We start from the raw sequence: 101,209 nt of genomic DNA on the forward strand, positions 1-101,209 counted from the left end.
AATTAAAATAGAAAGACTACTTTCCCTAACACACAGCTTACAGTAAATGTAACCCTCAGGAGGTGAAATAGGAAAATAATTTTATTCTAATAGTAAAGGTAATATTAGTACAGTGCTAACACCTCATACTCTAAAATTCTAAATGGCAAGACTGCAGATGAGAGAAAAAATAAAGAATACATTTATAAGTAATTGCACAGGTTAATAATATAATTCAATTAATGGTTCCCTTCTTTGATTTTACCATTTTTTATGAAAATGAAGTTCTGTACATCAGTACTTGAAATTGTGCAAAAATAAGCTACAGTTTTAATTCATTTTACTTACTGGTTGAAGCTGGGGTTCTTCAGAACTTGCTGACCCAGCCTGGAAAAGACAGATTATCAAAGAACTGGTCAGTTTATTATAAGTATTGAAATTACATCCAGACTTACATTGAAGTTTGTGAATATTTTTGGAGCAAACAATTACAAAATAGCAATATTGTTTATAATATGACTCCTCAAATGAAAAACACTTACTGTTTGTGCCTGCTGAATCATGATTGTGTACATCTGGAAAGAAAAAATATTATTTCATTTTCAAGAAAAGAACAGCAATAACAAATCAAGCAGAAATTCATTATACATCATAACCATATTAGTGCTAGTGCTTTTGTATTGAAGAGGCAAATGTGCTGCTTCTCAATTAAAGATGAAAAGTGAATTGCTATTCGATACTCTAGGATAAGTTTTAGAATAGAATAGAACAAAAATATTTTCTGTTCTATAATACAATAATAATGGAAAAGACCTTAAGATGACCATAATACACAGAATAATCAGAGCAAAACTTACTGGTGGCTGAACATCAGTGTTGGAGAGAGGACTTATAAGTTGTATCGCTGGAAGGTATGTGAATCCACCCTGATACAATGGAAGAAAGATGTGGTTATACTATAGTTTGATGTAGAATTTTTTTTTTTAGTTTTTCTCACCAGTTCATTATTTAATAAACTGCTTTTCAGAGGCATTTGTATACGTTATGATTACGTGTCTATATGCAGTACAGTATTAAATCTAAAATATGAAATCATAGAAATTTAATTTTAAAAGTAGGAATTAATCATTGTCTATTTTCAGCAATCAGTTACGGTAGGAAAGATCATTAAAAATCATCAATACATTTGAAAGTTGATGAATTGCCATACCATAATTACATTTTGTAACATAAGGACTACATGGCTATGAAAAGTAACTACAGTAAAAGCAGATGTAATGATGAGTTGAATTATTCAATGTGTTTATTGAATTTAATAAATAAGATGTATGTTAAAGTTGATCTACTGTATATCGACTGTGAAGTATAGCTATCAGACAATGAGAACATATAAGAAGGGACAGAAGAATAAAATATTAAGAATTCTAAGTTAATAAAAGGATTAATTATGTTAATATTACCTGAGTCTGTTGATCTGACACTATTGGAACCTGAGGCATAAATGATATCAATTGGAAATTTCCATACATGGGATCCATATTCATAACCTGAAATGCAGACCAAAAATATTTTCTCTTAGTAGTGTTTACGTCTACTAGCGAGCTGAAAAATATTTTAGACAAAGCAAGACCAAGGCTTTTTGAAATTGTGTTTTCTCAAAACCTAAAAAATAAGTATTCATTTTAACTGCTCTTATTATCAATATTGACTTACTCTTAGTTCTTTCTTGTCTGCTTAACTGAATCAAAGAAGCACAGTCCAGAAAATCAGGGTATTACTTCTGAATAATGACCAATATTTTTTTTTATTCATGTGTGGATTGCAGATGAGATTTTCATGCGCATCTTAAGCACTTTTTAAAGTTTTGATTCCCACTTAATTATTATGCCCCCCACAGGGACAACGAGAAGGAATTGCAGAAAAACACATATGCAATCCACTCGTCCACTGAGTCATTCACTGGAAACGGGACGAACACTTCAGCAGCAGCCAGGAAGAGACACGCCTCTCTCACTGACATCAGTGCCAGTCTGCAGACACACAGTAAATCACAGAGTCCAAGAGAGGCCAATCATAGAGTCCAGGAGACCACAGGCAGACTTCTCCCAACCCCACCTCTGAGCTCCACCACTCGGGGAATCCTGTATAATCGGCGATTGACGGGACCCACACTCTAACTCAAGACGTCTTGACTCAAGAATTCGAGAGCGAGCCCAACCTGCTCTCCCTTTTACTGGTTAAGCCACTCAGGATCCTGTCTTATGGATATTTCTGATGGATGGAGTAGGTGATTAGGAAGGTGAAAGAATGCCAGTTCTTTCTAGGCATTCATTTTAGGCACGGATTATAGACGTTAATGCTTATTTGAAACTGACAATAGGACTAGGGTCATCCTGAAATCTAAGCTCTGGTTTGTTAAGTAATTTATACAATCTATATTGTCCTGCTTTTCCTTTCTTGAAAAGTCCCACGATTCTTTTAACTGTGACTCATACACAGGTACTGTAGATTTTCTAAATCTCATTTTCTTTCATTTTCGGTTATAAGAGGTGGGATGGCACTCAACATCCCACACCCCAATTGAAAAAAGCAAAAACAAACATGAAATGAAATTCCTAAAACCTGTATTAGAAAGCACAGGACAAAGAGAGAAATTAAATTCACAACTTTTTGGATATGGACTCACTTGCTGTGGTGTGAGAGGCGGCTGGGGCATCTGACCCTCGACTTGCATCGGAAGAACTGAGGGGAAGCCAGCAGTCGTGTCGAAAGGTTTAACATTCCCTGCCTGGATCTAAATCCCAAAAAATAAACCAGGAAATACGGGGAAAAAAGATCTTTATTTTTTTCACTCCCTTGCTGTCCTTCATGCTGTCTATCCATCTGTCTCATTCAGCTGCAGCTGATGTTTCCTCTGTTGTAAGCTTTGAAATGAGAACTAAAGGGATGCTTTTTAAAAATAATTGATAGGTAGACACGTATCCCTTGTATAAGGTAAAAACAATTCCTTAATCCACAAATATATTTCAGTGTTTATCATTTATACAAAAGCATGCCATAAAGGTCTGACAACAAGTTCTAAAAAGACAACAAAAATAACATTTAGCATGAAAAAACTGAGTTACCTGGGGTGTATTCATAACATTACCATAGCCTTGTCGAAGCATCATCTGAAATAATAATGAAGATAATGTGAAAAGTTTTGAATACAAGAATCCAGTTTCTTGAACTGAGCACATTTAAAAATATAAAAATACCATTGTTTATTTTTTTCCAAAAAGATTTTGGTGCAGAACATACAGTACATGTAAGTTACTGTATGTAAATCAAGACTTACTAAAACAAATTAATCAGATGTGGAAAACATTCATAAAGACTGCTGTTGATGCCTTTTAAACAATGAAGACAAAACAGGCCTTCAACATGACCATTAGTCATTTGAAATTTCATAGGCATCCGGTTTTTCCTGAGTCAACACTGGTCAGATTCTTTTTCCATAAGGACCTACTGTAGATACACGTGTCCTATGATACCAAATATACAGTACCACCCTTTCCCAGTGTTTTATAGAAAAAAAAAACAAATTTTATTACTTTTTTTTAATTATTTCTTTGAAATGGCAAGTAATTCTGCAACACATCAACTGAGAATTAATGAAGATATCTGAACTGTACCTCAGCACTGATGCTTCCTATAACTCTTCCATTGTGAATCACCTGTTAAATGAAAAACAATTTGGTATTCTTGTCTTTTTGTGTAAAAAAGGAAAGATTTATTTTATCAGAAAGCTGAGCAGATACTTACAGGTCTTCCTGAACTCATCACAAGGCAGAGCATGAAAATCAGAGCTTTCATATTGTAAATGGATGTGTGAAGCGAAGAGCGTTGTTAGTGTCAAAATGTAGAATATTTTCACAAATTAAAATTGACTCATTAAAAAATAATTCCACTGTATTTTTCCTTGTTAGCTTTCCTGGTACATGCAGCACTACTGTGTAATACAGAGCGCAGTATTGTAATATCTGTTATCATTAAAGTTTTCACTTTGTCTGTGAGAATTTAAACTATGTTCTCTTTTAAAAGGAGCCAATCAGGTCAAAGTAAAGGGATATGTATTAAGTCTAAATTTTACAACGTTTCATTTGCAGGTTTTCTTTAGCACATATCATTATACCTTCCTCCAGACACATACAGTATGTGTGTCATCACGTTTTATAACATGTCATTATGTCAAGTCTTTCAAACTACAGTGTTCATCATATTAACCCAAATAATCCTGAAATATAATTGTATTTCATTGTAAGGGAAATTGAAAGTATTTGCTTTTCTTAACCATTCACAAGATCCTTTCAGAAAGGTTTGTAAGGATATTGTCTGTATTCCAGAAATGTCAAAGAAACATGATGTGCAAAATACCAAATTTTTCTGATCTATTGACAATGTAAGGGCAAAGATTATTGTTCATTTTTTTACATTAAACATGAAGTCCTGAGAGTTAAGTTATTTTCTCTCTGATACTTGTCTTCAGTGTTCCTAGCAAACGTCATGATTTTAAAAAAGCTCAGACACCAGTCTCAAGTGCTTAATCCTTTGTGGAAAGCATGCTTAGTTGAAATCATTCAACTGTCTAGCTCGGTGGATATTCATGTGGAACCAGACAGTGCTTTATGGTACAGTATACATATATTTTTCAGGTCTGTACTTCAAGGGAGTTATGCCTTTTATTTTATTTCTCTTTATTCAACGGAACATGTGTTAATCTGTAAATCAACCAAAGAGAAGCCAATTAATGTCATCGTGACATTTTTTACAATTGTTAAATGCTTTTACGTGGAGGTCTGCTGTATTCATTGAATTGTTGATACTGTAGGTCCCATCTGTAATTCAAACTCAGACAGCTTAACCTTCATTTAAACATAAAACAAAGCTAGAGAACAGAAGAAAAGTTGACAAAATACTCTAAATGAAACGTCACAGAATGCAACTTTTTAGAAAATAGTCAAATGATCTGGAATAATTTCAGGACCTTGCCAATAAATGTTCTTGATACTGTATTGATAGGTAAATGAATCCTTTAAGGCCATGAATGGTGTCTCTGCCCCTTATATTTCTGATCTCACACACTGCTCACTCCACTCCCCAGCTTTCTAAGGCTGGTATCTTGCTTATTCCCTAAATAAAATTGCAAACTGTGGGTGATGGTGTTTTCTCCTATTAGGCACCCCATGCTATGGAATACTCTTCCATAAAGACAGGGTATTTTTGCTAATAATATTCAAATCTCTCCTTACAACATTGTTTAGCTGGTGCTCGGTGGCTGTTCAGGTCAGGAAAAGACAGACATTTGAGCCAACCAGCCACTAGAGGCTGTTACAGGCCTCTGTTACAATTTTGTAATTAGGCACACTTGTGGTGACTTTGTAGTGACTAGATAGTTTAGATTGAATTGGTTCACATTGTCACATGGGGGTGAAGAAGTGTGTTTGGGACATAAAGGTCTTCATTGCAAAGTTTTGTGTTGTAGTGGGGGTGCATGTAACAATACATACTGTTTTCACTGTGTATCTCCTTACCACCATTCTCTTACTGTGCTCAGGCCCTGTGAGCCACCTTCTCTAGGTTAATGTCTGCCATTCATCCTGTAGATATTCTGATATATTTTGCAGGGATGTATTTTCTTATGTTTATAGTTTTTGTTTTTTTGTATTGTATAGTGACTTTAAATGTTTCTTGGTGAAAGACACTTTACAAAAATAAAGATATTTGATGCTATTGTTAAACAGGTAGGAGCATGAAAGTGGTGGCCTAGATGCATAAGTACAGCAGAAATTACAGCCAGTCATATCAGTATCAGTGACTTTATGAGCTGTGAATGGAAATAATTGCTTTAGAGCAGATCAAATTCTGTACCAAAAATGCAAAGAAAATAACTTGGTTCTTGTCAAATATTCTTAGCTCAGGGAGGTAGGCATTTATATATACATACTTTATTTGTGCTTAATACAAGACAAAGAGTGGTGGTTTCAAATTTCTTAGTGATATAACACTTAGTGACAGTTGGCCGAGGAGAAGGGCTGTTTACACTGGCAAACTTTTCTCTCAGCTGTTCTTACTTTTGGCCACAAGGTGGCAGCAGTACCTTCCTGAAAAACCCAGTGGAGACTCGCTGACGCGTACAGGCGCATTACTGTACTTCACACTAAGGCAGTTGTGCTAGGACCTAAAGACTGATATTAGATCATTTAAATCTATTCAGTATTTCGTAATATAAATGTAGTAATGCTTTATTTTTAAAATAATGTTAAATATCATGAATTGCATTACCATTTCAACCAGAAGCTATATACTGTAAATACCTTATATCAGCATGCAGAGGCTATCGGCTGTGGAGCCTCTTCAGGTGCGTAGGCAGAGCGCAGAGATATGAGGAAAGAAGGGGGTGGCCAAACGAGAGAAGGAAAAGGTGAGAAGAGTACCAAGACTGGGCGCCGGGGGTGATGATTTCTGGGGGGAGTACGGAGGGACAGTGTGCCGTCAGCACCATATTGCCTCTGCTCTCTAAATAATTTAAGACTTCTGTTTCTTGGAGATGCAAACTTATATTTAATTATTTAAATACAGTTGGAAAAGGAATCGAGGAATGGAGTCTACTTTCCAGTTATGAGTTAACTGATGCCTTTCTTTGGGGTCTCTTTGGGGAATTCAAAGTCCTCTATAATGATATGATCAAGATTATAGCCCAGATGTGTTCTCAGACCAGGTTTACATATATCCCCCAGCTCTTGACAAATGACAGATGTCTTTTAATCTTTTCTTCCTCTACGTAAATGAGTACAGTACGTGCACACAGTATCTAAAATTTCATGATCGTATTTTGTGATATCCTTCCGTTGCTTTTAAATCTGGAAAGTGGAAGAATTTTATTACAAGTTTGTTTTTAGTGAGTACTTACTCCTTTCGCGTTGTTAAAGGTTGTTTGTTTGTACTCGTGCACTGTATTAGAATCGGTGTAGACAAAACATTACTGCAATAAGTGGAATTTATTTTTCAGCCAGCAGATGCTGAATATTTCGTCAGTGCAGTTTGCGGTGTTTTGAAATACGGGATAATCACACAACGCTGCTAGTAGAAAGGTTTTGGAAAATTCCAGGGGAGCAGAATCATGTAGCAACAGGTGAGTGGTATACGATTACTGAGGTACATGTACATGTGACACACAGAGACGTACAGACAGCTTTTTAACGCCGGTTTCAGGTGCTTCCATTTGACAGAGATTAGCGAGTTTTACTGGATTTACATTAATCCAGTAATAGTAATGTCAAAGTGCACAAACTGATTCTGAGGTATAATTATCTTGCAAAACTATAATTTCTTAAACAGTCCTGCAAGGTCAACACACCGTTGCACACCAAGCATAGACTTGAATAGAAACTGGGCATATTTATGCAATCTTGAATTCCACCAAAATGTATTATTCTATAGACATGGAACCTAAAATAGACGAAACATGGGTGTCAGCATATATCTTACATTGTTGAACATTGAAACAATGTAACAGGTAGTCTCACAGGTAAAGAAAAAAGCAAAGATAACTCTAAATTGTCACCTACCTACTAGAGTGAACAAAAAAAAAACAATATGTAAGATCATCATACTGAAGTAAGATCAGAATATCTCATGAACAAAATGTCTTGTTTTTGTTTTAGATGAGAATATACTGTAATCTTCTTTACAAGAACATGAAACATGATTTTTTTTTGGCCTCTGTAACTTTAATAGAGGCCAGATTTTATATGGTCTCTATCATGTTGCATGTATTTGAGAAATAAAAACCACAAATCTAGTAGGACTTTTAATTTCTAATGAGAGTATACTGCTGTAGTCTAATGTACAGTACTTTGAAGAAGTCAACAAAATGCACGTACATACAGTATATCACAGGAAAACATGTTTTTCCAGGTTTACATTGCTCTTAAGAGTGATACAGTATTTGAAACACTAAGATGTAATACAGGTCTGACATAATCTAGTTTTTAGTTTCTAACAGCTCAACCTTGTGAGGTATTGGATCATTAAATAGTTTAACAGTTCTGAGAACATGCAGTATATTAACAAATCTCTGCCTGCTCAATGTGATATAAGAAGTAAAGCCCTGTTTTTCACCAGAAAGTAACATAAATAATCACACTGCTTAAACACAATGTTTCTTTTTAATGTTTTTAGTGTTGTAACTCAAAACTGATTGATAGCCATAGGAAAAAACATTTTGTTTCAAATGAATGTTCATATTCATACATTCTTAAACTCACCCCTTCAGAGCCAAAACAGTGAGTTCCAGTATGTTTTCTGTACAAAAGAGGGAGCTGTTTACTACTGATTAGCACAACATTAAGTCAAATGTATTAGATTTTATGACATAAAAACACATAAATGTCAAATAAAACATGTAAACAAAAAAGTTCAACATAGGCTTTGTTATAGTATTTATTTAAAAAAATTGTCAGAAAATTAGTTTGTCATGTTGCTAATATTGTATTATGCATTATCACAGTATATAGAAAGCAACCAATTTGATAAAAATACTTTCAAAGGCAGCAATGTAACAGGGAATATTTTTAAAATGACTGTTTATTTTCTGAAAAAGCATGTTTCTCAGAACCAGCTTGATACAGCAATATTCTTTAAGTGTTTAAGACCTACAGTACATATTCAGTACCTACATAACATATTGAAACAAATTTAGAATTGTTTTTGAATTGATATCTAATCCCTCAGTAGCTTGATTAATAGATGAGCATGTACAGTAGCTATTGCTTCATTTCTAATTAATGGCTCCTTGATCATTTAACAGTCTACAGGGAGCATAAGGACAGATTCAGAACTTCTAAAATAATCATGCTGTGACTAACCACATTTGTTCACTTCTTAATCCAGGTTTTTCAATGAAATGTGGAAAACAAATTGTGTACGATATATTAATCACTGAGAGGCACAGTTGCACATGGTTAGCATTGCTGGGGACCTACAGTAGGTTCAATCCCAGATTATTAAATGTGAATAATACACAGGAAGTTTGTTCTCTCTGTGTTCACATGGGTTTACTCCGGGGGCTCCAGTTTCCTCCCACAGTCCAAAGGCATACGAGTACGTTAATTGGCTTCTGGGAAATTTGGCCCGGGTTCACCTGTGCATGTCTGTGCGTCTTGTTCAGTGTGTACTCTGCCTCTCTTCCGTTACTTGTTGGGGTGAGCTGAAGCTCCCCTGCGACCCTGAATTGGAAGAAGTGCTTACTAAAGGAATGGATGGATATGAATCACTAGATAGAGAACCGAGGAACTGAATAAAAAAGTTGTATAATTTATATACTGTATGTTAAAACATATTTAACAAACCAAATGTAAATTGTCAAATGACTTAGAATTGAAATATGTATAATTTAAATGGACTGGGGCACCTCCTTTGTGCACAGGCTGATTTAAGTTCATAGATGTCTCACAGTTGTCCTTGGGTGCGTTGTGTGTAGTGTGTAGCTTTCAGACACGGCAAACATTACCGTAACAAGCAGTCTTCTGTTAAAAAGGGTTAGAAAAACACTCAGAAGTTGCGTGGAAATCATTTTATTTATACAAGTGGAGTTAGGAAAAGATGTGAGGTTCCAGAAAGTTGGAGCTCACACTCAAGTTACCGTTTAACAGTCATTTGCGCAAAAGCTGTGCCTGTGTGGCAAATTGTTTCTGGATAAATTTGTTATATGAAGTGACAGACCAAAAGATTACAAGTACATCACTGCAGTGAATATGTGAGTTAAGTTGCTGAAGAATCCTTTCACTAATTGAAGTTTCATGCATTGCTATAATAAGAATGGCTATTGAACAATTAAAGAACATTTCCACTCCGGTCCTAGTATAACTCTTGTTATGGACATGTTTTCCACCATCGAGCTATCAGTGCTCTATCCCAAATTTGCGTGTAATGTAAACATCTTGGAGAAGCTAATTCTGGACCAAGATCCATCACGCAGGAAAAAAAAACCCACAGGAAACAAGACAGATAATAAAATAAATCTGCTGTCGACACGATTTCAGACGCCGTCTCCCCTCGGAAATGTGGAGGCGGTAGTAGGTCCGGTTGTGACTGGGGCCGGTGTTGGTGTCGGTGGTGCCGGGGCCGGTGTCGGTGCCGGTGGTTCTGGGACCGGTGTCGGTGTCGGTGTCTGTGGTGCTGGGGCCGGTGTCGGTGTCGGTGTCTGTGGTGCTGGGGCCGGTGTCGGTGTCGGTGTTGGCGTTGGTGGTGCTGGGGACGGTGTCGGTGCCGGTGTCTGTGGTGCCGGGGACGGTGTCGGTGCCGGTGTCTGTGGTGCTGGGGCCGGTGTCGGTGTCGGCGTTGGTGGTGCTGGGGACAGTGTCGGTGTCGGCGTTGGTGGTGCTGGGGACGGTGTCGGTGCCGGTGTCTGTGGTGCCGGGGACGGTGTCGGTGCCGGTGTCTGTGGTGCCGGGGATGGTGTCGTTGCCGGTGTCTGTGGTGCTGGGGCCGGTGTCGGTGTCGGCGTTGGTGGTGCTGGGGACGGTGTCGGTGCCGGTGTCTGTGGTGCCGGGGACGGTGTTGGTGCCGGTGTCTGTGGTGCCGGGGATGGTGTCGGTGCCGGTGTCGGTGGTGCAGGGGCTGGTGTCGGTGTCGTTGTTGGTGGTGCCGGGGCCGGTGTCGGTGTTGTTGTTGGTGGTGCCGGGGCCGGTGTTGGTGTCGGTGTCGGTGTCGGTGCCTGTGTCTTTGGTGCCGGCGCTGGAGTCGGAGCAGGCGCTGGACGTTTAGGTATGACGGGAATATGTGGACCTACGAGCCTGGGCAGCAACCGGAGGAACTTGAAGAGAAGATTCAGCTGTAGCTGAAAAACACAGTGTTAGCGCTGTGGTTTTAAAAACACACCCCCAAAGGATTGTTTACAACAGCTCGGTTAGATCCTAATGAAAGCAGACAGAGGGACGAAATATGTGACTGGCCTTGCTGGGAGAAAACACTCTCTAGCTGCAGCGAGGAGTGAGCTGGCGAGTGTGTAAGGGAGGGGTGGAGGGGAGACACGCTAAAGAGATTTAAATAAGCAGGCGAGTGGAAGTGTACAAGATCTAGCCTTCCTCCTGAACTTCTGCTATAAACTCCATCTATTCACTAAACACTAATTCAGTTTTCTAGCAAAAAAAAATTGTACCTGTTAAGGAAAATTGGAAGGAAGCGTTACAGTACTTACTTCATTGCTGTCACTGAAACTGAAACTTCGTTCTTCGCGGTAGTTAGATATCTAAAACAACAGAGATGTATAGTGTGTCAACACTGATGTTTTTCATTTTCTATATACCGTATATGCATACCTTTTGTAATGTACACATGCTATTTTATCACATACGTATTGACTAATACCTTTGTCAGTAATGATATTTAATGATTAAGTTTAATAGCAGTTGAGCAAACTACTGTACAGTATATCAGTTATCCAAGGAAGAAATAATACTAAATGTAAGTTTTAAGCCATTGGTGTAAATTTCTTCTTTGTCTTCCCGTATAACCTCTGTGCTTCTTATTATCAGTACTGCGTCAAAGAAAAAAAAGTTCTAAACCTAAAAGACAAAAAGATGCAATAACATGAAGTATGTTTAATTTGGTCATTTTTCTTTAAAACAGGGTAGCCCATCTTTAATCTAACTTTAGTGTTCACTGAGGTGCAGTTCATACAATAACAACAAAAAACATTTTCATGCTGTCCGAAAAAATCAGTGAAAACTTAACAAATTAAAATAAGTTATTGATTAAACAAGCCACACTCATATTTGAATAGAATATAGTTTAGCTTTTTTCTTTGGCTTTCTGTTTTAATACATTTTTATTTCTGTTGGGTATATTTACTACAACTTAATTATAAACCTATGTTGCATGCTTATGTTTCAATTTCCATTTCGGTGTTCGTCAGTGTGTTTATAAAATAATTGTTGTGTACTGAATATCATGACATCATTACAGAACAAATATTTTTGTAAACCATTTCACAAGAATTCTTCATGAGACTGGGTCTCTTTATATGTGCATTTGTAAGATATAAACTGATCCTGTTTTGTTTTTCTTCCGAAGAATAAAAAGTGCTTGACATGTATAATATTGTACAGTATGTATTGGTACTGTACTGTATGTGTATTAAGAATACTCACAGCTCCAGGAAATATCACCAGGAGGATCAATAAGAATAATGAAGCTCTCATCTTGTATTCTCAGAAATTTAGAGCAGTGAACTGTGTCAGTGCGAGTACTGCAAAAGAATGAGTAAAGGTTAATTTTATGCTGAAAAGTAAAAAGAAAAGAGAAAATATTTTGATTGCAGAACTCCACAGCCGAGACTTTCATCATGTATTCTGTTATAAATTCTCCAAACTTTAGAAAACCAAATACTTTAAATTATGATTGACACCAGCACTGCTACAGTCAATTTCTAAAGAAGGTACGTTTTATTTAACAACATCTAGTATTGTTCTAACATAATATAAAGAGAGACATAATATACAAAATTCTTATTTCCCTTTATATTATGAATATTATGTTTTGAAATAATTTACCTTACTTCTTAACAGGTAAAATAAATGCTTCTGATAAGACACTGGAAGACGTTTGATCGTGTGATTTGTCCTGTGTGAATCCTTGAGAGATGACTTTGTGCATCATTTATACTGTGTGCCATAACCAATGGCAAGCCATAAACCTAACAGGAAGGATTAGCAGTAGTTTCAGAAAGAAAACAGTCTGCTGACAATTGTTATTAAAATTGCATTAATATTAATTAATTACACATAACTGAAATTTCCATCAAGTCTCTTCTTGCAAAATTGTGCTCATAGGGAATATTGTGTCATCATGTTAAGCAAGCTTTGTTGTCAGTTAATCCAGAAGGAAATTATTGCTAAGGTTATTTCAAATAAATGAAATGTATAAAAATAAATGTACAGTATATATAATTGATATTTTAGGTGTATGTCTACATCTATACTGGATATATTGCTGTGAAGAATTCTGAACCAAATGTATTTCCAATCATATACAGTATATACAAGTATATACCAGTTTGGATCCACAATCTTTTCAGAAACCTTCATACAGTTTCCTCAAACATTTTTTTTTAATTTAGCAAGAAACAAAGTGGGGTTCCCTAGTTTTAAGACTGCAATGGTCATTTTCCATTTCAAAGTTAATGTCTTTAAAGAAGTTCACCCATTATTATTGTTTTAACAAAAGTTGTACAGTAAAATACACATTCAGTGGGAAACAAGAGAGCATATTCTGAAAGAAGTGTCATTTTCAGTAGCTTAATGAGTAATACATAATCAGACTACAAGTGGTGCATTAAGGCTGAAATTCATCTATTTCCCTACGGGATTAATAAAGTATTATCTATCTATGTCTTGTAAGAGTAATATCAGTACCCACATGTGACTAGGATTCACTAAACAGGGGAAAACAGTTGGAAAAGTGCTGCAGGAGTATGGTACAGAAGGTGTTTTATCAGTCAGGTGCACCTATTCCTTATTCTCCTGCAGATACAGGAATTATTGCTTGAAAATCAAGACCTAAAGAAATCATGATCCCATTGTCCCCTGGGCAGATGCCCACTGACATAGATAAAAGAAGTGGTTGCTTGCGTGGATGGAATCTAGCATTTCTTTGGAGACCACCATGTGTGACTTTTCAATGGCTCCATTCCCTCATCCCACAACACAACCCTGTCAAAACCTGAGGATAAGACCACTGATCACAAACTCTGCCACCTCTTGTGTAATAAAGTTGGGCTTTAGCCATATTCCCATTGTATTGTTTTGAAATCATAAATCAAAACATTTATCCCATCCCGTATTTTTACTTTAAAATCGCATTTAATACATATATCATAACATATTGCATAAGGTATATTGACATTATAAGACATTTTTTTATGATTTATAGAAAAAAAGGCTTACCTGTTATTTTGGTTCAAACACATAAAGTCCTGTCAGGCGATTTGTTGCTCTTGAAGTTAGTAGTCATCTAAATGTATGCATAGCAATTACAGAACTTTAATTGTAAATAAACAATTTGTTTTTATTTCTGTTCAATTAAATTTGTGACTCTATGTCAGGAGGCATTTAGGTTACTCTTAGAATAAGTCTTTAAATATGGAACTGAGAAACAAAGCCTCATTGGAAAATACTCCTAAGACATTCGAGTATCCCTAGTTGTTTTGGTTTTAAGTTACCTACAATTAACCTGTTTTTTTTTTAGTAAAATACAAAATAATAACTACAGGTACGTTTTAAAGAAAAATATCTAGTAAATATCTTAATAATGTCTTGTTTGTGTCAGTGTTATGTTGTGTTTTGCAATAAGGCATTCTTTCATGTTTTGATTGAGGGGCATTTTAAAACAAACAAGGACAAACAAATCGAATGATGCTGTCAGTGAATGCTTTCACAATGATTCTCTTTGCCACTGAATGTGTTGTGCTAATTCCAAATAAGCCATTCCACCACTGTAAACAGAATGTTGTGAAAATTCCCCTTGCAACATTAGATCCATTTCCACACTAAGAGATCATTTATTATGCAACACTCTTCTCAATCATATGTTGGTTGTGATCTTGTTAGGTTTTGCTATGCATGGCCCAGTTATGGGAAAATCTGCAGGGCAATTATTATATGTGATTATATGTGCACACAATTACTTAATAACGTAAAGAAACAGTACACCATTTCTATGCCTCCCTTTATAGACAGACATATTTCATCCCAAGAGTTTGAAAACTCAAATAAAGCAAAGCCTCCCATAAATGAAGATACACAATATCAGATTTATTATAAAAATAAACATGTTAACATTTCAGATGATAAAATTTCAGAGATGAGATATGCAGAATAAAGTACAGTATATTTGGCATAGTTGGCTCCATTTGTTAAAACATTAAATAATAAATTATAAAGCAGCGTACATTAACAAGAGAATTATGCATTGAGTAGTTTATTGATCATGCATGTCATATGCACATCTAAGCACATTCCCATAATCACTGAAAGGAAAACTGCAACAAGACTGTTGACTATTGATTTTAGGAAGCTGGAATTATTGTTATTTTTAATTCCTGCTGATTTGACAAAGTAAGTGGAAACACTATGTTTTTTATAGAGGGGTTATTTCTATAGAGGAGATCTAGTTATTTTTATAGAGGAAAATAAGACAATTTTTGATCACACGCAGTGAGTGGCTAATGAACTTTTAAAATAAACACACTTACCTTATTAAAGTCCCAGTGCATCTAACAGGGTTTTCAGCATCTGGATAAGATGGGTTAAGTTTAAAGATGATGTACCAGTAGTGGCAGGACTGATTACTACTCACACCTGTTGGATAAGGAAGAAAATGTTAATGGTTATGATTCCTAAAATTATCTTATCAACATATATTTTTCAACAATAGATAAAAAAAAACATTTTGTTCAAAAGGTTTTTAAAGAAAAAATATTTTAGATGTTACACAATGATTTATATATTTTAAGAAAATTTCCAAAATACATCTTTGAAAGCTAGTTATTATGGAAAAGTGACAATCTTGGTGACTGGTTTAATTACTTATGGAGAAGACATGGTGGGATCACCTGATTTGATATAAAGCTATGATATATTTTATTGTTGTAAGCATGTTTTTTAAAGCCACATAAGGAAAGGTACAGTACATGCTCTTTTTCGATCTGTTAAAATAATGACATATTCAAACAATGTTTCGTCGTAAAGAATGTCAATCTGGTCATAGCTTTACTTTACAAGGTATTGCATATCTTTCTGCAGAATGTATGAGAAACTAACTAATATAAAGAAAATAATATTTTCTTTAGAAACATAAGTAATAGAATAATGGTAAATTATAAACATGCATTTGAAATAATATACATATACAATATATTCATCTCTAGTATCTCTACAACAGCTTTTATTTGGCTAATCTCTGGAATGATTAACCTTTCATTCACATAGTGAACACTCACTGGAAGAGCAATTCTCAGCCCAATGAGGAGCATCAGAAAGAGAACCTAGAGAACTCGTTTGTTGCGATGTCCCAAGCACCTGCCACAACATAAAAGGGATCATCTTATTACTGCTCCTCTGTGCTGTTCTGCCCTGTTTTAGCGGAGCCAAGCCTTCACAGTCTGATCAGCCTGGTTGCGCAGTACATTTCCCATTTGACTATCTTAATCAGCCTGCACGTTGCATTCTCTGTTTCTGTCAACACAGATCGTTCCCTGTCTGGCTGTCTTCGTCAGCCTGCACAATGTAACCCCATTCTCTCATCTCTCCTCCTGCCTTCACAGGGACCAAGCACATGCATCATCCTGTCCTAAAGATGCAGCTCCCATCATTTAATTTCCACATCATAACACCCATAACCCATTTTGGATCATGCTATAGAACTCCTTATTGGTTGTGAGCTAGCATGCTGTGATTTTCATTTACTGTATGTACACTCTCTTTAGATTATGTGTTCAGTTAATAACTTCTCAATGAAGGCAATGAAGATGCATAGTGAGAAACTATGGTGGAGGAGTGGTGCCATAGATGAAATGTGAAAAAGAAATCAATATCATGTGAAATTCAGTGAGACAGACCATGCTACAACCATGCTACTATGGCTGTAGTCACTCGGTAGTCATTCTGATTGGATGAGCTAAACTAAAAACTACAAGCATTTCATTTTAAATTACCATTGCTGCAAACAAACATTATGTTACATATAGAAACATATAGAAACAATGAATAATTAATATTACTGATAAAGTTACTGCACTGCTTGCAGAGGAAATGAAGACAAACTAATCTTAAGATTTTCAAAATAAAACAATACAAATAAAAACAGTGAATAAAACTTACAAATAATAACAAAGAAAGAACTAAAAAAGCATACCATAAATAAAAAAAAAACATTTTGTCCAATTATTGTGGTAGAATTGTAGCAAAAGTGTGATTTCCCTAAAAAAATAAATATTTGTATTATGCAGACATTTATCAGCTCCAATGCAACTTACAGTATATGACGGTAAGTCATCCTTTAAATGTCATTCAGATCACTATTTGCCCCCTTTTTGTTTTTTTAAACGTCTATTTGCTTTTAAATTAAATGTTTTAAAGCCACTATGTATAATATGTTTTTAGCAATTAGAATCTAAAATAAAATTATCAGTTTGCAGTGTTTGTTATTATTAACAATGGAATTGTCTGACATCCACACACAGTTGTGGTTCATAAAGGATTTACTGCATCACCTGACAGTTTTACAGAGTACAGCAGTCCTGCATCTGATTATTTGAAAAAATAAAAACTGTGAGAGTTGGTTCGGATCACCATCCCGTAGCACTTATTGTGGTATGCTACCTGACACCTCACACATTTTAAATGGCTACGTCTGTATGCATGTAGCTAAGCAGAAGTGTGTGAGATTAAGATCCAAGTATCCTCCTCAATTTATTATTACTCTGTTATAACTCTAACATGTACCGTACACAAATTATTTTCTTTTGTTTTCAATTAAACAGTCTGATATTTCATAAAACCATATACAGTACAGACAACAGACAATGGTGATTTTTTTTAGGCTTTGTAAGGGAATACTGTATATATTGGCAGGGGAAATAATTCAGTTGGATATAGTCGAATCAGTTAAGACTAAGACAAATATTTCATATATATATATATGATATATAACGAAATTACTGACTATTATGTATTATCACAAATCAATTTTGTTATATTGTTAAAAAATACTTAAAGTGTTTATAATGAGATGGTATGCTGTGATTTTGGTAAAAATACAATTCAATGTTTGTTCTCTTTGAGTGTACTTTTGAGCAATGTACTGTATGTGTCACAGAATGCCAACAGTTGAAGAAGGGTCAGGCTTTGGGCTGTGTTTAATTAAGATTGCACTTTGGTGGCCAGGATTGCATCAATGTGTGTATATCTGTCTGTCCTTCTGTGTCTATTTGTTCCTCCAAAGTCTTCAGCTTCAGTGTTCAAATACAAGTAGTGGGGTAGGACACAACAAGGATTGAAGAGTACACTATTTCCCTAGACATAACGCAAAACACCACACCTTAGGTATTTGCACATAGGAGTGTGTGGGTTTTCTGAGCAGTTCGGACCAGTGTGGGGCAAGAAAGGAATCAAAGAAGTGATAGGGAACAAGAACACCTGGACATCTGCACACTGACAATTCTTAAATGATGCAAGTTACCTCCTGATACTCAAATGGACACTCATTATTTATGTTGTATAAAAAGGGGAGATTCCATAGCCATTTGTTTTCCTTCCTAAATCTGCTGTTGAACCACCGACTGTGTCCCTTGGACATACTAATTGTGTTGAAGAAAGATAGGAGATGTGAAAAAATGGTTAACTGATTTCTTTCTGCACAAAGATTTCATTTGGTACAAAACATTCCATGCTTTAGCTCTTTTATAGTTATGGCAGGGACGGGAGTTAACTGATAAGATATTCGAAGTGCGAGCTAGAGACTCCCTAACTATGGGAAGATGAGACCTGCCATTCAAAGTGTTCAAGGTCTGGAGAATGTCCGAACACAGGTGGCCTGCCCCCATTACCATGATAACAATTTGCATCAGAAATGGCTGAAGTTTGTTATATAAATTGGAGTATCTATAATCTTTGAATAATTCCGATTGTTCCCTGCACGCAATAAAACGCACTTGTTCAACTTCATCTCGGGGTCCAGAACTAATTTATTTGTTACAACAGTGTCATGGGGTCTGTGTTTGGTGTAGAGAGAATTGATGTGATTAATAAGAAAATAAAAAGGGCAATTAAGCCATGCTAATGTCTGTTTCTGGTCTGTGGGTAAATTGGTGGTTCTGGAAAATGAAAGGAAGTTTTCATTTGCAAGTATAAAAGGATCCTAGTACTTTTAAAATTGCTATTTGACATAGTCTACTACCAAAACAAAAAAAAAATATTTTTATGAGGTCACCTATCCATGATATACACACTTTACAGAGGGACATGTAAAGTAACCCTTTTAGTAGTATTTTCACACTCTTATGAAGGTGAAGAAGAAGCATGATTGAAATCTAAGCTTGTATTGGGGTAATTTATCTAGTGATCTAGGTGAACAACAACCTGTCCATAAGAATGGGACAGTCAGAACCACCCCAACTCTTTTATTGAAGGAGGATCCAGGGAGCTGTGGCAAGGTCAAGGATGGGCTGGAAGAAGGGATGAGGAAACAAAACACAAGCAAGTCCACAAGAGGCGTGATAATTGCAGAGCTTATCGGGTCTGATGTTCTTTTGAATATTTGTTTTAAACTCCATTTATTATGCAAGACTCAGTAATGTAATGCCTTTAATCGTGATTTTAGGGGATTTTAAAGGTATGTGCCTTTTGATTTTGTAATATACAGACACATTAAATGCACACAGCATGACCGTCTTTTCAAGTGTCACCTGAAAGCTTTCAATGCTTCAACCTGGCACAATAAAGAAGGAATGAAGACAGCATTGCAGGTAGTGACAGAGGATAGATGTGCTCTAAATTCTTCAGACGGACTTCAGAGACGTGGTAAATCTATAGCATTCAAGTCAAATACCTGTAAGAAAATATGTCTTCTATTGGATATGTGATATATTGTATGAAAACTCTATGTGGCTCTAATATGCGTACCATAACATGCTCCAGTTAGTAGTTTCCCAGATTTCCATTATAATTTCTGCTACACCTGTAAACCCATTTGTTTTTACATTAAAAATAAATGATAAAGCAGCACACATTAACAAGAGAAGTATGCATTGAGTAGTTTATTGATCATTGCATGCTGCATGCACATGTAAGCACATTTCCATAATCACTGAAAGGAAAACAATAATTTTACACAAAATCTAGAAAGGAGAAACAAGACTGCGGACGGTTGATTTTAGCCAGCGGGAAACAGAGTTTGAGATGCTGCAGGAATTTGTGAAGCCTCATGTCCTTCCTGTGGAACACAGAAGATTACAGTATATTGTTAGTATTCTATGCTTATTTTATAAAGTAAGTATGAACCTCAAGAGAGGTGTTATTTCTTTAAAAAAAGAGAAAGGAGAATAAGCCAATTTTGTACTTACATCAGTCAAAACTAATTTTATGATCACACGTAATGTATGGCTAATGAACTTTTAAAAATAAAACATACTTACCATATTAAGCGTTTAGTGCATTTAACATGTTTTTCAGGATCTGGATAATCTGGTTTAAGGATAAAGATGATAAACCACCAGTGCCAGTACTGCTCGCTTCAGCCTGTTGAATAATGAAGAAAGTACTGAAAGTTATGATTCTTAATTATGAAATTCAATAGAAGCATTTTGTTCAAAAGGTTTTTTTAAGACAAAAACATTTTGGTGTTGCACAATGATTTCTATATTACAAGAAAATATTTGACAAATACATCTTGGAATGATAGTTATTATGGAAAAATAACAGAAAACATATAATTGAAATTAAGATAATGAAAGGAAACATTTGAAACATGAGCTGCTGCACATTTCATTAATCTAGACTGTTCTAATCACATATAGATAAAACATGGTGAGGTCACGTGATTTGATATGAACCAATTTCTATTTTATTTACCCATCAATTTCTTAAGAAGGCTTTTTTAAGCCAGATAATTAAAGGTACTGTACATACTGGTTTAAATATAGAGCTAGCTCTTGCTTCACGGTGATGGTCTTCTTCGATCTGTTAAAAGAATAACACATTCAAACAATGTTTCATAGTAAAAATGTTGCTCTGGAAATCCATATACTGTTAAAAAAATTCAGCATTCGACAATTTGCTCTACAAGCTCTCTGTAATTTAAGGTGTTGCACATTTTTTTGTGCAATTTGCAGTTTGTACAGTTTGAGAAAGTAATATAAAGAAAATAATGTCTTCTTCATAAACATAAATGATAGAAAAAAGCAAACAACAAGCATACATTTGAAATAATATACATATACATTATACTAAGCTCTAGTATCTCTGTGAGGTTATTTATTTTGCTAGTCTCTGGAAGTAATAGCATTTCATTTACGTAGTGAACACTTACTGGAAGAGCAATGCTCAGCCCAATGAGGAGCATCAGAAAGAGAGCCGTCTTCATGATTTGCTGGAGGCTAAGGAAGATAATAAGATCAAAGAATTAAGTATCAAAAAATTTAAACAGTTATACTCCATATAATAAGTGGATCTCTGATAATGCTGATAATGAATTAATGGATTAATAGCATAGATTTGATCTTTGAGCTTTTAAATACTATTTTGCATTGTCTAATACAGTACTCACAAACGTTTGTCTATGTTAAAGAAAAGAATGCAAAGTTCAGTACCTGTTAATTGCTACACCCTAAAAACAATGAAGTAGTACAGTATGTCCAATGTATCAGCTTGGTGAAAATGCTCCATTCTGCAAGTCCTATTTAAATACATTTCAGACAATGAATGACCAATGAAATTACTTGTCACAGGTCTTATTTCAAAACAGCCAACATTTCAAAATACATACTGTACATTGTTAACTAAGGGAGAGGCGTATTTAATACTTTGGATTAATGTCACACCTACCTGAAGATGACATGTAATGTTTTACAGTTTCAGGTGCACTTTACATCTTCAGACTTTGACATACACTGTCATTCAGCTATTTGAGAAACATGTCATATCATATCTTAATTTCAAACCAAAAGTCTTATCTTAATTAATCATATTAATCAGTATTACATTTTAGTGTAAAAGTACTGTCCATACAGTACATCACTCATCTACAGCTTGGCAAGAGGAATACATTTTCTTGTCTTATAAAGCAAAAGCCTAATAAAAGCTGAATTTTCACACAATGTCAATACAATGAAAGGTAGATTTTGGGTTGGATATTTCATTTACCATTGTAAAGGGACAAATAACTTTCTTGTGTAGTTTTGCTTCTGAAAAAACTTTCAAAGCTATTGCTGCTGGGAACCATATTTTTAATGTATTTCAGTTAATGAAATAAACTTTGAATTTGTTACTTTGTGTCTCACAGCTACATATGTAATACAGTGCTTCATTTGGGCTGTTTTTTAAACATCATAGTGACAAAATACAGCAACTTGCAAAAGTATATATGTTTCTATCTTACTTTCTTACTAGAAATGTAATAGTAGACTGAATAACTGAAATACACTGAGAGTATAACTATCTACAGTAAATAAAAAGAAGGCTATTTTAATGCCATTAGTTAAGCTAATAATCAATTAAATAGAGGAACAATTATGAAAACAACATGCTGATGTTTGCTGTCTCAGTTCTATGTACAGTATCTAATACACTACTTATTTTTTCTTGCTGTTTTTGAAACATCATAGTGACAAAATAATGTGCCTTGCAAAAGTATTTGTGTTTCTATTTTACTCCAAAAGGTGAAAGAAATGTAATAATAGATAAATTATACTAGATAAATCTATGAATCACTGACAGAATAACTGAATTAAGGAAAAAAGAGAAACAAATGATGTGGTCATTCAAGGAGGTTTTTGACATCACCTTGATTATTACCTTCTCAATGTATAAAATTGCAAAGGTGGGGATAGGGTGGAGGAGGGGTGTCACAGATGAAATGTGAAAAAAGAAATTCAATATCATGAGAAATTCATCCAGACAGGCCATTTTATGACCGTAGTCACTCGGTAATCACTGTGATTGAACGAGCTAAATTAAAAACTATAAGTATTTCATTTTACATTACACTTTAAAGAAATATTATATTATATATAGAAACATATATACAAACAACATTTGATTGAAATGACTTATGTTATGATTGCTTACAGAGGAAGTGAAAACAAACTAACCTAAGGAATGTCATTCATATCACTACTTGCCCCTGTTTTTTTTTACGTTTAGTTGCTTTTAAATACAAAATGTTTTAAAGCTGCCTTGTATATATTTTTAACAATTAAGATCTAAAATAATCCGTTTTCAATTTTTATTAAAATACGATTAGTCTGAGAACCACACACAGTTCATTAAGGAGTTACTGGATCACCTGGTAGTTTTACAGAGTTTGCAGTCCTGCATCAGAATATTTGAAAAAGTAAAAACAGGGAGACATGGTTTGGTTCACCATAGTACAGCACTTGTTGTTTTTTGCTACACTGTACCTTGCGTATTTTAAATGGTTACAGTACATCTGTATAAATGTAATTGAGCAGAATTGTCCAAGATTAGGAGCTAATCATCCTGCTGAATTTATATCATAACTTTGTTATAATTCCATCATGTGCGCAAATAATTTTTCTTTTGTTATAAATGAAAAAGTCTGATATTTTGTAAACGTAAATGAATAACAACAGACACTGGTGAAGCTTTTTGGGTAGGCTTTGTTAAGAAATATATTTGGTAGGGGAAATAATTCAGTTAGATGAAGGCAGGTAAATTAAAATTAAGATTAAGACAAATATCTCATTGTTGATATATATTGGAATTACTGACTATTATGTATTATCACAAATCAATTTTGTTATATGGTTAAAAAATACTTAAAGTGTTTATAATGAGATGGTATGCTGTGATTTTGATAAAAATACAATTCAATGTTTGTTCTCTTTGAGTGTAATTTTGATCAATGTACTGTATGTGTCACAGAATGCCAACAGTTGAAGAAGGGACAGGTTTATGGGCTGTGTTTAATTAAGTTTGCACCTGGTGGCCAGGATTGCGTCAATGTGTGTATATCTGTCTGTCCTTCTCCTGTGTCTATTTGTTCCTCCAAAGTCTTCAGCTTCAGTGTTCAAATACAAGTAGTGGGGTAGGACACAACAAGGATTGAAGAGTACACTATTTCCCTAGACATAACGCAAAACACCACACCTTAGGTATTTGCACATAGAAGTGTGTGGGTTTTCTGAGCCAGTTCGGACCAGTGTGGGGCAAGAAAGGAATCAAAGAAGTGATAGGGAACAAGGACACCTGGACATCTGCACACTGACAATTCTTAAATGATGCAAGTTACCTCCTGATACTCAAATAAACACTCCTGTCTCCGATGGAAACTGTCAATAACCCCCTCTGAGGGGAATTGACTAACTTATAGAGAAAAAAAAACATCTGAGCTTGAACATACAGTATGGGCTTTCTCTCCTCCTCTCCTGAGCCCCTAGACACAAGACAGACAGAACAACGGAAGCTGCTTTTTGCGAGACCACGGGAGAGAGTTGACAGTTGATCTGCGGAGTAAAGGAGATATTAGTGATAGAATCGAGGTACTGTGCAGGATTGTTTTTTCCCAGGGTTGAAAGTTACAGAGGAAGAGGCCTAGGGAGCTGATATTGGGGCAATGGAAATGTTCAGCTGAGTGCAGCTTGTGAGGGGATTTTCATTACAGCCTGGCCAGTGCAGAGACTGAGGAGACTGGACATTGTGGAAGAGTTTTTTTGGTGGTCCTTGTTTCTGCTTCTGAATGGAGGCAAATTTAGAAAAATGTTTTCTTTCTGTTTGATTAGAAATATTTACGTTGTATAAAAAGGGGAGATTCCTGAGCCGTTTGTTTTCCTTCCCAAATGTGCTGTTGAACCTCCTACAACCGACTGTATCCCTTGGACATACTATTTGTGTTGAAGAAAGATAGGAGATGTGAAAAAATGGTTAACTGATTTCTTTCTGCACAAAGATTTCATTTGGTACAAAACATTCCATGCTTTAGCTCTTTTGAGTTATGGCAGGGACGGGAGTTAACTGATTCAAAGTGCGAGCTAGAGACTCCCTTACTATGGGAAGATGAGACCAGCCATTCAAAGTGTTCAAGGTCTGGAGAATGTCCGAACACAGGTGGCCTGCCCCCATTACCATGGTAACAATTTGCATCAGAAATGGCTGAAGTTTGTTATATAAATTGGAGTATCTATAATCTTTGAATAATTCCGATTGTTCCCTGCATGTAATAAAATGCACTTGTTCAACTTCATCTCGGGATCCAGAACTAATGTGTTTGTTACAACAGTGTTATGGGGTCTGTGTTTGGTGTAGAGAGAATTGATGTGATTAATAAGAAAATTAAAAGGGCAATTAAGCCATACTAATGTCTGTTTCTGGTCTGTGGGTAAATTGTAAGGAAACTGTTGCAAGTATAAAAGGGTCCTAGCACTTTTAAAATTGCTATTTGACATAGTCTACTACCGAAACAAAAAAAGATCTTCTTTTCATGGGGTCACCTATCCATGATATACACACTTTAAAGAGGGACATGTAACGTAACCCCTTTAGTAGTATTTTCACACTCTTATGAAGGTGAAGAAGAAGCATGATTGAAATCTGAGCTTTTATTGGGGTAATTTATCTAGTGATCTAGGTGAACAACAACCTGTCCATAAGAATGGGACAGTCAGAACCACCCCAACTCCTTTATTGAAGGAGGATCCAGGGAGCTGTGGCAAGGTCAAGGATGGGCTGGAAGAAGGGATGAGGAAACAAAACACAAGCAAGTCCACAAGAGGTGTGATAATTACAGAGTTTAACAAGTCTGATGTTCTTTTGAATATTTGTTTTAAACTCCATTTATTATGCAAGACTCAGTAATGTAATGCCTTTAATCGTGATTTTAGGGGATTTTAAAGATATGTGCCTTTTGATTTTGTAATATACAGACACATTAAATGCACACAGCATGGCCGTCTTTTCAAGTGTCACCTGAAAGCTTTCAATGCTTCAACCTGGCACAATAAAGAAGGAATGATGACAGCATTGCAGGTAGTGACAGAGGATAGATGTACTCTAAATTCTTCAGACGGACTTCAGACATGTGGTAAATCTATACCATTCAAGTCAAATACCTGTAAGAAAATATGTCTTCTATTGGATATGTGATATATTGTATGAAAACTCTATGTGGCTCTAATATGCATACCATAACATGCCCCAGTTAGTAGTTTCCCAGATTTCCATTATAATTTCTGCTACACCTGTAAACCTATTTGTTTATATATTAAAAATAAATGATAAAGCAGCACACATTAACAAGAGAAGTATGCATTGAGTAGTTTATTGATCATTGCATGCTGCATGCATATCTAAGCACATTTCCATAATCACTGAAAGGAAAACAATAATTTTACACAAAATCTAGAAAGGAGAAACAAGACTGCGGACTGTTGATTTTAGCCAGCTGGAATCAGAGTTTGAGATGCTGCAGGAGTTTGTGAAGCCTCATGTCCTTCCTGTGGAACACAGAAGATTACAGTATATTGTTAGTATTCTATGCTTATTTTATAAAGTAAGTATGAACCTCAAGAGAGGTGTTATTTCTTTAAAAAAAGAGAAAGGAGAATAAGAAATGTTGTACTTACATCAGTCAAAACTCATTTTATGATCACATATAATGTATAGATAATGAACTTTTAAAAATAAAACATACTTACCATATTAAGGGTTTATTGCATTTAACAGGTTTTTCAGGATCTGGATAATCTGGTTGAAGAATAAAGATGATAAACCACCAGTGCCAGTACTGCCTGCTTCAGCCTGTTGAATAATGAAGAAAGTACTGATAGTTATGATTCTTAATTATGAAATTCAATAGATGCATTTTGTTCAAAAGGTTTTTTTAAGACAAAAACATTTTGGTGTTGCACAATGATTTCTATATTTCTATACAGTCTGGGGAATGTCCGAACACAGGTGGTCTGTCTCCATTACCATAGTAACAGTTTGCGTCAGACATGGCTGAAGTTTGTTATATAAATTGGAGTACCTATAGTCTTTGAACAATTCTGATTGTTCCCTGCACACAATAAAACGCACTTGTTCACCTTCATCTCGGTGTCCAGAACTTATTATGACACTTAACAGTGTCATGGGGTCTGTGTTTGGTGTAGAGAGAATTGATGTGATTAATAAGAAAATTAAAGGGGCAATTAAGCCATACTAATGTCTGTTTCTGGTCTGTGGGTAAATTGTAAGGAAACTGTTGCAAGTATAAAAGGATCCTAGCACTTTTAAAATTGCTATTTGACATAGCCTACTACCACAAAAAAAAAGATAATCTTTTTATGGGGTCACCTACCCATGATATACTGTACACACTTTAAAGAGGGATATGTATCCCCTTTAGTGGTATTTTCACACTCTTATGACGGTGAAGAAGCATGATTGAAATCTAAGCTTTTATTGGGGTAATTTATCTAGTGATCTAGGTGAACAACAACCTGTCCATAAGAATGGGACAGTCAGAACCACCCAACACCTTTATTGAAGGAGGATCCAGGGAGCTGTGGCAAGGTCAAGGATGGGCTGGAAGAAGGGATGAGGAAACAAAACACAAACAAGTCCACAAGAGGCGTGATAATTACAGAGCTTATCGGGTCTGATGTTCTTTTGAATATTTGTTTTAAACTCCATTTATTATGCAAGACTCAGTAATGTAATGCCTTTAATCGTGATTTTAGGGGATTTTAAAGGTATGTGTCTTTTGATTTTGTAATATACAGACACATTAAATGCACACAGCATGGCCGTCTTTTCAAGTGTCACCTGAAAGCTTTCAATGCTTCAACCTGGCACAATAAAGAAGGAATGATGACTGCATTGCAGGTAGTGACAGAGGATAGATGTGCTCTAAATTCTTCAGACACACTTCAGACACGTTGTAAATCTATACCATATAAGTCAAATACCTGTAAGAAAATATGTCTTCTATTGGATATGTGATATATTGTATGAGATATATTGTATGAAAACTCTATGTGGCTCTAATATGTATACCATAACATGCCCCAGTTAGTAGTTTCCCAGATTTCCATTATAATTTCTGCTACACCTGTAAACCCATTTGTTTTTACATTAAAAATAAATGATAAAGCAGCACACATTAACAAGAGAAGTATGCATTGAGTAGTTTATTGATCATTGCATGCTGCATGCACATGTAAGCACATTTCCATAATCACTGAAAGGAAAACAATAATTTTACACAAAATCTAGAAAGGAGAAACAAGACTGCGGACTGTTGAATTTAGCCAGCTGGAATCAGAGTTTGAGATGCTGCAGGAGTTTGTGAAGCCTCATGTCCTTCCTGTGGAACACAGAAGATTACAGTATATTGTTAGTATTCTATGCTTATTTTATAAAGTAAGTATGAACCTCAAGAGAGGTGTTATTTCCTTTAAAAAAGAGAAAGGAGAATAAGCCAATTTTGTACTTACATCAGTCAAAATTCATTTTATGATCACACATAGTGTATGGCTAATGAACATTTTAAATAAAACATACTTACCATATTAAGGGTTCATTGCATTTAACATGTTTTTCAGGATCTGGATAATCTGGTTTAAGGATAAAGATGGTAAACCACCAGTGCCAGTACTGCTCGCTTCAGCCTGTTGAATAATGAAGAAAGTACTGATAGTTATGATTCTTAATTATGAAATTCTATAGAAGCATTTTGTTCAAAAGGTTTTTTTAAGACAAAAACATTTTGGTGTTGCACAATGATTTCTATATTACAAGAAAATATTTGACAAAATACATCTTGGAATGCTAATTATTATGGAAAAATAACAGAAAACATATAATTGAAATTAAGATAATGAAAGTAAACATTTGAAACATGAGCCGCTGCACATTTCATTCATCTAGACTGTTATAATCACATATAGATAAAACATGGTGAGGTCACATGATTTGATATGAACCAATTTCTATTTTATTTACCCATCAATTTCGTAAGAAGGCTTTTTTAAGCCAGATAATTAAAGGTACTGTACATACTGGCTTAAATATAGAGATAGCTCTTGCTTCACGGTGATGGTCTTCTTCGATCTGTTAAAAGAATAACATATTTAAACAATTTTCATAATAAAAATGTTGCTCTGGCAATACATATACTGTTAAAAAATTCAGCATTAGACTATTTGCTCTACAAGCTCTCTGTAATTTAAGGTATTGCACTTTTTTTGTGCAATTTGCAGTTTGTACAGTTTGAGAAAGTAATATAAAGAAAATAATGTTTTCTTCATAAACATAAATGATAGAAAAAAGCAAACAATAAGCATACATTTGAAATAATATACATACAGTATACATTATACTAAGCTCTAGTTACTCTGTGAGGTTATTTATTTTGCTAGTTTCTGGAAATAATAGCATTTAATTTACGTAGTGAACACTTACTGGAAGAGCAATGCTCAGCCCAATGAGGAGCATCAGAAAGAGAGCCGTCTTCATGATTCACTGGAGGCTAAGGAAGATAATAAGATCAAAGAATTAAGTATTAAATAGTTTACACAGTTATACTCCATATAATAAGTGCATCTCTGATAATTAATTGATGGATTAATAGCATAGATTTGATCTTTGAGCTTTTAAATACTATTCTGCATTGTCTAATACAGTACTCACAAACATTTGTCTATGTTAAAGAAAAGAATGTAAAGTTCAGTACCTGTTAATTGCTGCACCTTAAAAATATTAAGTAGTATGCCCAATGTATCAGCTTGGTGAAAATGCTCAATTCTGCAAGTCCTATTTAAATACATTTCAGACAATGAATGACCAATAAAATTACTTGTCACAGGCCTTATTTCAAAACAGCCAACATTTCAAAATACATACTGTACATTGTTAACTAAGGGAGAGGCATATTTAATACTTTGGATTAATGTCACACCTACCTTAAGATGACCTGTAATGTTTTACAGTTTCAGGTGCACTTTACATCTTCAGACTTTGACATACAAGGTGAAAGAAATGTAATAATAGATAAATTATACTAGATAAATCTATAAGTCACTGACAGAATAACTGAATTAAGGAAAAAAGAGAAACAAATGATGTGGTCATTCAAGGAGGTTTTTGACATCACCTTGATTATTACCTTCTCAATGTATAAAATTGCAAAGGTGGGGATAGGGTGGAGGAGGGGTGTCACAGATGAAATGTGAAATAAGAAATTCAATATCATGAGAAATTCATCCAGACAGGCCATTTTATGACCGTAGTCACTCGGTAATAACTGTGATTGAACGAGCTAAATTAAAAACTATAAGTATTTCATTTTACATTACACTTTAAAGAAATATTATATATAGAAACATACAGAAACAACATTTGATTGAAATGACTTATGTTATGATTGCTTACAGAGGAAGTGAAAACAAACTAACCTAAGGAATGTCATTCATATCACTACTTGTCCCTGTTTTTTTACGTTTATTTGATTTTAAATACAAAATGTTTTAAAGCCGCCTTGTATATATTTTTAACAATTAAGATCTAAAATAATCCGTTTTCAATTTTTATTAAAATACGATTAGTCTGAGAACCACACACAGTTCATTAAGGAGTTACTGAATCACCTCGTAGTTTTACAGAGTTTGCAGTCCTGCATCAGAATATTTGAAAAAGTAAAAACAGGGAGACACGGTTTGGTTCACCATACTACAGCACTTGTTGTTGTATGCTACACTGTACCTTGCGTATTTTAAATGGTTACAGTACATCTGTATAAATGTAATTGAGCAGAATTGTCCAAGATTAGGAGCTAATCATCCTGCTGAATTTATATCATAACTTTGTTACAATTCCATCATGTGCGCAAATAATTTTTCTTTTGTTATAAATGAAAACGTCTGATATTTTGTAAACGCAAATGAATGACAACAGACACTGGTGAAGCTTTTTGGGTAGGCTTTGTAAAGAAATATATTTGGTAGGGGAAATAATTCAGTTAGATGAAGGCAGGTAAATTAAAATTAAGATTAAGACAAATATCTCATTGTTGATATATATTAGAATTACTGACTATTATGTATTATCACAAATCAATTTTGTTATATGGTTAAAAAATACTTAAAGTGTTTATAATGAGATGGTATGCTGTCATTTTGGTAAAAATACAATTCAATGTTTGTTCTCTTTGAGTGTACTTTTGAGCAATGTACTGTATGTGTCACAGAATGCCAACAGTTGAAGAAGGGACAGGTTTATGGGCTGTGTTTAATTAAGTTTGCATTAAGGTGGCCAGGATTGCATCAATGTGTGTATATCTATCTGTCCTTCTCCTGTGTCTATTTGTTCCTCCAAAGTCTTCAGGCTTCAGTGTTCAAATACAAGTAGTGGGGCAGCACACAACAAGGATTGAAGAGTACACTATTTCCCTAGACATAACACAAAACACCACACCTTAGGTATTTGCACATAGAAGTGTGTGGGTTTTCTGAGCCAGTTTGGACCAGTGTGGGGCAAGAAAGGAATCAAAGAAGTGATAGGGAACAAGAACACCTGGACATCTGCACACTGACAATTCTTAAATGATGCAGGTTACCTCCTGATACTCAAATGAACACTCCTGTCTCCGATGGAGACTGTCAATAACCCCCTCTGAGGGGAATTGGCTAACTTATAGAGAAAAAAACCATCTGAGCTTGAACAGATGGGCTTTCTCTCCTCCTCTCCTGAGCCCTTAGACACAAGACAGACAGAACAAGGGAAGCTGCTTTTTGCGAGACCACGGGAGAGAGTTGACAGTTGATCTGCGGAGTAAAGGAGATATTAGTGATAGAATCGAGGTACTGTGCAGGATTGTTTTTTCCCAGGGTTGAAAGTTACAGAGGAAGAGGCCTAGGGAGCTGATATTGGGGCAACGGAAATGTTCAGCTGAGTGCAGCCTGTGAGAGGATTTTCATTACAGCCTGTCCAGTGCAGAGACTGGGGAGACTGGACATTGTGGAAGACATTTTTTTGGTGGTCCTCGTTTCTGCTTCTGAATGGAGGCAAATTTGGAAAAATGTTTTCTATCTGTTTGATTAGAAATATTTACGTTGTATAAAAAGGGGAGATTCCTGAGCCGTTTGTTTTCCTTCCCAAATGTGCTGTTGAACCTCCAACAACCGACTGTGTCCCTTGGACATACTATTTGTGTTGAAGAAAGATAGGAGATGTGAAAAAATGGTTAACTGATTTCTTTCTGCACAAAGATTTCATTTGGTACAAAACATTCCATGCTTTAGCTCTTTTGAGTTATGGCAGGGACGGGAGTTAACTGATAAGAGATTCGAAGTGCGAGCTAGAGACTCCCTAACTATGGGAAGATGAGACCTGCCATTCAAAGTGTTCAAGGTCTGGAGAATGTACGAACACAGGTGGTCTGTTCCCATTACCATAGTAACAGTTTGCGTCAGACACGGCTGAAGTTTGTTATATAAATTGGAGTACCTATAATCTTTGAACAATTCTGATTGTTTCCTGCATGCAATAAAACACACTTGTTCAACTTCATCTCGGTGTTCAGAACTAATTATGACACTTAACAGTGTCTTGGGGTCTGTGTTTGGTGTAGAGAGAATTGATGTGATTAATAAGAAAATTAAAAGGGCAATTAAGCCATACTAATGTCTGTTTCTGGTCTGTGGGTAAATTGGTGGTTCTGGAAAATGAAAGGAAGTTTTCATTTGCAAGTATAAAAGGATCCTAGTACTTTTAAAATTGCTATTTGACATCGTCTACTACCAAAACAAAAAAAGATAATCTTTTTATGGGGTCACCTATCCATGATATACACACTTTAAAGAGGGACATATATCCCCTTTAGTAGTATTTTCACACTCTTATGAAGGTGAAGAAGAAGCATGATTGAAATCTAAGCTTGTATTGGGGTAATTTATCTAGTGATCTAGGTGAACAACAACCTGTCCATAAGAATGGGACAGTCAGAACCACCCCAACTCCTTTATTGAAGGAGGATCCAGGGAGCTGTGGCAAGGTCAAGGATGGGCTGGAAGAAGGGATGAGGAAACAAAACACAAGCAAATCCACAAGAGGCGTGATAATTACAGAGCTTATCGGGTCTGATGTTCTTTTGAATATTTGTTTTAAACTCCATTTATTATGCAAGGCTCAGTAATGTAATGCCTTTAATCGTGATTTTAGGGGATTTTAAAGGTATGTGCCTTTTGATTTTGTAATATACAGACACATTAAATACACACAGCGTGGCCGTCTTTTTAAGTGTCACCTGAAAGCTGTCAATGCTTCAGCCTGGCACAATAAAGAAGGAATGAAGACTGCATTGCAGGTAGTGACAGAGGATAGATGTGCTCTAAATTCTTCAGACGGACTTCAGACATGTGGTAAATCTATACCATTCAAGTCAAATACCTGTAAGAAAATATGTCTTCTATTGGATATGTGATATATTGTCTGAAAGCTCTATGTGGCTCTAATATGCATACCATAACATGCCCCAGTTAGTAGTTTCCCAGATTTCCATTATAATTTCTGCTACACTTGTAAACCCATTTGTTTTTACATTAAAAATAAATGATAAAGCAGCACACATTAACAAGAGAAGTATGCATTGAGTAGTTTATTGATCATTGCATGCTGCATGCACATGTAAGCACATTTCCATAATCACTGAAAGGAAAATAATAATTTTACACAGAATCTAGAAAGGAGAAACAAGACTGCGGACTGTTGAATTTAGCCAGCTGGAATCAGAGTTTGAGATGCTGCAGGAGTTTGTGAAGCCTCATGTCCTTCCTGTGGAACACAGAAGATTACAGTATATTGTTAGTATTCTATGCTTATTTTATAAAGTAAGTATGAACCTCAAGAGAGGTGTTATTTCCTTAAAAAAAGAGAAAGGAGAATAAGCCAATTTTGTACTTACATCAGTCAAAATTCATTTTATGATCACACATAGTGTATGGCTAATGAACATTTTAAATAAAACATACTTACCATATTAAGGGTTCATTGCATTTAACAGGTTTTTCAGGATCTGGATAATCTGGTTTAAGGATAAAGATGATAAACCACCAGTGCCAGTACTTCTTGCTTCAGCCTGTTGAATAATGAAGAAAGTACTGATAGTTATGGTTCTTAATTATGAAATTCAATAGAAGCATTTTGTTCAAAAGGTTTTTTTAAGACAAAAACATTTTGGTGTTGCACAATGATTTCTATATTACAAGAAAATATTTGACAAAATACATCTTGGAATGCTAGTTATTATGGAAAAATAACAGAAAACATATAATTGAAATTAAGATAATGAAAGGAAACATTTGAAACACAAGCCGCTGTACATTTCATTAATCTAGACTGTTCTAATCACATATAGATAAAACACGGTGAGGTCACGTGATTTGATATGAACCAATTTCTATTTTATTTACCCATCAATTTCGTAAGAAGGCTTTTTTAAGCCAGATAATTAAAGGTACTGTACATACTGGCTTAAATATAGAGATAGCTCTTGCTTCACGGTGATGGTCTTCTTCGATCTGTTAAAAGAATAATACATTCAAACAATGTTTCATAATAAAAATGTTGCTCTGGCAATACATTTACTGTTCAGTAAAAAGTTTCAGCATTAGACAATTTGGTCTACAAGCTCTCTGTAATTTAAGGTATTTCACATTTTTTCAGCTTGTGCAGTATGAGAAAGTAATATAAAGAAAATAATGTTTTCTTCATAAACATAAATGATAGAAAAAGCAAACAACAAACATATATTTGAAATAATATACAGTATAATACAGTATACAGTATACTCATCTCTAGTATCTCTGTGAGGTTATTTATTTTGCTAGTCTCTGGAAGTAATAGCATTTCATTTACGTAGTGAACACTTACTGGAAGAGCAATGCTCAGCCCAATGAGGAGCATCAGAAAGAGAGCCGTCTTCATGATTCACTGGAGGCTAAGGAAGATAATAAAAACAAAGAATTAAGTATCAAACAGTTTACACAGTTATACTCCATATAATAAGTGGATCTCTGACAATGAATTGATGGATTAATAGCATAGATTTGATCTTTGAGCTTTTAAATACTATTCTGCATTGTCTAATACAGTACTCACAAACATTTGTCTATGTTAAAGAAAAGAATGTAAAGTTCAGTACGTGTTAATTGCTGCACCTTAAAAATAATGAAGTAGTACAGTATGCCCAATGTATCAGCTTGGTGAAAATGCTCCATTCTGCAAGTCCTATTTAAATACATTTCAGACAATGAATGACCAATGAAATTACTTGTCACAGATCTTATTTCAAAACAGCCAACATTTCAAAATACATACAGTGTTAGCTAAGGGAGAGGCATATTTAATACTTTGGATTAATGTCTCACCTACCTGAAGATGACCTGTAATGTTTTACAGTTTCAGGTGCACTTTACATCTTCAGACTTTGACATAGACTGTCAGTCAGCTATTTGAGAAACATGTCATATCATATCTTAATTTCAACACAAAAGTCTTATCTTAATTAATCATATTAATCAGTATTACATGTTAATGCAAAAGTACTGTCCATACCGTACATCACCCATCTACAGCTTGGAAAGAGGAATACATTTTCTTGTCTTAATAAGCAAAAGCCTAATAAAAGCTGAATTTTCACACAATGTCAATCCAATGAAAGGTAGATTTTGGGTTGGATATTTCATTTACCATTGTAAAGGGACAAATAACTTTCTTGTGTAGTTTTGCTTCTGAAAAAACTTTCAAAGCTATTGCTTCTGGGTACCATATTTTTAATGTATTTCAGTTAATGAAATAAACTTTGAATTTGTTACTTTGTGTCTCACGGCTACATATGTAATACAGTGCTTCATATAGGCTGTTTTTGAATCACCATAGTGACAAAATAGTGTGCCTTGCAAAAGTTTTTGTGTTTCTATCTTACTCCAAAAGGTGCAAGAAATGTAATCCTAGATCTATAATTCACTGTCAGAATAACCAAATTAAGGAAAAAAAGGAAAACAAATGATGTGGTCATTCAAGGAGGTTTTTGACATCACCTTGATTATTACCTTCTCAATGTATAAAATTGCAAAGGTGGGGATAGGGCGGAGGAGGGGTGCCACAGATGAAATGTGAAAAAGAAATTCAATATCATGAGAAATTCATCCAGACAGGCCATTCTATGACCGTAGTCACTCGGTAATCACTGTGATTGAACGAGCTAAATTAAAAACTATAAGTATTTCATTTTATATTACACTTCAAAGAAATATTATATGATATATAGAAACATATACAAACAACAATTGATTGAAATGACTGATGTTATGATTGCTTACACAGGAAGTGAAAACAAACTAACCTAAAGTATGTCATTCAAATCACTACTACCCCCATTTTTTAAGGTTTATTTGCTTTTAAATACAAAATGTTTTAAAGCTGCCTTGTATATATTTTTAACAATTAAGATCTAAAATAATCAGTTTTCAATTTTTATTAAAATACGATTTGTCTGAGAACCACATACAGTTCATTAAGGAGTTACTGAATCACCTCGTAGTTTTACAGAGTTTGCAGTCCTGCATCAGAGTATTTGAAAAAATAAAAACAGGGAGATACGGTTTGGTTCACCATGCTACAGCACTTGTTGTTGTATGCTACATTGCACCTTGTGCATTTTAAATGGTTACAGTACATCTGTATGAATGTAGTTGAGCAGAATTGTCCAAGATTAGGAGCTAATCATCCTGCTGAATTTATATCATTACTTTGTTGTAGTTCCATCATGTACGCAAATGTGTTTAATTTTGTTATAAATTAAAAAGTCTGATATTTTGTAAACTTATATGATTGACAACACTGGTGAAGCTTTTTGGGTAGGCTTTGTTAAGAAATATATTTGGTAGGGGAAATAATTCAGTTAGGTAAAGGCAGGTAAATTAAAATTAAGATTAAGACAAATATCTCATAGTTGATATATATTGGAATTACTGACTTTTATTTAATATCACAAATTATTTTTGTTATATGGTTAAAAATTTACTTGAAGAGGCCATAATGCTGACATGGTATGCTGTGATTTTGGTAAAAATGGAATTACAGTGTTTATTCTCTAGGAGTGTATTTTTGAGCAATGTATGTGTCACAGAATGCCAACAGTTGAAGAAGGGACAGGCTTATGGGCTGTTTAAGTAAGTTTGCACTTGGTGGCCAGGATTGTATCAATGTACATTTGTCTGTCCTTTTTCTATGTCTGTTAGTTTTCAACTTCAGTGTTTAAATGCAGATCGTTGGGTGGCAAGCAGCAAGCATTGAAGAGCACACTATTTGCCCAGACATAACGCATTTACCACACCTTAGGTATTGCCACATATATGTGTGTTTGCTGAGCCAGCTTGGACCAGCATGGGGCTGGAAAGAAGTCAATTATAACAATTCTAAAATGACCCAGGCTTCCTCCTGATACTCACTGCCTGGCCAGTGTAGAGTGTACTTTTGAACAATGTACTGTATGTGTCACAGATTGCCAACAGATGAAGAAGGGTCAGGCTTATGGGCTGTGTTTAATTAAGTTTGCACTTGGTGGGCTGGATTGCGTCAATGTGTGTATACCTGTCTGTCCTTCTCCTGTGTCTATTTGTTCCTCCAAAGTCTTCAGCTTCTGTGTTTAAATGCAGATAGTGGGGCAGGACACAACAAGGACTGAAGAGCACACTATTTGCCCAGACATAACACAAACACCACACCTTAGGTATTGGCACATGGAAGCATCTGACCGTAAGGCACTGCAACGGGTGGTCAAAACTGCCAACACATCGGCAGTGCCTTACCATCCATCCAGGAAATCTACAACACCAAGAGTCTGAAAATAGCCACCAAATTTATGTCTGACCCCACTCACCCCAGTCATAACTTGTTTGTCCCCCTACCATCTGGTAGAAGGTTCCGTACACTCCAGTCGCACACAACAAGACTCCAAAATAGCTTCTTCCCCAGAGCCCTCAAGCTGGTGACGCTCCCATTCCCTCCCATCATACTATGATCTCTCCTCAATTCTTCCTGTACCCACATTGACTGTACTCCTACACCACTACATACACGACAACTGAATGTAAGCCGAACTTGTACTTAAAACTGTACTAGTTGTACTATTTATTAATCACGTATTAATTTTGCACTGTTTTTGTCTTGTTTGTTTACTTTTCTCTGCGTATTTGCATGGTTTTTGACAATTTTGCACTAGCACCACACTGTTGTTAACACTGTTATTGTTATTGTATTTCTGCTGTTGTCTTGTCTGCTGTTCTATTTATATACTGCACCTGAGAGTCTAATGAGAAACACTTTTCGCTATACTACAGTTTGCACCTGTGCAAGTATAATGACAAATAAAGTTGAATGGAAGTATGTGGGTTTGCTGAGCCAGTTTGGACCAATGTGGGGCAGGAAAGGAAACAAAGAAGTGATAGGGCCTAAGGACAGTTGGACATCTGCATAATGACAATTCTAAAACTACCCAAGCTTCCTCCTGATACTCAGTTAAACACTCCTGTCTCCAATGGAGACTGCCAATAACCCCCTCTGAGGGAAACTGGCTAACTGTTAGAGAAAAAACATCTGAGCTTAAGCAGATGGGCTTTCTCTCTTCCTCCCCTGAGCCCCTAGACACTGGAGAGACAGAACAAGGGAACCTGCTTTCTGTGAGACAGCGGGACAGAGTTTGCAGTTGATCTGCAGATGATAGGAAACATAGGTGATAGAACTGAGGAACTGTGCTCGGACTGTTTTTCCCAGGTTGGAATGGAACAGAGCAACAGGCCTAGAGAGCTTATACTGAGACAACAGAAATGGTGAAAACAGAGTGTAGCCTGTGGGAGGATTGTCATGACAGCCTGACCAGTGCAGAGACTGGGGAGACTGGACATTGTGGAATACTTTTTTGGTTGTCCTCGTTTCTGCTTCTTAAAGGAGACCATTGTGATTGTGGAAGAAGGGTTTCTTTCTGTTTTCATTTCCTTTCTAAATGTGCTGTTTAACTTCTGTCAATCAAGTGTGTCCCTTGGACATATTATGTGTGTTGTGGGGTCTGTGTTTTGTGTAGATATAACTGTTGCAATTGTTTAGAAAACAAAAAGGGCACTTAACCTCTACACGGGTCTAATGTCTGTTGCTTGTCTGTGGGTAAAGTGGTGGTTCTGGGAAATGTAAGTAGTAGTTGTTGCAAGTAGTCTGCTTCCACAATCAAAACAATTCTTCATTTTGTGAGGTAATGATCTACACACTTAAAAAAGAGACAGGTAACGTAACCCCTTCAGTAGCTTGGCCAACCTCTTCTTAAGGTGGAGACGAAACATTATTGAAAAGAGAGCTTTATTAGGGTAATTTTGTTATTTAGGAGAACAACAACCTGTCCATAAGAATGGGACACTCAGAACCACCCCAACATCTCTATTTAAGAATGAGCCAGGGAGCTGCTTCAAGGTCAAGGAGGGGCTGGAAGGAGGGATAAGGAAACAAAACACAAACAAGTCCACAAGAGGCGTGATAATTACAGAGTTTATCATGTCTGATGTTCTCATCAATATTTGTTTTAAACTCCATTTATAACGTAAGACTCAGCTCTTTAATCATAGTTTTTGGGGATATTACAGGTATCCCCTGCAGAGAGTGTGACATCTGGAGTATGAACGGGTGCTTAAGAGTTTGTAATATATAGACACATTAAATGCACACAACATGGGAATCCTTTTAAGTGTCTCCTGAAAGCTGTAAATTCTTTAGCTTGGCACAATCAATTAGGAATGATGACAGCATGGTAGAAAGTCACAGGGGATGGAAAGTGCTCTAAATTATTCAGACACATGTTGTGAATCTATACCATATACAGTAAGTCCAAAAATACATGTTCTATTGGATATGTCATAGATTGTATGATAACTCAGTATGGTACTACTAGACGTACTGTAGCATATCATGTCCATAAAAATGACATAACATGCTGTGGTTCAGTACAGTGAAACCTTATATGGAAGTCAGTAGTTAGATTAGATCCTGATGAAAGAGAGATGAAGATGTATACATTATTTGGGGAGCCTTGCCTATCTAAGGGAATGACAGCCTATCCAAAGCTACACAAACCCCGCTAAATATTGGGAAAGGTGAGCAAGGTACAGTAGTTTCCCACATTTCTTTAATAATTTCTGCTATCTCTGTAACTCTATTTGTTAGAACACTAAAAATAAATTATAAAGCGGCACACATTAACAAGACAAGTATGCATTGAGTAGTTTATTGATCATTGCATGCTGCATGCACATGTAAGCACATTTCCATAATCACTGAAAGGAAAACAATAATTCTACAGAAAATCTAGAAAGGAGAAACAAGACTGCAGACGGCTGCTTTTAGCCAGCTGGAAAAAGAGTTTGTTCTGCTGCAGGAGTTTGTGAAGCCTCATGTCCTTCCTGTGGAACACAGAAGATCATTTCTTTAAAAAAGACAAAAATAGAGAAAGGAGTAGAACAGGTAACATTTTGTCCTTACATTATTCAAAAGTCAAACACAGAGTGTGGCTAATGAACTTTTTAAATGAAACATGCTTACCATATTAAAGCCCAAGTGCTGCTAATATGGCTTTCACCATCTGTAGAATCGAGGCCAAGTCTAAAGATGTACCAGAGGCAGGACTGCTACCTTTTGCCTGTTGAATGATGAAGAATGTACTGATGGTTATTATTCTAAAATTATTAAATGGAACCATTTTGTTCCAAGTCCAAAACATTTTAGTGTTGCACAATGATTTATATAGTACAAGAAAATGATTACCAAAATACATCCCGAAATGATAGTTATTATGTAGAAATGTCAGAAATCAGATAGTGGAGAGGAAACATCATATTTGAAACACAAAGTGCTTCATACTTAATTTATCTAGATTGGCTTAATCACATACAGACACAACATGGTGAAGTCACTTGATTTGATAGAAAGCAATTTCTTTATCATTTACCCATTAATTTTGTAAGCATGCTTTTTTAGCCACATAAGGAAAGGTGTAATACATACTGGATTAATTCCAGAGCTATGTCGTGCTTCACGGTGGTGCTCTTCTTCGACCTGTTAAAATAATGGCATATTCAAACAGTGTAAAAAATGTTGCTCTGGCAATACCTTTACTGTACAAAAAAAAAAACAATTAGTTTTACAAGCTCTCTGTCATTTAAGGTATTGCGCGTCTTTTTGCAGAGTGTATGAGAAACTAATGAAAAGAAAATAATTTTTTCTTTCAAACATAAATAATAGAATCAAGGTAAACATTAATTCAAAATAATATACATATACAGTATACTCCGCTCTAGTATCTCTGTGAGGTTATTTATTTTGCTAGTCTCTGGAAGTAATGGCATTTCATTTACGTAGTGAAACACTTACTGGAAGAGCAATGCTCAGCCCAATGAGTAGCATCAGAAAGAGAGCCGTCTTCATGATTCACTGGAAGCTAAGGAAGATAATAAAAACAAAGAATTAAGTATCAAACAGTTAAAAAGTGTTGGCTTCAGCTTTTTTATACCTTATTAAGGTTTTCTTCTGGTGCTCTGGTTTCCTACCACCTTTTGAAGATGTGCTGGCTGGGTAATTTAGTGTCTCTTAACTATTTGTGTGTGCGTGTGTAAATGTCTATGTGCCTTACAGTGGACTGGCATCTCATCCATGGTGTCGTCCTGCATTGTGCTGTTAGTTTTCGGAATTATTCTCCAAGGAATAAGCGGATCTCTAATAATGACTGGATGGATTAACAGCTTTTAGAAGCACAAAGACAAAATCTATGCTTTTTTGTATGTGCTAATACAGTACTCATAAAAGTTTGTCTCGGTAAAAGAAATGAAAGGTAAAGTTCAGTACCTGTTAATTGCTGCACCTTAGAAATAGTAGTGTGTCCAACGTATCAGCTTGGTGAAAATGCTCCATTCTGCAAGTCCTATTTAAATACATTTCAGACAATGAATGACCAATAAAATTACTTGTCACAGGCCTTATTTCAAAACAGACAACATTTCAAAATACACAGAGTGTTGACTAAGGGAGAGGCATATTTAATACCATGGATTAATGTCACACCTACCTGAAGATGACCTGTAAAGTTTTGAAGTTGAGTGGGGCAGTTTAAAAGTGGTGCACTTTACACCTTCAGACTTTGACATACACTGTCATCTATTCGAGAAACATTTCATATCACATCTTATGTCATCTTATTATTGTGTTACCCACCAGAACTACCTATTATTTGGTTGTATAATATATTATCGTATTTATGTGAGAACTCCTATGTTCCCTGAGACTCTGAAGCCCAGGAGCAGAGTATGATGCTTTTAATCCAAGGCTGTGCTGATATCTGTTTTCTTGTTGTTTTTTGTGTCGTGCACCTTATTGTCTTTTGCTGTATAACCTCTGATTTACACACGAAGGTTTGCAGAAGGGTTTGCACTTGTATGAGCATGTGGGTTGAGATGCAGCACTTTAGAAGCACATACTGTATGCTGTGGGTACCAGGACACAAGTCTGCAAATGGCAGCACTAGTAGCTAGCAGTAGCAGCAGGATCCTCAATCTTGGTGAGAGTAGGGAACCAACTACTTGGTGACACAGTCTCCAGCAGGCTATAAATTGTAACGGTATACATTAGGGTATACTTGATGTGGTACGTGATGTAGCAATGAAAGACGGGAGAGATATAAATAAAACTTCTGGTGGAAATAAAATAAAACTCTGGTGATTCTGCCCCAATGGTTGTCCCTGTGACAACACAAGGCGCAGAGTGCTTAGGAAAATCTGCACTTTATGAGAGGCAAGAGATACAGGAAGTCCTGAGTGTGAGACTTACAGATGCAGCCATTCAAAAAGCGCATCAAATTTAGCTTTTCACTGCCCAAAGAAGATAAATAGGTGGCATTTGTGGTGTGTTAGATGTTAGTGAAACGGTAGTTAAATGGGGTTAATTTAATCTACCTATTTAAATCCACATATTATGGAATATTAATATGGAATAATGTAACTAAAGGGTAAATAAAATAATCAAAGTATAATTACTTTTCTGAATGTCATGTACAATATTAATTTATGAATATAAACATTGTAATTCTGCAGGAGGTTGGAAACGGCTCTGCAGCAGGAGATGCTTTCGAAGCCCAGGTACAGGACTCAGTGCACTTTTAAATGTGATTAAATGGGCAGGGTAAGGTAGTAGTGGGTTGGATGTAGACAGACATTAGGACTTCGGTCCAAATAAGAAAGGTGTGTAAGAAAAAGAAAATAAAAAATTGGTGAGCTGGAGTTGTAAAAAAAAAAGAAAAAAAATCTCCTTGAGCTAAGATGGAAACTGAACAAATAAAAGGAAAAACTTCGTAACAAAAATGATTCTTTGGAGATGTAGTTCCAGGGAATAAAGCAAGGATGAGTACAGGAATACATTTTAGTAGAATGTGAATTAATTTCTAATTACTAATGACAGAGCAAAGATTCAGTGGTCTTAAATAAATGACTAATTAACATGATTGGGAACTATATCTGAAGACTGATTGAAAGTTTGAAGGCTTAAAAATGTAAAAAATGTAAAAAACTTAGAAAAAACGTCCTAACCTAGTTTAAATGACAGGTTGAGCGCTTGTGGGAATGTTGCTGTTACCAGTGGCAACAGAAGGATGTGAGTCAGTCCCGGCCTGGGCATTGCAAATATTACATAATATACTGTACTTATACAGCTCATTGTGCTAGCTGAAAATGAAAAATAAAGTGCATAAAATAGTATTCTATCTTCTTAATGAACATTTTCTGCATCAAATTCTTTAACTCCGTCACTTGCTGTGGTTATTTTGAGAAAAATGTGTTTGTTTGATTGTTTGTTTGTTTTAACTACATTTTCAATTAACACTTGCTATAGTAATTGTAGTAATGGAAAATAAAACACTTACAGTTTTGAAATTAACTCACCCAATCAGAGTGATACATTGACAGTTCAGGGGTCAAATTCTTGTGTGCCATGCAGGAGGTCTGGGTTCAATTCCAAGCCAATAAGCAAGTAGTAGTTTAAACAAATTGCCCTTGGGCAGAATAAAGACTCTTTCTCCATTGATCAAATACAATAATTCATATTTTTGGTATCACCATATGTTAAATATTAATGTTAATTAAAAATAATATGAATGAACTTCTTTAGATTTAGCAAATGTATGATTACTTGCCATATGGGGAGTAAAGAAAACCAGTTCTATCCGGTTTTTAACCACCAGACTCACATTTTTCAGGAGTCTTGGAGATAGTAAAGGAATTTCAAGATGCCCTTAACAGAAATCACAACTGAGGTTTTTACATGTATATTTGCTTTTAAATACTAATTTTATAGCTAAAAAGTATGCAATATTTTTATAATTATAATAAAAAATATTTACATTTTAAATATGAGGCTGAGGAGGAGTGCCACACATGAAATACGGAAAAGAAAATTCAATATCATGAGAAATTCAGTGAGACAGGTCGTGCTATGGCTGTAGTCACTCTGTAGTCACCCTGATTAAATGAGCTCAATTAAAAGTAGAAGCATTTCATTTTACATTACACTGCATGGAAATATGATATTAAATTATATATAGAAACATATATAAACAATGAATGATTAAACTTACTAACTTTAAAAAGACATGTTGTCAGAATTACTGTCACATTATCGTAGCAGAAGAATCATTTTCCTTAAAGAAAATGCTTTATTATATGTAGACCAGTGACCATGAGGCATCCTGTGAAAGTCATTCAAACCACCACTGACCCCATTTTGTTACTTTTTATGTGTTTATTTCCTTTTAAATACAGTATGTTTTAAATTTTCTATATATAACATTTTTATAATGTTACATATATTTTGTATATCATATACTGTATGAATGACAGCAGACACAGGTGAAGATTTATAGGCTTTGTAAAAGAGTATATTTGGTCATATGGTCATAGGAGTGTACTTTTGAGCAATATACTGTATGTGTCTCAGAATGCTAACAGATGGAGGGTCAGGCTTATGGGCTGTGTTTAATTAAGTTTGCACTTGGTGGCCAGGATTGCGTCAATGTGTGTTTGTGTGTCTGTCCTTCTCCTGTATCTATTTGTTCCTCCAAAGCCTTCAACTTCAGTGTTCAAATGCAGATAGTGGGGCAAGAAACAGCAAGGATTGAAGAGCACACTATTTGCCCAGACATAACGCAATTACCACACCTTAGGTATTGCCACATGGAAGTGTGTGGGTTTGCTGAGCCAGTTTGGACTGGCGCAGGAAAGAAAAAAAAGAAGTGATATAATATATACTGATATACTGTTGGACATCTGTACACTGACAATTCTAAAACTAACCAAGCTTCCTCCTGATAATCAATTGGACACACGTGTCCCTGATGGAGACTGTCACTAACCCCCTCTGAGGGGGATTGGCTAACTGATAGAGATAAAAAGATCTGAGCCTCATCGGATGGGCCTTCTCTCTTCATCCCCTGATCCCCTAGACACAAGACAGACAGAATAAAGGAATCACATTCTGTGAGACGACAGGATAGAGGAACAGTTGATCTGCGGAGGAAAGGATATATTAGTTATAGATCTGAGGTACTGTGCTGGGACTTCTATTTTCTAGGGTGGAAAGGAACTGACGAACAGGCCACAGAGCCGATACCGAGGCAACAGAAATGGTGAAAACAGAGTGCAGCCTGTGGGAGTATTTTCATTACAACCTAGCCAGTGCATAAACTTTGAAGATTAGACATTGTGGAATAGTTTTTTTGGTTGTCCTCATTTCTGCTTCTGAATGGAGGCAAATGTGGACATATGGTTTCTTTCTGTTTGATTTGAAATTCACGTGTTGTGAAGTCTTTAATTGTTGTAATTAATTAGAAAATAAAAAGGACACTTAAGCCATACTAATGTCTGTTGCTGGTTTGTGGGTTAAGTGGTGGTTCTGGGAAATGTTGCAAGTATAAAAGGATCGTAGCACTTTTAATATTGCTATTTGACATAGTCTGCTACCAAAAGAAAAATAATTCTTCTTTTTATGGGGTCATATTCATGATGGTGCACTTAAAAAGGGGAAATGTGATATAACCCTTAATTCTTTAAACTTCAGTAGTTTGGTCAAATTCTTATTAAAGTGGAGAAGAAGCATGATTGAAACTGTAAGCTTTTATTGGGGTAATTTATCTAGTTATCTAGATGAACAATAACCTGTTCATAAGAATGGGACAGTCAGAACCACCCCAACTCCTTTATTGAAGGATGATCCAGGGAGCTGTGGCAAGGTCAAGGATGGGCTGGAAGAAGGGATGAGGAAACAAAACACAAGCAAGTCCACAAGAGGCGTGATAATTACAGAGTTTAGCAAGTCTGATGTTTTCTTGAATATATGTTTTAAAGTCAATTTTTTATGTAAGACTGAGCTCTTTAATCATAGTTTTTGGGGATATTACAAGTATATACCTGCAGAGAATGCTACTTCCAAAGTATGAACTTTTAAAATGTGTGAAAGCAGAGGTGGAAAGAAAAGCATCCTTGTGAGTTTGTAATGTTTATACACATTAAATTCACACAGTATGTCAATTGCTTTTAAGAGTCTCCTGAAAGCTGTCAGTGCTTCAACGCGGCACATAAAGAAGAAATGATGACAACATGGTAGAAAGTCACAGAGGATGGAAAGTGCTCTAAAGTCTTCAGACACATGTTGTGAATCTATACCATATGAGCCAATTAAATACTTGTTCTATTGGATATGTCATATATTGTATGATAACTCAATATGGTACTAATACTCTGTACACGCCATAGCATGACCCATAATAATGACATGACATACTGTGGTTCAGTACAGTGGAACTTAATATGGAATTCAGTAGTTAGGTTAGATCCTCATGAAAGCAAGAGAGAGATGAAGATGTATAAATATGGTGAGGCTTGCCTGTCTAAGGGAATGACAGCCTATCCAAGGCTGCACAAAGCCCCTCAGTAGTGGGAGGGGTGAGCTAGTTAGTTTCCCACATTTCTTTTATACTTTTCTGATGTACCTGTAACTCCATTTGTTAAAACATCAAAAATAAAAAAGTATAAAACACACATTAACAGGAGAAGTATGCATTGAGAAGTTTATTGATCATTGCATGCTGCATGCACATGTAAGCACATTTCCATAATCACTGAAAGGAAAACAATAATTCTACAGAAAATCTAAACAGGAGAAAAAAGGCTGCGGGCGGTTGATTTTAGCCAGCTGGAAACAGAGTTTGTGTTGCTGCCGGAGTTTGTGAAGCCTCATGTCCTTCCTGTGGAACACAGAAGAATATATTGTTAATATTTTCTGCTGATTGGATAATGTAAGAGTGAACACTATGTTATTCCAGAGAGGGGTTATTTCTTTACAAAACACAAAAAAAGAGAAAGAAGGAGAAAACACCAATTGTTGTTCTTACATCAGTCAAAATTCAATATAAGATCACATACAGTGTGTGGCTAAACTACTGTACTTTTTAAATAAAACATACTTACCATATTAGAGCCCTAGTAAATTTAACACTGTTTGCAGCAGCTGAGAAAGCATGGAAATATATGATGTAGAAGAAGTGCTAGGACTGGGAACTCCCACCTGTTGAATAAGGAAGAAAATACTGATGGTTATGATTCTAAAATTTGTAAATTTTATAGAAGCATTTTTTAAAATGTTTTAAAGATAAAATACGTTTTAGTGTTTCACTATGATTTATATTTAAAAAATAATAACCACAATAGATCTTGAGATGTTAGTTATTATGAACAAATGCCATAAAACAAATAATGAAAATTAAAATAATGAAAGGAAACCTAATAATTGAGACGTGAACCTTTACACATTTCATTTATTGGTTTAATTACTCATAGAGAAAACACAGTGAGGATACTTGATTTGATATAAAGCAAATTTTGTAAGCATGCTTTTTTTGCGACATAAGGAATGGTACATACTGGATTAAATCCTTTGCTAGACCGTGCTTCACGATGATGATCTTCTTCATTCTGTTAAAATAATCACATATTCAAACAAAGTCATAGTAAAAAATGTTGCTCTGGCAATACATTTATTTTTCAATAAAAAGTTTCAACATTAGACAATTTGCACTACAACCTCTCTGTAATTTAAGCTATTGCACATTTGTTTTGCAGTTTGTACAGTATGAGAAAGTAATATAAAGATAATGTTTTTATATAAACATAAATGATAGAAAAAAGCAAACAACAAACATACATTTGAAATAATATACATATACAGTATACTCAGCTCTAGTATCTCTGTGAGGTTATTTATTTTGCTAATCTCTGGAAGTAATAGCATTTCATTTACGTAGTGAACACTTACTGGAAGAGCAATGCTCAGCCCAATGAGGAGCATCAGAAAGAGAGCCGTCTTCATGATTCACTGGAGGCTAAGGAAGATAATAAGATCAAAGAAGTAAGTATCAAACAGTTAAAAAGTGTTATTGTATACCTTATTAAGGTTTTCTTCTGGTGCTCTGGTTTCCTACCACCTTTTGAAGATGTGCTGGCTGGGTAATTCAGTGTCTCGTAACTATTTATGTGTGCATGTGTAAATGTCTATGTGCCTAAAAGTGGACTGGCATCTCATCCATGGTGTCGTCCTGTATTGTGCTGTTAGATCCAGAATTATTCTGCAAGGAATAAGCAGATCTCTAATAATGACTGGATAGATTAACAGCTTTTAAAAGCACAATGACAAAATCTATGCTTTTTTGCATGTGCTAATACAGTACTCATAAAAGTTTGTCTCAGTAAAAGAAATGAACTGCAAAGTTCAGTACCTGTTAATTGCTGCAACTTAGAAATAATGAAGTGGTGGTCCAATGAATCAGCTTGTTGAAAATGCTCCATTCTGCATGTCCTATTTAAATACATTTCAGACAATGAATGACCAATGAAATTACTTGTCACAGGCCTTATTTCAAAACGGACAAGATTTCAAAATGCATACCCTGTACAGTGTTGACTAAGGGAGAGGCATATTTAAAACTAAATATGTGCTGTACCATGTTATGAGTTGGCATGGTGCATTAGATGTTAGTGAAACGGTATCTTAAAGAGGTTAATTTAATCTGTGTTACTACCTATTTAACTCCACTAAATATGAAATATTAATATGGAATAATGTAACTAAAGGGTATATTTGGTAGCTGTAAATAAAAATAATCAAAGTATAATTACTTTTCTGAATGTCATTTACAATATTAATTTATGAATATAAACACTGTACTTATACAGCTCATTGTGCTAGCTGAAAATGAAAAATAAAGTGTGGAAAATAGTATTCTATCTTCTTAATGAACATTTTCTACGTCAAATTCTTTAACTCTGTCACTTGATGTGGTTATTTTGAGAAAAATTGAACATGTTTGTTTTAGCTACATTTTCAATTAACACTTGCTATAGTAATTGTAGTAATGGAAAATAAAACACTTACAGTTTTGAAATTAACTCACCCAATCAGAGTGATACATTGACAGTTCAGGGGTAAAATTCTTGTGTGCCATGCAGGAGGTCTGGGTTCAATTCCCAGCCAATAAGCAAGTAGTAGTTTAAACAAATTGCCCTTGGACAGAATAAAGACTCTTCCTCCATTAATCAAATACAATCATTTATATTTGTAGGTATCACCGTATGTTAAATATTAATGTAAATTAAAAAAATAATAATATGAATGAATGTTCTGTAGATTTAGCAAATGTATGATTACTGCCATATGGGGAGTAAAGAAAACCAGTTCTGTCTGGCTTTTAACCACCAGACTCACATTTTTCAGGAGTCTTGGAGATAGTAAAGGAATTTCAAGATGCCCTTAACAGAAATCACAATTGAGGTTTTTACATGTATATTTGCTTTTAAATACTAACTTTATAGCTACAAAGTATGATATCTTTTTATAATTATAATTAAAATATTTACATTTTAAATATGGGACTGGGGTGGGGGGGTGCCACATATGAAATATGGAAAATAAATTCAGTGAGACAGGTCATGCTATGGCTGTAGTCACTCTGATTAAATGAGCTAAATTAAACTTAAAAGCTTTCATTTTACATTATGCTGCATAGAAAAAATATATTACATCACATATAGAAACATATATAAACAATGAATGATTAAAATTACTAACTTTAAAAAGACATGTTGTCAGAATTACTGTCACATTATTGTAGCAGAAGAATCTTTTTCCTTAAAGAAAATGCTTTATTATATGTAGACCAGTGACCATGAGGCATCCTTTGAAAGTCATACAAACCACCACTGACCCCATTTTGTTATTTTTTATGTGTTTATTTCCTTTTAAATACAGTATGTTTTAAATCTGCTACATAAAATGTTTTTGTATTTTTTAGCAATCAAAATGTAAAATAAAGTATCTGTTTTCTAATAAGTATTTATACACAATTACTAATAAATCTGTATACTCTATGTATTGTATTTAAACAAAAATTATTTTAGTGATGCTGCATAGTATGATCAGTAATTTGTATTATTAAAATATATATTTTTTGCTAACAACCACATGCAGCTGCTGCTCATTAAGGATTCACGGCATTACCTGGTTTTACAGAGTAGTGCAGGCCTGCATTTGATTATCTGAAAAAATAAAAATTGGTGAGACATTCTCCATGCACTGCCACTTGTTGTGGTATGCTACCTTATTTATATGATAATTTTGTCATAATTCCATCATGTGGGCAAATGTTTTCCTTTTGTTTTAAATTAAAAAGGTGTGATATTTTGTATATCATATACTGTACGAATGACAGCAGACACAGGTGAAGATTTGTAGGCTTTGTAAAAGAGTATATTTAGTCATATGGTTAAAAAAGTAGTTGAAGAGTTCTTATAATAATGCTGAAATGGTATGCTTTGATTTTGGTAAAAATACAATTCAGTGATTATTCTCTAGGAGTGTACTTTTGAGCATCTATTTGTTCCTCTAAAGCCTTCAACTTCAGTGTTCAAATGCAGATAGTGGGGCAAGAACCAGCAAGGATTGAAGAGCACACTATTTGCCCAGACATAACGCAATTACCACACCTTAGGTATTGCCACATGGAAGTGTGTGGGTTTGCTGAGCCAGTTTGGACTGGCGCAGGAAAGAAAAAAAAGAAGTGATATAACCTAAGGACTGTTGGACATCTGTACACTGACAATTCTAAAACTAACCAAGCTTCCTCCTGATAATCAATTGGACACACGTGTCCCTGATGGAGACTGTCACTAACCCCCTCTGAGGGGGATTGGCTAACTGATAGAGATAAAAAGATCTGAGCCTCATCGGATGGGCCTTCTCTCTTCATCCCCTGAGCCCCTAGACACAAGACAGACAGAATAAAGGAATCACATTCTGTGAGACGACAGGATAGAGGAACAGTTGATCTGCGGAGGAAAGGATATATTAGTGATAGATCTGAGGTACTGTGCTGGGACTTCTATTTTCTAGGGTGGAAAGGAACAGACGAACAGGTCACAGAGCCGATACCGAGGCAACAGAAATGGTGAAAACAGAGTGCAGCCTGTGGGAGGATTTTCATTACAACCCAGCCAGTGCATAAACTTTGAAGATAAGACATTGTGGAATAGTTTTTTTGGTTGTCCTCATTTCTGCTTCTGAATGGAAGCAAATGTGGACATATGGTTTCTTTCTGTTTGATTTGAAATACTTGTGTTGTGAAGTCTTTAATTGTTGTAATTAATTAGAAAATAAAAAGGACACTTAAGCCATACTAATGTCTGTTGCTGGTTTGTGGGTTAAGTGGTGGTTCTGGGAAATGTTGCAAGTATCCTAGCACTTTTAATATTGCTATTTGACATAGTCTGCTACCAAAACAAAAATAATTCTTCTTTTTATGGGGTCATATTCATGATGGTGCACTTAAAAAGGGGAAATGTAATATAACCCCTAATTCTTTAAACTTCAGTGCTTTGGTCAAACTCTTATTAAAGTGGAGAAGAAGCATGATTGAAACTTACTGTAAGCTTGTATTGGGGTAATTTATCTAGTTATCTAGGTGAACAATAACCTGTTCATAAGAATGGGACAGTCAGAACCACCCCAACTCCTTTATTGAAGGAGGATCCAGGGAGCTGTGGCAAGGTCAAGGATGGGCTGGAAGAAGGGATGAGGAAACAAAACACAAGCAAGTCCACAAGAGGCGTGATAATTACAGAGTTTAGCAAGTCTGATGTTTTCTTGAATATATGTTTTAAAGTCCATTTTTAATGTAAGACTGAGCTCTTTAATCATAGTTTTTGGGGATATTACAAGTATATACCTGCAGAGAATGCTACTTCAAAAGTATGAACTATTAAAATGTGTGAAAGCAGAGGTGGAAAGAAAAGCATCCTTGTGAGTTTGTAATGTTTATACACATTAAATTCACACAGTATGTCAATTGCTTTTAAGAGTCTCCTGAAAGCTGTCAGTGCTTCAACGCGGCACATAAAGAAGAAATGATGACAGCATGGTAGAAAGTCACAGAGGATGGAAAGTGCTCTAAATTCTAGATTCATATGTTGTCAATCTATACCATATGAGTCAATAAAATACCTGTTCTATTGGATATGTCATATATTGTATGATAACTCAATATGGTACTAATACTCTGTACACGCCATAGCATGACCCATAATAATGACATGACATACTGTACTGTGGTTCAGTACAGTGAAACTTAATATGGAATTCAGTAGTTAGGTTAGATCCTCATGAAAGCAAGAGAGATATGAAGATGTATAAATATGGTGACGCTTGCCTGTCTAAGGGAATGACAGCCTATCCAAGGCTACACAAACCCCCTCAATAGTGGGAGGGGTGAGCTAGGTAGTTTCCCACATTTCTTTTATACTTTTCTGCTGTACCTGTAACTCCATTTGCTAAAACATTTAAAATAAAAAAGTATAAAACACACATTAACAGGAGAAGTATGCATTGAGAAGTTTATTGATAATTGCATGCTGCACGCACATGTAAGCACATTTCCATAATCACTGAAGGAAAACAATAATTCTACAGAAAATCTAGAAAGGAGAAACAAGACTGCGGACGGTTGATTTTAGCCAGCTGGAAACAGAGTTTGTGTTGCTGCCGGAGTTTGTGAAGCCTCATGTCCTTCCTGTGAATCACAGAAGAATATATTGTTAATAATTTCTGCTGATTGGATAATGTAAGAGTGAACACTATGTTATTCCAGAGAGGGGTTATATCTTTACAGAACACAAAAAAGAGACAGAAGGAGAAAAGACCAATGTTTGTTCTTACATCAGTCAAAATTCAATTTAAGATCACATACAGTGTGTGGCTAAACTACTGTACTTTTTAAATAAAACATACTTACCATATTAACGCCCTAGTAAAGTTAACAGTGTTTGCACCATGTCTAAAATCTTGGACAAATATGAAGTAGTAGAAGAGATAGGACTAGGAACTCCCACCTGTTGAATAAGGCAGAAAATACTGACGGTTATGATTCTGACATGATTAAATTCAGTAGTAGCATTTTGTTGAAAAGGTTTTTAAAGTAAAAAAACATTTTAGTGTTGCACAATCTTGTATATACTGTAGTGTATTACAAAGAAAATAATTACCATAATACATCTTGAAATGCTAGTTATTATGGGGAAGTGTCGGAAATCAGATAATGAAAATTAAGATAATGAAAGGAAACATAATATTTGAAACACAAAGTGCTTCATATTTAATTTAGCTAGTTTGGTTTAATCACCTATAGGGAAAACATGGTGAGGTCCCTTGATTTGATATACTGTAAAGCAATTTATTTTGTAAGCATGCTTTTTTAGCCACATAAGGAAAGGTACAGTACATACTGGATTTAATCCAGAGCTAGCTCTTGCTTCACGGTGGTGCTCTTCTTCGATCTGTTAAAAGAATAACATTTTCAGACAATATTTCATATTTGCTCTGGCACTACATTTACTGTTCAAAAAAGTTTCAGAATTTGACAATTTGCTCTACAAGTTCTCTGTAGACAATAATGTTTTCTTTATAAACATAAATGATGGAAAAAAGCAAACATACATTCGAAATAATATACATATACTGCATACAGTATACTCAGCTCTAGTATCTCTGTGAGGTTATTTAATTTGCTAGTCTCTGGAAGTAATAGCATTTCATTTACGTAGTGAAAACTTACTGGAAGAGCAATGCTCAGCCCAATGAGGAGCATCAGAAAGAGAGCCGTCTTCATGATTCACTGGAAGCTAAGGAAGATAATAAGATCAAAGAATTAAGTATCAAACAGTTACAAAGTGTTGGCTACAGCTTTTGTATACCTTAGGTTTTCTTCTGGTGCTCTGGTTTCCTACCACCTTTTGAAGATGTGCTGGCTGGGTAATTCAGTGTCTCTTAACTATTTGTGTGTGCATGTGTAAATGTCTATGTGCCTTACAGTGGACTGGCATCTCATCCATGGTGTCGTCCTGCATTGTGCTGTTAGATCCGGAATTATACTGCAAGGAATAAGCGGATCTCTAATAATGACTTGATGGATTAACAGCTTTTAAAAGCACAAAGACAAAATCTATCCTTTTTTGCATGTGTTAATACAGTACTCATAAAACTTTGTCTTGGTAAAAGAAATGAAAGGTAAAGTTCAGTACCTGTTAATTGCTGCACCTTAGAAATAGTAGTGTGTCCAATGAATCAGCTTGGTGAAAATGCTCCTTTCTGCATGTCCTATTTAAATACATTTCAGACAACGAATGACCAATGAAATTACTTGTCACAGGCCTTATTTCAAAACAGCCAACATTTCAAAATACATTCAGTGTTGACTAAGGGAGAGACATATTTAATACTATGGATTAATGTCTTATCCACTGGAAGATGACCTGTAAAGTTCTGCATTTTCTAGTGTGTTGTAAAGAAACATGTCATATCATATCTTAAAATCTTAATTATCTTAAGTAATCATTTTAAATCACTCATTGATGCCTTGTAAGAACAACAACGTTTTCTTGTCTTCCAAAAACATGCTACAAGCTGAATTATCTCACAATTTTAATCATTGAAAGGTAGATTTCTAAGTGGGGTGTCTTTATAGCATTGTATTTTAAATGGATTTAAGTAGTTAAAATAAACTTAGAATTTGTAATGTCTCACATTACAAATTCTAATGTGTACACTCTGGCTGTTTTTGAAAGATCAAAGTGCCTTGCAAAACTATCTGTGGTAGCTGTCTTGCTCCAAAGGGGGCAAGAGATGTAATTCTACACAGAATACCTCAAATACACTGACACAATAATTGAAATAAAGAAAAAAGTGAAAATGAGGTGGTTTTAAGGCCATTAGTTAAACTATTAATCATTGAAAAGAGGAGCAATTAGGAAAAAACATGGTGATTTTTTATGTCTCACTTCTGTGTATCTACTGTAATACAGTACTGCATTTAGGCTGTTTTTGAAACATCATGGTGACGAAATAGAGTGCCTTACAAAAGTATCTGTGTTACTAGAAATATAATATAAGATCATCATTTCACTGACAGAATAACAGAAATAGGGAATAAAGAGAAAATGAGGCTGTCTGAAGGTCATAAGTTAAAGGATTCATCAATGAAAAGGAGGACCAATTAAGAAAAAAAAACATGCTTTTTTTATTCCCCAGCCAACTGAGCCTGCTATAACAAAACATTTTAAGTTTGTCACTGCTACAGATCACAAGCCACAGCTTGCAGACCTCGGTCTCATTGGTGCCGTGAGAACTCATTGGAGGCGGTGATCCCAGCCACCTGCCCCTACTTAATGGGTAATCATTTGAACTCCAGATTATTTCCACCCTGATCTACCTACGGCCCAGTGCTCTCTCATCGAGCTTCCGAACCAGTTCAGGAGGTGCTCTTAGCGCGTCGAGTGTGTCAGAAGAATACTTCTCCTCCTGATTCAGCCCATCTGCCTGATCCTGAGACAGATCCACTCTGTCAGCCGGACCTCCATCTGCCCTCCTTTCACTAACCCAGCTTAGCAATATACCAGACCAGTGACGTTGTGCGGTATCCAGTATCCTGCTCTGCCCTGTTTTAGTTGCGCCAAGCCTTCACAGTCTGATCAACCCGGCTGCATTGAGCATTCCTTGTCCAGCTGTCTTCGCCAGCCTGCACCGCGTATCCCCCCCGCCAGCTCTCACCTCTCCTTTTGACCTCAGTGGGATTCGGGATTCAGGATTCTTCAGGCTGTCGTACAGAGGTGGCTCCCTTCGCCTCACTGCTGAGTCACAACACCCCGTAACTTGTTTTGGATCATGGTAGAAATGATCAAACTTCTTATCAACGTGAGCTAGCATGTTGTGATTTTTGTTTATGTGCTCTTTGCTTAGATTGCAGTATCTGTTTAGTCAGTAACTTCGCTGTGAAGCACCCTAATGTTGGACATGTCTTTGATGCCCAGGGGTAAAGTATAGTGCCTGTAATCCCAAGTGACAGGTAAACAGCTTTCAGCACTACAGTTTCTGTCATACGTCTATTTTGCTTTATAACCTCTGATATCCGTAAGGAAAGAAATCAGAACATGTTAAAAATACGTTTACCAGCTTTGCATGTTTTTTTCTTGTAAGTTTATTGTTTTTTGTTACTTTATTACTTTTACAGACTTAAAGGTAGTACAGAAAAAGTTAGATTAGACTAGGATTTATGAGACACATTCATTGTCATTTTCATTTAATGGCTTTTTTGTTGTAGGTGGTGTAGTCGTTGTTGGAGTTGTTGTTGTAGCCAGAGCTTTCATTATGTTCTGGATAAGCTGGAACAGTGCAAAGAATGACAACTGTGAAATACAAAAGTGGCATGCTAGATTAGGGTCTCTTTGTGTAATGCGTTCGTATGCATGTGTTCTACTAACCTAAGATAAAAGATCATTGTTGGGGCAAATCCACCTTTCTTGTCTAACACACTCTTATGGGGAGTCCCTAGTGTGAGACTTATACAGTATACTGTATGTAGGTGAGTGGACATGCGAGTTCCGCACAAATATTTGATTAGAACTTCTAAGTTCAGTAGCTCAGTTATATCCTAATAAATGCAAGAGAGATGAGATATACAGAATACATTTGGCATAGCTCGCCTTGCTGAGAGAATGGCCTCAAAGGCCAGACCTCCCAAAAAGAATACCCCAAAACACCTCTGCAATGTTCCAAACGATGAGCTGAAAGCAAGTCCCTTTGGCTGCACTTTCCCTGGAACCTATGGGAATTTTAGCCAATAACAAAACGACAGAATGCATATGGTGCAAGTATGATACAAGCTTGGGCTTGTGTGAGCAAGTAGGTTTGGATGCGGCACTTGAGAAGCGCTCACCGTGTGTTGTGGATGCAAGTATGAGAGATGGCGGATGGGTGGCAGCACTAGCAGCTAGCTGTAGCAGCAGGCGTTGCTTGATGAGTGTAGGGAACCAACTGCTGGGCGATGCAGTCTCTTGAAGGCCATGAATTGTGACAATGCAGTGAGGAAGTATAGAACGGTACATGATATAGCAATAGAAGACTATGAGGAACTGACAGCGAGGAAAACAAAAACTCCCAGTGGGAGAATTTAAACCTCTGGGGGTCCTGGCCCAGGGGTTGCCTCCCTTTCCGCTGTGACAAAGCAAGATGCAGAGTGCTATGAAAAATGCACTGCGTGAGGGGTGAGATACAGGAAGTTCTGAGTGCGAGAATTACAAAGGCAAGTGGAGGTGTGAGAGATTAGCATCTAACCTTCCTCCTTAATTTCTGTTATAGCTTTGTCATAATTTGATGAAGCTTGCAAATGCTTTTACTTTTGTTTTGTGAAGCATACAGTATGTGATTGACAAAAGACACTGGTGAGTTTTTTGGTTTTCTAAAGAGATATGTTTGGTGGAGAAAAGAATTCAGCTGGATAAAGCCAAGTCAGTTAAAATTAAGACTAAGACAAACATTTCATACTACAGTATATAATATAATTACTGATTATTATCTAATATTACAAATCAATTTAGTTACAGTATATTGTTAAAAAAATTGAAGAGCACTGAGTTGCTAATGCTGACAACAAAGGTTGTGACAACAAAAATACTGTTACAACTTACAAAACAATACAAATACAGTGTTTATTGTCTAGGAGTGCACTTTTGAGCAATTTATGTGTCATAGAATGCAAACAGTTGAGGAAAGGACAGGCTTATGGGCTGTGTTTAATTAAGTTTGCACTTGGTGGCCAGAATTGCGTCAATGTGTGTTTGTGTGTCTGTCCTTCTCCTGTGTCTATTTCCTACCCCCAAAGTCCAGAAAATGAAACAAAGACGTGAACGGGCCCTTGGCACCTGGAGATCTGCAGACTTAGAGTTCTCAAGCGACCCAAGCTTCCTCCTGATAATCAACTGGGCACACGTGCCTCTGACAGAGACAGTAGAAGAACCCCCTCTGAGGCAGATTCGCGAACCAAAACATTAAAAACATTAAAAAGATCTGAGTCTGAACAGATTGGTGCTCTTTCTTCCTCCTGTGAGCCCCTTGGCACAAGACAGACAGAACAAGGGAAGCCGCTTTTTACCAGTCCTCAGGAAAGAGGGACTAGTGATCCAGGAACTGAGAATACTGTGGTGGGATTGTTTTTACAAAAGGAACAGGCCTGAGGCAACAGAAGTGGTGCAAATGGAGGAAATTCATTACAGTCTGGCCAGTGAAGAGACCAGAGAGATTGGATATTGAGGAATATTTTTTTTTGGCTGTCATCAATTCTGCTTCTCAATGGTGTCTATTGTGAACAGATGGTTTCTTACTGTTTGATTATAGACAATTGTGTTGTATAAAAGGGGGTGATTCCCATTCCATTTCCTTTCCTTCCTAAATGTAAAGTTGAACCTCTAATAATCAAGTGTGCTTCTTGGACATACTATGTGTGTCGATGTTTTGTGTCGAGATATATTTGTAATTGATAAGAAAATCAAAAGGGCATTTAAGCCATGTCTGTTGCTGGTCTGTGGGTGAATTTATGGGAAATGTAAAGAACCTATTGCAAATATATAAGGTTCCTTTCATCTGTAAAACTGCTACTGTAGGTGGCATAGACATGCAATGTCACCCTTCATTTTTAATACTTCAGTAGATTGGTCAAACTCTAATTAAGGTAGAAAAGAACTATTATTTGAAAAATGAGTTTTACTGGGGGTAACTTAGCTAGTCAAGGAGAACAACAATCTGTCCATAAGAATAGGACAGTCAGAACCCAAACCTCCAGACACAGCTTTACTGAAGGATGAGCCAGGAAGCTGTTGCAAGGTTAAAGGGCTGGAGGAAAGGATGAAGAAACAAAACACAAACAGATCAGCAAGAGACGAGATCGTTATAGCGTTTATAGAGTTTTAATTTCTCCCGAAAGTTTGTTTTAAACTCCATTTAATATATGAGACGAGACTCTTTAAACATGGTTTCAGGAGATATTATGTACCTGCAGAGAACCCCCAGAGTATGAAATGACAAAATGTGTGAGCAAGAAGGGCAGGAAAAGCATGCTTTGTGAGTTTGTAATGTTTAGACATATTAAATGCACACAAGATGGCAATCCTTTTAAGTTGCTCCTGAAAGCTGTCCATGCTTCAACCTGGCACAGTAAAGTAGGAATGGTGATGGCATGATAGGAAATCATTGTGGTTTTATAATGTTGTTGTCCTCAGTCCTGTTTCTTCCTTTCTCCATATCAATTCTCAGTGAAAAATAATCTGCAGAGGAGGGAAAATACTCTATGTTCTTCAGACACTTGTTGTGAATATATACCATATAAATAAATATTTTTAAACCCCAGTTAGTCAGAGCAGCCCCTGGTCTCCCTGGCAACCAGCCACATTCACATGCAGAGTCAAGCCAATGCCAGGAGGAGGATTGTCCAATCCACCTGCCACCACCTGGTTATCATTTCATTCGCTCCAGAATACAACCCTGATCAGCCCATGGTCAGTGTCACGATTGTAGTCCCTCCTCCTTAAGGGTGCTCCAGCCCTTTCACTTCAGACTTAATTCTGTGCACCTGACCCCTGTTCCCAGCCCACCTTAAAAGCCAGGCGCTGACGTTCATCCTGGCTCTGCATCTGGTTTCCGTACCGTGCGAGTCTGGGACCTGGAAGCACTTGGTCCCGTTAAGGTTTTAATCTCTGTTCCCGTTCCCTGTCCTCCGGTTCCGACCTGGTTCCTGTTTTAATTCCTTGTTGGATGGATCACCTGGCTATGGACGTATTCTTGCGTTTTTGGATTCCCTATATGGATTACTTTTGGATTGTTTGCCTCGGCCACACCTTCCCCGTGCACCAGCGCACTTTGGACACGCCCCCCTGTTTTCATCCCCGTATTCCTGCATGACTTTTTCCTAGTGTTTCCCCACTTCTACGGATTGTGTGGCCCGCATAGGGTCCGGAAAGAACTGTTCGTTACAGTCAGGCACTCTGTCATTGAGTTTCTGTCCCTGTCCTGTCTGCGCTCTGTCTGCTTCTGCTTCAACTGTCCTCTATGTACCTGAACAGTGCTCCCCTGTTTTGTCTTGTCTTTGCCACCTTCTCTAGCGCATGCCTAGGCTTTTGCCTCTTTATGCCTTCACTGGGACCAAGCACTTGGACTCCTCGGCCTGTCCTTCAGATGCGGTGCTTTCCACCTCATCACCATGTTGTGACAACTACTTGTTTTATCGCATATACTGTATCACATACTGTATGATACTGTACCTCTATATGGTAATAGTATATGCAGTATACCATAGCATGACCCATAATTATTATATAGTATACAGTACCATGGTTCACTAGAGTAAAACTTTATATGGAATTCAGTAGCTTGGTTAGATCTTAACAAATGCTAGAGAGCAAGATAAATATGTACAAAATTATTTGTCGAGGCTTGCTTATCTAAAGGAATGGCAGCCTATCCAAGGCTGGATTAGCTACTAGAACAACCCCTCTGTATTGTGTAGAGTGAGTTCAGGAGTTTGCTGCGATGGTGTAGATTGCGAGGTGTGAGGATGCAAGAACCAACCTTCCTCACCAATTTCTGTTATAACACCTGCTAAAACTCCATTTGTTCAAACATTACAGATAATAAATTATAAAGCACACATTAACAAGAGAAGTATGCATTGAGGAGTTTATTGATTGTTACATGTTGTATGCATGATAGCACATCCCCATAACCACTGAAAAGATAACAATAATTTTACACAAAATCTAGAAAGGAGAAACAAGCCTGCAGACTGTTGATTTTAGCCAGCTGGAAACAGAGTTTGTCTTGCTGCCGGAGTTTGTGAAGCCTCATGTCCTTCCTGTGGAACACAGAAGAATATATTGTTAATATTTTCTGCTGATTGCATAGAGTAAGTGGGAACAGTATGTTGTTCTAGAGAGGTCTAATTTCTTTAAAATTAGTCAAAAAAGAGAATGAAGTAAAATATGCCAATTTTTAGTTCTAAACATCAGTCAAAATTAAATTTAGGCTCAGACAGTGTGGCTAATCAGCATATAAAAAACATACTTACCATATTAACGTCCGAGTGCACCTAATATGGTATTCACCAGCTGGATAATCTGGGTTACGTTTAAAGATGTTGTAGGATTAGTGACAGTACTGATAATTCTCACCCGCTGAATAAGCAAAAAAAAATTATGATAAAATATTCAGTAGAAGCCCTTTGTTCCAGAGGTTTTTAAAGACACCAAACACTTTACTGTTGCACAATGATTTGTGTATTTAAAGAAGATAATTACCAAAATACATCTTGAAATGCTTGTTATTATGGAAAAATGCCAGAAATCAGATAATGGAAATTAAGGTCATGAAAAGAAACATCACATCTGAAACATAAACGTCTGTATATTTCATTCATCTAGCTGATTGCTTTAATTACTTGGGGACAAGTGAGGTCACCTGATTTGAAAATAAAAATCGAATTTATTTAGCCAAGTATTATAGTAAGCTTGTTTTTTTAAGCCACAAAGGAAAGGTACATACTTCGTGAGATTCGGAGCTAGACCGTGCTACACGGCGATGCTCTTCTTCGATCTGTTAAAATAATGACATATTTAAACAGTGTTTCATAGTAAATAATATTTGTCTGGCAATAGCTTTACTGTATAAAAAAAAGTTGTCAGCAATAGACCATTAGCTTTACAAGCTCTCTGTACTGTAATGTATTGCATTCTTTGCAGAACATGAGAAAGTGGCTAAAATAAAGAAATAATATTTTCTTTCCAAACCTAAGTAATAGAATATAAGTAAACTACAACCTTGCAATTGAAATAATATATATATACAGTACATTGTCTCATATACAGTGTCTCTCTGTGAGGTTATTTAATTTGCTAGTCTCTGGAAGTAATAGCATTTCATTTACGTAGTGAACACTTACTGGAAGAGCAATGCTCAGCCCAATGAGGAGCATCAGAAAGAGAGCCGTCTTCATGATTCACTGGAGGCTAAAGAAGATAAGATCAAAGAATTAAGTATCAAACCGTTACAAAGTGTTGGCTTCAGCTTTTGTATACCTTATTAAGGTTTTCTTCTGGTGCTCTGGTTTCCTACCACCTTTTTAAGATGTGCTGGCTGGGTAATTCAGTGTCTCTTAACTATTTGTGTGTGCGTGTGTAAGTGTGTATGTGCCTTGCAGTGGACTGGCATCTCATCCATGGTGTCATCTCACAATGTGCTCCTTAGTTCTGGAATTACACTCCAAGGAATAAACGCATCTCTGACAATAAATTAATGGATTATTGGCTTTGAAAAGCACAAAGATAAAATCTATGATTTTTTTTTTGCACATGCTCCTACAGTACTAATATGTTTTCCATAAATGCAAAAGAAGAAAATGGTAGTAATACAGTACTCACAAAAGTTTGTCTATGTAAAAGAAGATAAATGCAAAGTTCAGTACCTGTTAATTGCTGTAGCTTAAGAATAATGAAGTAGTACTGTATTCGCAATGTTATCTTCTTGGTAAAAATGCTCCATTCCATAAGTCCTATTTATATAAATTTCAAACAATGAATGACCAATCAAATCTTATTTACAAACAGCCATCATTTCAATATACATACAGTGTTGACTAAGGAAGAGGCGTACTGGGTTTATGGGTCACACCCACCTGAAGATGACCTGTAAACTTCTGCAGTTTATTGTGCACCAAACACCCGTAAACATATTTTTCCACACACAGTGACATACAGTACGCTTTCATTTAATTGAGAAAGATATATTTTTGTATAACAAATCTAAAATCCTAATCATCTGAAGTAATCATATCAATTAGGATTATAGATTACTGCATAACACTGTCCATAAATAACTGATAGACATCTTGGTAAGACCAATAATGTTTTCTTGCCTTTCTGTTAAAAAATATGATAAAAGATTGAATTTCCTCACAATGTCAATGTAATGAAAGGTACATTTTTGGGTTGGATATTTTAATTACCTTTGTAAAGGGACATACTTTCACAAATGAAAATTTCACTTTCAAAGCTATAGTCAGGGTAAAATATATTTATGAATTTAAGTTAATAAAATAAACAATTTCTAGCACTCTCAGATCTTTGTATCCAATTAAGTGCTTTATTCCGGCTGTTTTGGAAACAAAATACAGTACCTTGCTCCAAAAGGAGCAGAAATGAAATACTCTACAATTCACTGACACAATTGCTGAGATAAAAAGAGAAAATAAGACTGTTTTAAGGCTATTAAGTTTAAAAAATCTAATCAATGAACAATGAAAAAACATGTTGGTTTTATAAGCCAGCCTAATGAGCCTACTGTAACTAAACAGTATTAACTAAATTGGTAGAGTAAAATTTGTTTGATACACAATATCACTCTCTACTCTTCAGGAAGTCACATATCACTGCCTGATTTCAATATGATGAGATGGTTGAGAAAGGCACCTATTGTATAATCTCCTGAGAGAAAATAAATCTGGGAAACAGTATTTTGTTCTTGATCCATAAGCACAATGGAAACATAGTGAATTAGAAAGAGATTTAACCCCTGCAGATCTGGTTTCCACTCCAGACTTGATTAAGAAGTGATGACATTTCCCAAACTGGATGGGTTCTCTGCTGAAATTCATCAGCCTTTCTGGGTATTCCTGAAGTCAAATCTAGGGCATGTCAGTGGTGGCTGTATAGTCACATACAGACAAGTTGGATTCAGGTGGAGATGGGACAGATAAAATAAAATACATTAAAATACCTCCTATTATTAACTTCTTGTGTAAGCTCTATTTTGACATCTGTTTCTCTGACATGGGTTTGTTTAAAAGTTAATTTAAACAGCCCACTCAATTTTCAGGAAGAGGTTTGGCAACAGTGTTTAGGGATCCAGGCATATATTGTATCTGTATGGTTGGGGGTTCAAATCTTGACCATTACAAAGGCTCTGGAAGGTTAGTACAGTAAAAAATGAATTTACATCTTAAAGTAATCTGTGGCATATCCACACTTAAAACTGAAGAAAATATGTACCTTTCTGCGATGAAAAAACGGTTTATTTTTTTATATTGGTACTTAAATATTTACTGGATTATTCCTTGTCTTGAATATCAGATTAAAAGGGTTTTTGTTGTATTTAGCCCCTGCAAATCTAGCTTCCACTCCAACCTCTTTTAACCACATTATATTATATACAGTACATCATCTAATTTGGATGTTCTACTTGAGAAAGTGGTGGAGTTACAAAAAAAAGTGGTGTAATTTATTATAAAATGGTTTAAAAGAAACACATGTTTTAACAGTAATGTGAATGTAACATTTCTAAATACTAAGTACAGTCTCCATGAAGGGGTGCTCTAATCGAGGAGAACTGATTCTTTTACAAAGTGAAATACAATTTTTACAAATCTAATATTCTTTACAGTTCCCATGTATAATAAACAATATTTTAATAATAATGCAAGATATGTATTTTCCTGTAACTTGTTTCGGATTATGGTAGAAATCTTCAAACTTCTTATCAGCATGAGCTTTGATTTTCACTTACAATATGTGCACTCTGCTAAGAATATTTGTTTAGTTAATAATTTCTTAGTGAACATAATGTGGTTGTGAAGCACCCAAGTGTCACACAAGCCTCTGAAGTCTCTGAAGAACCATGCCTTTAATCCCAGGAAGTGCTGATAGCTCTGTCCCTATTAACATGTGTCTAATTTAACGCTTCATTCTGTCTGTTTTGGAAACACCATAGTGACAAAATACAGTGCTTTGCCTTTATCGTTCAAAAAATAAGCAAAACAACTTTGCATGTGATACCTGCTGTAAGTTTATTATTTTTTGAGAAGTCGTTACTTTTAAGAAGTTTAAGGTCGTAGAGAAAGAGTTAGTTCAGACTAGGAATGATACAGTAGGATACAATCATTGTATATTTGAATTTATGGCTTTTTTGTTGTAGGCAATGTAGTGGTTGTTGGAGTCGTAGTCGTTGGAGTCGTAGTCGTTGGAGTTGTTGCAGCCAGAGTTTTAATTATGTTCTGGATCAGCTGGAGTAGTGCAGAGGTAGGCACCTGTGAAAGACAAAAGTGAAGTACTGGATGAGGGTCTTTTTTGTGCTATTCATTTGTATGCATGTGTTCTCATAACCTCAACGGCTCATTGTCAGGGCATTGTCCACCTTTCTTATCTAGCTGCTCTTATAGTTTGCGCTGACACAGAAGCAAAAATCTGTGTACTATAGCATCGGAGGAACTTTCTTTACTCGTGCCTTTACCTCTCACACATTGAGGCACGACAATTGAGCCACAATGTAAGGCTCTAACTCTATGAACAGGTGTGTTCTACTGTCCTTAATAAAAACAGAACAACCTGTCTGCTGTTGAAAAAAATAACATGATCAGAAATAAACATGCAAAAGAATAAAAATCAATATTGCATAGTTTAATTTCACACCCCCTCTGTCAGAAGAGGTACAGTAGCTGTTTTCTCCTTTGCTTCCCTTATTTTTCTTTAAAAAGCCCTTTTTATTCCTTACAAGTGCATCAGGCTTCATAAGGGGTTGTTTGTCACTGTACACCAAATGAAATTTATTTTAAAGAACGTCATCTTCAAATATGTAGCATGAAAGGACTTACTTGATTTAGTTCCAGTGAGTTTGAGTCTGAGCTTGAGAATGAACGCGAACGTTTAACTCGTTGATGGTCATGATTAGCCTGTAAGAACAAAGAAGTTCAATTAATATATACAATCTGTTTAATTAACTTTATATCCTGAAAACGTTTAGTATTTTCTTCTAATTTTTGAGTTATCTGTACAGTATATCCCATATTTATGTACTGTATATTAACATTTTTTTCAATTTTACATTTCTGTCAAATGAAGGCATATGTAATGTCCGGTTAGAGTTTAGATTTTAAATTACAGTCCTTTACAACTTTTAATAATTTGTAAAACCAATAACTTCACAGTAACTAATTGTTACAATTAAGATTTTAGCCATCTGCCCACCTACAGCACAAACCTCTCATTATTTTCTAATTTGTATTACAGAAAAAAAATATCCAGTTCAAACAGTAACATAACTGATGTCATTTTTCCAAATAATTTCGGTACAAAATGTGATTCTTGTTTCAGTCACTAGTTTCCTCCAATTTAGGATTAGACCAAATGACCACTCTAAAAAGACACAGGCCCAAGAACGGCAAAAGCTACTCTTGATGGAAGCAGTAATGTGTGACCTCAAAATATAGTTTTGTTATATTTAATAATGGTAAAGTAATTCAGGTATAAAATTGTGAAAAGAGCTCAGGCAAAGACAAAACAGCCATGGAATATACAGTATTTGGTTAATCAGTCTGAGATAGATCGCAGATTATGAAGGCATAACAAGAGACATTTTTTATATAGTACAAATTAAATAAGATATAGAGTAAACTTACCGGAATAGCAATGGTTAGACCAATAATGCACGACAGGAAGATTGCGGTCTTCATGGTGTATGGAGGTCTGTAAAAAAAGAAAAAGAAAATGTTAATTTCAGTCACAAATAAATTCATCATCTTGGTAGGGTTTATGTTCCATTTTATTGTTTTTTCAAAATATAGTTAATCATTTCATGATAAAGTATTATTATCATACAGCAATTTGGTGACAGCATAAACAAAGTTCAGATCAGCACAGATGTGGAAGAGGCAAAAAACTGACTTGATAACTGTAGGGAAGATCTGTTGCTCGCCTGGATGAGACACCTGGATCAGTTTGATTGTAGTCCCCCACTTTTCTGGGTTGAATTTATATACATTTCATCCTGTGAAGAACCAACCACGATGGTTGTGACTCATTCACTTAATTAAATTCTTTCTCTTTGAAGATTATTGCTAAACAAGAAAAATAATAAACACAGTGAATGAGTGGCAACTCCACGTGGGAGAGGATCCCATTATTTGTTCTTTACTGGTTTTTTTTTGGCTCATAACACTCTTTCTGGGATGAACTGGGTTTCTGTCTTTTTATAACTCGGAGGTAAAGCTGACTATATGTTTTAGATTTTGGTGTAAGAATAGCCAATTTATATATTTTATCTCATGATAAAAATCCATATTTAATAAAGCCTATTATTCAGTTAACCCAAGCAAGAGATTTTAAAAGCTATAATGGGAAACTTATACCAAGGAAAGAAGTATATCTGGAATTGACTTTAGAAGCAAATACAATTATAATTAAAAAAAAATAAATGATTACATCTCCACATAAATGTAATACGCTTTTTTCAACAACTTGAGTTTTGGAATTTTAATGGCTTTGATTAATGTATCTGTGTACAGAATAGTATAATTATATATTTTGAAAAGATGGTTTTAGCATTGTGTGCATATTTAGCACAGAATTTAATTTAAGTTAGCTCAAAAAGAGGAATTGTTATAAATGGAATTGTACTCTGTGTTCTTTAATTGTATTTTAATTCTCAGCCTCCTATTCTGACAATGAAGTAGCATTAGTCTTGAAAAGGATATTAGAATATAACATTAGAATATAACAGACTTCACGGTACTTTGTTTCAAAGTAATGTGAGACAATACTTAGAAAACTGCAGATTCCCATTGTTAAAAACAGCGTTCTTATTTAGTTGACTTAAAGTAACATGAAGCTGATCTCCTACCATTTACATGATTTATGTCTTTTTTAAGAGTTGAATTAAAATTAAACATTATTTTGTTCAGGGGTGTTAGTCGTTCATTCCTTTAACAAGTGTCTCTTCAAAGGCTGGTTTTGAACATAGTTTATTATTAGGAAATCATGTTCTTTGTGGGCACTTTTTGCAAAACATATTGCATACTTTATACAAGAATGAAAATAAACCTTACATTTCAAAAGAGAAGAAGTTGCTCAATAGCTTACAGATTGTTTACGTGAGTTTAATTAAGTCCTGGGAAACATATTTTTAATGTTTTAGTTCTCCTACTGTTTCAAAATATAAATTGAAAAGGCCTTAATATTAGATCACATTTTTAAAATACAGTAGTTGCATTACTTTTGTACGTGTTTTAAATGAAATGGAGCTTAAACAATGTGCATTTAAACTCAAGGTGTTTAAAAGGTGTAACAGTCTGAAAATGTCAGGTCACTTTTTTCAGATAAATAATTTCGGCATGATGCTGGGCAGTTAGTACAGCTGTCTCACAGTTCTGAGTTCAGTTCTAGGCTATAACTTAATCTGTGTGAAGTATCCAATTTTTTTTAGCTTCATCCTTTTTCTCCACTTCTTCTTTTCTCCTGGTACTCCAGTTTCTCCATGACCCAAAGACAAGTTGATAAGGTAGAGTGGTTGTGCAAAATTGTCCATTTTATAAGCATAAGGAGTGTGGCTCTTTTTGTATTAATTCACCTTGTCTGGAGGAATGCCTTCCACAAGGCTGGGGATCAATCGAAGAGATATACTAGATTTTTAAAATGAGATTAAGAGCCTTGCATAAAGCTGAGGTATTAAAATAAATACTAATTAAATAAAAGGTGTTTTGGAAATGTTACCTAAATATTAGATTCAACAGAAGGAAGTTGTAATATCTTGCTTTTTACAACTCCACTTTCAAAAAATGTTTTCTCTGTGGCTCATTCATATTTAAACAAAATACAAAGCAAATAATAATAATAATAAAACACGTAAAAATAAAATGAGTTATTTTTGATAATTTAGTATTCAGTGGTTGATTGATCAGAGATGCAATCAGATGTTTCTTGAAAGAACCCATGGAGTCAGCTTTTTCATCTTCGCTAGGGAGCTTGTTCCAGGCCCTCACAATCCTTTGTGTAGCAAGTTGTCTCCTGTTCTCGGCTTTAAATGTATTTCCCCATAGTCTTCATCTGTTCTGGTCCTTCTTTCATTGGAAAATCCTGCACTTGTCGTCTTCGAATGCTGTCTTGAATTTCATCCAGTGCAGTCTGGATTTTCCCCTACTTCTGTGTTAGCCAGTCCTTCAGTTACCACACTGCTGTGGACAATGTGCAACCATGGTGGTGATCAGGTCGGAATCCAAGCGCTTGTGTTCGGAGAGTTTCGGAGCCTTACGATGACACCTGAAGGCAGAAGAGAAAAAGCACCCTAGAGACGGCCGAGTGTGCACTGGAGGAAGCAGGAAGTGACGATAACAACAGAGATGGGCTGCGGCCTAGCAGTAGACCAGCGTTGCTGTAGTAGTCGCAGCAGAGACTGGTGGCAGACTGGCTGTGGCCATGGCCGACACTGCAGGGGTAGGCTGCCAACTCAGCGAAGGCCGGCCTAGGTGAAGGGTCTGCAACTAGAGCCGAGCAAGCAAAACATACATCATCAGAGGGGTCAACCAAGAGCACGCCAGGAGCCAGGCTGATCAGGGTGTGTGCTCGTGGGAGCCTAGTCCAGGCGGATTACAGGGCAGGTTGTAGGAAGTGTGCCCTGGACCAGGCTGAGATGTGCAGTGACTAGCCGCTGCCTTGCAGTGGACCAAACTAACTGCATAAGTTGCAGCAGAGATGGCCAGCCGACTGCCAGCACACGGTTGGAGCTGTAGAAGCCGTAGCAGGCTAGTGTGGGGGCTGGAAAGCTTGTATCTGGAGCCAGACAGGACAGGGCACTCGTTGTCAGGGCGGTCTACGGGTAGCGCAACAGGAGCTGGGCTGATCGGGGACCAGGTCAAAGCATGTACTGTCACGGTGGGCTTCAGCAGGCTCTCCCTGGTCTGGGCAAGGCACTGTGCCCACTGAGGACCAGAACCAGTGCAAGGCTCCAGGGGAGAAAAGGATGAAGGTGGAACGTGATGCCAGTTTGTAGCTGACTGGAATGGCTGTATTGTATAAACCCCTGAAGGCTGGTGAAGCTGTATAGACCGCAGTGGGCTGATGAGGTGATCGACTGCCAACTTGTAGTGGACCAGGGAGGCTGCAGAAGTTGCAGCAAAGCTGGTGAAGCTGTATAGCTCACTGCAGGCTGCTGGAACCGAAGAGACTGCAGCAGGCTGGTACAGGGACTGGCTGCTTGTAGAGAACCGGGAAGCTGCAGGGGTGGGCTGCGATTTGTAGCAGAGCGATGAGGCTGTAGAAGCTGCAGCAGGGTGGTGCAGGGACTAGCTGCTGACTTGTACCGGACCAGAGAATCTGTAGTCGTAGTAGGCTGGGGCGGTGATTGGCTACTGGCTTTTAGCAAACCAAAACGGCTGTAAAAATTGCGGCAGAGATTGGCTGCTGACTTACAGCAAACTGGTGATGCAGTAGAAGCAGCAGAGACCAGATTCCTCCTCTGAGATGCTGAAGCAGCTGCTGCAGGGGTAGGCTGCCTGCTGGCTGGAGTAGCGGCTGTCATATGGTTGCAGCAGAGGCTGACTGCCAACAGACGACTGGGGCGGCGAGTGGATCAGGGGCAGTAAAGGCTGGCTGCTGACTGGGGTAGATGACACTGGGGAAGAACATGTCCGAGGCTTAGACATGACCTTTTGGGATCCGCTATCCGAAAGGGTGTTCCAGCACATCCGGAGGGGAGTGTGGTCAGAGCAGTACCGCCCGTGAGAGATCAGTGATAGAGGTGAATTAATTGTATAATAATATGCCTGATTAGTGGGGACAAATGACAAACTGACCGCGCCCTTAATCCAAAGGAGGACCACAATTCCTTGCAGGAATGCTACAATATGTTTTCAGTACAATCTAGCCACCCTTTAAATAAATTAAAAGTAATAAGATCATTAGAAAGGCTACAGCAGCTAATAAATCTAAACATCTCATCCACCCATTTCTTGAAGGATGCCAGTTTTCCAGCAACAATGCTGGGCAGCTTGTTTTATACTTCCGTAACTCTGTGTTAAGAACTACCTCTTATTCCCAGTTTCCAAACTAACTTCCAAAAGAATCTTCAAGTTACACCAAAATCAGTAGTTTTGAGGAATTAAAGTCATTTGACTTTGGTCAGAATATTTTTTGTGATTGTTAACTGGTATACCAACTAAATCCGTAGTATAAATATTATTTGAGAGACACCCCTCTCTCAAAAAACGAAATATTGTTATGACGTATGTGCAACAAATAGGTAGCTCTGTAGATAACTAACCTCCCCCTAAGAACCTAAGACAAAATAAATCAGTTAAAAATACAAATTTAATTATTGCAGAAACAGACACACCCAGTGCTGCAGTGATTCACTCTAATCATGGGTTTAAATGTAAGAATAAAACGACAACTGCTCAAAGCCTGGTGAAATCCTAAAATAGCCACAGTCAAGTGGGAGATTTGTTGAGTAATGGAGTAATTGTAAAAATGTGTCTTTTTAAAACATTATTTTATTACCTACTTCTGATTTTGAGATTAAGCTTGATCCACTTCCTCTTAATTTAATCTAAGAGTTCATACTTATTGTGCAGTATGTTCTTATTGTGTTGTTTCCTGTGTGTTAACTCAAAGTTCTCATTCAATAGCAACTACAGAACAGTTGTTATATTTTATTTGACAGACCACATAGGATATAATAGGGATTAAGCGTTTTACCTGAAAATCCAAGTTTGATCCATAGGTAAAATAAGTGGTAAATGGAATCGTCTGTTGAAGTCTGAACGATGAATCAGTGTATGTATGTAAGCAATGGATACTTCAGGCACGGTATAAAATAGTTGTAATTGTCTTTGAACAGGAAGAGAGCAAGACTGAAAAGTTAGCTGTCAGAAGAAGGTAATATTTATGTTTTTTTGTTTATTTAATTTAAGAATTTTATTTTATAATTGTTGGTTCTTAGGCCAAAACTGTAGTTTCTACTAAAGAGGTGTCATAATTTTTGTATTAATGGGTAATAATCATAGGAATTAAAAAGGTAAAATATTGACACAGATCATTAGATGAATCAAACACATTCTCTTTATTGAATGTCTATTGTTTATTATTTTAAGACTTTTTATAAAAAATAAAACATTTTCTTTAACAGATTAACATAGCATACAATGTAAAATGTTAATGTTCTCGTGTTTAAGGCAAATTTTAAAAATAATGACTGTGAAATTGGCAGTTTTAGCTGAAAAAAGGTATGTGTATTTTCAAGATCCTTCATAAAATTGAAAGAGACCTTGTTTTAATGGAATTTTAGACATAAACATTTATAAAAAATAGTGCCACTATTTAAGTCAGTCCTACAAAATTTTCTTTGCCCTTCTAACAATTATAGATCATCGATTTTATTTAAAAAGTTTGACAGAAATATCTTCAGCATTTATTTTTTATGAGCTTTTAATTCCATCAAGTCCGTCTTATTCATCCTCTTGTTTTTATATAGGAGAAGCAATATTGTAATGACTATGATTAATGAAACTTTGAGTATCTAAGAGCAGTTTGTTTTAAAAACAGCTTATCAAAATTAATCTGTTTTTATAAATGTGAATGCTGACTGTGTTTGACTTGAGTAAAGTATAGTACCATCAGTCCCAAAAATAATTTCAAAGGGGTATTTTCATACATTTTTACTGTTGTCTTTTCAGTTTAATGTTCATATGAATATGGATTAACATAATTTGTAAGTATGTACTTATAAGATAAGATTTTATCTGTATATTAGTTCACACAAAATAAATATACATAAAGTAAATCTTAAAATGAAGCCTTGTTTCAATGATAAATAGTCCATCCATCATTTTCTAACTGCTTCATCCAATTCAGAGTTGCTGGGTAGTCGGACCCTAACACAGCAAGCAATAGGCACAGGGCTGGGTACACCCTGGACATGGACAATGATAAATAATATAAATCCTTTTAAAATGCAAAACAAGATCCCAGCATGGTACAGAACAAAAGAAATAAGTTGATTGATGCTGAATAGAGAGGCTTTACACTGCAAATGGGATATGGCATACTGTAGACAAACATCTCAGCAGTATTTATTTTTCTTGATTTTTGGAAAGGATTGCATTAATAGCCCTCTTTTTTCATTATCAGTCCAAATTATACGGTATCTTTCAGTATTTGGATTTTAGTATTCGGCTGAAAAAACATACTTTGTCTTCAGGTGACTCTTGCCACTGACAGAGACTGCCAAGCTGGTTGTGTCCTGCTTGTTTTCATCTCATTTGCTATTGTGAGCCTTTGCTCTTTCGAAGCAGAGCTAGACAGCTGTGTGAGTCACCTCCTAATAAGAGCTTTCCCATGTTTCTACTGACGTCTAGGACTAACACCATTTGGCTTTCCCTTTTAGTGCCCCTTTAGCATGCCTAGCCCTACACATCATGTGAAAGACTATGATTTCAGTACTGTATTTGTTCATGCTAAAAATGTTTCTAATAGTGTCCTCCAAACGTGCTGAGACAACAAAGTTGAGTCATGTTTTTTTTTGTGTTTACAATCATGAATTTTGTATTTGTTAACTGTGAGAATAATTGGAATGATCAGTAATTAAAGAAAATTATATGCCTGTTCTTTTTGCATACTAACATGCATATATTTGATCATATTAGAACAAAAACATTGTGTTTTTACATAAAGAGTTGAGGGAGCTCAGTGGGTGGCAGACTTCATACATATTGTATAATATACAACCAGATACAGACTTTTACTTTCTAAAAATTACTTAAAGTGATTGTTACAGTACAATTTAGATACATAGTTACTTGAAATCACTGTGTTGAACACAAAGGGTTTTTTCAACCAAATTACATCTTATATCTTCTGACTGATGATGAAAAATACTCCCTTTATTTTCAATTGTAAGTTATAATTTTATCATACAGTACATAATAAAACAAAATACTTTATAAAGAATAAATTGTTCCATGATTATGCGTGCATGTATTCAAAAATGGCAAAGAGCATAGTGGTTAAAACGTTTTATTCAATTTGGAAATGTTTACATGTGTTGAGAACAATTAAAGTCTTTTCTCTAGACACATTGGCACAGATTAGTATTGATATTGATAAGAACACTCTAAAGAGATTCATATGGCATTTTTATAATGTTTATTATAGCTAAACTATTTTTGTTAAGCAGTTTCATTAATACGTAAATCTGTTTTGGACGGATTCAACTATTATTTAATTAAAGAATTTAATAAGTGAAGAGCTGCCAGTTGTTTCTTCAACTCACAGGATGCACTTGTCCCTGTAGAAAGAGGTCACAAACATACACGTTAGGAAAGCTTCAGCTGAAGTCTATGGAATACTAGCGTCCACTGTCGATACAAATAATTATAGTCCCATGTACGAATGAGACAGTTGTTTACGTATTATTTGCATAGTCTTTTAAACAAGTGGTTTTGAACCTGAAAACTACAGAATGATTCTATGCTCACCTTTTGTGAATACAGGAATGTAGAGGGTACTAACTATATTAAAATGTTTGTTTCCTAAACACATCAAAATTTCACCTGAGTTCCTAAAATGATTTTAAGTTCTTCTCTTTGGATTATTTTATTTACTATCCTTCCCACTTAATTCCAGAGGTATGGTATGCGGTCCCTAATGCAGTCATATAAAGATTTTTTTGTAATGGCCATTTACCATTTAGGATGTCAGCTTCTTGATTTGGGGATCTTAAGGTTCAAAAAGAAATGAAAAGCTGGGACGAGTCTGCAAAAAAGGAAACAAAAACAATGGTTGAATGTTTTTTGGTTAATTTGTTTAAAGAGTTCTAAGAAGATTGGTATAAGGTACCAGGATAACAGTTTGGTAATCCAAACTGTTAAAAAAAGAAGATCTATTTGAAAACACAAAATAAAACCTGCTAGGTCAAAGTTTCTACAAGCTGTCTAGCCACACACCCAATCAGAAATGTTTAGGCCTCCTATTTTTAAATTCTTATCATGCCTACTTTTCATTATTGTTGTGTGAGAGCCTCTGTGTATGAATGTTTTCAGTGTGTGAGTAATCTTTGGTGCTCCTTTATACAATGTCTTGGGTTCCAGCTTCAGAAGACCATCAGAAGGTTGTTTTTTTTTTCCTGATAAGGGTCATGTTGCAACCCAAGGTCCTGGAAGCACAGTGTGAAAGAGAAGACAGGACATCTGTCTGTCATGTCTATGCTCACAAGCACACAGGGACAATGTAGAGACACCACTTAAAGTAGCCAGAATGCTTTCAGGAAGCACCAGTGGCGATTCAGAAACCCACTCAAACATCAGAGCATGTACTGTACTATTCACACAGAATGCAGCACTGTGCAGAACTGAACTGGAGCCAAGAGCTGTGAGGTAGGAATGCTAACTCTGCAATGCTACTGTGCTGCTTAAATCTTTCTTTCTTCTCTGGAGTTTGGCAAATGCCAATTGCCACAAGCATCATGGCCCATATTAAATCAAAACTTCAACTATATGTAAAGCAAGCTTGATTGGCACTAGATGTTTAGAATATTACTAGGAAGTTTGTTTTATTATTTTTTTTGTGAGTGTAATTTTTTTTTGTTATTGTGTAATAAGAACAAATATGAGAGTGAAAAAAAATAAAATAAAGAAGTCCTCCACAGTTGGAGAGGTGGAGGTCAGTTAAAAAATCTAACTATATGTAAAGTATTTAACCCAGACCTTTGTTCATTTCGGTACTGAAACGTACCACTCGGTATCAAGAAAGAGCATGAGACGACTTGGCTCTGTGCAGCAACTGATTGTCAAGTTTAATAGCAGCAGTGATAAACTGGATTTCAAATATAGTACTGTACCTCCTCAGTCCCAGTAGTAGTAGCTTCCGTAATCTGCTCAGGAGCAGATGTAGTTGGCCATATCTCTGCTCCAGTTTCAGGTGTAACCTGGCCAAATTTTTCCTAAAAATAGACAATAAAATGTGAGAATAATAACACAAATGGAAACATACCACACATACGCACACAAACAGACTTACACATACTGTACACTCATAGTGCAGGTCATGTTTTAAATACTTACCAGTTCCACCTGTCCCTGTGGCTGCTGGGATGCTTTCTGAAAAGAGAATTGTAAGATAAAGTGAATGAACAGCATAATCCTGTGTTTAGATGATCATTTTCATCATATCTGTTAGTTTTCTATGCGATAGTTTATTTTTTTGCCAAATGCTATTTTTGCCAAATAAAAAAGGATTTTGCTATCTTTGTTTCCAAAACTGTTTCCCCTTTTTAATTCATTACAAAACTAAAAGTAACTTTTAACCTCTCTGGTCACATCTTTAATGCATCCATTAAAATTATTTCTGGGACTGGTGAAGTCAGTCTAGTACAAATGAATCCTAATGCTAAGAGTAAATCTTACAACAGGCACTCCTAATGCTTTTCTTTTCTGCTAACACCATACAGGACACGATTATTCCTTATTCTGTACAGTACCTGAAATAGCAGCTGAGGCACCTGTGTCGGCTGCTCCAGCTGCTGTTGAACTGGGCTCTGTGTCGGCTGGAGGATTGTGGGTGGCTGTTGGTGAGGGTATCTATACGCAATGTAGTAAGGCAAGCCCTGTGCACAGAAACAAACAAGTCCCTCTCGTGAAACGTCAATATCTTAAAGCTTGTTTCTCTTGTAGAAGTCAAACATGGAGGCTAAGGTAGGAAACATGACCGTACCTGTCCTCCAGGCTGCTGAGGGAAGGTGATAGAGGGATAGTACTGGGGCAGCACCTTGGGATGAACAGAAATGGTCGTTTTAAGCGTAGACGTGATACTGAACCGTCCACATACAGGGTCAATACAGAGAAAAGGCCTACACAGAGGAGAGCTGGGTGAGGACACGGACGGGAGCAGGACCTACCTGGTTAGGAGTCTGCGGCTGTTGAGGCGCAGCCGGGTCCTGTGGGTTCAGGGGCTGCTGTGGGCTCGCGGGGAGCTGCTCCTGCTGGGTGGGGGGGAAGAGCATCTGGGGGGGTAGGTGTCCCTGGGAGGGCACCAACACTTGAGGTGGCAGGAGCAACTGAGGGGGCAGAGGTCCCTGAGGAGTCAGGGGTCCCTGGCCGGCTCCCGTTACCTGGGGGTTAAGGGACAGCTGGGGTGGAAGAGCGACCACATCTGGAGGCTGCTGCTGCTGGAACATGTATGGCGGGATGAAAGGCAGAGCCTAGAGTTTGGAGAAAGGATCGTAAGTCCCGGGCATCCTTTTCTGTACTCGTTGCCTCTCATCCTAAGACTTAATTGTTTGGTTTGGCCCTAGCAGGCTGCTAAAACACATGGGGGAAAAAAACAATATTAAAAAAGAGTACCTGTGGCTGACCATATCCAACACCACTGTATCCAAGCCCGGATAATCGAAAGAACTGCAAAAGAAAAAGAAGTGCCTGAAACCAGGAGGAAGGAGCATTGCACAGCTGTGATTTACATTACATTTCCCTTATCCGAAAAGCCTGGGTCATGAAAAACATTTGTATGTTTCTGTACAAATTAAACCAATCAATGACTTCATTTTATTAATATTTTACCAGAATAATATTACCTATTATTACAGTACATATTAAAATGTCCTGACGGGTCTACGATCCCAATGCCCAGCTTTGCCTATCTTCTGAGGTCTGATGAGATCAGGGCTACAAAGTGCTTGTGTATGGAACACTTCCTGTATGTTTCGTAGAACTGGAACATTTTGTTTTCTTTCTCCTTGCAATGTCTTGCACCACTACTCTAAATGAATCAAGTTATTCATTTCTTGATGTCTTTAGACCTCATTGCTCATTTACCTCATTGCTGTTACTGGTTGACAATCCAAAATGCTGACGGTACACCTAGAGGAATAAAAAGGCATTATGGCTTTTGGATTTTTCTGCGAAAAATGTTCTTAAAGTAGGGATTATATCTGAAAAGCAGTATGATTAACATGACTTACTGGAATTGTGAGGCATGTGCTCACAAGGCTGAGGAAAACCAGAGCAGCATGCATTTCAATATGCCCTAAAAAATAAAAAATATTTTACTTGATTGAAAAATTCATACAATCCCCCCCCCCTTTTATTAAATTTAAGCCTTTTGTATATATACAGTACATGTTTATTTTGACGACGATTTTAATAATATAATTCTGTGAAGATTATCAATAATTTTGTGGTCACATAAGTCATTTCATATTTATACAGTAGCTCTCAAATGCATATGCTGTTGAAAACACACACATCACTCGTAAGTCCACATTAAAGAAGAAATCCATTTAATTTAGGAAATAGGTTAGTTTTATTATTTTTCAAGACTTTTCTAGCACTTTATGACCTCATAATCCTTAAACACGTTTGAATCCTTAGTCCATATACTTTACCTTTTCCACCAAAATATAATTCTGTACAGTATGTCATCAATACCCAACACTCAAAGACAGTTTGCATTTCTTATACAGATGTGATTTCATTAGCGATAGAATTAGAACATCACACCTCCTATTAGTAATTCTTTTACTAGGCACCCACACATTTATTACTTTCACTAGGAGTGCTGTCAGGTATAGAAGAACTAACAAGAATCACATGTGATCCAGGCTTTCAGACTTTGCCTGAGGAAAAGATGCTAAATAATTTTGAATACTGTATTTTTAACATGACGTTTTTTTCACCTCACTGGTTTTCTATGAATGTTTTGCAAATATATTATGGGGTACAAATATACAGTAAATCCACAATCATTTAATTAATTTTGATTTATCAGACTATAAATTGGTATTAATCAATTATTAAATGTTACTTTAAGAACTCTTAAAATGTTTGGTCTTGATCCAGATTGCTGTATTATGGATAATAAAACAATGAGTAGTATAGGCAAAAACAGTGTGTGGAAACCACGTTTATTTTTTTATTTTTTTACCTTTGTGCAGGTGTTCAATTCAAATCCAGGACAAGGAGTTTAATCTGCGTTTTCCCTTTCTCTGCTTGATCTTCTTTGAAGATGTCCTACATCTCTGTATTCCTTTGCTTTTTAAGCTTGTGTTGCATCCCGACTCCACCAATCAGCTCTTGGAATCACAAGATGCTAGACAAGCTCCGTGTGACATCATTCACCCCATCATTGGGATTTAGGCACCTACTGTAAGCAGTAGACATACAAATTATAGTATTATGGAGAACAGATACATCCTGTCCTGTACCCGCACAGTGTCTGCTGCAATTATAGCAATAGCGTTCGTTTTTCTGTTGTAATTTTTTTATTTATAATGTTGAATTGTACAAAGAATAAAAATAATCACTTATATTTAGTATATATCCAACCAACTTCAAAATAGTTTTGTTTTTTTCATTTGTTTTGTATAGCAAGAAAATAAAAATCTGCAATTTACAAAAAACATAGGGCCAAAATTGTCACCAATAACACAGTATCTTAAATCCCCCAGAGAAAGTGACCATTATAGTTGTCTTTTTACATCCTGTGTAATATTATTCCAATTGTTCGTGAGACCAGTTTTTAAAGACAGCCGGATTTTCATGATTATATTCTGACATTCAAGGATTGAAATATCCCTCTACATATTACCAAAGTTATTTCTTGTTGGATGTAATTGTGAATAATCATGACAATTCTTATACTTCCTGTATATGAAGAAGTTACTTTTTCTTGAAAGGCAGTTAGGATGTTTTGTTTTTTTATACCTGTGTCTTGTAATTAATTCCAAGAATAATGTAATGCAATGAACTGTGTACTGTATATGGGAACACAGGCACTTGAAAGCCATTTGAGAAAAAGAGTCAATGTGCCACTTGCCAGTGATTTCAATAGATCAGGAGGTCACTAGGATGCATGGTACCAACTGGTACGAGATTCACTGCCCACCAAAAAGCACTGAGACAGTAAAGACAAGACTATGAATAGCACTGTACTCGCAATCACAAGATTAATTTTAAGGGTAAGTACAAAATAATATAGTTTTATTTTGTGGTAATTCTATGCATACATTTCCATTTGTAATTATCTGAGATGCTTTGGTTCATCTAGAGTTCTTGCTTATTCTTGGAGTGTTCTGATTTTACTTTTTTCTTCAACAAATAAAATGCATTTTCTCTTGAATTTAAATCCAGAAATTGATTTCTGAGACCTGAAAAACTGCTTGGTCTTTTGGCTGTATGATTTAGGTCACTGCCTCATGGTAAAGCAAAAAAAAAAAAATAATAAAGTGTCCAAATATGATCTGTGTGATCACTAGAAATCATTGGGCTGAACACAGTATTACTTTTCTAATACACTAGAATGCTTGCACGGAATTACCTCCAAAAATTAAATGTTCAGTAGTGATTATCATTCATATAAATTTTATGATCACAATACAAATTGCTTCATTGTAAAGCAAATATAATTTTTCACTTTTTTGTCCAAATAATTTTGGACGACACTGTGCTGTACATGTGCAAAGAAATGCCATATTCACTGGCATGCCTATAGCCTCAGATCTGCAGGGTTAAACCTCACAAACAGCTTTGCATCTTTTCATATGCTTATGCCAGATTTCCCCTGGTCTGTCAACTTTCCTCTGTCTCAATCCTAACATTCAAGGGGCTGAAAGTGTCCTTGTTTGCTCTGAGACAGGTCTGTAGTAGGCTGCCTTCAGCTTCAGGTGTAAACCCACAGAAAGGCTGCATTCTGGCAAGGGAATTACAGTGTTATCTTCATACAGTTCCACTGCAGGCTCCAAAACACGACAGTCTGTCATAAAGGAGTGTGACTCCACAGCACCATTCCTGATTGGACTGTGTTTTTTTGGCAAACTTGGTTATATCATAGTTACATACGTCTCTGGCAGAAACTTGTCAAGGATAGGACGTACAACTGCTCTATGGCAACTCTGCCTATGCTCAGAGTCAGTAATTAACATTCCCAGAGAAATGATTGTATTTTTTGTTATTTTTGCTATTTTGTTAACAGCTACAGTGATGTAGTTCCAGCAGATTAAGTTTCATCCAAATGCTCAGAGCGCATAATGTACTTTGTTAATTAAGACGGACACTTTGGTTATTGGAAAAATGCATAACACCAAGTACATCCTGCAGTCACTTCTGTCATATTTTATCGGTCTGATACTTTGCCAGTGAGTGATAAAACGAATTTCAATGATTGTACTGTTGTTTGTAGGACCAATATTAAGGAATGGTTTTATGAAGATTTTAGGAACAAAGATGGAATAAGAGCAGTTAAGGAGAATAAAGTTTTGTTGTGTAACTATACTACAATACCGTATCAAAAAGCACGGACAAGGACAAGCAAGTTCAAAACATTTTTAATATATTTACATTTTTAAAAACTCATTCGTATGTAACAAAATTGTGCCAGCGCATGTGAGTTATGATTTTACTATCTATGCCTACTATTTTATGTTTAAATCTTGGGAGTCAAATATGTTGTTACAAGAAAAGTAAATCCAATGCCTCTCATTATTAAAAGCTTTAGAATGCTATCTAATACAGTATTTACAATTATGTTAACCCAAATTAAATGGCTGTTTCATATATAGATCAATTTATATCTTATCTTAAAATAAGGGCTGCAACAGACTTTCAAATACAACCAAGCGATTTGCAAAAGGTCAATTAATGTTTTAACGGAGTGTTTTTTTTTTTAATTTGTGCGGTATCTACAGTGATTAGAGAAGATGAAAAAGAGGGAATTTTTAAAAGTTTGAATTTGAATGTGAGTTCAGTACAATAGCTACATAAGTACAAAAAATAGAGTGTAAAATAATGAATAGTGGGATTTTATGTCTAGTCAGACGCTGCTTTGTTATGGTATCCTGATTACTCCAAACGTCATCCAGCATAATCTCTGACAAATACATGCTGAAGTCACTTTAGTGTTAAGCTGTGTCTGGCTTTTCCACCAACCACTTACTACTTCAAGGTTATGTGTCATAACTGCTGTACATTCATACCAAGCCCCAATGACTCCAAATTATGTGTGGTAAAATAGAGATTAGGCTAATTTGAATTCTGTAATTTTATGTTTAGTTAACTTTTGCTAGACTTGCAAAATGTTGGTTTTTAACATTAAATTAGACTTGGGTTCAAGGTGAAATACTGAAAATAAAGTTCACAACCGAGCATGGATGAGCTAAAGGAGGAATGAGGGGAAAACACAACAGTTTGAGATAATGATACAACAGCTTAAGTAGAAGGTTTCACGAGATAAATGGTATGTCTGTACTATTTAAATATTTATGTAGGAAAAGGAAGATATAGAAGACCACCTCTTGTTCATAACTGTGAAGTACATGAATCAGATATCTAATATGCAAGTTGTTATTGAGGAATACAGGGGCACTGCTTCAGGGAAAGTCTTCACTGATTCTCTCTGGCTCCTACCAAAGGCATTGGTCAAGAGAAAATCTGAGAATCTTGAGCTGCTGCTTCATCACACTTAGCACCTAAAAGCCAAGGTAGGGATAAAAACCATAGTTTTAAGATTATGCAGTAACTTCCATCTGCATTTTTCATGTTCAAGTGCCTCCAATACTTTCCACACTTTGTGGCTGTTCTGTGATGCCATGAATCTTCTGTACATGTGTATGCATTATTGAGAAAGGTGCCCTGGCCTAATCTAACCCACCAGTGAGCTGAGAAATTGTCAAGCCTGTGCTTGTACAGTGCTTCAGCTGTATGAACAGCACAATTTAAGCACAAGGCAAGGTGTAGAGACACAACAACAGCAGCCTCAATGCCAGTGGTTTGTTGGAGGGGAAAGTGAATTTGTAGTAAAATGTTCATCGGAAGTGTGGTCACCATCCATTGTGATGCTTCTGATGAACTTGGTAACTGGTAAGGGCTCTCGTGGCCAACTGGAAGTATGTGCAATCCTAGTGGGGGACCCCTAAGAACAGTAACCATGCAAATGGGTCCATACAGTATGTAACTCACCTAGGATACCAGTGATGATAAAGCCAAATTATTTTTATGAAAATATAATTTGGAGAACAGACTTGTAAATCATTAATACACTTATAATAGATTAAAATACAGAATATCTAATTTTCATTATCTAAAATATATCAAGAGCATTTAGTACATGTTTTCTGGAAAGATAGATCTTATTATATTCTTAGTTTTGACTCCTACGTGATTATGCCTGTTTGGGCCTTTTGTCTCTCTGCTTTGTTAACATGAGAATCGATAAGTAAATCACTACAGCATGTTTTAAAAATTCAGCTGTTAAAATTGATCATGACCGAACAAATATAAATGTGTTACACTTGCAGTCAGTGAAAACACACATTTGTGGGGCTACAAGAACAAAACTTTATTGATTTTTGTTTTGGACATAGCATACAGTATGTACAGTACCAAGAAAGAACATGCAGATTTAATTAAATAGTTTATCATTTAACAAAACAGTGTTAATGCTGGGAGCTTGACAAGAGGTTTTATTTTTCCATGTAAAGCAATAAAAACAATGGAAGGACTCCAGATATTTAACATGCTTGCAACAGTGTTACTGTGGTTAATACTGTACATCTCACAGATTCAGCTTTTTTACTTTAGGGGGCACTCATCCAAAACATATCTGTGGTGATTTTCCTTCACCCTGTAAAATAAATAATAATATTTTTTTAGAAAGAAGTACTGTGATATTTGGAATACGGTCAATTTGCTTTCAAACATGCAACACGCAGATCACTATTATCTGTTGTTAGAATTGTTTTTAAATACAGAATCTGTGTCAATAAAAGAAGCATATAATATTACAATCCATCCTCCAATTATGAAAAGTCTGTGATCCTTACTAAAAGACCAGAGAAATACGGAACCTCTTTTTAGAAAACAGGACACAAGGTGAGACATTCTTGGTCAGGAGACCACGCTCTGACAAGCCAACATACACACAGACACGCACAAAGAGACAATTTTACAGACTCCTACTAATCTATCCAGAATGTCTTAGATGCTTTGAGAAAACCATTGCACCTGGTAAAAACTAATTTAATTATGTCCTATAAAATTGCTTAATGAAATGCCTTTATTAAACATTTGGGTTTTCAGGTTCACAAAGACTATGTGTGATAAAAAAAAATAATACCTTTTAGCTACTGTCTGTTCAAAAGTCTTCCTCTATGGCTCCATGAGGCTTGCAACATTTGGCTGGTTCAATGATAAATGAACAAACAAATTAATAAATTATCCACCTTTGTTTGCTCTGTCTACTTTCGTTTTATAATAACTAACAAGTTGTATGTTGTTAGAGTGTGATAAATTAATTTGTGACAGCGACCTTATCACGACTAGCATTCTTTAAACGGACATATAAATGCTAACAATGAAGATTACTTTACCGTGTATTTTATACTTGCAACCCTTAGTGTTATATATTATATATACTATGCATTTTCTGTTTATAGTATGTACCGTATACATATATTAACTGTACTGCACCTCATCTGTAACTGCATTAACATCCTGATCAGAAGGAGTGGTAGGCATGTGATAAGCTTCTGGAAATGACACAGTGGTAGACTCCTGTACTGCTTGAGTTTGGGTTTCCTGCAGTAAAATAATAATAATAATAATAATAATAATAATAATATAAGATAATATACTAAGAACCATTTAGGTGACAAGGTCCTCTTTTCAATGTGATAATACAGTTATAGATTGCATGTTATGGAGAGTGCATATGTCTACATTGTAATGAAAATAATTCTGATAAGCAACATACCGATATAGTGACTTATTAATTTTACCTAGATTTCTGGATAAATCTTAACATTAATAAAAGCCATATCTATTACACACAACCATCTGAGCAATTAAAGGATTTTTTCAGTCATTAATTAATTTAAAAGGTTTTATTTCTTCTACTCCTAACCTTTGGAATACAATCTTATCCCTGGTGTGATTACTGCATACAAAATAAATTAAAGCATGGTAACTTATTACATCAAATTATAAAATATTACATTAAAATAAAAAAGTAATATACAGTTTGATGAAACTAAAACAAAAATTGAACTTACTTTTATGTCTTCTTCATGATTTAGAGGAGTTCTCTGTAAAAGTAATATTTTTCTTTAACTTAAGACACAAGGGTCTTTAATTTGTATGGCTATGCAGGTTTTTTTTTTTTTTTTTTTTTTTGCTCACTTGCTTATTTAAAGCAGCTCTACATGAACTGGATTATTTTTTTCCCATTCAGCAGAACAGTCATTGTTTGCACGTCTTGGCCACATCCTATTTAAATAGACAAGAGGTCTTTCCATGCACTCAAACCTACAGGGATGAGTCTGGACGACCCTAAACACCTACTCAGTCTGCAAATGTCTGAAAAAGCGAGACATCAGTTAGCTCAACATTCTACCACTGGACTGGATAAAAAAGCAAAACGGGCATTTTATTCCACCCCAAGGTCCCTGACTTAGAGAAACGACTTGACACTGCAAGTAAGACAAGTGCTGTACTGAACGCATGCAACAAATGACTATGGTATTTTAATTTAGGATGATTAAATCAGTACTGTGCTATAGGCACCTGTAAAGGTCCAGGTGTTGGAGGGAGGATGGCGGGTTCAGAAGGTGTCCCCTCTGGCACTTGTGTTGGGAGTGACGAGCTACTTTGCTGTCGAAGGAACTGATAGTAGTTGTAGAGTGGGTAGCCCTGGAACTGAAAATAATATCGTTATCATGACTGGAGGCGGACCAGTCTCATGTTTTGCTTGTCCTACGTGTTTTCCAGCTGTTGCAGGTGCAAGTGTCGCACCTTAACCTGATTAATGAGTAGCATACTGTTTTGTGCAAACAGTCTATTCTTTATTCATTTACATCATAAATAATAACAGTCATTCAATAAATTACTCCGTAAGTGTCAGTGCACTGGTAAACCGGGTCGCACAACCTGTAATGTCGGCCGTATGCGTTACAGTATTTTAACCTTTTTACTAGTATTTTGTTACAATGTACTTGGAATGGTTGGCTGGATTGTTCAAATAACAGAATTGTGAATACCATTAATTGTACATCAATGGTGTTTAGAACACATACAAAGGAAATTACAGTGAATGCTCATCACAACTACTGTATGTACGCCAGAGGGGGCTTACATCACTGGTGTCCAACCAGTGTGGCCTGTAGGCATGTATGCAACAGCGCCCTCTTGTGTGCATGACAGTTGTTGACTGGTACATGACCCCTGTTTTAGTGCGGTCCAGATTTCAGTCTTTAAAGTGCATATTTTTGCCAATCAGCTTAGTCTATAGGAGTACTCTATAGACAACTATAACAACTATAGACAACTCTTTGTGAAGGTACTGTGATTTTTTCTTTCTATCTTTGAAATTCAGATATATTCTGTGTAAAATCTGATTGATGCCCTGGTAAAACATTATTCATTACCTGTTGTGTCTGACGTGGATACATTGAAGTGGGGTTGATTGAAACAACCTGTGTCAGAGAAGACATGGAAAACGGCATGAGAAAATCAATTATGTGAATTCTCATTACCTAGATAAATTGATATTGTAACGCAACGGGGGCGACCTGCAGCGACCTAGCCCCGTGAGCTAAAGAGAGATCTCTCCACAGCCCAGTAGCTGTAGTCCTGCTATCACAGGGAAGGGCGGTGACGTCACCTGCTCTGGTACGCCGGCTCTTACACACAGTGCTTGTCGGCCGTAAGCGTTACAATATGTATTTTGTACATGTACTGTATAGAACATCTATATTCATATAAAAGTATGTAAAAGCTACAAAGTTCATTTTCACACATTATATGCATCACATGACTTCCCATGTAAGACAACATAGAGTACATACTGTAAATAGAGTAAGAATGTGCAATTCTGTTAACTTCTATTACATTGTATGTGGTATTGGGACAACTCTTTCCTTTTTATAACAGTCTGGTGTTTGTGTAACTGCGTTTGGAAATACTGTAGCAATCCCGTTATACAGCTTCTGTTTTTTTTTTCTCATACAGCCCCTACTTTACAACCACACAATAAACAGTACAGTACATTGTTCAAAAAGCATTCATGGACAGCCACCAGAGTTAAAGTTAAAGGACGGGGTCGAGACGCCATCACACTGAACGCAGTGAGGTCATTCACACACGAGAACAAGGAGTCACAATGGTATCGTCATTCTGAATTTTGAAACGCGAATATCCTGCAGAAGGGAAACGATGTGACGTTTTCTTGCTCTTCCCATTAGAGCCCGGTTCTGCCCTACCTGTGGCTGTATCTGTTGTGGTTGCTCCGGCACCAGGGGATCCAGTGGGCTCTGACCCTGCGGCATCTGGCCTTGGCCGGTGCGCGAGGAGAGGATCACCGGGGGAGGCAGCGCACCCACGGGAAAAACATTCCTCGGGGGGAAAAACACCTGCGACTGTGCCGGCAGAAGCACTGCCGGGTGCAGCGGGGCCTGCGCAGGCAGCAGGAACTGGGGGCTCACCAGGCCTTGTCTCTGAAACACTACCTGAGGACCCACGGGGCTCTGGGCTGGCAGGGGCACCTGCTCTAGTACTTGGCCACCGCCCTGAGGCAGCTGGGGCACCAAAGACTGAACGTATGGCAGGGCCTGTGAGGAAATAAAAGCAGTCAATATATGATGTAAAATAAGCAATTTTACATCTTAAGCATGGCGTATAGTCTGATATTGAAAGTGATTTGATACTGATTTATTGATTTGGCTATGACTATTTTTTTTTATTATTTAATTTCTGAAATGTCTAACAGTCCCTGCGCCCCTACCTATTGGTTCAAACCAAATATCTCTTCATAGTAAAAAAAGAAAGCATTAAGAGGACGTTACCAGCGATTGTCCTAAACCAGTGTAGTCAAGTCCAGTAGTGTAGCCAAGACCATTCATCCGCAAGATCTGGATGAAGAAATACACAACGTAAAACAAAATCAGTGAGGAGACTCTTGAACGCGCAATTTCAATATATCAAATGTAGGAAATACATTTAAAGGCATTTACCTCCAGGCTGTTACTTGCAGACAGTCCAATGTTTGCTTGATACAGCTACAGTTTAAATAATGGAAACAATTAAAATAAAAGGTTTGCATTCGGGAAAAAAAGCTTGGAATTGTATTTTTACTTACAGTATTTAAGGCTATAAGGAAAATTCGTCAAACGATATTTGCATATTTAATGTCCGTGGTTATTCCTATTTATTCGTGACAAAGTAGAGTTGTTGGTATGAAAATCGACTTAGATAAGATGTTTACTTACAGGAAAGGCAATATTTGTGCCTATGAAACAGACTAGCAGTACGACAGTCTTCATCATTCCGGGTGATTTCTACAGTAACAGTGAAAGAAAAAGAATTTAAACTATAAAGCTGAAAAAAAAAGATTTTGAAAAACAAATCTACATACCACCAGAGTTTTCTTAGTTTTTTCCACTAGATGGCGATATAGCTTAAATAATGGAAGGCATACTAGTTCGCAAGACGTTTTAGTACAGGGCTAAGCTTGAATTCAGCAGGTTGACAAATTGACAGGTTTGTAGTAATTAACGTAGATTGGACCTCTTAACCTTATTGAAGTAGTTTTATCTAAATTAACAGTAGTCTGAAACAGTTAAGAACTCACTGTATATCTAAATTAAACAATCATTTGTTATGATCTAATGTATAATGAAAATCAAAAAAATAAAAATAAAAAAACTAATGATTGCATATACAGCACTTACAGTATTTTATTTTCTGTTTTATTTGTTTTATACATTATATATGATAAAGTATGCTTTGATGGCTGGTTGTTCATGCAAATGGAAGAAGAAACAACTTACTGAGAAGCCTCACTAATTGTTGTTGCCTGGACTCCAAACTCACCTCAGAACCTCTTCAGAAATTCCCTTGCAACTCACAAATGCTCTCTTTGTCCTGCAGCTTTTTAAACTTTCTCTCTTGTTTGATTCAGCCAATCAGTAGTAAAGAATCTGTGAGTATTCATTATTTGAGACAGAGATCCCACATTACTGCATTGTCTGCTGGTAATGTCAACATCTTTGCAGAAATGAAATAATTATATCCATTACCTCACCTATAGTACCTGCTGGATGGAAACAACATCCGTCACCAAGTATTAACCTCCCAGCTTAATCAGCTTACATTATTCTAATACTTATTATTAAGTGGAAATAAAAATCTATACCCCTGTGGGCTGATACAGTATCTTAGGACATTCTGCACTTTGTTTCATAACAAAGGGGAGTCACTTTTCATAACCTCTCAGAAGAAATTGTATACATTCATCCATTTGAGAAAGCCCATTGTTCCTAGCAAGGGAAAACCTGGAATCTACCCCAGAAGCACAGAATTCAGGACAGAACCACACATGGCACAGGACGCCAGACCATTGCAGTGCACAATTCAGCGACACCTACTGTATGAGCCTGGCCAGCATGAGCATGAGAGGAAACTGGAGCATTGGGAGAAGGCACACACAAACATGGGGCAAACATCCAGAAACACAGCTTTTCAAACCAGAATCAAACTCCAGACAAAGTGGTGCAAGGCAGAGTCTGCAAAGCAAATTCTTGCAAATCCCCAGTCTGTTTGTAACACAATATTTGAAGGTTTTCTGCATTAAATATTTTTTTTTGTCCACCATAATAACAAGTAGTTGTGATGACAAAAAAGGGCCAACATGCTGCCATTAAAATATTTTGACTTTATCCATTAAGAAACTTAACGCATCCATTGACAGAAAAGTTTTAATATTCGAGAAGCTGATTATACATACCGTAGCTCTTAAATAATGTTGTGCGTGAAGCCATTATTATTTCAGGGTAGCGGCAATAATTCAATTACAAAAACAAATGAATTCCAGCAGTATACTCTAATTGATTCAATTACTGATTTTATGTTTAGTATTTAACTGTCATTCGATTTTATTTAAAAGGCAGCAAACATCAATTAATTTAATTTTAAATGACATTTCATCGCGACCTTTGAAGGGCTATTGGTCATGAAAATGGAAATTGAAAATTGGGACATTGGAATGAAAATTAGATGACTGCTGTCTGTGAGTTATTTGTTTGTTTTTATCTTTTCATCTTAAATATATTTTGAATGATGTATTGCATGAACACAAACTTTCTACTAAACATTAACGGAATGATGAGTCATTCTTACTAAATGGAGCAAGAAGTTACGTAAGCCATGATGACAAGAATCAGACACTTCTGAAGCCACTTCACCAGCAGATGTCTTTGTGGTCTCATTTTATCTTCATTTAGGTAAACCATCTACATCTTGTCGTGCCTTTGCATAATTACAACTTAGTTGCAGTGAGTAATATCTCCTGTTTTCATAGGTGAGACATATTTTCAGCAGGAGAAAAATGTACTGAGTCCGCAGATTTTTGGCAGAGTCATTACAGAATAGCTGTAAGAAAGTCAGTAATTCCTTCACCCATTTAGGACACCCCATTTATACAGTACAGTTGGTGCTGAAAAAAACTGTAAGGCTGGGTACTTCAGAATGACCTGTTTAAGTAATAAATGGTCTTTTTGTTTGGGAAAAATCCTACTTGTTTTATGTTTGGTCTTCCTCTGTTTGATCAACACATCTGTAAGGATGGGGTTTCTAAAAATGCAGTTGAACAGTGGCACTAATGAAACAGATTTTATAAATGATTTTATCCAGATCATATATCGAGAATAATTGAAACACGCAATGCCCTATCAACCTGTGTGACATTTCCACTTATAATTTTCAAAACTAATCTTGCTAAAAGCACAGCTGGCACACAGAGAGGTTGTGCCGTCTGGCCTTCAGATGGTAGACATCTACTGGCTCACTCAGGAAGCACTAAGACACCTGACAAATTGTCTTCATGCAAGTGGTCAGGAGACGGAGAGCAGCAATTCATCCCCCCCCCCAGAGGTTTCTGGGAAATGTAGTCGTGCTCTCACAGGGACCACATATGGACAGAAATCTATAACCTGATGCCATCAGTACAATACATACACCACTCACTCTTCAAGAGGCCACATGTTACATCTTTCTTACATTTATATTGTACATGTGGCTTTATTATGTTGTCAAAGAGTGCAGTTTGAGGATGGCAGTCATTATGTATGTACTTGTTGTAGTTAAGAAAAAAAATGTTAAATAAAGTTTAATTTTAAAATATTTAGTTTGTGTTTTGAAAAAGATTCATAGGACCTTCTATATGTCTATACATGAGTAGGATACGTCAAGCTGTGCAGAAGAAAGAAAGTGAAGGCCTCAGGGATTTACGATACATTTTTGAAACACGTGATGTTTTTATGTCATATCAACCTCTGGTGATTATGGAGACTTAATTATGATATGTGGTAGCTGTGAGGTTTTCATCACCTGCCTGTATTTCTCTTTTCACTGTTAGTCACTGTAACACCTGGGCACGCATTTCTCTAAGAAAGGTCAATTGTTCAATAAAAAGGAAATCTAGCGTCTCATTACAAGACCAGTAAAACGTGCCTCGTGTATGTAAAGCACAAAAATGTTGTTATTATTATTCTTCATAATTTTGTGTAATATTGAACATCTTTTTTTGCCATCATAGGGTTTATACAGTAACTGGATTTGTTTCTGGTCAAAATAAGATATTGCTGCAGGAATCTGAGGAATCTCTCCTAGAAACTGAACGTTAAAGATTACATTCATAGAAGCTAAAATTAAACAGGTTTTTTTTCTGACATGTAGCAAAATATACCTCAAATCTGATTAATGAAAAAGTCATTTGTAATGTTACACCCTTAATAATGGCCCTGTTTTGTTACTCCAGATATATTACAGCAGCAGATGATAAGTACTCAAGCAAAGTTTATTTAGTAGTTTGTATGACAGCACAAGCACTTCAAACAATAGAACAAAAAAGAGCTTTGGTATTTTTTATGCAGTCGTTTTTGGAAACTGTTGATTACTAATTAATTTAATTTTACTGCTTGGAGCATACAGTACATTTTCCCAATATCTACTGTCTTGAGTAGATGTGTTTTAGGATTAGCTATTAGGGAAAGAATAAAGAAATATTAGTTTGTAAAATTGAATCACCTGAATCTAATTTGTGAATTATTAGTAAATACTAGTCAGGCAATTGCCTGATCTCCTGTCCAAGGTGTCTGACAGGTCAAATACCTTTTTTTTTAAATGAATCGTTGAAATGATTGAATATTAAATACCAGACAGATCACACTAAAACAGAAATATGTGACAGATTTATCAAAATATGCTGTATACAGTACACTATATAGGCTAAAGAGACTAATCTAATGTACATCTATGTCTATGGCATCATTCATCTACAGTTTGCAGGGTTTCAGCAAGTTCAGCAGTCTTCGACAACGGCCGCTGTTGGCTTTCACTCGACTCAAATCTAGAAACAAAGCATCATGGAAGAACATCAGAACATCATGTGAAATAGGACAGAGCACGATTCATTCACAGAAAGTACTGAAGGGGAGTGAAGTGCGATATCCCTCTTTAATTGACTTTTTTATATGGTAGCTTAGCAAATTTTAAAAAAAGAGACAAATTAATTGATTTCGTGCACTCAGTTCCAAAAATGCAGGGTTGGAAAATGTGATCTCTGTGTTATTCCTATAATTACAATTAAATTAAGGTGTTCTAGAAGACTTTTAAATGGCAACTCATTCTGCTGGTCTCCAGATGTCATAGACAATTTTTTGCACCTTATGTTTCTCTATATATGTTAGGTTTTTGAAGATGAACAGTAATTTAGAGTTACAGCATTATTAAGGCAGACTGAAAATGAATTTATCAGGTTAGTGAATCCCAATAATACCATCAATTTTACTTAATGAAAAGTACAGGATGAAATTAAACAATTTAACAATTTGCTGTGCTACTTGATTAAGCTACTAAGAATGTGTTTTGACCAATGAAATACAGCAGTGCTTATGTGAACAACTATGATGACACACATAATTATCTGTTTTTATGTCAATAAGATTTAGAAGACTGTACCAGAGTTAAGAGGGTTGTTTGCAAAGCAAAAAAATGTCTAAAAACATACCTGCGTTTCTGCAGCTGACTGTTCTGCATCGGCCTTTTCATCAATAGAGCGCTGGAAAGAACAAAATATTACTTTACTGTACATCTTGATTACCTTTTTGTGAAATTTTCAAAGAGTTGGATGTTGGCCATGAATTGCCTTTTTCTTAATATTTAAAGATATCAGATAAGGCATTTTTGTAAGCAGGATAAAAATACATGAAAATGTAATTAAATCTAATATATTGAGCAATTTCCTTTAACCTTTGCTTGTGATATGTATTGTTTATAAAACTCAGTAAGGTATATTCATACCTGGGCTCGTTGCAAACCTCCAGCTGCTTGCTGCTGTGGAACATTCCCAGGAGGGACTGGTCCTCCCTGATGAACATTGCAAGTAGGATATTATTGAAATGTCTGCAGAGTGTGACATCCAGTTTTTGGGTTTGAAAATACTACACTTGTGTGGTATAACAGTCCTCCTGAAATCCTACTAGTTGGCACTGGTGTTGATAGAAGACGGTAAAAGGTGTAGCTCTGTCTTCTTACCTGTTATGATTATTACTTGCTTCATTCATACTTTATATACTTATCTTTAAATTTGGGTATCGGCAACTGCGTTTCTCATTTTGTACTTGTCTCTTGCACATCCCAAAAAACAATAACTCAATTGATTTAATCTTTACCACTCCCAAAGCAACATAAGAGGGCCGAGAATCATCTGGAATGTTTTTGTGATTCTACCAAAAATCTGCTCTGAAGTTACAGTAGTTTTGATTGGATGAGTAACAACACTCTTGACATCACTGTTTGCTGAAAGGCCTCTGGCAGGTCACAGGGGTTACGGCAAGCTTCATGCACAGACCCGTGAGCGTTAAGCTAGTAGGAGAATCTCAGCCTGCTAATGACTTAGCCCAGACTCCCAGGTGGAGATGTCTGGACTATAGGACTCAAGCTGTGCTCCAATCATGCTCCTCTACTTCTAAAGATATGTTACAGCCCTCGAATTAAGCATTTTACCTGTATAACAAAAATTAATTCTTTTAGTTTGTATTTATTAATACACATTATTTCTTTCATTGTAATAGGGATAATACATTTTTATATGTTACATACAGTTCATATACTGTATGTGCACTTCTACAAAACAGTTGCAATAGTTAATGTAATAATAGTAAGGATCTAGGTTTGTTTATTGACTCAAAAGACATCAAACTAGTTTCTCTTCAAACCAAATCAGCACAGCAACTGCACTATGACTTCAAAAGCAAGTTCTTCACTCCCAGAAAACATTACAATACCGTATTACCATTTCACAGATACTGTAAATAACATACAACGTTTGCTTCATTGTTTTATAAGTGTCATCCATATGTTTGGTGTCATTAAAAAGGAAATTACATACTGTGATCTGTTTTGCAAAGCACTTCATACTGTACATCAAGGACATTGTGATTTAAAGCAGAGAAGAGCTATCGGACCTGTGCATTCCTGATAGTACTTGAATTATTGCCCCTTTCTCTCCGTGATAATTTCTTCAGGTTTATTGGTTCCTGAACACTTCTGTGAATCCCAAGCTATCTTAACTAACACAACCGTTGGGGTGAAGCTTTTATAATGTATTAAACACTGGAGTCACCATACCAGGATTGGCTGTTGCAGAGGGTTCATTCCATTCTGGGCTGTTTGAGAAAGTGCAACATAGTACATCAGGCCCTGTCAAGGGAACAAAAAAGGGGATGCTGTGTGAAAGCTTGCATTGTTCTTCTAAGATCATTTTCATTACAAAATTTGAAAATGTGAACGGATATAAAAACACAAAATGTTATTAAAAGTATAAGGAGTCACTATTTGCACAGTTCCTTCCTCAACACATTTGCTGGGATGGCAAGTGAAAGAACCTTAATGCAAACCTTAATTTAATTTCTTTAAACAAAATAAACGTATATATTCCACAATACATCAAACTTACAATGAGCACACACTCTAACATATAGTAATGCAGAAGCGCTACTGGGTAATAAAGTGTCCTTGAAAAGGTGATTGTCTTTTTTCAATCCGTTTATTGTTAATCCCTCCAAGCCCTGCTACCTGGTGTTGTCCCTGTCCTGGCTTTGAAACTGCAGTTCTTTATCACATCATAGTATGGATTAAAATACATTGTATTTAAGTATAACTTAAGAACACATTCCGAGACTCCAGTTCAGTAGGCCTTACCCCATTGGGAGGTGGAGGTAGCTGTCCCTGAATCTGAGGAATGCCAGGCTGCATTGCCAGACCAGGGGAGAATGGCAGGCCAAACGGATTCACAGGGAGTCCTGGTTGTTGCATCAAAAATGATGGAACACCAGGAACCACCTAGAGAAGAAACGTACATTAGAAAATCATCTGTACACCTCTACAGCCTCCTGTCGTTCCCTAAAATGTATCGATAGAGTGGATATCTTACAAGAACGCCTTCACGATTGTGGTGGGTATTAACAGCACACAGTTGCCATGGCTTCAGTGAATGGATATTAACAAGCTTTTGCACTTTATAAGGCTGAGGGGTCATAACCATCTGAACAGACTTCTATTACTGTCTATTCTCAACAGAATTGGTTAGCAGCCACCACCAACTGTTCTGCACTTATTAAGTCACACTGCTGTGACATATCTAAATTTCAACAGTGAAACAGACGTACTGTACTATATATATGTATTTTAAAAGGAACACCTTTCTGCTTTTTAGTGTGTTAGATGGGTTTCTCTCTTTTTTTACATGCTGAAGAAGAACATTTGTGTGAAACATCCCAAAATATATTTTCACCTCATTTATACCTTGAGTAATCTGAAAATGTATTTTTTTCCTTCAGGCTTTTATTTGTACACTGCAATAAACCTACTCTAAAAACCTACTCCTGTCTGAATATCTGATTGTCATCAGAATATGTATCATCGCATAATAGTATTAATTCAAATATATTGATTTAGGTATAACTTATCACCAACCAGGAGACATAAAGTTACAGGGAGCAAAATGCTTACCTGAGCAATCTGTGGTTGTAGAGTTAATCCACCACCATTCAGTAAAGCTGGAGTCAGACCATTTACAACCAGCCCTGGATTAAGTCCATTTACCAGCCCTCCATTAAGGCCAACAAGCAGTTTCACCTTTTTATACAAAAAAGATCATTAGCAGCCCATTTCAAATCCTCCCCTTTTTAAAGTAAATATCCAGTTAGAACAATGCTTTTAATAAATGTTCATTAACAGGGAAAAAAAACAAATGGTAACACAGTTGTTATTAGGATTATTAGATTATTAGGAAATGTCTGTCTGTCAAGTGACTTGATATTCCCTGCCATGACAAATCATGGAAGAAAAAAAACTTATATTGGAAAAGCTAGTACAGTATGTGAAGAAAAAACACCCTTACCTTTGATTCAGTTCCAACCTGTATGATGAAAAGGATAGACTTGTAATTAGCTTGAAACAGAAGAGGGACAAGACAATGTAGGGCGACACAAAAAGACTATCAAATAGTTTTTCTGTAAGTAAGAGATGTTACTGAAATAACATACTCACCGGAAAGAGGGCTAAGAAGCAGAGCATTACTGAAAACAGTACAAGCTTCATTCTTTCAGCCTGAGTCCTGGCTGAGGAAGAAAAAAAGATTGCAGTTAAATACCATATTAATCTGTCGGCTTATACTGTTTTCCCAAAATGTTAAGGTTTAATCTCAAATTTTGTTACTTTGCTTAAGTTAATTAATAAAGACTAAAAGCCTGAAAGTTTGCAATATTTATGCATTTTAAAGTATTATATAGATCTTGAACAGTATATTTGTTTAATCTGTACATTAAACCTACTCAGAAGTTATTAAAAAAGAACTATAAAAACAATATTTAACAAAACCTACCTTTTTGTGTGGATGTGTTTCTTTGGTACAGTCAGGAATGCTGACGGGTTTCTGTCCTATAAATTTGTTGTAAACCTCACCTTTTTAAAGAATTGTCATTAGCTTTCTATTGATTTTTTACCCAATCAGAGTTAAGGATTCTAACATGATTCATAAGATTTGTCACATAATAATTATCACAACCACATCCTTTTAAAAATTTGAGAAAATATTGAAAATATCATTACAGAAATGTGTAATAGTGATTAAGGATTATAAAAATTGACGTTTCGTGTGACATCAGTCCTTGCTTTAAGTCCATTTTAAGCCATGGTAATGCTATTTTTCAAGTTCATATATCTGTGTTTGGCAATTTTGGAAGGATGCAAGTTGGGTACTCACATTTCCCATTGTCATGTGTTGGTAAATACTTCAGTACATAGTCTTAAGCATATAATTATAACGTTACCATGTATTGTACTCTGGGTGTCATGATGGCCCTGCAGTTAGCATTATTGACTCACAGCTCTTGAGGACTGAGTTAAATATATTATTTAAATGCCTTTTGTGTGTGAAGTTTGTATGTTATTCCCATGGAAATGTGGGATTTTGCTCCAGTTTCTTCCCCCATCCCCAAGATGTAATATCAGGGTTACCTTCTGGCCTATGGCTCAGATCAATTGTAGTTTCTGTTCTTATCAGTTTAATGCTTGATAGGCTTACTCAATTTCCCTACTGGATTAATAGAGTCTTATCTATCTATCTGTCTATCTATCTACCAGGCATCTCTGAATTGCTCCCTACGTGCATGTGCCTGGTGATGAACCAGTGTTCCCATTCGTGGCACACTGTACACTGCCTTGCAAGCTGATGCAATAAGGCTGTATAGGAAGAAAGCAACGGGAATGTCCTAAAGGACCCATTTCTCCCTTTTGGACAGTGCTTGTTTTTTTCTTTCAGAAGGATAGTGAACTGAAAGGCTTCAGGTTCAGCTTGGATTGTCTGAAATAAAATCAAACGGGCAGGGAGGAGACGTTAGAGGAGATAATGAAATAGGCCAGAACAATCCGCTAATTTATCTATGCTGAGTGTGGATGATATTGTTCTTGCCTCGGAGCTCCAGAGACTTGATGCCAGTTTCAGGCATCTGTGTCTGGACTTTGATCCTCTTTGTGCTCATATGGGTTTTCTTCTAGTGCTCTTCTGAACTGCCTCTTCTACTCATGTAACTGGGCTTTCCGATAATGGAGGATAGCTGTGGACGAATATGTGTGACATCCAATGGATCATATGCAGCGATGCTTCTCGTGTAATAAATCACAGAGAGTTCTACAAGATGGTCAGAAAGAAAAATATTTACCCAAGGTGGTACCTAAAGTGCTAAAAATCTGTAAACCTGCAGTAAATTTGAAAGTACAACAGGTAACAGGTAATAGGTTTATTCCATGCTGAAAAGAGAAGAAACAAAATATAAGGTTTCGACTGTGGAGCCTTCTTCGTGTGTAAGCACCCACCTGTAGAAGGCTTCACAGTTTAAACGTTGTGTTTTCTTCTCTTTTCAGCATGGAATAAAACTTGTTTGAACTACTACAATAGGTAATTTTGATTAAACTTAAAACTAAATATTTAAACAGTTTTAAAAGTTACAAAATCAGACAAATATGATTTTCTGTATTTACTATTGGATGTTTTTGAAGAAGTGAATTGTGGCCTGTGATTTTCATTTTATACAGTTTTCATCATATTTGTGTCCAAAAATAGGTGTGTTTCCATAACATTCAGTGGCACTGTCCAAAATAATAATAATTGCCCATTCACAATTGATGTATTAAACCCCAAGATATCCTCCCTGCACTTTTTCACCACAAAGATCTAGAATCCTTGAAATGTGAGCTTCCCTCTTCCTGAATCTGTGAACTGTGGTCTGATGTTCATGGAAAGCAGATGGAGATGAAAGATTACTTTATTAGAGGTTCTTGGTCAGATTGCCTGAGAGGGAAGCTGTATAATCTCTTGAGATGAATATCGTTGGTATGACTAAGAACATGAATGATGACAGGTTAGGCTGTGGTCTGTGGTCTCAAGAGGGGCGCTTCTGCAATATGCATTTGAAATATACACCAGATAACTAACTCAATGGAGTACTGTATGCAAGCTTCTGCAAAGATATTACTACCGTAAATACCATGTTTTTCCTTATTTTTTATTTGTTTCTACTGCAGCTTCTTAGTATTGAGACAGAATTATTAGAAAGTAGATGACGCGACGTTTTATTTTTAAACTTATATATATATATAAATAGTACTTCAGGTGGGTAGCTGCTTCAGCATGCGTAGGCTGCAAAGGAACAAGTAATAGGTTTATTCCATGCTGAAAAAAAGAAGAAAGAGAACACAATGTTTCGGCCGTGGAGCCTTCTTCAGGTGTGAGAGAGACAGGGCAGTAGGCAAAGGTAAAGTAGCGGGAGAACAAAGGTTGGGAGGGAGGAGGAGTGAGAGGTGGGAGCAGGGGACAGAAAGAGAGGCCAATCAAGAGGTGTGAAGTCAGAATGGGTGCAGAGAGGTGTGAAAAGTAACTTCAAATGAATGGAGAAAATTTAAAAGAACAGTAGTCTGTTGTTAAGAGAAGGGAGAATGTGTGATCCTAGCTGCAGAATAATTTTGGTTTCGGTGGTCTTTCTGATGTATGAGTTCGGAAAACCGTCTTTGAGAACACAGACGGAGAGATTAGAGTGGTCGTGGCCGTCAGAGGTGAAATGAGAAATAATATTCTCATTTTCTATTTTCTATGTCTTTTTTTGCTCTTTAACCTGAAAAAACACATGACATTGATCAAAAATAAACGAGGACAAAATACAGTTGAAATAATTGAAAAATAAACCAAAAAATCAAGTGAACAATACTTCTCTAATCATTTTTTTAGATCATATCAAACAAAATTTAGCCCTTTGATTACGTGTAGGGATATAAAAAAATATGACTACATCTCAGTAAATACAGTTGCTCTTTCCTTGGTGGTTGTATAGTGGTGAGCATAGCTGCCTTCCAAGCAGTTGACCCGGGTTCGATTCCCAGCCAATGCATCGCACAGACTTTTAATGGCCAGTAGCCATATCACCCTGCAACTCACAACTGGCAACCCACTGAAGCTCAGCAGGTGTGAGCCTGGTCAGTACCTGGATGAGAGACCTCCTGGGAAAAACTAAGGTTGCTGCTGGAAGAGGTGTTAGTGGGGGCAGCAGGGGGCGCTCACCCTGCGGTCCATGTGGGTCCTAATGTCCCAGTATAGTGACGGGGACACTATACTGTAAACAGGCGCTGTCTTTCAGATGAGATGTAAAACCGAGGTCCTGACTCTCTGTGGATTAAAAATCCCAGGGCATTTCTTGAGAAGAGTAAGGGTGTAACATATTGTGTAACCCTGGCGTCCTGGCCAAATTTCCCATTGGGCCTTACCAATCATGGCCTCCTAATAATCACCATCTATGAATTGGCTTCATTACTCTGCTCTCCTTCCCACTGATAGCTGATGTGTGGTGAGCGTTCTGGTGCACTATGGCTGCCGTCGCATCATCCAGGTGGATGCTGCACATTGGTGGTGGTGGAGAGGAGTCGAAATGAGTTGCAGACCCCCTACTGAGACCCTGTTTTTATTCTCCCACCATTGTCTTCCTGGAACTGAAACATTGTTCCAACTGGCTGTAACACTGACTCTCATCACTCTATTGCTTAGATACCTTAAAAAGGGTATTTCTGGTGGCTTTCTCATCTGACCAGGGGTTTTCAGGCTTATCTGTTATATGAGCATCCCAGACATAGTTCTTTTCATTGATGCAATTGATGAGAAGATTTGATGTGCAACTGTTAAGAAACAATTGAGCTTACCTTTTTATTAAATCTACCTGGTATCACAAAAACAATCACTTTGTTTCGTAGAGCTACTGTATCATTTGTTTTGTATATGTTGATTGTCCTTAATCTTACTGTAGAGAGTATAAATTGATTTTTGTGTTATTCCCTTTCTAAGATTCTTAGATGGGTACATTTAGTTCACGGTCATCATGTTCTCCATTACACACTCCTCTGAAGCCTTGGTAACCCAATTTTTTCGCATCTCTCCTTCACTCTGATCCACGCCTTGTTTTTCAAACCCCTTCTGTCTTCAGACTTCTAATTAAAAGAGGAACGTTCATGCTAAAAC

General features: G+C 36.2%; 4 protein-coding genes, 5 long non-coding RNA genes and 1 pseudogene across 11 annotated transcripts in view; 1 reads left to right on the top strand and 9 right to left on the bottom strand.

The window, feature by feature from the left end:
* The window catches only part of LOC107077170 (uncharacterized), a 6,597-nt gene extending 2,637 nt beyond the window's left edge, over positions 1 to 3,960 (bottom strand). Inside the window, exons 1-8 of the mRNA XM_015345489.2 lie at positions 3,784 to 3,960; positions 3,654 to 3,695; positions 3,105 to 3,149; positions 2,666 to 2,773; positions 1,440 to 1,526; positions 837 to 905; positions 522 to 554; positions 328 to 366 (exon numbers count right to left, since the gene is read on the bottom strand). Of these exons, the coding sequence (XP_015200975.2) occupies positions 328 to 366; positions 522 to 554; positions 837 to 905; positions 1,440 to 1,526; positions 2,666 to 2,773; positions 3,105 to 3,149; positions 3,654 to 3,695; positions 3,784 to 3,834 (474 nt within the window). The 5' untranslated portion in view covers positions 3,835 to 3,960. The remainder of the gene's footprint in view (positions 1 to 327; positions 367 to 521; positions 555 to 836; positions 906 to 1,439; positions 1,527 to 2,665; positions 2,774 to 3,104; positions 3,150 to 3,653; positions 3,696 to 3,783) is intronic.
* A 29,431-nt stretch (positions 3,961 to 33,391) lies between these two features.
* Positions 33,392 to 34,990, bottom strand: LOC138241351 (uncharacterized). The gene is made up of 5 exons (XR_011190560.1): positions 34,936 to 34,990; positions 34,665 to 34,731; positions 34,262 to 34,312; positions 33,768 to 33,870; positions 33,392 to 33,566 (listed from the first exon to the last, which is right to left on the bottom strand). It is a non-coding gene; the product is annotated as an uncharacterized lncRNA (long non-coding RNA).
* A 5,068-nt stretch (positions 34,991 to 40,058) lies between these two features.
* On the bottom strand, positions 40,059 to 41,722 carry LOC107077176 (uncharacterized). The gene is made up of 5 exons (XR_001478259.2): positions 41,679 to 41,722; positions 41,208 to 41,274; positions 40,842 to 40,892; positions 40,380 to 40,476; positions 40,059 to 40,240 (listed from the first exon to the last, which is right to left on the bottom strand). It is a non-coding gene; the product is annotated as an uncharacterized lncRNA (long non-coding RNA).
* A 5,227-nt stretch (positions 41,723 to 46,949) lies between these two features.
* LOC138241352 (uncharacterized) lies at positions 46,950 to 48,688 on the bottom strand. The gene is made up of 5 exons (XR_011190561.1): positions 48,646 to 48,688; positions 48,186 to 48,252; positions 47,795 to 47,845; positions 47,342 to 47,438; positions 46,950 to 47,118 (listed from the first exon to the last, which is right to left on the bottom strand). It is a non-coding gene; the product is annotated as an uncharacterized lncRNA (long non-coding RNA).
* A 4,109-nt stretch (positions 48,689 to 52,797) lies between these two features.
* LOC138241354 (uncharacterized) lies at positions 52,798 to 54,557 on the bottom strand. Its single transcript, XR_011190566.1, has 5 exons — positions 54,494 to 54,557; positions 54,028 to 54,094; positions 53,699 to 53,749; positions 53,209 to 53,305; positions 52,798 to 52,986 (listed from the first exon to the last, which is right to left on the bottom strand). It is a non-coding gene; the product is annotated as an uncharacterized lncRNA (long non-coding RNA).
* A 6,409-nt stretch (positions 54,558 to 60,966) lies between these two features.
* On the bottom strand, positions 60,967 to 62,804 carry LOC107077174 (uncharacterized). Its single transcript, XR_001478256.2, has 5 exons — positions 62,755 to 62,804; positions 62,233 to 62,299; positions 61,836 to 61,886; positions 61,363 to 61,468; positions 60,967 to 61,149 (listed from the first exon to the last, which is right to left on the bottom strand). It is a non-coding gene; the product is annotated as an uncharacterized lncRNA (long non-coding RNA).
* A 2,301-nt stretch (positions 62,805 to 65,105) lies between these two features.
* On the bottom strand, positions 65,106 to 67,068 carry LOC107077173 (myb-like protein X). Its single transcript, XM_015345492.2, has 4 exons — positions 67,004 to 67,068; positions 66,739 to 66,805; positions 65,935 to 66,012; positions 65,106 to 65,370 (listed from the first exon to the last, which is right to left on the bottom strand). Exons 2-4 carry the CDS (start codon positions 66,790 to 66,792, stop codon positions 65,239 to 65,241), a joined length of 264 nt encoding a protein of 87 aa, XP_015200978.2. The 5' UTR covers positions 66,793 to 66,805; positions 67,004 to 67,068; the 3' UTR covers positions 65,106 to 65,238.
* A 7,044-nt stretch (positions 67,069 to 74,112) lies between these two features.
* LOC102687952 (uncharacterized) lies at positions 74,113 to 79,099 on the bottom strand. Its single transcript, XM_015345477.2, has 11 exons — positions 79,025 to 79,099; positions 78,063 to 78,127; positions 77,917 to 77,961; positions 77,446 to 77,499; positions 77,001 to 77,303; positions 76,817 to 76,870; positions 76,584 to 76,709; positions 76,168 to 76,203; positions 75,945 to 76,046; positions 74,792 to 74,860; positions 74,113 to 74,393 (listed from the first exon to the last, which is right to left on the bottom strand). The coding sequence occupies exons 2-10, from the start codon at positions 78,114 to 78,116 to the stop codon at positions 74,825 to 74,827; spliced, it is 810 nt and encodes a 269-aa protein (XP_015200963.1). The 5' UTR covers positions 78,117 to 78,127; positions 79,025 to 79,099; the 3' UTR covers positions 74,113 to 74,393; positions 74,792 to 74,824.
* Positions 79,100 to 83,410: 4,311 nt separating this feature from the next.
* LOC107077160 (uncharacterized) lies at positions 83,411 to 89,051 on the bottom strand. 3 transcript variants are annotated; one of them, XM_015345461.2, is made up of 11 exons: positions 88,957 to 89,051; positions 88,353 to 88,421; positions 88,098 to 88,142; positions 87,930 to 87,995; positions 87,348 to 87,695; positions 86,514 to 86,561; positions 85,654 to 85,785; positions 85,143 to 85,175; positions 84,562 to 84,669; positions 84,209 to 84,270; positions 83,411 to 83,716 (listed from the first exon to the last, which is right to left on the bottom strand). In XM_015345461.2, exons 2-10 carry the CDS (start codon positions 88,407 to 88,409, stop codon positions 84,241 to 84,243), a joined length of 867 nt encoding a protein of 288 aa, XP_015200947.2. In that variant the 5' UTR covers positions 88,410 to 88,421; positions 88,957 to 89,051; the 3' UTR covers positions 83,411 to 83,716; positions 84,209 to 84,240. The 3 variants fall into 3 exon arrangements, with proteins under 3 accessions (XP_015200947.2, XP_015200946.2, XP_015200948.2); XM_015345460.2 differs by having other exon boundaries at positions 88,914 to 88,982; XM_015345462.2 differs by lacking the exon at positions 84,562 to 84,669 and having other exon boundaries at positions 88,914 to 88,982.
* Positions 89,052 to 97,661: 8,610 nt separating this feature from the next.
* Positions 97,662 to 97,773, top strand: LOC138241455 (U2 spliceosomal RNA; annotated as a pseudogene).
* The last annotated feature ends 3,436 nt before the right edge of the window (positions 97,774 to 101,209 follow it).

The sequence above is a fragment of the Lepisosteus oculatus genome, chromosome 1 (assembly GCF_040954835.1).
Source record: "Lepisosteus oculatus isolate fLepOcu1 chromosome 1, fLepOcu1.hap2, whole genome shotgun sequence".
In the NCBI taxonomy this organism is placed as follows: Eukaryota; Metazoa; Chordata; class Actinopteri; order Semionotiformes; family Lepisosteidae; genus Lepisosteus; species Lepisosteus oculatus.

Coding starts and splice junctions, on each gene's coding strand:
- LOC102687952 (XM_015345477.2), bottom strand. CDS start 78,116: ATGCATGCTGCTCTGGTTTTCCTCAGCCTTGTGAGCACATGCCTCACA. Junction 77,500..77,916: donor CAACCAGTAACAGCAATGAG/GTAAATGAGCAA, acceptor TTTCTTTTGCAG/TTCTTTCGATTATCCGGGCT. Junction 76,871..77,000: donor AGCCGCAGACTCCTAACCAG/GTAGGTCCTGCT, acceptor GTTCATCCCAAG/GTGCTGCCCCAGTACTATCC.
- LOC107077173 (XM_015345492.2), bottom strand. CDS start 66,792: ATGAAGACCGCAATCTTCCTGTCGTGCATTATTGGTCTAACCATTGCT. Junction 66,013..66,738: donor GTCTAACCATTGCTATTCCG/GTAAGTTTACTC, acceptor TTGTTCTTACAG/GCTAATCATGACCATCAACG. Junction 65,371..65,934: donor ACTCACTGGAACTAAATCAA/GTAAGTCCTTTC, acceptor TGTCTTTCACAG/GTGCCTACCTCTGCACTACT.
- LOC107077160 (XM_015345461.2), bottom strand. CDS start 88,409: ATGATGAAGACTGTCGTACTGCTAGTCTGTTTCATAGGCACAAATATT. Junction 86,562..87,347: donor CACAACAGATACAGCCACAG/GTAGGGCAGAAC, acceptor TCTCTGACACAG/GTTGTTTCAATCAACCCCAC. Junction 85,176..85,653: donor CAACACCTGGACCTTTACAG/GTGCCTATAGCA, acceptor TTACTTTTACAG/AGAACTCCTCTAAATCATGA.